At 40.9% G+C, this 144,179-nt stretch overlaps 3 protein-coding genes, 1 long non-coding RNA gene and 1 other non-coding gene across 8 annotated transcripts; 2 read left to right on the forward strand and 3 right to left on the reverse strand.

Moving 5' to 3' along the window:
* The first annotated feature begins 19,176 nt into the window (after positions 1 to 19,176).
* On the forward strand, positions 19,177 to 70,566 carry HYCC1 (hyccin PI4KA lipid kinase complex subunit 1). 3 transcript variants are annotated; one of them, XM_068405218.1, is made up of 13 exons: positions 19,325 to 19,408; positions 20,161 to 20,326; positions 41,159 to 41,238; positions 42,154 to 42,255; positions 46,818 to 46,997; positions 49,876 to 49,956; positions 50,376 to 50,491; positions 50,818 to 50,913; positions 55,561 to 55,677; positions 56,422 to 56,509; positions 57,042 to 57,201; positions 64,855 to 65,149; positions 66,002 to 66,077. In XM_068405218.1, exons 3-12 carry the CDS (start codon positions 41,188 to 41,190, stop codon positions 65,121 to 65,123), a joined length of 1,260 nt encoding a protein of 419 aa, XP_068261319.1. In that variant the 5' UTR covers positions 19,325 to 19,408; positions 20,161 to 20,326; positions 41,159 to 41,187; the 3' UTR covers positions 65,124 to 65,149; positions 66,002 to 66,077. The 3 variants fall into 3 exon arrangements, with proteins under 3 accessions (XP_068261318.1, XP_068261319.1, XP_068261317.1); XM_068405216.1 differs by lacking the exon at positions 64,855 to 65,149 and having other exon boundaries at positions 66,002 to 70,566; XM_068405217.1 differs by lacking the exons at positions 19,325 to 19,408; positions 20,161 to 20,326; positions 64,855 to 65,149 and adding an exon at positions 19,177 to 19,233 and having other exon boundaries at positions 66,002 to 70,566.
* Positions 70,567 to 88,849: 18,283 nt separating this feature from the next.
* Positions 88,850 to 98,202, reverse strand: LOC137665900 (uncharacterized). 2 transcript variants are annotated; one of them, XR_011048557.1, is made up of 5 exons: positions 97,948 to 98,202; positions 93,189 to 93,225; positions 91,344 to 91,494; positions 90,001 to 90,185; positions 88,850 to 89,002 (listed from the first exon to the last, which is right to left on the reverse strand). It is a non-coding gene; the product is annotated as an uncharacterized lncRNA (long non-coding RNA). The 2 variants fall into 2 exon arrangements; XR_011048558.1 differs by lacking the exon at positions 91,344 to 91,494 and having other exon boundaries at positions 97,948 to 98,201.
* On the reverse strand, positions 92,846 to 92,933 carry LOC137666063 (small nucleolar RNA SNORD93). Its single transcript, XR_011048586.1, has one exon. It is a non-coding gene; the product is annotated as a small nucleolar RNA SNORD93 (small nucleolar RNA).
* A 48-nt stretch (positions 98,203 to 98,250) lies between the features above and the next one.
* TOMM7 (translocase of outer mitochondrial membrane 7) lies at positions 98,251 to 103,092 on the forward strand. The gene is made up of 3 exons (XM_068405395.1): positions 98,251 to 98,522; positions 101,834 to 101,882; positions 102,872 to 103,092. The coding sequence occupies exons 1-3, from the start codon at positions 98,342 to 98,344 to the stop codon at positions 102,885 to 102,887; spliced, it is 246 nt and encodes an 81-aa protein (XP_068261496.1). The 5' UTR covers positions 98,251 to 98,341; the 3' UTR covers positions 102,888 to 103,092.
* Positions 103,093 to 113,199: 10,107 nt separating this feature from the next.
* On the reverse strand, positions 113,200 to 116,479 carry IL6 (interleukin 6). Its single transcript, XM_068405106.1, is given in 4 exon segments — positions 113,200 to 113,391; positions 115,649 to 115,795; positions 116,013 to 116,174; positions 116,177 to 116,479. Coding segments are annotated over 4 exon segments (804 nt in total).
* Between the last annotated feature and the right edge of the window lie 27,700 nt (positions 116,480 to 144,179).

Genomic DNA, 144,179 nt, shown 5'->3' on the forward strand with positions numbered 1-144,179 from the left:
ACAATCCACCTCACTACCCGATCATCCAGACCACAATTCCTCAGTTTAGCTGCGAGGATGCTGTGGGAGACCGTGTCAAACGCTTTACTGAAATCGAGATAGACCACATCCACAGCTTTACCATCATCTATCCACCGGGTTACATCCTCATAAAAGGCTATCAAGTTGGTTAAGCATGACTTCCCCTTGGTGAAGCCATGTTGACTGCCCCTAATGATCCCCCTCTCCTTGATGTGCCTAGAGACAGCATCAAGAACAAGTTGTTCCATCACCTTTCCGGGGATGGAGGTGAGGCTGACCGGTCTATAGTTACCCGGGTCCTCCTTCTTGCCCTTTTTGAAGACTGGAGTGACATTTGCTTTCCTCCAGTCCTCAGGCACCTCTCCCGTTGCCCACGACTTAGCAAAGATGATGGAGAGTGGCCTAGCAATGATTTCCGCCAGCTCCCTCAGCACCCGTGGGTGCATCCCATCAGGGCCCATGGATTTATGGACATCCAGATTGCTTAATTGGTCCCTTACCCAGCCCTCATCAACCAAGACAGATTCCTCCTCTATCCTGACTTCTTCTGGGGCCGCAGGGGTCCGGGGCTCCTCAGGACAGCCTCCAACAGTATAGACAGAGGCAAAGAAGGCATTCAGTAACTCCGCCTTCTTTTTATCCTCTGTCTCCAGGGCCCCCACCTCATTCATCAGTGGGCCTACATTGCCTCTAGTGTTGGCTTTACCTGCAATGCATTTGAAGAAGCCCTTTCTGTTGTCCTTGACCTCTCTTGCAAGGTTTAATTCCAAGGAGGCCTTAGCTTTCCTAGTTGCCTCCCTACATCCTCTGACAACAGACTTATATTCCTCCCAAGTAGCCAGCCCCTCCTTCCATGATCTGTACACCCTCTTCTTCCACTTGAGTTTGCCCAGCAGTTCCCTGTTTAACCATGCAGGTCTCCTGGTACCCTTCCTTGACTTCCTACTTGTTGGGATGCTCTGATCTTGAGCTCGGAAGAAGCAGTCCTTGAATGCTAACCAACTATCTTGGGCCCCCTTACTTTCTAGTACCCTGTCCCATGGGATTTCCCCTAGCAATTGCTTGAAAAGGCCAAAGTTGGCCCTCCTGAAGTCCAGGGTTGCAATTCTGCTAGCTATTCTGTTCCTGCCACATGAGATCCTGAACTCCACCATCTCATGGTCACTACAACCAAGGCTGCCCTCAACCTTCACCTCTTCAACCAGACCCTCCTTGTTAGTGAGGATAAGATCCAGCAGCGCTCCTCTCCTAGTTGGCTCATCCACCATTTGCATCAGAAAGTTGTCATCAATGCACTGGAGGAACCTCCTGGACTGAGGATGGCTGGCTGAGTAGGCCTCCCAGCAAATATCAGGGTAGTTGAAATCCCCCATGACAACCAGGCCCTGTAATTGCGAGACTGCTCTCAGCTGCCTGTAGAAGGCCTCATCACCCTCCTCATCCTGATCCCGTGGCCTGTAATAGACACCCACAACAGTATCACCCCTGCCAGCCTGCCCCTTAATTCGCACCCACAAACTCTCAACTCGCTCCTGATCCGCCCCTGGACAGAACTCAATACATCCTAGCTGCTCACTCACATAAAGAGCAACTCCACCACCTCTCCTTAGTGGCCTGTCTTTCCTGAACAAGACATAGCCATCCATGACCACATTCCAGTCATGCGAGGCGTCCCACCAAGTCTCTGTAATTGCCACTAAATCACTTGCTAAGTCAGGGAATTCAGGCAGTATGTGTTTAAGTGTCTGAACTTGTTTAAGCTCACAGTAGGTTAGCCCCTGAACTGGAAACAGGATTGAGGAGCAGTAGAGCTGTTTGTGCAAAAGTCCAAATCAATGGGTAAAGCTGCCGCCTTGTGTTATGGAGAGTGTCGGTCTCTCCACCACTAAGGTTTCAGCAGTTCAGAGATTTATTTTCAGCCAAACAATAAACATTATCTGACCTTCCAGTAAAAATCTGTATTTGAACTCTTTCAATGTGACTATTTTCAACATGAATTTATAGCTTAGTAATTTTAAATTTCTTTTTTTTTTTTTTTTTTAAATAGGAACATGTAGGACAACGTAGGAACAGTGAAGCCAGGGACTGAGTTTATCTGAATTACCTTTTTCTCTGTGAGCTTTACGCATAGCTAAACTGAGGTACAGAAAAGGAGCATAAAAATAACGGTTGAGCAAAGTTCATGCCATCTCACCTACCAATGAAGGCTCACAAATCTTGGATTTCATCAACAGAAAAAGTTGGTATCAGCAGTTCCGATTCATAGCTTTTTGCTGATTTCCCAGGGTGAACAAAGGATATTCCTGAGACCCTTTTACTTGAATAAGCCAATGAATTTCTTCTTGTTAAAAGACCAAAACAAGGAGAAGAAAGGATTGCTCTCATGTAGGGAAAACCCTTAGGGGGGCACAATTTTGAGTTTTTTGTAGCAGTGCACTAGGAAATAGCAGAACTGTCTTCATAGTGATGTTGGATTCTATCAACATTTAAAGGAACTTGCAGCCTCTACGCCCCACCAATACACGTGATGATAGTTCTATATATACATTTTAAATCGTTTTTTTTCCATTCCAAATGCTGCCTGGAATGGGATGCCTTCAAGGAAACAATGTGTGAGTCATCCTCAAGAGACATGCAGTTGAGGCTCCTCCTTTGGAACAAAGTCATGTATATCCAGCTAAAATAGTCAATTATGAACAGTATTATGTTACTCACATAATTGCCCAATGGCCTTAGAAGCAATCTGGCTTTTTTATGACAGTAAGAATTAATGTTAAGTTGTTGATGTGAAAAGTTAGAATAACATCACATGAAGATTAAAATGCCATTTCAGTGATAGTTTGTTCTGGATTATGTTAAGAAAAGAAGTATGAGCCTGTGATCATTTAAGACTCGTAAAACTTTTACTCCTCGTTAAACACTTGTTTGAATGTCTGCATGTAAAAGATACTTTCTGCCGGTTAATTCCCGTGGGAACCTCAAGGTGGATGGAGAACTCACTATGGATTTTGGTGGATAAGGTAGCAGCACTCACAAACTTGTGTGGATTGTTTTTTTCTGTGTACCTTTCTCTGTAATGAAAATACTTTTCTAGAATAGATTTTCACAAATTTCTAGTAATACATGGGCTTAATGCTGGCTGTGTTTCTCAACCCCTTGGCTCTAGTTTTTAGTTCTCCCACTCTGAGAGGTGTGGGAGAACTAATGCAAGGAAAGAAAGGTTTGAGAAGAGGTAAGTATATGTTAGAGCCTGCTCATTGCAGGTGTGGGATGGAGGGTCTCACAAATTATAAACAAATGGTACAGCTTATTTAGGAGGAGCAAAATCATTTTGTGTGACCTAATGCATGAAATTCAGGAAGCATGGAATCCATACGTCCAGCCAGTGGGCCCCCTGCTCGGCTGTAATACTTTCCTGTTATTGCTGCTGTTCCATCCTGCTACTAGAATGGGTCCTGTTGCTCTCTTCATTCCTGGGATAGCATGCATGTGCCATATGCACTAGCACAAGAGTAAGTGACAAGCCGAACTTCACCCACCCTCCAGAGAATTGACAGGACCTGGGGTAAATAATAAGGGCTGACTAACACAGGTTAGTTAGAAAAGTAAAGGGACTACACAGACAAGCTCCATCATTTTGGCATTTGCTTGAAGAAAACAAAATACCTAGCCCCTCTAACTCTTCTCTCCCCAGTCACTCACTGGGCTAAGTTTTTTGGGAGTTTTTTTATAGCACGGAGCTGGGAGACCTTGCGAGCCTGGGAGCAGCCTGGACTCTGAACGACTGCTGAAGGAGTAGCGATCCTTGGTGTTAGTAACGTGCGTGCTATTGGGAGTAACTAGCTTTGAGGAATCATCTTGGAACGACGCTGATGTTTTGTCATGTTCATTTGACTGCATATTTGTTTTGTGGGTAGGAAGAAGCTGGTTTTGAAAGAAACAATTAATGATGATTAAAGGAAGCTGTCCTGCAGTCGATTGTAACTGCTTTCTGGAGCAGATCATGATGGTTGCTGGATTGCTGTCTTTAACTGAGTCCTTCAGTGACAGTGGTATCTCCCTATTTCCTTACCTGTAATATTTTATGCCTTGCCTTTTTAGTGTTCTTCCTCTTGGATCCTCTTGGAGCTCTTAACTACACCTATTCAACAATCCTACCTCTGTAATTTTCCCATCCTTTATTTTGCCTGGACTTTATCACAGCTTTTGGTCACAATCTAGCAATTATTTCAGAAGTATGAGCCAAGATTATGCAGCTGGGCTGTATGGGATTGGATCCTTGGCACAGACAGCTGAACCTCTGGGGGGGCGACAGAGGAGGTGACCAAGAGAGGACTGAAGGATGCACTAGATAGGAGGTTACAAGATGCAGTAGATCTGTCTGGGTCCAAGCCCAGGCAGTGCTAAGTGAGTACATGTTGCAGGGATACTGGGAATAGCATGGCTGTTTTCAATAGCGTGTCGTATTATCCCTTTAGAAAATAATCTGAAATGCAAACAAATTAATAGAAGTGTTTATGAGTATGTAAGATCAGGCAGTGCCTGCTACACACTGACCTACGATATTTCACTTCTTCAGTCGTGGCAATGTGTCAATATCTCCCCAATAATACATGTGCAACTGGGATATAATAGGGGCTTTACTGGTTTCCACTGGGTAGTGAGTGGGGCTACAACACAATCACCATCCCACTTTTATCTGAAACAACCAACCCTTCTCTCTCCCCTCCCGCAAACAATAAGATTGTTAGATCCAAGGCCAAATTCATGTTGTTGTGAACAGCTGCAAATCCACTGACGTCAGCAGAGCTGTAACCACTTACTAAAACAGCAAGTCCAGCTCATGGTGGTTTTTTGGATGAATTTCAGTGGAACAATTGCATTCTATCTATCTAAAATCTTCCTGAGTTTTTCTTTAGATGGATATGTTTTTCCCCGTCCTGTGTAGTGCTGAAGTGTGCTGTCAAGCAGCTGCTAGTGATTCTTGCAGCTTGTAAGTGATTCTTGCAGCTCTCTACCTTATGAAGCAGATTAGAGTCTGTCTGGATGAACTAGCTACATCATGGAAATGTATGAGATGATTGTAAAAGGAGAAATAAAGCTTTGTATCTCAAGGGCCCAATAAACATATCCCACAATAAAGGAACTATGAAGTGTACTAAAGAGGTGCAGGCCCTACATGGCCAGCAAGAAGCATAACTATAAAGTTCAAAGGGCTGCTCAAAATAGTCTTAATCTTACAAGATGCAGCCCACTCTGGCTTGATCTTGCAAAGTGTCTAAAAACATTAGTCCTGTTGACACAGACCTTGAGTTACACAGACCTAAGTGAAGCAGAGAACCAGGACTGAAGAAGTTCAAGCTTAAGAACAGTCACTGCTGATTGCAAGGACTTATTCTTTTCTGTTCTCCCGAGAAGAAGGGAAACTCTAAATGGGAATGGAGAAAGTGCTGGAAGGGCATAATGATCTCCAGTGGCTCCAGCACCAGCTTCCAGACCAACGCTGCTGTGCCTGAAGTACGGTGGAGCAAGTTGTTTGACCTTTGGCACAAGAAATTACGTCTGATGATAGACTATGTCTACATTAGGTTAGATTGTGCTGATTCTATTCCCTAATGAGGGCAGCTGCATGGGAGTTGCACTCCTTCCCACAGAAGTTGCATCTGTCTCAGGAGTTTGCGTTCTCTGTGGTGAAGTGGTAGATAAGTAAACAGAATCTCTCAGGGGAAAAAAAAAATTGCTTCTTTTAATTTAGTCAAAACAACTTTCTGTGTGGACATTTGTCGAAGTAAGAAATTCTGATAGTGTAAGAATGTTCACAGTTCTAACCTTCATTTAAGTTATACAGTGAAGTGTTCACAGATTACTAAGGCGGACTTTCTAAGGCTGACATGAGCATAATACAAATCAGCAATCAGGGTCTATTGGTGATGTTCTTTGTGCAGAGTCACATCTAGGCTGATCTTTGATCCAAGCAGTGTGAGTGACAGTGGTTTGGGATGCTTACAACGGGTCACTGACAAAAATGAGGAGATGTAATAAAATTCTTAGCACTGAGATGCAACAATTTGATGAAAGATGCATGTGTGAATCACCAAGGGAAAACACTTTATGTACAGTATGAATTCTGAGTGTCCCATCTTCGTCTTACTTAGCCTGAGGGTGTGGGAAGAGCAAACAAAGAACATGTAATTGTTCCCACACAAGAACAGACAAGCCTACATTGAAAAGATAATGAGTGAAACTAGCAGGATTCAGGGACATTACATGCAGTCTCCAAGGAGAAACAAACTTCAGTCTGAGACCTTGAAGATCAAAAGGAGTCAAAACCGGTCAGCCTCACCTCCATCCCCGGAAAGGTGATGGAACAACTTGTCCTTGGTGCTGTCTCTAGGCACATCAAGGATAGGGGGATCATTAGGGGCACTCAGCATGGCTTCACCAAGAGGAAGTCATGCTTAACCAACCTGATAGCCTTTTATGAGGATGTAACCCGGTGGATAGATGATGGTAAAGCTGTGGATGTGGTCTATCTTGATTTCAGTAAAGCGTTTGACACGGTCTCCCACAGCATCCTCGCAGCTAAACTGAGGAAGTGTGGTCTGGATGATCGGGTAGGGAGGTGGATTGTGAACTGGCTGAAGGAAAGAAGCCAGAGAGTGGTGGTCAATGGGACAGAGTCCAGTTGGAGGCCTGTGTCTAGCGGAGTCCCTCAAGGGTCGGTACTGGGACCAGTTCTATTCAATATATTCATTAATGACTTGGATGACAGTGCACTCACTGTCAGCAAGTTCGCTGATGACACAAAACTGGGAGGAGTGGCTGACACACCGGAAGGCTGCGCAGCCATTCAGAGAGACCTGGACAGGCTGGAGAGTTGGGCGGGGAGAAACTTAATGAAATATAACAAGGGCAAGTGTAGAGTCCTGCATCTGGGCAAGAACAACGCCATGTACCAGTACAAGTTGGGGGCAGAGCTGTTGGAGACCAGCATAGGGGAAAGGGACCTGGGGGTCCTAGTGGACAACAGGATGACCATGAGCCAGCAATGTGCCCTTGTGGCCAAGAAGGCCAATGGCATCCTGGGCTGTATTAGAAGGGGTGTGGTTAGCAGGTTGAGAGAGGTTCTCCTCCCCCTCTACTCTGCCCTGGTGAGGCCGCATCTGGAGTATTGTGTCCAGTTCTGGGCCCCTCAGTTCAAGAAGGACAGGGAACTGCTAGAGAGAGTCCAGCGCAGAGCCACGAAGATGATTAAGGGGGTGGAACATCTCCCTTATGAGGAGAGGCTGAGGGAGCTGGGTCTCTTTAGCTTGGAGAAGAGGAGACTGAGGGGTGACCTCATTAATGTTTATAAATATGTAAAGGGCAAGTGTCATGAGGGTGGAGCCAGGCTCTTCTCAGTGACATCCCTTGACAGGACAAGGGGCAATGGGTGCAAGCTGGAACACAGGAGGTTCCGCATAAATATGAGGAAACACTTCTTTACGGTGAGGGTGACCGAATACTGGAACAGGCTGCCCAGAGAGGTTGTGGAGTCTCCTTCTCTGGAGACATTCAAAACCCGCCTGGACGCGTTCCTGTGTGGTATGGTCTAGGTAATCCTGCTCTGGCAGGGGGATTGGACTAGATGATCTTTCGAGGTCCCTTCCAATCCCTAACATTCTGTGATTCTGTGATTCTGTGAAAACACTTATAAACCCTTTGAGAAGGCACAGGAGAGGAAGATGACCTTTCAGAAGCTCCTGTGGAGACAAACTGACAGAGACAGAAGGAGAGTTTGTGAAGAGAATTTAAATACACCCAGCCTTCCTAGACAAGGAGGATGGCAAGGCTAACAGTTGTCCGTGTGGACAGTTTCACAGTTTTAGAGATATCTTTATCTTTGATATGCAAGTAAGATAATAGGATTTAAGCTGGCCATTCGTTACCTCTGTCGTTGATACTAGAGAACACACAAGTACAGTTATGTATGAAGGACTAGGGAAGTCATAATTAATAAACTGGAAAGTGCAGACAGGGCCCCAGCAGAAAGCAGAAGCATCATGATATTTCATCACACACACACAAAAAGATGATAGCTAGAGGCTTGGGATGTGGGAAGAAACCTTCCCAGGCTGAGGTCAGAGGTATTTTTCAAGTATAGCAATGCTAATAAGCAGCTTTCCCCCTTTTTAAAAAAATTGGAATATGTTCTTCCCTTCATGTCTTCTTCCTACTCCATATCTATGACTTTACCTTTTTCTGTCTCCTCCTTTTTGATACATATAATCCTCCTAAGGGTAGTATTTTATGTATGAGGGTGTTAAATAGTTGCATGTACTAGTAGCTCTTGCAACTACTACTCCAGCTATGTGGGGGATGTCCTTCAAAGAAAAGGCACTAGCGCTTCCTAAAAGTGTGATTTAACTTAATTGTTGGCTAAGTGGAGTTGTTTGAAGAAGCCTTTTTAAAATCCTTTTGAAGCATCTTTTTTTCTTTTTAATAGAGGTACATTATTTACTGAGGGCGTGATGGTTTTCTTTTGGCTGTGTGACTAGTACCTTCCACCACGTTTCTATGCTGCCAAGCATTGACAGCACGTTTCTAGTCTGCCAACCCTAATACCTTGGGCAGTAGATGGCTGCTTTTAGCAGCAGTCACCTGCTGCCAAATTCCTTTGCCAACACTCTTCTGATTTCTAGACAGCTTGAAATCCAGGACAGGCGTGCTCAGGAAGTTTGACAAAGGGCACATCAGGCTTCCTACCCCTTCATAGACTGAGCAACTGCTCAGCTCGTGTCACACACGGTGCTTCCCTTGTCGGCCTTCCCAGCCACAGGCATTGCTTCTTTCCGGTTTATCCTGCATTATCTCCCATTGCTGTTAGTAGCAAAAGCTGTTTTTACAGTTTGAATCCTTCAGTGTATCTTTGCCTGTTGCCAAATTTAAGATCCAGGGCCTTGCCCTCAAAGACCCCTCTGATACCCACACTAGTCTCATTTCTTCTCCTCTTGCTTTCCACCTCATTTCTCTTACCGCCGAAACCAACTGCAATGATTCCTTCATGTTAGTCTTCTGTCATCACCTCTCTCCATTATTCCAGTGAATTTCCTTCGTGTGGAAAAATTTCCTGACTTTGTATATCGTGATTTTTCTGAAGAATTCATTAATTTCAGACCACCTGCTCATCTGCAGGCACCTGTTATTGTTTCTCTTCCTGCACGAGAAGGAAAGGAGGACTCCAGGAGGCAAACAACCTTCTTTTGTCAAATTAAAGCCTTTTTTTGTTAGGTTTTTCTGGTGACTCTGGGTTTGTGCAGTGTTAGGCTGCAAGTTTATTTGACCAGAACTGGTTTTGTTTGTTTTAGTTTTGTGGCAAAATCTGGCCCGGTGTATGCACTTCTTTCACAGGAAATTCTTCTGTAAACTTACTCAGAAGCAACAGCCAGAATCCATATGCACCCTCTCCCTCCCAGATACAGACTGAGCCTGCTGACATTATGTGCTAGCACACAGTATTTGCCTCACATCATTATTCTCTGCTCCTCTCCATTAAAAAGGAACAGAACAGAGTGAACAAGAGGACAATAGATAGGCTTGGCACATGCCATCCCTCATGCAGGCAGTGGACCTCCTCAAGCTGGGAGGGGGCTGCCAAGGTGTGGCCATAGTCTAGCAGTGATGAATGGGCTTAAAGGAAAATGAGTGCACTTCCCTGCAAAATTTTATTTTGAGAAAGCATCTGGAATGGTTGGCGACTCCAGTTTAATTAGAACAAATTGCAGAAACTCATTTCCGACAAAAGCATTTAGATGTGATGCTTCAGAAAACATATTCATTCTCAAGTCTTCTTTTCAGTTATTGTGAAGATCTATTTGCATTTGCAAATATGAAGTGAAAATGTAGCAAGATACACACTATTTTTTCATGCAAATATATAGTATTTCCATTGTGGAGAAAATTAAAAACCTCACATGTAAAGCATTGCGTATATTTTCAGTTTATACTGTTTTGCATAACTGATTTCTAATATCTTGTTTGTTTTAACAAACCTATGTTTCAGTTTTGCATATCTGGATTGCCACAATAATACATATTCTTCTAAAGTTAATGCTTATTTGTGTCTTTCAAGAGATATTTAACAAGTTTATTTCCTTTTCATGTGATAATTTAAAATTATCTGGCTGGGCCATTTTTATTTACACATATTAGATGAGGTTTGAATCATTTCCTCTAATCTTTTTTTATCATGTGTCTCTTGAGGGAGGTGCAACTTAAAATATCTAGAATACTAACATTGGGGCCTACAGGGAAGCGGGAGAGGGGCATTTTACAAGGGCAAGTAGTGACAGGATGGAGGGAAATGGTTTTAAACTGAAAGAGGGGAGATTTAGATTAAGATATTAGGAAGAAATTCTTTACTGTGAGGGTAGTGAGACACTGGAACAAGTTGCCCAGAGAAGCTGTGGATGCCCCCTCCCTGGCAGTGTTAAAGGCCAGATTGGATGGGGCTTTGAGCAACCTGATCTAGTGGAAAGGTGTCCCTGCCCATGGCAGAGGGGTTGGAACTAGATGATCTTTAAGGTCCCTTCCAACCCAAACCATTCTATGATTCTATGATTCTATGACTGTGTTGCTTTCTGCACATTTCAATATCACAGAATCACAGAATCAATATGTAGTAGTTCTCAGTGTGTGAATTTGCACCAACCCTGCTGATGTTAGAAGTGTTAAAGCTTGGACAGAGAAATCTGTGTTCAACCCTATCCCCTCCAGTAGATGTCATCGTGACAATGGAGAATACTGCTGGGAATACTGGTGGTGAGGCCTCCTGTGCTAAGGCAGGAAAAAAGCTTTGCTGTAATAGACAAAACAAGGTAGTTCTCTCAGTGCATAGCATTTTATAGAGAGCTTTTCATTTCTATAATGCTTTGAAAAACATGGTGACTGTAAAACACAGTCACCAGTCAGGTCACACAGGGCTGTGGTCCATGGCAGCGATGTCTATATGCTCTGAAGGTAGCCATAAATATAGATCTATATGGGCAGATACACATGTGCCATACTGAGTTTGTCAACTGCCTTTTTTTTTTCCAAATATATAGTTTCATTTGTATGACACCCCTTGCTCAAAGCCATCACATCCTTTCTGTTGTACTCCTCCCCGCCCCCCACCCCAATCCTCTTTAGAAGTAATTTCTCCAAAGGAGAACCCAAATCCTCCTACTTCATTTTTACCAGGAATGAATCTCTCCACACCTGTCAGCACCTGAGCTGCTGGGCATCCAATTGGTTTTAAGGTTCATCATAGCTGCCTGAGTGAGTGATGGTTGAGTGGTGAGTAAATCCACAACTCTATATTATTACTGGGTATAATTTTATTCTCTCAAACAGAGAACATATCCCCAGAAAAGGCAAGACTCAAGTCAGTCACTGGCAGTTTTACATGCACAAGGGCTGCAAGGCTTTAACATACACATCTACAAAAGAATTTGAAAAACATGTTGAAAATATGTTTAGCTATTGTTAAATAGCTGATCTGAGTTTCTCAGGCAAGATCATGAAGTTCTGTCTTAGAAAAAAAAATATCAGACACCTTTTCCCACCTTGGAAGTCCCAACAGTTTTGATCAAATATGTGATACGTATCTAGTGTGTGTTGTCCCTTTTTAATTTCGGCCAATGCTACACCTGTGTTCTTCATTACACAATGATAATATGTAAGATGTCATCAGATAAAACAGAGCACAAGCTGAGCCAAGTGAAGCAAGAAAGCTGCTCAGCTGAAATGGGACTTTCTAAAAATCAACAGGATGCAGCTATGTCAAATAATAAGTCCATAATTTGAATGCTCTCTTTTGTCTAGATAATAGCCGTACGAATAATAAGCTTTTCTTCTTTAAAATGTCAGGCTTTGGGGAAGTAGACAGCAAGAAAGCAGCGCACTAATGGCCTGATTAACTTAAGAGTCTGCTTCTCCTCCTTAGTCCAGTCTTTGAGACTGAAGCAAGTCTCTATGATCAACATTATAAATTCTAGGGAAAATGGCCAAATGATTAGACCAAATTTGTGACCTCCCACACTAAGAGGAAAGCAAATCTTATTGGCAAGTGTGTTTTCATTGTTCACCTTCTTAAAAAAAAGTTGGCTGGAATTTTGTCCTTGACCAAGTGGAAAGGCTCTCTGCTGACAGGAAAACAAAATATTTGATCAAAAAAAGCAGCTGATGCTCTTGACAGAGCAAGAACAGACATCTGTCTGGCTCTTCTGAGTAAGCAAAACCATCCCAGATAAAATATCAGAAAAGCCCCATAAAATTTTATTAAAATAAATGGGGTAATGAGAGGGGTGCAAAGAATGCACTTGTTTATAAGTTATTATCTCGTTTGAGCACTGTCAAAGTAGTATGGAACTGGGGGGAAAAAGCATGTCTTTATCCTCAGGAAATTTAGGGTGTTTTATTATCAAAGTTAATAATGAAAACAAACTGTAAAAAAACCCACAGAAACATTTTAAGAACTGTGAAGATATAGCTATCAACTATAAAAGCAGGAGGCAAACTTAGCTACAGTCTATCAGAAAAGGTACGAAAGATAACTACCTACCTCATGTTTGCTTTTGATTTTGCTTCAAATATGTGAGTTTTCTGTTACACATATATTCCTATTTAAGAATAATTTTGTTCCCATTAACAGTGTTCCCATACTTATTCTAAAAGCATTTCATAACACTGTAGTTTAGCACTCTGAGTTTCGCTTAAGTCTTAAAATATTCAGTCTGTAACCCATTACTTTGAGAGGAGAGCACTAAGCACAGCTGATAAAAGCCCAGAAGACGAGAATAATGAAGAGATATCACTCAGTTCTCTGTATCTGTCTTAAAGAAGGGTCAAATACACCTAAACTGTTCTTAAAGAACTGACCTGAGCTGATGGTAATTCCACATTTCCTTCCAGTGATCTGCTCCAGTTGCAGTGCTGCCTGTACAGTTAGAACAGGACTTCCTAATGCCTACCTTCTGCCTCCCTTGCAGCTTAGCCCTGTAATTTGTCACCCTATCTGCTTTAAAATAAACATCATCCTCTCTCAGGGTGATGAAACTTAGAAATGTTGCTGTAGCTGTAACTTTCCCCAGGGGAATTGCTTGAAATATGGAGTCTTCAGACCAGTGATGGTTCCTGCACCCTAGAAGAGCTACAGCTGGGAGTACGATGGGGACATAGCAGTTGAGTTGGGTCAGATCAAAAAGGTGTTGCTGTACAGACACACTGATGCTGCTTTTCAAGGCTGCTTCCGCTGGTTCTGTACGGAGCCCACCACAGTACATGCGCTAAGGGCTTACTAACACAGGCAGGGTGTCACGGTGTCCAAGCAGGACATCAAGCTGCTTCTCTGGGCTAGCAGAAGACACCTGCACTTTGTAGACTTGGATCTAGCACCCTGTTTTTTGGTGCTGTTAAGATTACACCAGAAAGGAAGGCTTCTGTTACAAAAGCGTGTGTGTGTGCTTCTAGCTCGTGTGATTCAAAGGAAAAAGCTGACAAGCCTGACCCAAGAGTAAGCAGTAATGAAATGTCAGCTGGTAGCTCTGAGCCCAACCGCACCCTCTTCACCAGCTAACTGCATGCCAAGGGAGGAAGTGGTGAGCACAACTGGGCCAGCCTCCATCACACCAAGCATCAGCTAGGGTGCTGAGCATCTCAGCCCCGGCCCCGGCTGCTGCCCCAGGGGGACAGGGCTTCTCACGGGGACCCCCCGGGTCCCTTGGGAGGCAGGGTGGGACACGGGTTGGTTTGCTCGCTGAGAGACAACTCATGACTGTAAGCATCTCCTGAAAGGAATATGCAGCTCTTGGGCTGGTCAGGGTGTCTGACAGCCCTTGTAAACTGAGCTGTTCATTTTCCAAAGTCCAGCAGCAAGACACTAAATACACACAGTCAAAATACTGTCAGCATACCCAGGCACACGTGGGCTGGGAGACGAATTTTCTGTAGGAATAACAATTAGTGAGCATCAGAAGAACCATGAAAATGTAAAAATCCTTGGATTGCCTTGCATCATTTTTTCCTCACCTTTCTCCCTTTTACTTTCAGAGTGTTCTCACCAGCCTTCCCTGCTCCTTCTTGTTCATACAGCGAGGAGAAGCCCCCAGTCAGACATCACAAACAGTTGTGGTTAGGGAGAGGAAATCCAGCTTAGCCGTGATAATTAAAATAGCTGTGATACTTTGAGCTGCTAATACCAACGTAGGGATGTTGCATAAAAGGCCGGGTGGTTAGCAGCCTTTCTTTTGGTGCTTCACTGAGCAGGGAGGACTGTAGTGCTGCAGGACTCCCAGGAGGTGCTGTGCTGTGGTAGATCCTCATCACCTTCTTCCAGCTTCCCCCTCCCAAATGCAGCCTTTCCTGCTCCCAGTTCTGCCATGATGCTGTGTGTTGGGTTGTACTTCTTATGAGAGCAATCTCCACATAGTTCTCCTCTTCCCCTCCCTTAACTTGAGGGCTTGTTTCTAGGATTCTGGACTACATGGGCTTTGATGCAATGCTTATGTCTTTCTCCTGAAACAATTAATCTTGTGAACTGCTGTGCTTACAAACCTACATATGTGCTTTTAACCTCGGCTTTTAAAGTGTAAAGAAGGGATTTCCTAGCTCTCATGTAGTAAGGATAGTTTATGCATTATTTATGTTTATTATGATTTGTTTCCTACATTTTTTAAACTTTGCCTTACATTAGTGGTACAGTAAGAAAAAGGTTTTCTGTTATCAAATCCTGATAGTAGCTTCTCATTAAAATTTAATCAAAATCAGGAGCTATTGTATTTTATTTTCTAGTGTTATAAGCATCATCCCTTAGTGCAAAATACTGATGTGGAACATGTTTGGAGAACTGGCCTTCAACATTTAAATTTGAGTTATGTGAATTTAAACTTTTGGAAAACCATTGAAGAGTAGAATAAATTAACTATTTTGTTTTTAATTCTACTGTAGTGTTTTTGTAATAAATATTTCTCTGTAATATTAGCAAGTCAAGGCATAGTAGCATTATGCTAGCGTGTAAGTTTTGCCAAGAAATACTAAGAAAGGAAACCTAAGGACAACTCCAGGTTGCCAGGAGAACTCCAGGACAGTAATAAGCATAAAATAAAAGCTATCTTTATTTAGAATAAATAAAACTTATCACAAATTATGAAGTAAAGGATTTTTTTTGTAGTTCTATGCCAATGTATGACTTTTTAAAATCTGAAGTTCTATTAAAATGTTTATAGAGGCATTTTTTTTCTTGAACACTTTCCTTTAAAAGGGTTTTTGTGATAATATGGGAAATTGAGACTGTGAGATTTTCAGTGGTTCAAGGTCAAACAGATGTTAGTGATTTTCACCTTCCTGGAGGATCTGGTAAAGAGATTTTCTGCTAGAGCAATTTCTGGAATTGATAAATGTAACTTTTTGTAGGAAGAGATCAGTTTCATTTCTGTTTTCAAGAGAAAGCTATCAAAATATTTTATTATATTTATTATATTTAATATTAAGAGGAAAACAGTAAGTCAAACTAACATCTGACACTGTCAAAATATTTTGTCAGTTTGTTTCGGAGCTCCCAAATAAAAATTGCAGAATTTGTGTTTTTTGCAGAAAGTGTTGACTTCTCATTTCTATTTGAAAGGAAATTTCAGAATATCTGGTTTTTGCTCCTAGGCCAGCGTGCTTTCTTACTTTTTTTCCCCCAAGGGTTTTTACATGCTTTGGTTACTGAAACTGTTTTCATGTAGGATGTCAGACCAGGAGTCTCCGGAGTCCTCTGCATTTGATATAAAGCTCTTGGAACTCTGCTGATTTGAAGAATGACTTGACACTTGCTCATAGTCCCAATTAGTGGAGTTATGAAAGGCTCTGTGGGACAGCAGTGTGAGTCTGGGCATCTTCGAAAATGTTAGCTGAATTTCTAATCAAGACTACGGACCGCGCTTAATTCTGCAGTGAGAGTTACTCTGTCCTAACTGAAACAGAAGGGCTGCTCCACGATGGTGCTACCATCCATCTAGCAGCGTGTGCAGTTGTTAGGGTCACAACAACCCTGGCCTGGGCTGGCACTGGGACGGAAGACCAACAAAATGGTCACCTTCTGGAGTTCTGTCTTTCTCCCTAAACAGTGCCCTTCTCGCTGTCTTATAGACTATAGATTTGCTATGAGATCAGATGACTGGAAATAACTGCTATTTTTTTCCTAAGGACCAGATGTACTATCTTTTAAAAATGGACTGTGTGTTGAATTGAGCTCTAAGAACGTGGTCATATGACAGAGATTACAGTTGTTAAGTATTTATTTCTCAAGGATTTCTATTTTTAAAGAAGCTTACAACCCCATTATAGTTTGCAATCTAAATATAAGCACTTATAACAAAAAGGCGTAGACCAAAAATAGTGAAGCAGGCAGAAGCTGTAGGTTCCAAATTAATGTTCCTGAGCGATGAGAATATTTTGTGAAATCCAAAGGAAACTGCTTCCTGGAAATGCTGTTTCTGAAACAACACTGAGCAGCCTTGACTGCTGGTGAAGAGGAACAAAAGTTCTGATTCTCTGTAGCTCTCCTCTTCTTAGAGGGCAATTTGAAGTGGATTGCTAATGGCAAAAAACCTGCCATAAATGCAAGAGTAAAAGGCAGTAAATGATGTGCACATCCATGCCCAGAAATATGGACACAGTAAAAGAAAATGCATTACGTTTTGTGCATTTGGAATATTTAAGCGCCAAAGTGGTAAGAATGCCTGAAACACTAAAGTAATTTAGGAGTTATTAAAATCTGTGGAAGTGATATAAGGTGAACTATTTTCTTTTGATAATGTGACCTGACATGGCAGAACAGTCAATGTATGTTATATGCTGCATGTGAAGAATTTGCCTGTCTTTTGTTTGTGGATGATTCATTACTTTTGCTAATCATTAGAGTCATAACGCATCAATAACAGTAAAAATAATGGCTAATGACAGGATGATCTCAGTACGTCTTTGCAATTATCAGGGTCACTTAGTATGTCGTCTATGTCACAAGTCACATCAGTACCCGGTCCCCCTCCTGACACTGTATGTACACCGAGTCTGAGGATGCGGGCTAACGAACTCCTCCTGCACTGCTGTATCTTTGCTCCCATGGCCTGTTCTTTGGTCCATGCTGCACCCAGAACTGCAGGACTGAGCAGTAAACCAGCTCAGGGAAACTGAGATAAACTCAGATAAAGAGCTTAAAAAAACCCAAACCCATTAAGTATTCTGGCTGTAATTCAGATGTATATTCTTTCTAAGGTAGAAATTTATTATCTATCTCATAAAATTTAATTTGGTTGTTCCTAAGATTATTGCATTTAATTGTCTCTCTTCATCTTAGTAAAATAATAAAGCTCTCTTACACCTTTGTTGGAGCTAATATCATCTTTCTTTTCAGGAAAACAGACCTATTTTATCCAGTGTTATAGAAACTGATGCCAGAATGAATTTAGACCGTAACACAGTGGGAGTATTCTAAAGACAAATGGCTTAGTAAGGAAGACATTTATATTCTAAAAGCAGGTTTTATGTATTATAATTTTTATTATAAAATATTCTTGAAAATAATCCTTACATTTTATTGTCAATAAATTAAAATGATATACTAGATACCTATGGAAATGAATGGTACAATAGCACAAGTCCAGATACAGCTCAGACAAAAAGATACTGACGTACATACCCAGGATGGATGGGCAATCTTGAAGAAATGCACTGAACCTGCCATTTTCTCAGGCTGATGGCTCCAGGGAAGTCAATAAACTTTTGTGTGAACACATTATCTACCTGTAGAGAGTCATTTAGGAAATTAAGACTGGTAAGGCATAGAAGAGCATGGCTTTTAAATGAGTAATTGCATGGGACAGTGCTCTGTGTCAGCAAGCGTCAGTGGAGCTAACTCAGGCTCTGTCATTACATAGTATTTGACACTGACCAAATCACAACGTCTTTGCCTCGGTTTCACCACACAGCAATTAGATTACTGATTAATTTAATCTTTATTAATCTTGAAGATTACCATAAGCATGTGCTTCTGAGGATCAAAACTTAATCCTCAAAGCATACTTGCAAAGAAACTCTGGTCATGACAAAAAATGTAAACTGAACTTAATAAACAAAAAACAGCTAATTATGTAGTACTCAGTTTTATTTCAACATCATTCTGCAGAGCAATCCAAGGATTAAGTCAGTAGAAAAAAAAAACTGCAAAAAGAACAGTAGTAGTAATTGAAAAAGGCCTTAGACTGCTGTGGAATGAGACTTGCCGACAATTGCTCCACTTTGGGAAGGCTGATAAGAATCCGGTATCTAAATAATAATAATAAAGACACGCCTGACAAAAGTTAAGAGGCATTCAATTATGAGGCATTCTCATTAAGGTGCCTGGAAACATCCCTCGCGGAGCTGTCAGCCAGCATAATCGTCTTTTTGTTCGGGCCGCGGAAGTTAAAGACTTTCTTCTGCTGTACAGCCCCATCCCCACCGCCAGCTGCTTCCGTGTCCAAGCGGTGGCAGCCGGGGCTGGGGGAGGAGGGCGGTCTGTGCTTTCGGACAGCGGTGAAATACACGCACCCGACGCCGGCTCCCTCAAACCCACCCCCAGCGCGGCCGCTGCGTGTCTCGTCCTGTGTGACAGCTCCCACCAGCGCTCGCAGAACAGCTTCGAGAGCGGGCGCTTCCCGCAGCCCCGGAGCCAGCATCTCCCCTCGGGGCACGACCCTCCCCAGCGCCCCGGGCTCCGCCTCAGCTTCCCCCGCGGCGGAGCTGGGTGATTCTGATTCAGCCCCGGTGGGGAAACAATGACTTGTTTCACCGTCCCCCCCGGGGCTGCCGCCGCCTCTCGCGTTTCCGGGCCTGCGGCAGCGGGACGCGGCGATGCCCGCCCTCCCCCCCGGGGCGCCCTCACAGACCGGCGGCCCCTGATGACCCCCACCCGCCTAGCCCCGCCGCCGCCCGCCCTCGGAGCGGGGCAGCACCACCCATTGGGGGAGAGGAGGGCGCGAGCGCCTGCACGGGCCGCTCTGCCATTCTATTGGCTGGCGTGACCGCGCTTCGCCCTCCCATTGGCTGCGGCCGCCGCCACACAGCGGCGGGGTCGGGCGGTGCCAGCCCGCCGCTGACCCACCCTCGCCGCTGTCGCTCCTGGCGGGCGAATAAGTCCGCGAGCGGTCGTGACGGCCGAGCGGGGGGGTGAGTTTGACTCGCGGTCGCTCCCGCGGAGCCAACTTTTCCCGCGCAGGGCCGGAGCAGCCTTCCGCGTCGGCGGGACGGTTGCGGCTGTCGGGCAACTAACGGCCGGTTGAAGAGAGCCCCTCTGGCTCCGCGTCCCGCACGCCGACTCCGCGGCGGGCTCCCCCGCCCTGGGGTAACCGTCGGCGCGCGGCTGGAGCGGCCGTTACCCGCCGGGCTCGCGCGCGGGGAGGGAGGGGGCGGCGGTGGGTGAAGGGCGCGGGGAGGGAGGGGGCGACGGAGTTGGCGTGGCGGGGTCAGGGGAAGGGCCGGTGCCCGGGCGCGGCGGGGCCGGTGGAAGGGCAGGGCGGGGGCCATGACGGGCTCGGCGGGCCCCCTCCCGCCTTGCCGGGGAGAGCCGGTCTCTGCGCCCGGTGCGGAGCGGGGTGAGCGGAGCCGCGGGGTGGCGCCCCGGGGACCGGCTTTAGCCCTCTCCGCCCTGCTTCCCGCCGGTCCCCCCGGAGCGCCGCCGGCATCCCGGCCGCGTCTGGCTGCCTGCTGGGGTCCCGCCGCGCCCAGCCTCTCGCTTGCCTCCTGGGCGGCGATCGGGGAGGGCAGAGGGGGGGAAGCGGCGGCCTCGGCGGGGCGGCTCGGGGCTGGCGGGGCAGCGGTTGCTTGTGTCGCCTGGAGAAGGCAGCTGGGGGTGCGGGCAGCCGGCTGCGGGCGAGACAAAGGAGCTGCTCCCGCTCGTCTCCCGGAGCAGGGGGCAGACAGCGTGGTGCCTGGCAGCGGGCTTGCCGCTCCGTGTGCTGGGTGCGAGTGCCTGTTCGTGGGAAGAATCAGGAAATAGTTGAGTGACGTGCTGTGAAATACATTCGTGCTAACCCATCTCTCCTGTATGTTGTTTTTTTTTTTCCGTGCCGCGTTGACCTCGGTGTCCGCGGGTAGGGATGCGAGAGGTGGCAGCAACAGTTGTAATTGCTGAGAGTTTTCGGTCGAGGTTTGTAAGTAAGAAGCGCCGCAGACTGCAGGGAGTTGTGCCTGTGTAAGCTCCGTTATTTAACTTCACACACGTTGAATGGAAGGAACTTCCCGTGTGCTTTGTGTTTTAAAGGTAATGATAAAAGCAGAGGTAATGCCCGTGGACTTGTCTTGTTCCCTGTAATCCTGAAAGCCGTCACTTTTTTTTCCCGTCCAGTTGAATTCTAACTCTATCCCGAAAAAGCTCCTGAAGTCTTTAAGCTCACAAGGAAAAGATTTGTGTACTCGAGGATTATTAAGTCTTGTTGGCTTTGATCTTTCATAATTTTTAATATATGCTGCTAGTGTGTGAGAAGATGACTATAGAAGAACAAAATATGAAAGTTTCTATTAAGTGATTGCTGTTAGGTTTGTTAGCTGCAAATTCAGATTTGGTGATTTGTTGTTTTTTTTTAAAGGCAACCTGAACAAATGACACTGCAAAGAAACAAAAAGCACTTTTATGTAGCAAAGTGTAGAGTGACATTGGTGGTTGCTTTTCATTGCATCCAAAAGGCTTTTCTGCAGTTTTCCCCTCCAATAATGCAGCTAGATGCTACAGTGTCTTTCAGAAGCTTGTGCTTTCCACAGAATGCCTTCCTCTATGGCAGTGCCTTGCTTTTGTTGTCCTCTCCACCTTCCAGCAAGTTATTTTATGTTGTGAAAAGTAAGTAGTGTTGTAAAGCTTGGTCAAATTAACTTCCAATCTATTTTACTTTTATCAGTGAAATACTTTTGGTAAGAGTAATGTACTTTGAAGTTGAGTTTTAGAACCATCTGGCACTGGCCTTGGACATATTTTTTCCTCCAGAGTAAGAAGACAATAAGAAAAATACTACTTTTGAAATGCAGAACTTGGCTGCTTCTCTTCTGTGGTAATCTCTTTGTGAGACAAGGTGCTTTTAACAGGCCTTTTATCAGAGGGGTGACAATTTTGAGGAAGTTCAGTGTTGCTTAGGATGATTTATTAACTGTAGCAATTTGCTTACTTTCCATGTTGAGCTGCTTTAAAGGCACAAGTTAAATTTATTCAGAATGCTTCTTACAAAGAGAAAGCCTTTCACAGGCAGAATCGTGTTGAACTTCTGCCATAGTCTTCTGAATGGGAGGGTTTTCTTTCGCTTGAGAGAGTCCATGATAGACGTGTTCACAGGCATAGCTGGGTAGTTAAGTCACTTGGATTCTAATTTTGCAAGGACTTGTATCACAAACAAGCATGTGCGTGAGATATTGCAAGGCTAGGCACTACAAATGGCATGTGTCATCTGTATTTTACTTAGCACAATGGGGCTGGCTCTAAGCTGGGAGAAGAGCCCGTTTACTGATGCGTATGTTACGACTGTATCAAACCTAATAGTAAGTCGCTGAGTTAAAGTCTAATTCTTAGTATATGTTAGTGTAAAACCCCAATATCTTGAACCTTTTCTGTATGTTTGTGTCAGGAAATGCCTTTTCATTAAATCCTGCCTTAAGGTAAATATTAGGTTCACTTTTAACGTGTCACTGACTTTAACATATGCAATGTGAAAATCACCTTGTTCATTCTGGAGACTTATATTATTAGTTCTCAAATGTTGGCTAATGTCTGGCTATTTTAATTAGAAAATAAACATACATTTTATGGCCCTACATGACACCGTTTTGTTTCAGGTTGTGTGGAAGATGCATAGTTTGAGAAATCTGCATGATTTGTAAGAGAAGTCACAGTTCCCAGGCTTTCCTTTGCGACTAAGAGCCTGTGGAGTACTCTTTATATTTGAGGCTTTAAAATTAAACTTTCATGAATCTTAAATGTCTGTGTTGATGAGAATATTAAAATGCAGTAGCACTTGGACTCTTAACAAAGATCATCTGGGCACTCTGCAAACATACGAAGCCTGCATCAAGAACAGCTTAGACTTAAATCCGTTAGGTGGATCACCAGGTCAGGTTTCGTTCCCAAGGCTTCACTTAGGCAAATACACTCTGTGCGTAGCCTGGCATGCTTCCTCCCTCGCAAATGCAAGATTGGGTACAAAGCTTATACTTAAGACTGCCATAGGATTTGTGTAGGTAGTTTTGTTAGCATAAATGGAGATTACACATATGAATCACTGCACTTGTGTGTTACTTACAGTGTTACCAAGCAGTCAGTCTTCCAGGAGCAATATTCATGAAGTTTAAGCAGGAGATCCTATCATGCTCTATAGGAAATGAGAAGCCTGATGCTATGACCTCCACTGAAGACTACAAATTTGTATTTATCTTCTGAGGTGTAATAGCTTGATGACTGGAGTGACTCTGTGTAATCTCTAAGACTTCTTCCATGGTATTATGAAAATACAATGTGCTTAAAACCTGCATTTTGTATGCAGCATTTTTCGGTGTGTTGGTTTGTAGGATGTACTTGAAAATATTTGTTGTTCTACTGGAATCTGATAGTCTTCCTGCCCAACAAAATTACAGCTTTTGATTCGTTAATGCTGTTCTGTTTAGTTACACAAGTATTAAAAAAAAAGAAAACACGCCTTAATTACTAGGCATGGTATCTCTTCTTTAAATCTGTATTTTCTTTATTTTCCAGAAAAAATGGCCCTTTTGGCAGTTCGCTGTCCTCAGTTGCCAGAATTTAAATGGTGGCATATTAAATGCACATTTGGGAGTGGAGAATGTGTTGAAATTAAAGCATTTTTTTTTATTAGCATCAGTTAATTAGGAACTTAAATTGGATTAATTTATTTGAAATGCTTCTTGAGATAATCTTGGGAGGCAATAGCAAAGTGGTGTCAGGATAAGGACTGAAATCTTAGATTGGTGTTGTTGAAGACAAGGACTACTGAAGTATGAAAATGTTTTGAATGTGTAGCAACTGCATATTGCTGCAAGGCTGTGTTTAGCTTCTAGGCTGCTCAAGCTCTGCATGCAATTAAAATATTGTATTAGTTCCTGCATTGACCAGAATCTTCTCTGTACTCTGTAAGTGTACACGCATACTTTTAAGATGAAATACTTCTGCATGCTCTTGAAATATTTGAAGTTATTTGAAAACAGTGGTGAAATTTCAGTTTTCCATGAGGCTGAAGGGTGAAATGCTTCTGCATTTGTTCTTGTTGTAAATTATCAGATTTCTATCAGAATTTGTGCTGGAACTTTGTTAGCATGAAAACTCAAATACTCCTGGATTAGATGAAAAAAACCCCACAATTTAGGAAAGATCCAAGAACTGTAAGTTTTCAATTTATAGCATACCTAAAATAATGCAGGATATGAAGTGTTTTCTTGTACTTCTGGTGAAACTGTTGTGAAGCCTTTGCCCTAATTAGGGCCATGTTCAAGAGCAGCAGAATAAAAATAGAATGTCAGCTTAGTCTGGGAGGGCGACTGTTATTTACAGCGATTTCTTTAGACGCATCCCCACATGAACTTACATGCTTTGGTAACGACTGGAAAGGTAGTGAATGAAAGCAGGATAACTTACAGCCCAAGTGAGTACTGAAATTGTCTGAATGTGACCCTTTCTTGTCATTACAGTGCCAGAAATGGGAGGATGTTGGTGTATTTGTTTGTGTGATCAATTAAGGGCTTTGTTTATAAGGCTTCAGTGTAACTTCTAAATGGTGTACAAATTTAATACAAGTGGGTTTGATAAACAGTTGTTACTAGGAGTATTATTTATTAGAACTGGAATCAATAAAGCATGTGGAATTTGGACAGATACTTAGTAATCATCACTCTTCTGTATGGAGAGTGCCATAAAAAGTGAGGGTGTGCACGAAGACATTTCTTAGTTTGTTTTAAATGACCAGCATTGCTGAAGAATCATCTGACTGTTGAGAGGAAGACTGGAAATGTGTTATCTCTCCAAAACAGATGTATGTTTGTGTTCTTCCATCTCGAACCTCTGATGATATGAAATGCTGTGTAGTTATCAAAGCATAACAAAGAAATTTAGGTAAAAGCAATACTAGCTGAGTAGCAGAACATGCCTATTGCTGATGCAAAAGTCGCTGGGTATTTGTATTCAATCCTGATTGGCATAAGAGCTCTCATTCTAAACTTAGTGACAGAAACTGTATGTTTTGAGTGCTTTTGATAGCTATTAAGGCTCTCTTAGGTAAGAGGTAAGATATCCTTTACATTTTGTTACTTTTTTCTATTTGGAAGCTAACCTTTAATTAAAAAAAGCATAGTATGCTCTGAATCCACACCGGATGCTAATTAACTCACTTCAGTGCTTAAAGCCATGCTGTCTCCTAAGGTTTCCTGCTGTTTGCACTGGATAAATATTTATGCTTCATCAAGGCATTAACTTCAACCTGATGAATAGTGCATACAACTTTAATATTTTTGTTAATACTAAACACCATGGTTCAGTACTATTACTATATTTTATTACAATTCTTTTTTTAGAAAGGTGGGAAGAAGCCCGTTACACTTTAAACATGCAATAGAGAACTACTTTAATACTCAATAATTAAGCTGTCTAGCAGTCGGAGTACTGTACAGAAGCTAGTGCTGGATAATATAAGGTCTTCAGGAATGTCTGGTTAATGGACAAAGCTGTACTGTTGTGGTTTGCTTTCAAGTGCTTGAATCCCATTCTCATACATAAAGACAGTTTTGTATTTTTAATTCTTTTTAATCCTACAGTATTTCCTATGTTAAAGGAAATTACTGGAGTATGTGTAAAAGCATTAAGTTGACCTAATAAATCTTTAAAAACTGCATTTAACAGGTTTTTAATACCAGCCACCATCTCTGAAAATTAGGATACTGTGAATATTTTCAAACAGTCTATCATGTAAGATGTGTTGAGTGTACCATAGTAACATCTCTGTCTGAGGAAGCAGGCTATAGGATCTTCATGTAAAAAAAAAAGGAAAACTTTTTTCCCCAGTAACACTCCTCAGTGTTTGCTGGCTGAAGGAAATTGTGTTACTCTTCCAGAGTTGAAGTAGGTTGCAAAATCAGACTGCAACATCATATATTTTGTGTTAGACTGATGAAGGGGAATTTTTTTGAAAGCGTGGGGAGGAGTGATATTAGGGAATTCCTTAGCTCTTGGTACCTAGTGCTAAAGCAACAATTTTATGTTCCTTACAGTAACTTTACACTGGATTTTGCCAGTGAAATTCTGAGTATTCTCCTACAGTTAGTGGTTAGTAGCACATCTGGCTGAATGAATTACTGTCTACTCAGTTAAAATAATACCTTTCTTACTGACTTTCTTTAGGTTGTGCCAAAATATCTACCTGCTTCATGTCACATGCTGTGGACATGCTACTGCTTTTACTCAGTCACAACTTTTAGACTCAATAAGCTGTAGTCTTTCCACTCTCATCTCTCTTGCTCCTAATTATATTGACTCTGTATGTCAGGTCCAGAAAGACTAATAGTCTCCTCCATTTTTTTCCTGCTTTGAACTAAATTCCCAGTGCAGCAGCCAGAGGAGCAGGTGAGAGGCTTTTGACAGTAATTCTGCACATCCGCTTACACCTGCATTGTGTAGCTTTGCCAGTGCTGGTATAGTATTTACCAGTTCCTGCCTGTCTTGAGACAGTGTGTTTTACATTTAATTGTAAAGCTGAGGGGAAAAAAATCAAGTTTCTTTCCCCTCCTCCCTGTTTTCTCAGCAGCATTTTGTGTCAGTACAGTAAACAATGGGTATTTTCACCACAGTGGTGGTGTGATGAGACGCTATGCTTCAGACAATCAAATTTGTCATGTTACTTAGTGAAACACAAGAAAGGGAACATGTTTTGCAGAGTACTTAATGCTACTGCTTGAAGTATCAGAATTCTGTTGTTTCAGCTAGAATTGGTTGAAGTTTTGTTGAATTTTCAGTAATGTGTGCAGATAGAGCAGAACTACTCTTCCAGCACTTTTGCATCATGTTAGAGATTGAGTAGATTAGCAATCTCTGCTACTTTTAATTTTTTTGCTGCCTTGGTGACTTTTGTTTGGCATACGTATTTTCAATATTATTTTTGTCTTATGCCAAAATTTAAGAGTATCTGAAGCATATGCATTTGCACTCGTTACCAAGAGTTCTTACTGAATGTAATGGTAATTTGTGTAGTGATATTTTATCCCAAACTGTTGTTATTGTCAAGCTGTAGTTGTAGAGGTAAAACTGATAAGGATTTTCCACCTGAAACTTGACATAATTAGAGATCTCTAAACTGTGCAGTTCCTTTGCATACATAATGCATACACTCATTCATTCCTTAAGGAAGTAATGAAAATCTTTGATTCATTCCCATTGTAGTGGTATTTTAAAGCGTCTTCGATGTTTTGCCTTATTCTGGCAAAGAAGTGAATGATAGTTCACCTGTGTTCACAAAGTTGCAGCAATCCAGTGAAACAGTGACAAGGACTAACTCACTTAACCATTTACAACTGCTTTTTGGTGTGGTAAAATAAAAGTCCTGTATAAGTTCAGTAGCAGCAGTAGGATGTGGGTATACTTGATGTCAAGGGAAGAAGGAACACTAAAAGAAAGTCCCTGCTTGTACAGTAAACAGAGGAACTGACAAAAGTGTGAATAGGAAGTTAACTGAGTGATGAAACAGGAACCAAATGATTCCACATTTACACCTCAAGAGGTTCCTTAAATGTGTCTACTGATTTTAAATGATAGGTGTATGATCCTTTTGGGTTGTGCAGTTATTAACCCCCACCATGAATGTCACGCTGTTTGAAAAGCGGCCAGTCACTGAGATTATATTTGTTATTTCCTCTCATGTATATAGCTTGCTTTGCTCTTGGTTCATTGCGACTCCTCTTTCCTATGGGTATGACAGTCTTTTACAAACAGAACACGTTGCTTCCTAGGGTTGTTAAGCTATATTGATGTTGTTCAGCTCTGGTTCATTTGAGTCCACTGTGTCCCAAATACATGTGTATTCAATGACCAATTTCCATGTATTGTCATAATTGTATCTGCCATTCAAGTGACTTTCCAGCTGTCGCTTGTAAGCAGAATCAAGTTCCAAGTTCATAGACTTCAGATTATTATAGAAACAAATTTTGACTACTTTGTTGTTAGGCTACAGAAATATTTGTCAGGCTCTAAATAATGAAGTCTGTGCTCCAAACCAGGGCTCTGAATTTGTAACCGAATATTGAACTACCGCTCACTTATTCTGGAAATACCAGGTATGTAGGTCTTAAAGAAAGCACGTCGGAATCAGGCCTGTCTTGAGCAGAAGATATCTTGAGATTTAATGAGAATGCAAATAAAAGAAATAGGAAAAGAAAATGAATGTGTGCTCTGCTATTTTTAATCTTAAACTGTTTTCTGCTACCTAAGTGATATCAATATAAATTCATTAGAAACTATCTGTTGTTGTGGCTTTGGAACAATGGCAGATTACTTGGTGATAACAGTTACCCTGGAAATCTGTATGAGTTGCTCAAATAAGAGTCCCTCTGGAACCGATGTAACTTGTTTCATTAGATTTATATTTCTTTCTTGGAATAATTAATATTCTGAGCTTTAGATGCTTTCATGAAGTGGGAACTCTACTTGAAGAGCTTTTTCATCTAGTAGGAATTCAGCCTAAATTAATATGCCCTACAATGTAAGACAATTAACACTTTTTTTTTCTGCTTTGCCACTATTATGCTTTTGGGATTTGACTACTTTTTTAAATTACAACACGGAGCAAGACATACAGGGTGGTAAATTATCTGAGACTTCAAGTTGCATACGCTTTGTCCATACTACAGCATTGAAATTATGTGTGGCAATAGAGTATTTCATGTGTTGGATGTATCTTTTCTGGATGAGACAAGTGTGGGTCCTGCTGTTACTTTTAAAAATTTTAGTTAAAGAAGTCATGTTTTTCAGTTGCTTATAAAGTAGGAAATTACACAAAGTTCTTCTTAGGTGCTCTGAAATGTTTTTCAAATTAATGTGTCCAGTCTTGTGAATCTAACAGGCTTGTGCAGGAGGGCTGTTGGGGGGCAGGGAAGGGATGAGGAAGAATGAGAAAACTGCCATGGAGAGATAAAGCATATTTTTCCTGAAGCTGTTTAACACAGCATTATGTGCATGTATTGATGGATCATTTTAATTCTGTAACTTAACAGGGAGCAATTGTCAACCACTCAAAGCAAACTAAATCCTAAGATTATTTTCAGTATTGATGTACCCCTTCTTTGGAAAATGCACCTTTGTTTGCATGTTTTCTGTCAAAATGAGCTGCTAAAACATGTATCAACAGCCCACAATAAACCTCTTCTTGCTATAAAATCTGTAGTGTGTTCCTAATAGCAAGGTTCCTGCTTTTCTATCATGATCTTTGGAGAAATGGTAGAATGGTATACTGGAAATAATATTTTGCAAATATTAATTTATCAAGAATGCTAATGCTGCTGCATTGGTAGAGTTAGGGTGATGGAACGTAGCATAGCACTCAGTTAAAATAAATGCTCTGGAATAAAAGTAAAATCGAACCCTTCCATTGCAGTCATATTTGATCACGTGTGATGTTATTACACTATACTGTAGATCTACCCTGGGTAAGCATGCCATGATGGTTATTCTTGCAGTGTACTGAGTTCTTTAAAGCCTGTTTCTGAGACATCCAAATCATTGACCTATCCAAGGATTTATGCCAAAAGCATAGTTTCATGCTTGTTCCAAATGCAGTGTGTTGGACTTCCTCAGCTACAGGTGGAAATGCTTTGAAAGGGTAGTTCATATTTGTGGGTATATGAAAACATATGAATGCTTGCGGAGTAGGAGTCCAGGTTGTAGAGGGAAGTTTTAACTGGACATGTGTAACTGGCTGGTGAAGGAGGATACAATTTCATAGCAGACAGAGTCCTCTTTAAATGGTTTTCATGCTAGTAATACTATTTTTAAAAGAACTTACAACAACTAATTTTTTGCAAGTAAAAATAAGTCACTTTGGAAGCACTTGTAACTTCTGCAACCTAATTCTCAGTTTGTGAGTCCTCACATTTTGTGGAAGCAGAAGGAAGATTCAGTTGAAACGAAGTCGAAAGAACTGCCACAAAGTTTCTTCCTCGTGGGGCTTGTGTAGTATCTTCTAAAGTCAGTCTCTGGCTTGCAAGATAGGCATCTTTGCCTTTCAAATTAAATGAGATGCAGATGCCTAGAATGGGGTTGGAAATAGGCAGAATCTCCCGAAATTTCATTCTCAGCCAGTGGAGTTGGGAAGTTGTGGCCAAAAGTGTTGCATTCTTAATGTTGCTACTAAAAAGTGGAAGGTGAAGAGTATTAAAAATGGAAGGTGAAGAGCCTACTGAAACTCCTGTCACTACTTTGTGAGCTGAGTCTTTTTCCTTCTGATAAGTCACTGCTAAACTACTTGTCAGATGAATGCTTCTCCACTTGCTCTAGCTTGAAACTACATGCTGTAATGGTAGAAGGTGTTGGAATCTTGCCTTTAACAGTTGATGCTCCAAGATGAAGTACAGCCTCTGCTCAATTCTCCACATGCTTTTTAGGTCATACTCAAGCTATTGTGCAGCATCTGCTTATGCATGCTTTACACTGATAGTCTTTCCAACAGCTGAATTACCTGACACCTTTCTTTCTGATATGTGGCTGAAAGGTTCTGAATAAACTCTAACTTGAGATGACTTGCAGTTTTCACTTAGAAAGGAAAACTTGTTTTTAAAATTAGCTTGCAGCAAACAGACTTCACAGACAGCTAGATTAAATGAATAACTACTAGGAAAGGTATACTACAGTAGCACTGAAGTTTGAGGAGGCAAGGAACTAGGTGTCATGGCATTGCTACCAAAATAATGCTCTGTGCTCTTGAAAAGACCTTTGGTTGGTTCAAGACTTGTATGCAACACTGGAATGAGAGCTGCAATGTAATTACTTTCTGCATAGTTTGTTCTATTTCACTATTTTAAATTTGTCTTTGGGTTTCAGGGAAACATCCTGACTTTATAGGGATGTAGAGTATTTTGGGCTTAAGGAAACTAGGGCGCATGAGAACAGTAAGCTTACTTAGCTTGGGGTTCTGTAGAGAATGTTTCTAGTAAGTGGATAACTTCTGCAGCACTACTTTCCCTTACAGAAGTGGTAGGAGCACTGTGTCATGTACTGTGCTATTGTCTGCTCATAGATGCTCTTGACACAAGTTACAGGAGTGCTGTAGAAAACAGACAAAATTTCTAAAGCTTTCTAGTTCTTACCAGAGCATAAAGAAGGTACCTTTATTTTAATCTGATGGAATTTTGTGGCTAAAGCTCGAACTGGAAAACCTGTGTGGATTAAGTCACTTTTGTAGTATTAGCACAATGTTCCCTTTTACACATTTATTTTTGTTATTTCTATTATTTTCGGTTAAGTTTGTGGTTGTACTCACTTTAATGTTACTTTAATTTGAATTCTATTTCCTTGTGATGCATATAGTTATTATCTTGATTTTTCTTTGTGTATGTTAGTTAACTATATTAATCCAGAATAGTAAGAACATACTTGAAGACAAGATATTTCAACTACAGGAAGACTAGGTTGTTTATATCTGTTCTTTCTTAAAGATTTAATAAGATGTAAACAATAGTGTTTGCATGGACTAAAACAAAAGAAGAAGCAAGTATATTTTGGCTGCTAAGAAAAACTGTTTTGAAAGCAATAGCTCTTATTTTATTTTCCTATAATGAGTGTAACTATTGGTATATTACGGATGATAGAAAAGCTAACACTTGAGGATATACTGCAATTGAAATAGCTTGAAAGAGAGTAGGGCTTCTGCAAGCTGGAGAGTGGCATGTAACCAGAGTAAGTTGGCTTATGGGTGGTCAGTTTTGACTGACTCTGCAGTTATCAGCATGGCAGTTGTACTTACGGTGTGCTTTTGTGCAGAAGGGAGCAAGGAAGAAATCGTAAAGTAGGATTAAAAAGAAGTTCAAGCTGTGGAAGTTACTTCATTTTACTTCAGTTTGGCACTGTACTGCTAGGGATGCTTTTGTACTGCTTTGACAATATAAATCTAATTTGTTATGGCTTGTATAAATTCAAGTGAATACATCAATGTGTAATCTCACATCTCTATCTTGGTGAGTTGTTTAGCTGGCATGGGTCATTTGGTTGTCTTGAGTTATCTCCTTGCTGGTAAAGGGCAAATACAAGGTTAGTTGCGTACAAAAGTGGTTTGTAATTGTTATTTGCTAATCTGAAGTTGAACAAATATAGATCAGGATTAAAATCTTCAAAAGCCTATGCTTATAGGGATCCTACCTTCTGCTCAAGACTTTTTAGAAAGCTTTCATCATGAATGTTTTGGGTCATGTGTGTCCATATGACTATTTCCCAGCATTGTAAATGGTGTTATGACCTCAGCTGTAGGTGTAGTTTTGGTTTTTTTTCCCCTGTTGACAGAATTGAAAGGTTATAGAAGGCTGAGTAATAGTTTGATATGCCAAATATTAGTACATAGGTTTCTGGGCTGCAAAGCATCAGTATTCTATGGTGCTGGATCCTCTGCACAAGAAACAACTGCATTTAAGACATTTATAGTTTCTATACAGTCTAGTTTATGTATGCGTGCTTTCTTTAGAGTAACTAATTTATTTTCCTTATTTACTGTTGTCAAAACTGAATTGAGGTCTGTCGTCTGTGGCTGAATATTATTAGGCCAAAAATTTTGAAAATTGGTAATGGATATCATTCAGGAGGACTTTTCTGTTTGATGGGCAAATATCTATCACTTTGTTGTATCCCAAGTGTGAACTGTTCAAGAAGCGTATGTGCACAAGATCAGGAAATCTTATTTAAAACTATGTCATGGAAAAGTCCATTGATCCCTGACTCTTCAAGGCTGATGTTCCACATTGTGACCTAAAGTGTAAGCGGCAAATAAGGCGGTTGCTTCTAGCACTGACGGAGTGGGGGGGGGAGCAACAAAACTGAAAAATGCCCTTGGCAATAAGAAGTTCACATTGGCTGCAGTTTCAGTTCCGTAAGGTTCAGTAACTTTTACAAATCACTGGGAACAAGCATGTTCAAAACAGTTATCTTTGTGTAGGTTCACTACCGTATTGTAAATACGACCGCGCTAATGACCATACTGAATCAGACCAGATTTCCTGTCTAACTGTGGCTGTTAATAGAGGCCTAGAAAGGAACTGACGGGAAGCTGGAAGAGTGTTTGGGGGGACCAACTTCTGACTTCAACTTTCTGAAGTGGAAGAAGTGCTTATATATTTAGTGGCTGTGGATGGATTATTCCAGGAATGTGTCCAGGCTTTTTTTTTGCTGTGCATTTGTATAAAGTTCACGTACTTGGGCTTGGGACTCAACACATACTTCCTTTGCATTGTCTTTGGTAACTCCTGTTTGTTTTAAGGCTGTCACCTATAGTTTCACCTAATGCTTTTTGGTTCTCCCATTAGAAGATGCTGAACAGCCATCTCACAGAATCACAGAATCAACCAGGTTGGAGGAGACCTCAGGGATCATCGAGTCCAACCGTTGCCCTGACACCACCCTGTTGACTAGACCATGGCACTAAGTGCCATGTCCAGTCTTTTCTTAAACACATCCAGAGATGGTGACTGGGCAGCCCATTCCAATGTCTAATGACCCTTTCTGAAAAGAAATTCTTCCTAATGTCCAACCTGAACCTCCCCTGGCGAAGCTTGAGGCTGTGTCCTCTTGTCCTATCGCTAGTTGCCCGGGAGAAGAGGCCGACTCCCACTTCACTACAAACTCCCTTCAGGTAGTTGTAGATGGCAATAAGGTCACCTCTGAGCCTCCTCTTCTCCAGGCTAAACAACCCCAGCTCCCTCAGCTGTTCCTTGTAGGTCAGACCCTCCAGAGCCTTCACCAGCTTGGTCGCCCTCCTCTGGACTCGCTCCAACACCTCAGCATCTTTCTTGAAGTGCGGGGCCCAGAACTGGACACAGTACTCAAGATGCGGCCTCACCAGTGCCAAGTACAGAGGGACGATCACTTCCCTAGACTGGCTGGCTACACTATTCCTAATAGAGGCCAGGATGCCATTGGCCTTCTTGGCCACCTGGGCACACTGCTGGCTCATGTTTAGCCGGCTGTCGATCAGCACCCCCAGGTCTCTTTCCGCTGGGCCGCTTTCTAACTACTCTTCCCCCAGCCTGTAGAGCTGCATGGGGTTATTGTGGCCAAAGTGTAAGACCTGGCACTTGTTCTTGTTGAACCTCATGCCGTTGGTCTCGGCCTATCCAACCTGTCCAGATCCCTCTGTAGGGCCTTCCTACCCTCCAGCAGATCGACACTGCTACCCAGCTTGGTGTCATCTGCAAATTTACTGAGGGTGCACTCAATCCCTACGTCTAGATCATCTATGAAGATATTGAACAGCACCGGCCCCAGAACTGAGCCCTGGGGAACACCGCTAGTGACCAGCCGCCAGTTGGACTTTGCCCCATTCACCACCACTCTCTGGGCTCGGCCATCCAGCCAGTTTTTAACCCATCGAAGAGTCCACCCATCCAAGCCCCGGGCAGCCAGTTTGTCCAGGAGGATGCTGTGGGAGACAGTGTCGAATGCCTTACTGAAGTCTAGATAGACTGCATCCACAGCCCTGCCCTCATCTACTAAGCGGGTCACTTTGTCACAGAAGGAGACCAGGTTGGTCGAGCAGGACCTGCCTTTCATGAATCCATGTTGGCTGGCCCCGATGCCCCGATTGTCCTGCATGTGCTGTGTAATGGCACTCAGGATGATCTGTTCCATCACCTTGCCTGGCACTGAGGTCAGGCTGACAGGCCTCTAGTTCCCTGGATCGTCCTTCCGACCCTTCTTGTAGATGGGCGTTACATTCGCTAATTTCCAGTCAGCTGGAACTTCTCCAGTTAACCAGGACTGCTGGTAGATAATAGAGAGTGGTTTGGCAAGTTCATTTGCCAGTTCCTTCATTACTCTGGGGTGAATCCCATCTGGGCCCATAGCCTTGTGGGTGTCCAACTGGCACAGCAGGTCACTAACCGTCTCCTCCTGGGTTATGGGAGGTTCACACAGCCCCCTGTCCCTAACTTCAGGCTCTGGGGGCCGAGTCTCCTGAGGACAACTGGTCTTGACATTAAAGTCTGAGGCAAAGAAGGCATTGAGCACCTCTGCCTTTTCCTCATCCCCTGACACTACACTACCCTCCTCATTCAGCAAGTGGTGGAGGCTCTTCTTGACCCTCCTTTTGCTGTTGATGTATTTGTAAAAGCTTTTTTTGTTATCTTTGACTGTAGCAGCCAAATCAAGCTCTAATTGAGCTTTGGCCCTTCTAATCTTCTCCCTACACGACCTGGCCACGTCCCTATAGACCTCCCAAGTTACCCGACCCTTCTTCCAGAGCAAGTAGGCTCTCTTTTTTTCCTTAAGTTCTAGCCTAAGTTCTCTGTTTAACCAGGCCGGTCTTTTTCCCCGACGGCTTGTCTTCCTACAGACTGGGACAGCCGGTCACTTTAGGAATTTGTTTGAGCCTGAGTCAGTGATGCTTGGTGCACTGTAGTTATCTTGTTAACACTGCCTGGTTTTACACTGAACATAGCAATTATCAGAGAATATTTGATACTGAGTCTTTGAGCACTGCTTCATTGTGTATTTGAATAGAGCATGTGACTGTTTCAGGCTTAGCACAATGGGGTTTTTGTTTCTTTGTGCAAGTTTGAAAAATGTCAAGAAGTCAGACCTGGCCTTTGTGGTTTCTGAAACTTGCCAGAGTGCTGTTTGGAGTACTCAGTAGCATCGGTTTCTTTTCTCAAGAGACTTTGAATGATTTGCTGCCCGTTACTGCACCTACAAGTATCTGAACAGGATAGTTTGACCATATTCAAAATTGTACAGTAAATGAACAGATCACTGTATCACTAGAATGATTTGTGCGTTACCATCAGGAAAATACATTCTCTTCTTTGGCAATTTATTCAAGAATACACCTGCCTGTGTACTCTTCCCTGTTCTGAGGCTTACCAAGGACTGTGTCTTTGTCTCTGAAACAAGCTGGGAGAGAAAAGGGTTCAGTAATGTGAATTTTAAGTATAGACTGTAGTCCTTAAGTAAACTTGATGTATGATGTAGAGTGATTAAAAAGTTTTTAATGTTACTTGTCCTACTACAAAGGGTAAGAAAAGTTGAGTCTTAATTGGCCCTTCCCTACTTTTGTATACAAACTACTATAGAATACAAGATCAACATGGACTTGATCTCTTACGGGTCTGGTACATCCTAACAGAATTGCTCACAAGTTTACTTTGTTCCTCTTCTGGGATGAGTTGACAAATTTTGCTGATGGTTCATAAAAATCTTAACTTTCTGCCCCATGTTTCCCTTAGGCTAAAAAAATTTTTCTTAGCAAATAGTACAAACTTCCAAGCAGATACTTTTCAGATTAGGTAAGGACACAGTATATACTTTCCCTCCTCTTCCAGCAATTCCCAGAGGATGGGACTTGAGCAGTTTTTGGCTCCTGGTTTTGTTTTTTCCAGCTCTGTGACTTCCACTAGCAAATGCCTAATATTGTGGTTCCAGAAGGTCAGTTCTGCAGAACTCAAGAGTTCATTCTTCATGCAAGTCCAGCCTCCTTGTACTTAAACCAGATTTCATTTACACACATGCATTCTGTGGATGAATTCTGCAAAGGCTGGGTAGCTTTCAAGAATAGGAAAGCCACCTATTGTGAGAATTTCTTTTTAAAGAACAACATGTGCATGTGTTGTGCATGACTTCATTCAAGGCTATGATTTGATATTATTGTATTAAAAAGTCTTGAGTGACAGGTATGAAAAACTGAAGCCATTAAGTAGATGGTTCCATTAGTAAGTTTGCCAGAGAATACATCTTAATTTGTCTTGGCTTGCTCACCACCAGCTCAGTGCATAGCTACTTTTTCTCCCCCCTCTATTAAAAACAGTAAGTTCCTGTTGTATTTGCACCGTAATGGAAAAAGGAATGGTCTTTGTAGAGACTTTGTAGAAGTCTTTTCTAAACAAGACTCACTTTTGTCAGATAAACTTGCTTGATATCTTATTCCAGTTGTACTACTTATCTTGAAACAAAGCAAAAATTCATATCTCCTATGTAAAGAGAGTTTTGTTATAGTATTAGAATAGAGCAAGATCAATTCACAGCTCTCGGGCTGCTTGTTACTTGGGAACAGATCCAGAGAACAGTCTCACCTCAAGCTATATCAAAATGGATTGCAGACTTTGAGTGGAATGTAAGTTAGACTTATTCTCCTCTTGTTGATATTAGAGCTCAAGTTGCATATGTCCCAGGATTCCAATGTTAGAGATCCGGAAGGGCTGTATGGCTTTATGTATGCTTACTTGAAATAGATGTTCTACTAGGAAAGCTTGATTGTTAATTATTGTTTAGTATAAATCATATTTCTTGCTGCTAATCCAAGTTGAGAGTCTTGTGGAAAATACTCCAAAGTGCTTTTAACTCGCAAGGCATAAACACACAGATAAATTTGCCGTGTGTTAGCGGGGCTGCAGTAGCTATGTATGCTTTCATCAAGTGGCAAATGTATGAAGTAATGTGATAAGACCTGCGATGAAAGAGTGTCACCTAAAGTTGCTTTACTTTATGTATGATATAAGCTAGGAATATAAGTGGGTCTAATAAAAGTTCAACAGAGATATGACAACCTGACTGTTACTGAGATCCATCACATTTTGTGGTATCATTTGAATCTTTAGGACTTCTTCCTCTTTGCCTGCAACTGTCTTCCATCAGGACATCCAAATGACTCTGCCTCTTAATCTCTTGGAATGAGGAGCATTGGGACATTCGAAGCTGCTCAGCAGTTTTAGTCAAAGTATTGTTTGATTTGTGGGGACAAAAGCAATTTGTATTTAAAGAAATTCTCAAACTCCACTCATCTGGCTCTGCAGGGACTTAAGAGGAAGAAACCAAGGAAAAAAGTCTGTTCAAAGGGAATTACATGCTGATATACCTTAAAACAAGACTTTTTTTGGGGGAATTGCTGTGTAGTGCTTACTGTATTGTTTGAATTTTCATTACAGTTTTGGTATTTATAAAGTACATTCTCAATTACAACTTTTTTTCAAAGTAGCATGTATTTACTTTATCCACTTTATGTTGCTTTAATTCCATAGTGACTAGGGCATCTAATGCTTACAGTGGCCTGTATTTTGCAGTTGAATCCACTCAAATGGAGCTGTAATTAAGACATGCTTTTTTAATACATTTGGGATTTTTTTTTTTCTGTAAAAGGTTAACAGATGCTATAAATTAGGTCTTATTTTGGCCTACGTTGTGTTAAAAATTCCATTTCAGAGTTACTTTTTGTGAACTTTCTATGGGCTTCAGAAAAAATAGTATTGTTAACTGAAATCTGTTAATCCTTTGTTTAGAACAGTCTTGGATTTGTGGACTTGGTCCATACATTGTTGCAGTCCAACTTGTTCTAATATTTATGCTATTGTATAGCACAAGATGTGGCAATTCTCAGCAAAGCAGTAGGTTGTCTGCCTGTTTTAGTAGATTCCACATACTTGATGTGTGGAATTGAGGTTTTTTTCCCTTCTAGGGAGAGACCAGCCTAACAGATAATCTTAATCTTTGGCTTCAAGGAAAACAATTATAAAATTAGATTTCTTATTTGTGACACTTAAATGTGTATTGCTGTGGATGCATACATGCTTGAGGTTAAACAGTGTACTTGGAAGGGTATGTGCATTTTTTAATGCATGAAGGTAAAATAAGGACAGTCTATCTTCTGTGCATCTGAACTGCCTTAACTCTCAATGGAATGCCTGTGTTACTTTAAAAATCAAAGGCCTGATCAGCAAAAACTTTGTTCTGTTTCTTTTAGTTCAACTTTTTATAGATTTCATTTCAAAAGTTCATGCTTTTCCCAAAAAAAAGACTTGCATTCAAATCCACAGTCATAAAAGCTTGAAGTATTGTCCTTAGTTCAATGAATGACGCCAGCCAAGGATGCTCTTACTGTTTTTACTGGTCAAATGAATCCTGTGTCGTTCTCTGGGAGCCTTTAATCTGAAAATAATCACAGAATCATAGAATCAAATGCTTGATGGATCAGTAGAAATAGGTGAAAAAATGCATATCTCTGATAAATGTGGTGTCAGCTATGGACTGGAGTATCCAGGACTCCTCTGGACACTTAAATCATGGGTTTCTTGCTTTGGACATTCAATATTAGCACAGGCATTTGTGCTATTAATGGGGCTCAGCAGGGAATGGTTACTATTATCAACCCTACTGAAGCATGAGACATTGCAAAAGCCTTTGTCTGCCTTCACAGGAATGAAAGTAGGATTAGCGAATTGTGTGATTCTGTAGGAACTGATGAGGTCCTTGCTACAATAATTGTAGTAGGACCAGCCTTTGTGTTTGTTAGCACACAGTATTATCCTTAAAAGCCTCACTTCACAGCAGGGTTTGACACACAACCTATACCATTCAAAGGCCAGTAATCCGTATTGTCATCATTATACCTTTAGAGACCATCAGTGCTCGTCAGAAAGAGTTGGTATTTAGCTAGATGAGTTTACTTCATGACAATCCTTCCTATTTCTTTGTTGATACAGGATGACAGAATGGATGAGGTTTCAGTGGACTTCTGGACATTATGAAGTCCAGCCTCTTGCTCAAAGTAGTGAAAATTGGAACAGGTTGCTCAGGATCTTGTCCAATAGGTTTTGAATATCTCCAAGGATGAAGACTCCTCAGCCACTCTGGGTAACCTGTTGCAGTGTTCAATAATGCTTACATGAAATTACATTTAAACCCTTTTATAGTGTATTTCAATTTGTGCCTGTTGCCTCTTGTCCTGTCACAGGATAATACTGACTGGAGTGAGAAGAGCCTGGCTCTATCTTCTTTACTCCCTTCCCTCGGGTAATTATCTACATTCATAATATCACTGTGAGCCTTCTCTTCTCCAGACTGAACAGTCCCAGCTCTCTCAGCCTCTCCTCATGTTAGAGATGCTCCAGTTTGTCCATCAGCTTTGTGGCCCTTTGCCAAACTCTCTCCAGTATGTCCAAGTGTCTGTTGTGCTGGGCAGCCCTGTGCTCCAAATGTATCTCACCAGGGCGGAGCACAGGGAAGGATCACCTCCTTTGACCTGCTGGTGATCTGGGGGCTGTTGGCTGTCTTTGCTGCAAGGGTGTGTGTGGCTGGCTCATGTTCCCCTTGTTCATGAAGACCCTCCAGGCTTTTTCTGCAAAGGTGCTTTCCAGCTCTCTGGTCCCTGTGTGTGCTGGTGCCTGGGGTGGTTTGTCCCCAGGTGCAGGACTTGGTGTTGCCCTTTAAACTTCCTGAAATTCATGCATTGGCTCACGTCTCCTGTCTGTTGATGTCCCTGTGAACAGCAGCACCCCTCTGGGTGTACCAGCCTCTCCTCCTGATTTTGTGTTATCTGCAAACATGCTGAGGGTGAGCTCTGTCCCATTACCCATCTTCACTAATGAAGCTCTGTGCAGCTGATAATTCCTTAGCCCTTCCTTGTTGCCCTTCCATCCTTTGAAAGCACTGTTCTTGTATGCTTTGTGCAGACTTGCCTATCTTTCTGGGGTTGTAAGAGCAGATTGTCCTACCTGGTTCCCCATGGTTTCACCTGACCAGGTCATTTATTTAATGCTGGTACTAGTGAGGAGGGCAGAAATCTCTGGCTGCTTATGCTATTATTCTGTATTTAAAATGATTCAAGAAGTTGCTAGACAGCCTGTTCAATTTTATTCCTTTTGCTGTGCATGTCTGAATAGTCATTTCCTCACAACCATGTTCTATGCATGGAAAGATTTTGGTTGCTTTCTCTTTAAGTAAAGCCTTACTTAAGTAATTTCTTCCCCCTTGCTTTGGAGGGTTATAGTGAGCTCTCACTATTATCATGTCTGGTTCTTCTGCCTTTAGGCTTCTTAAAATTCTCTGGATATATTTCACTATAGTCTGGATTTCAGAACAAAATATTTGTATTTGTGTTATACAAGGCAATTCTTCCTTTCCTCTCTTCTCCCTACTTGTCATTCATCAACAAGCCCATACTTGGGTATCAGTACTTCCTAACTAATTTTAAGATAGCAGTTTTAAACTTGATGGGATATCTCACATAACTGAACATTTTGCCAAGTAAGTGTTAATTTTTTCCTCAGGCACGTGTTTAATTTTGTCATTGTTTGAAATCCATGGTCACAAGTTGGGTATGCTAATGTGTATTGTTGAATAGTTTACCTGTGCCTAGAGCATCCCCCACAGCAAGCTCTCTTAACTTTTAATAGTTCTGGATCTTAGTGATATATTGCTCTCTGTTTCAGAGTAAGTCATTCCAAAGGGCAGTTGTTTTTAAGTCTTTTCTCAAAAATTAACAGAAATCAGAAATGAGTTTCAAAAGCCACTCTGCATCTCCTGTGTTCAGGTCTTAGTACTGATGATCTTACTCTGTCTGAGGTTGTGCAGGATGTTGGACAGGGGAGTCCATCTTAGGCTGCATGCTCAGGCAGCAGGCTCATTGTCTTGCAGTTGCCACGATGGGGGAGGATTGAAAGGTTTTCCATTAGTCTTTATTTCAGTGACCTTTTCCAAGTTAAGAATAGCAGTTGACGAGGAAAAACCTAAACAGTCATTTCTCTACAGTGAGACTATACAGTTTTCTCTCAAGTTCTGTAAGCTGAAACATAAATTGAAATTGAGAAGGTAATATTTTCTGTTTTCAAAATGCCATTTCTGCAAATCTTTGACTTACTGAGCTTCCCACGCAATACATATTTGGAATTTATTAAACTGCTGTATGTGAAGACTCCCATGCTTAATGCTTCGAGCAGCTTGCATAAGTGAGGTAGAATAAAAGTTCAAAGTGATGTCAGCATGTGAAATGTTAACAAGTAAAAGCATGATAAGATTCTTTAAATATTCACAGGGACTTAATTCTCATCATCTGTTTAATGCAGTGACTACGTAGTTTTCACAAACTGTGTTTGCTTATTCTTTCAGGCAGAAGGTTTTGGAACGGATGTTGGAAGATGCTAGCTGTGGATACTGGGGTTGTGGAGGAGTGGTTATCAGAGTTCAAGGTAATATACTCTCAGATATTTAACCAGTAGTGTTTGAATCATAGCTGGAGCAGTATGTAAGAGTGCTTGATTGCTGTAGAAAATGAAGAAAACTAGTAATCTTGGATTTTGCTGAGGTAATATGATATATGCAAATGTCTGCTTGAAAGGATTTTTTTCCTTGTCCTCTTTGGGATTACATACTTCCTGATACAGAGCAGTGAAAATGTGTATCACAGATGAGTGGCCTTGTTGATTTGAGTACAGACTAGACTTGACCATAGATTTTGCTCCTGGTCTGCTTAGATACAATGGGAATGTGTTTTCCTATCTGTATAATGGAGCATTATCTCCTTTGAAGGACTGCAGATAAGAAGTACTGTAAGAGCTATGAATAGTAAGTTCAAATGTACAGCTTCCAAAGGGTTGTTAAAAAGATTAGATTTTTACCCTTCTAAGTACTGGTAGAAAATCTGTTTAGTGTTAGAGAAGAGCTGTTCACGTCAACTGGAATTTCTGCTCTTTCAGACTAATACTATATCCTGTAATAATGTTCATTAGCTGTGTACAGCCAATCTTGAGAAAACTGAAAGTATGAACCTGCAAACTGCTAAGTTCCACAGTACTGAAATTTCACCATGAAATTTCACTGGCATTGCACTTGTGAAACTCTTGGGTTTTATCTATTTCCCATCCACTGTCATTACAATCTGTATGAAACTGTCTGCAAAATGATAAAATTCAGTGTGTCTCCTGACAAATTTGTTGTCCTGAAAACATGGTGATTTCCATAGTAAGAATTTCTTTGTGAAACAAGTTTTAGTTTATAGTAAAATGATAAATAGTGACTTGTAATCGAAAATTGTTGTTGAAATAGCTGTTATATTTTAATGATAAAAATTGCTTTTTCTAATAGTTATAATATTTTTATTTCAGACACTGCCAGAAGCATCTATATCCAGCTATGCTACAAACTTGAAAGACAAGAGTGCTTTGATTTCATCTCTTTACAAAGTAATTCAGGAGCCACAGAGTGACGTAAGTATATTGAATCTCTCACATAAAACATCTGACGTAACACCAGCAGAATAAAATAAGACCTTGCGTGCTAGCTAATTGTGTTCTAACTACATGAACCACAGTACTATGTGAAGAGTCTGCGTCAAAATGTTTGTTCTTAGCAATGACATACTACCATGGAAACAATTCATAAGTTTTGTAACTTACTGATCATAGCTAAGCTTGTAGATCATACTCATGGGCTTCAGCACTTGGGTATAGAATTGAGAAATATGTTAAGGAATTGAAAAGATGTTTGAGACTGACAGAATTCTTTCTGTAATTCACTATCACTTGAATGTGAATCTATAGCTATCAGAAGCTTGTCTATTACAACCCAAGAGAACAGTGTTAGATAGATTTGCAATTCTTTTAAGTCATTGCTTAGGTTTTAGGTTTTTTGTCGTTGTTTTAAATACATACAATATAAATATATGCATTTATACAGTGGATGTACCCTTGCTGAAATGATGGCAAAATTAGGGGGAAAGGCGGCAGGTTTGCTCTGCATCTGTGCCAGGAATGGTTCTGTACCCCATGACTGCACTTGTTTTAAAGTGCCAGGTGAGTTGAGAACATACTGAGCTGGTTTTAGTTGTGTCTTGTTAACTGTATTGTCTCACTTTCTACCATCCAGCAAACCTTTGTGTATTTTTTTAAAATTGCACCAAGTCCTTAATTCCTCTTCTGAAAAGATCCAGCATGAGGAGCCTTTCCAAAGTTTGAGATGGTGCCAGTTGTAGTCAGAGGATAAAATGCTTTCAGTATACAAGTTTTTAGAGAGAATGCTGGTAGAGAAACTCACAGGTTGTCCAGCAAAGAAATGTAATTTTATTTTGCTGCTCAGAGACATTCTGAGTCATTCCAAGTACTGAGTCAAGCCTGTCTGGTCTTCAGAATGTGTATCAACATGTAAATTAATCTGATGTGTCTCCATGTTGATAGCCAAACTGATAACTTCCATATGTTCTTTGATTTCTTACTACTTCTGACTATCACTAGGTTTCTCAAGGACCTTAGTAGCAGGCTGGTCAAGGCCCTGCAAGTTCTGCTTGAGAGGGTTGTTGGGATTATTCTGGGGGCAAGGTATCAAAGATTTCCCTGTTAGACTTTAAATTGAAATGAAAAGCCAGTGCTGACACTGAGTGTTGTGCTGCCTTGGGAGAACAGTCTTAAAATCTTTATTTGGACTGTTCTCCGTGTAGCTGTCACTTTGTGGAAAGGGCTACTTGGAGCTTTCCACATTGTGAAAATACTTATAAACTAGCAGTTAAAAAGACAAGAAATTTCTTTCAACTGTTATTTGAGGTGTATTAGCTGTGTTGTGTAATGACAACTTGCTTTACAGTGTAGGATGTGTGCTGTCCCTTATCTCATGTATGTAATGCAAAGGGGAAGGATTAATGTGTGAACACTACAAATGCTGCTGAGATTAAAAACAGACAAACAACCCCATCTGTATACCTTTGAATATATGTACTTCTAATATAATAAGTATCTGTACCTTAAAATCATGATTAATCTCGTTTTGGGGGATGGATGTGTTCTTTTTTTTAAGCATTTGGAGAGTAACTATGTGTATTTGCATCTGTGACTGCGTTTTCCTGCTGGTTCATGTTTGCTTTTCATGTGGGGTTTTTTAGTTTGCTTTTCAAAAAATTTAATAATCAGTTTGAGATAAATGAACTACTTGTTTGCTATAGCAAAGAAATACCCAATTCATAGTAGCTTTGTTAGTAAAGACTTGGTTAGTTACTTTTGAGCTTCCTGGGCCACGAATAGGTGAAAAATGTAATTCAATATAAGGAGAGTCTTCAGCAGATGTGAAGATTTAAAGGACTTTTAATTGACTGAAGAGTCCAACAGTAAAAAAAAAAAAAAAAAAAAAAATTCTGAGGCTTATTTCTTCACAAATTCAAGATTTCTTGCTTTCTACCTAAAGCACTATTGCTGTCCTTTTAGATAGTAGCCATGTAGTCATTTGCATTAGGAAACAGAAAGTGTTTGGAGTGTCTAACGTATTTGGATGCAGCTTAAAAGGAAGAGGAATGAAATTGCTTGGATATTGTTCTGTTCGAGCATTAAAAATTGTTTCAGTCGAGATACCTTTTAGAACTGTATTAGCGTAAAATAATATCTTGAAACAGCAACAATCACTAGTGCGTTTTCATATTAGGTTATAGCATGTGGTGGCATTTTGAGGAAGCAGATCTGGTTTTGTACTGATTACGCATTTAAACGTGCTGATATAAAGCTGTCTCAACTGAGATAACAATGTGATCATGGATACCTGTCATAGCTATTTATGTGCCTTTTAAAGTTCAAGCACATCATTCTGAACTGATACTTCATTAAAGGAAGCATGCAAATTGTGTGAAATATGTAAGCTGAAGATGAAAAGCACTTTTGCTGGTGAAGTTTTCTAGAAGGATCTTTGATATTCTGCTCTTAAAACTGATGACTAGTTTAGCTTGGCATGATTTTTTTGCCTTTGCTGTAGATTTTTCACAAATGATTTTTCCAAAGAGAAGCTGTATCTGCCAGAAGCTAAAAGTTCGTCTTTTTTTGAATAGATCAGATTGTCCCAAATTACTTCTTAAAAAGAACTTAACCTGCTAAGATCCTTTGGGTTCAGAAGTAACTTTGGGAGGTAAGAAATGTTGACTCCACTTTCCATGTGGTCAGGGGGGAAACCTTAGGAAAGCAAGCAGATTTTTTTTCTGCCACGCTCTTCTGGTGATGGTGCCTCCTTTGCTGCAATAAAGGGAGGGAAATACAGAAGAATGGGTTTCTTACTTTTTTGAAAGCTTGCTCTGTTGAAAAACTGAAGGTGTGGCCTAGACAAATAGCAGGAGAACTGAATGCTGTCGTTAGAATAAAATGGAAAATGTGATCTGCATGTTACTAGCAGTAAAGTACATATCTATATTCAATTTTTTAAGGATTTTCAGAAAGGTGTTGTATAATACTTTGATTTCTGAACTGCAGTGCAGTGGCAATTCTAATCGGTATCTTTTCTCAGTGCAAACTCTAAAATGCTCTAAAATGCATGTCTGGTTTGGATTCCATCAGTTTCAGGTTGAAGCTTTTGAAGGTTTTGTGCAGGAATACGTTTCAGTGAAGGTCTATTACTAGCCCGAACATTCCTGGTTTTGAAATGAATTTAGAGTCTATTACTGTGAGTCATGTAGATGAACTGTTAAGAATGTTAAACCTTGGAGATAAGAAACAAGGTAGCAAAACTAGTCCTTTAGTTATGTTACATTTGAATCATGTCTTTCAGAGATTTGCAGTTGGAGAATGTCAAATTTTATGTATTGCTTTTTTATATACTAGCTGGAGCTGATAAAATGAATTCTAAATAGCTGGAATCTCAGATTTCATTTTGTGAAGTTCGCTAATATAAATGCATCAACTGCCTAGATTCTTTTTCAGGAAGTAGTTTCTTAGGTGATAGGGTCCTCCTATAGGTTATTACTTGCAAAGAAATTATTTAGAAGATTTAATTAAAAATCTCCTTTTTCCTTTCCCTACCCCACTTTTTTTTTCTTTTTTTTAGAATAAATCCTTTTACAGTTCCAAACTCCTATCGATGGTGTGCTGTGTTTGCTGCCAAAAAGTATTTCTGAGCTTTTGAGTTTTTGCTTGAGAGTTCAGTGTCCAGTTCGTCTGACTTCAAAAGTGCCTACTGGTTTTGACAGTATTTTCCACTTGGGTTAGGAAATCTCCTATCTAGGTGACAAAATAAAAATATAACTTTCATACATTGACACATGATGGTTAACACTGTTTCATCCTCTAGCAGAGGTAGGTGGTAGCACAAGAATGTTCATTAAATCCAGAAACACAGTGCAAGCTGATTGCTTAATTGTTTTTACATCTTTTTTTAGCTTGTTCTGACTCAATGTATTACTTCCAGTTCAATGCATTACTTCCATTTATATCAGCTTAACAAATTAGATAGTAAAATTACTCTTGAGACTTCCCATTTCTGCCTCAAACCTATAAATACATTGAAGTTTCTAGAAGATTTTAATGAGAGTGGAAAAGTGAACTAATTCTGCTGTATACTAAGTTATTCTAATACTTTGAATTTGAGTGTTATGTTGCTTTTCTCACTTTGTGGGTAAAAACTTTGAACAATTTATGTGTACACTGTTGAGCTCTAGAATAGCAAGACCTTTTGTTCAGGTACTTTTCCTGTATATTAGAGATATTGAGGGCATGGTATGAGGTGTGGTGATAACAAATATCCTCTATTTATGCCTTTGAGGCTGGAGGAAGAGAGGCAAAAATGAGAGAAAGGAGCCATTGGAATTCTTTTTTCACATGGGATGGAAGGCTCTACTTTTATTATCTGAAAGTATGTTATAAGGGATGAAAAGTGTATAAGGTAACTTGGGCAGTTATTTCATCAGTCACTCCCTAATAGCTAAAATGTAACATTTATCAGTTTACAGTTTTGTCCAAAGGATTGATCCATGCAAAATTGCAGTTTCTTGTAATGTTTTATTCATTCACAATTGTAATTTATATTTCAGCTTCTGGAGCCAGTTTGCCATCAGCTCTTTGAGTTCTATCGCAGTGGTGACGAACAACTGCTACGATTTACGCTGCAGTTTCTACCAGAATTGATGTGGTGCTATCTTGCTGTCTCAGCCAGCAGAGATTTGCAGAGCAGTGGATGCATAGAGGCTCTTCTCTTAGGAGTTTATAACCTGGTTTGTATTGGCATGTAATTATTCAGACCTAAAAAGATTAGTGTGCTTTTAGGTGATACTCTGGAGTATTTTACTGGGGAATAATTAACAGTTTTGTTTCAGAATTGCAATTAAGTGATTGAGTATCTCGGTTTTGACTCTTCACATTGGTGTCCTTGTCAGAAATCTGCAACATCATCTTCTATTCTTTTATTTTGGTGAATATTTGCTCTACTCTTTTTGTGGTTCCTGGAAAGTGTTAATGCACTAATTGCTGAAGGAGCCAAAGGAGTCCTCTTAACTTTTTTTGTTACTTAATTCTTGGTATGTTGATTAAACTTACATTCTGCTTGAGAGCCTTTAGAGGCACTACTTTTGAAGTGGTTGCCCATATTTTCTTGGGTATTTTGATTATTTTGACTAGAAAACACAAAAAAATCACTTTCAACAAATTCTTAGTACCCGACTGCTGAACAGATTGCTTTGCTTTGAGAAACTAAAGGTCTCCGTTCATTTTGTAATAACCTTGATATCTTTTTTATATTTTGTATGAAAAGATACTGTTTGTTAGTAAATTACTACTTTGAAGAACAGAATTATGAAGGAAACTTTAAAAGCACCATATTGTATTTATGTGTTTAGTCTTTTAATGGCTATTATAAAAAGCTCAGTGTTACTGAGTCCATTGGGATTCTCTTCAGTGTAGTTTGTATGTTCTGGATATTTTAGGAAGGCTTTTTGGGAAGTGAAACAGTGATGAACCTCAAGTCTCCTCTTCCCATTCTGAAAATCTGGAGAAGGCAGCTCCCATCCTTCTTCTAAAAATAATCGCAAGTGTCTTTACCAAGCAAGTGAAAACATGTTTTCACCCAGAATTCTACTTAAAAAGACCTGAGCCCATATAGTCAACTCTTCTTTAGGCAGAGTAGAGGCTTCATGTGCTTTCTGTGTGCTTAGTTGTATCTGAGAAGAAAAACTTCCTGGAAAGCATTTGGTATATCTTATACCTTAAGTCAATTCACTCCTTTATTTCCATGTTGAAGTCATCTAAGTTGGTGGATGTGGCTATAATCACTTGTCAACATCTACAGTTAAGCTTGAAACCAATCCAGTAACGTCTTCGCGTAGCTATGAACAGTTTCTTCCTCAATTAGTAACGTAGCTGTTCATCTTCAGCTGTTTGGGGTCAGAAGAATTTTACAGCAGGCTTCTGCAGGAAGCTGTAAATCAACCTGATTTTTGGAAACATTTATTCCCCCCACCCCCTTCTGCTTTAAGACGTAATGAATGCTTATGCTAGAGTAATGCCATGTTACTTATGCTGACTTCTTCCCTTCTGTGGATGTTGTATAAAATTTGTAACTTAATCAAGATGGTACTGTTCTTCAGTATACAAGGTTGAAAAGGTAGTAGGTGACCTGCTTAGATACTTAATTTTCTCTTTAATCAGCTACTTTTTTTGAAAATCAAGAGGAAAGATATAACCTAATACAAACAGTAATCCTTTTGTAAATATGTATGGTGATCTCTTGGAACTTGAGGGAATTAACATGCTCAAGAGTCCTGCACTTTTTTACTGAAGGAAATTGAAAAATTAAATATTGCTCAGAATAATTTTAAATTCACTACATTGTCAGGGCTATGGAGTTATTGTGGCTGAACCTTGAGATCATGAACTGGTTTGTTCTGCTGTCAGCTTGGAGATATACAGTGGTAGTGCATGCTGTTGATATTTTTGGCTTTCCTGGCTGTAGGTATCAGTTTTTTTCAATATGCTTCAGATCTTGAAATGGACTCCTGAAATTTAATTACAAATCTGATTACATGAAGAGTCAAAATATTGATAGTTTTAGATTTTAAAAGTTTGTATGTAGCCAGTTTGTCTTCCCTTCTCCTCCCATATATTGAGGAAACTGTTTTCCACATGGATGCAGAAGCAATATTGAAAATTAAAGTATGAGCAGTTTATGTGGAGAATGGAGGAGCTGTGTAACTCTTCAGACAGAACAGCTCTCTATGCCTTTTTGATACGTCTCAGTCTTCCTTTACCACTTCACAGTCTATTTTAAGACATGAGTTTTAATAATGACTATGTGAAGTTAGTCCTTCAGCCTTCCAAGTCATGGGTGTTAGGAGACACTGAAGCTCCTCTCTAATCTCTACCTTTGGATAGATGAAATCTGCTGCTGAAATTTAGGAAAAAAAAAAAAAAAGGTTCTTGTGTGTGTGGTGTTGGTTTTTGGTCAGGTCTGCTTTGGAACTTCTGCAGTTTATTTCAAGTACTTCAGTGCTCTTCTGTGATACGCAGGCATGTCTTTTTTTTTTTTTTGCCTTACCCATTAGTCTTCCACTAACTTACAGGAATGAGAAGTCTGCCAACATACTGCTGTGGTGGTATTATTAAACTTGGGCTTTTGCAAATACTATGATGTCTGCTAGTATCAAGCCATATGAGGCTGCAATCATTCCAGAGCTATAATATTTCCAAAACAAAGTACTTGTAGAGACATTAGTTGATGGGTAAATAGTTTTCAGAACAGAATTATTGAGTGTTAACTTTCACAATTAGTAAATAGTGTATAATTAAACAAACATAACGCTGTTTAAACATATTGAGATTTCCAGTTAGTGTTTTTTAAAGTGGACTATGTATACAAATGCATGTGCCCTTTGCTAAGTCATTTGAATAGTTTTCAGAAACAAAGCAAATGCACTGTGATAGAAAGCAAATACAGAGATGATTTCTAGCTTGTAGCTTGGATTGTTACAGTATCTCTATCTGTCCCTATAATAATTGATTGGCTTTCTTTCTCCATTCAGCCCCATTCAGCATTTAACATTTTTGAATGTCTGGTTTCTGTAGTACAGCATAACCCTTGGTATCTCCTGTCTTTTTCAGGAGATAGTTGACAAAGAGGGACATAGCAAAGTGCTGAGTTTCACAATTCCATCTTTGTCCAAACCTTCAGTCTATCATGAAGTAAGTGACATCTACAACATAAAGTTGTTACTGATTGAGAAAGGCAGTATGCTTTGGGGGCCTGTTTGTTAAGAATAAAAGTGAAAAGTAGTTTTAATGTGTTGCATGTGATGACATAGGAACGTATTTCTCAGTCTTCTGAGTGCCACTAACTGGTCTCTGAGGCCTCTTCAAGACTGAATAGTCATAACGCTGCAATATCCATGCATCAACTATGTCTTTTTTTTTCCTATTCTGAAGCCATATACCTTATCTGGTGTAAAATAACTTATCAAATCTAAGACAGCTAAGCAGTCAGATAACCTTAAGCCTGTTGAAAATTTATGTACAAGTATGGTGATGATGATTGTTGTCTATTTTCACATGCATTGTAGCAAGACTTCAGTTGGACATGTTTTGAATGACCCTTTTTCCTTTAGCCTTCCAGCATTGGCTCCATGGCTCTCACTGAAGGAGCTTTATCACAGCATGGTTTGTCCAGGGTTGTATACAGTGGACCTCATCCTCAGAGGGAGATGTTAACAGCACAGAACAGGTGAAATTGTATAATAGGATTTTGCTTGAGAAACACTAATCAGTCGTCTTATAATTTTTAATATAGTTGTAGACTGAAGGTGGATAGGTGTATGCTGTGTTTTGTGGTGGGTATTTTTTGTTTGTTTTTAAACACATGTAAATATAGATGCAGAAAGACTAGCAGTGCATATTACTAGATGAAGAGGAAAAGCTTAGAGATTGTCAATTTTATTGACAGGAAATACCAGATCTGTTCAAATAACTCTTGCAAATTTCTGTGTAAAGTTGTTTTCTTGTCAAGAATAAAATTGGTAACGTTATTCTAATGTTTCTTGTAAATCCCAGGTTTGAAGTACTGACTTTCCTTCTGCTCTGTTACAATGCTGCCTTAAGCTACATGCCTGCAGTTTCTCTTCAGTCTTTGTGTCAGATTTGTTCAAGGTAATTTCTGTAGGTTGTTTATACTTAAAATGGCATTTTCAACCTGAAATGCAATCAGTTTGAATTTTTTTAAAAAAAAGCTTCAGGTTCCCAAAAGCTGCTTGTAAACTTGACTTTTTTTCATAAGTGTTTACAGCTGCATTATTTGCTTTTAAAGTATCTCTTTTATAACTGGGTTGAGATCTCAAAATGGGGAAGCAATGACCTGGCTTATATGCGGTGCTGTTAAATGGAGAAGTCAAATCAAGGGTACTGTTTGTTTTTAATCAAAGTAGTTGTAGGTGTGTTAACTAAATAAAATCGGAAATGTCTTCTAAATTCGTGGTAAGTTTTATGTTGCAAACTTACTGAATATATTTGGATGCTGTGCAAGTTGAAACTTTCTTGAAATTATAGTAGATCTTGAAACTAGAAATAAATCCATTGTTACAGATACTTTGGGTATTTCCAAAATCTGCTGTTACTTCAAAAAAAAACCAAAACCAACCAAACAACCAAAAAAAAAAACCCCCAAACACCTCAGCTTTAATTACAGTGTCTATTTTTGATCCATTTCTTTTTTTCAAAGAGGAAGAATTGGTATTAAACATGTCTGTCTCTAGATTTTTGAAAGTGGACTTTGGGTTAAGGAAAAAATTAGAATGCTCTTGTTAACCTAGGAAATCCAAGAGAGACCTAGAAGTCAACCACAGCAACTTTTTACCAGACATAGTTCCCAGGTTCCTCACACAAACAAAATATGGTAATGGATGCCTGTAAGATTCTCTCCTCTTCAGAGGAGATGAGAAGGCATCGGGGTCTTTACAAGATCTTTGTTAGGTATACTGGTCTAAAATTTAAGGTAGAAAATATCTAGTAGCTAGCGATTGTGGTCAGGAGACTGATGTTGCTTATTCTGCTTCATTAGGTTTTGATTGTATTTGGGATAAATAATTTTTAACAAGCCTCCAAAAAAACCCATGCAAATTACCAGCAGATGCAAGCAAGTCTTTCTACTTCAAGGTGTTGAATGTTTGGATACCGAGTTATTTGATACTATACAATTTGACTTTTATCTCAGTTCATCATTCCCTACTGCTTTTGGCATCCATGTTTCTCTGCTTACTGAAAATCATGCCCTGACAGCATTTTAGGGATTCAAGGGAATATGTGTCAGAAGCCCAGAATATCTTTCAGTATCCTGTTTGGATGTGGTGCTGGCAAAATTCTCAGAAGAATCTATAGAATAACTGCTTTAATTGGGTTGAGCAGTATTGAATTTAGGTTTCTTTTGGAAGATCTGTATGAAAGCCATCTACAACAAATGTGCTTTCTTCTGGTAAGTCTAATTCAGTTTTTATGACTTTTCTAAAGAAGCAAAAGCTTCTAGTACTTCTTATTTACAAACATGAACTGTAAATGTGACAATTGCAGCACAAAATGTTTTGTGCTGATCTCAAGTGTTGTAAATCCAGATTTTTTGCATTTGGGCATCTTCAGTTTCTAAGCCTCTTTTCATAAGAATATTATCTTCCTCTGATGTGAAGCGAAGCAGTTCTGCTGATGTCATTCTAGCCTTTTTAGAGGAAGTAACAGATTAGAGCTTTTTAAAACTAATCAATAATGGCATTAATAGAGGGTCTGTATTAAGGTCTTTTCTATATAACTGTTAGTGTTAACTGATCACATTCCTGGTGTGAGTTCACTGTTTCCTCCCAAAATATTTACTGTATCCATATAGAGTAGCATCTAGTAAATGCATAAATATGTACATTGGCATAAAAATGACCTGGTTATATGGTTTTTTTTAATGGTTTAAACTGGACACTTCCTTGCTGCTGCCTCCACCCCTCAGGCTTTACACAACACTGAAATGCTTATTATTTTAGTGGATTATAAGTGTCATTTTTGAGCCACATCACTGGTAGAAATTATGGACTGTCTGGAACTAAAGTGTTGCCCAGGTTGCATAATAATAGCCTCTTCTGGGGGATAAAGAGGAGGAAAATGGGATGGGATTTTTGTGAGGGAGTTATTCAACCCAGTTAATTTCAATATCTGGCTTGGGTGGTTTAGGACTAGGTAAGAGTCAGAAGAACGGCTTGCTTTCTTTTAACTTTTACCATGTATGGCCGGAATGAAATATGAGAGGATGAACTCGTTTGGTTCCAAAATCTGAAGCATATTTAACAGAAGAGTCAATTTGATTCACTTAACTGGAAGTAAGATTTTTGTTTTAGCTAGCTGTGCATATACATTGCAGGTGAACTCTGTGTATTTTAAGATAGAAATTTATCTGCATCCTGGTTTCAAAAAATTTAGAGTTTTAAGCCATTTGAGTAGTGAGACACAAATCACAATGCAGTCTGAAGTAATGTATTCCTAACAATAATAAAAGCGGAGTTTAAAATCTGAATGAATAAGCAAGGAGTACTTAGTCTGTGCTTCTGGCCAACAACAATATCAAATTTAGGGGAAAACTTGCAGTTAGTTATAAATTAACATTTGGCTACTCTTGAAAATTGAAATTCAAAACTAAGCAAAATTAATTTTTTTTTTTTTAGAAATATGGTTTTGAACTGTTGAATTCAGTCACTTAAATCTTGGTTTAGGCCAATCTGAGAAGTTTGCATTTAGGGTTGTAAATTTCAGTGAGAATCATAACTAAATACTGATGCTCAAAGCAGCAGTTGACTAACTCTATAAGTGGCATCACAAGCCTAGGGTTTATGGAATTACCTTCAATACCAGATGAGTGCATAGAGGGTAGTTGTCCTATACCTATAGGTATCTTAACCTCATGAAGGTCAACAAAGCCAAGTGCAAGGTCCTGCACCTGTGTTGGAGCAATCCCTGACATCAGTACAGACTGAAGGATGAATGGATTGAGAGCAGCCCTGCAGAGAAGGTCTTGGGGATACAGTGCAATATGCACTTGCAGCCCAGAAAGCCAATCGTATCCTAGACTGCATAAAAAGAAGTGTGGCCAGCAGGTCGAGGGAGGTGATTCTGCCCCTCTACTCAGCTCTTGTGAGACCCCACCTGGAGTACTGTGTCCAGCTCTGGGGTGTCCAGTAAAAAAAAGACGTGGACCTCTGGGTCCAACAGAGGGCCACGAAGATGATCAGAGGGCTGGAGCACCTCTGCTATGAAGACAGGCTATGTTCAGCCTGGAAAAGAAAAGATTCCATGAAGATGTTATTGCAGCCCTTAAATATATATGAGAGAGGTTTATAAGAAAGATGAGAGGGGCTTTTTACCAAGACGTATAGTGACAGGACAGGGGGCCAGTGTTTTGAACTGAAAGAGGGTAGATTTAGATTGGACATAAGGAAGAAATTTTTTACAATGAAGGTGGTGAGACACTGGAACAGGTTGGCCAGAGAAGTTGTGGATGCCCCATCATTGGAAGTGTTCAAGGTCAGGTTGGATGGGGCTCTGAGCAACGTGGTCTAGTGGAAGATGTCCCTGCACATGTTAGAGGGGGTGGAAATAGATGATCTTTAAAGGTCCTTTCTGACCCAAACCATTCAATGATTTTTCCATTAATAACACCTCATAATATTTTTGTTTCCTTGCATGTTGTCACTAGCATGGCTTCCTATCTTTCCTGATGAAGTGTTTAAAATATTTTTGTTGTGGTTTTTATTTGGAGATACAGTGGTATCAGCATGAAGAGTCAAATTTAGATTATACTGAGTGCAAAGTGCATACTGGGAGAGTTGCTGAGCCATAGAGATCCTGGGGGCACTGTCTGCTTTCTTGATTTTTTTAAGTAGCCAAAGCAGAAGTTGAGTTGCAGGATAGAGAAGGAGAGGAAAAAAGTGCAGTAGGTTAGTGGCAAAGTTAGTATTGATAAAAAAAGGCTCCTCAAATCTCTCTATTACAGATGTGATTTGAAAGGTACTACAATAGAATCTTAACTCAATTTTTTTTTCTGGAAAAAAAATAGATTTAAGAGGAGTTTTACAAGCTCTCTGGTATTGAAGCTGAATAATTGAAGCTTTCTGAGACTAAACCTTCTAGTCTATGCTTTGGAGAAGGAAATTCTTTGATTAATGTCATTAAAGGTCATTCCAGAAGTCCAGTAATAGCCAATGAATTGAATATTTAACTATTCAATATATTTGATTTCCAAAATGTTTTGACTACAGAATCTGATGTGGAATTTAGTTCAGAACTGAATTCTAAAGCTGATTTTTACTGGATTTTAGAGTAGTTTTGTGAATGTGACACTTCTGGTGTCTTTGCTTGAAGACTTGTATGCAACTTCCATATTATATGCAATGACATGCTGCTGTCTGTAATATTAATAGTTGCTATGCTGCTTTATTTCCTTAAAGACCATTAACTTGTTTTTTGTCTGTTCTGCAGCAAACACGTGGATTCAGAATGACTTTTACTGGTAGTTTTCTTTCATGTTCCACTGTAGTATAAATGTAACATGAGTGTCTAGGATATCTCTGGTTTGAAGGATTTGAACTGTGCCAGTAGAGACATACCCTTCTTCCATGACAAGAAATAATCTGCTTCAGCACAGGGTTGTTGTTGGATACCTTCCTGTGGGTCTGTTGTAGTTAAAATGTATGCTAAACACCTAGCTTTGTAGAGTTCTGTACAAAGGTGGTTCTACATTATTTGCTAATGATAAATGCATGATTTCTTTAGAATTTGTGTCTGTGGATATCCTCGCCAACAAGTGAGAAAGTACGAGGGAGTCAACAGTAGGATTCCAGTTTCATCTGAATTCATGGTGCAAATGCTAACAGGGATTTATTATGCCTTGTAAGTCGTGTTTTTTTTTTTTAATATTTATACAAAATAAAGAAATGTCAGCTTAATTTCTACACTCATTTAGGCATGCTACCTTTGAAATGTATTGTTTTCTAGTGGACAGATGCTGTGTCTAGCAATAAGGTCCTCAGGAAGAGAACATAGTTCTCCAACTAGTTAGCTGAAGTTACCAGTGTCATATTGGGGAAAGAGGGTTAGAACAACACTTAATAGGTACAACTGCTGATGTGAAAAAATCTTTTAAATCTTTTTCCAGCTGTTGTCTGCTGTCCACATTTTTGCCTGCTTAGTTTTTACATCAGTCTAGTTAAGGAAGAAAGGTCTTCTCATTCTTTATCTGAAATGCTGATGTCATTTACCTTTTGATAGTCATGTTAATATGTGAAGCTCTCTTAACCAAAATAGAGACTAGTAACACAGGAATACTCAAAATGTGGAGTAATATTAAAACAATCCTGTTGGAATTTCAGAATATTTCATGACTAGCTGATCAATAACTAATGACATAATTTTTAAACTGCTCAGGGCGGGCAGTGAAAATAAAACTTTGTCTCCATGGATGCTACTTCAGAATAAGTTCTCTAAATAGCAGGCTTACTGCTAATGAACACAAGTAATTCAACTTCTCTGAATTGAGCTCTCAAGGAATACTAAATCTGTGCAGGTTATGTGACCAAGAAGGTTCATCAGTTGATATATAGATGCTTATTATTATGTATATATTTACCTTTGTAGTTATAATGGAGAATGGGATCTGGCTCGTAAAGCTATGGATGACATTTTGTATAGAGCACAGCTGGAACTGTATCCAGAACCTCTGCTGGTAGGTGTGGTATTTCAACATTTTTTTGAGTAGAATTTTTAGTCTAGGAAATCCGTCCTGTGAACATCTGTGATGTGACATCACACCAGGAACCTAAATCCCATGAGGTCTGTGTGGCTGTGCTCATGTGAATAGCTAGATCTGCAAGTGTACACACACGTGCGCAGGTATTTTCAGTGTACTTAGTTATTTTGTCATCTTGACTAGTGAACAAGCTATTTTCAACAGAATGCTTCTAAGTCTTGAAAGCTTAGATGATAGTGTGGAAGCACTCTGAAGTTCATGTTAAGTAATAGCCAAATCTTTAAACTGGAAACTTTGTTTTAAAGGGTGGCAGGTATTAAATGTAACTTAGTTCTGAGAGGTAATTGCAACCAGCATTCTTTATAACCTGTGCAAAAAGCTAGTGTGATTTTTGACATTAAACTGGAATTGTACACAGTATTCTTGGTGTCATTAGAATCCCCTGGCAGAATTCTTCTAAAATTTGTTTCTTCATGTTAAGAACATTACTGCATCTTTTCTGTTCTAGGTTGCTAATGCAATAAAAGCTTCACTGCCTCAGGGTGCCATCAAATCTAGTAAAGAAGGTACAAGATGCATTCAGGTTGAAATTACACCTACTTCATCCAGAATATCAAGAAATGCTGTGACTAGCATGTCTATCCGAGGTCATAGATGGAAAAGGCATGGTAAGAAACACATTTTGCAATGAATCCTCAGCTTTTTACATGAGTTCAAAATAACATTGAGAATTTTGCTATTGCACTTCTTCATTGCGAGTAAGCAAGCAGCAGTTTGGAGGTTTTTATTTTTTTAACTAGTGAATGAACTTAATGCAGTTCAGATGAAATATATTCTTTATTTCCTTAATCATGTTTAAAAAAGAAAAAACACACACAAAAAACCTTTTTGTTAAAGGGAGCTGTACAAAGTTGTTGATTCTTTAAAGAGGCCAATGTTCCTGTTTTCTTCTGAAAGGGGTGTATGGTATCTGAATCAAAGTGAATATTCAACAGCTCTACCACAGAACCTCATCTATCTTAAATTACTTAAATGAAATTCAGATTTAAGGGTAGAGGGATAAATTACTATGTTTTCGTGTCATGGTTTGACCCTGGCCAGCAGCTAAGTGCCGCACAGCTGCTTGCTCACTTGCCCCTGGTGGGATGGGGGAGAGAATTGAAGAGTAAAAGTGAGAACTTGTGGGTTGAGATAAAGACAGTTTAATAGGTAGAGCAAACACCGCACATGCAAGCAAAGCAAAACAAGGAATTCATTCACCACTTCCCATGGGCAGGCAGGTGTTTCGCCATCTCCAGGAAAGCAGGGCTCCATCACATGTAATGGTTACTTGAGAAGACAAATGCTGTAACTCTGAAGGTCCCCCTCTTCTTTCTTCTTCCCGCACCTTTATATGCTGAGCATGACATCATATGGTATGGGATATCCCTTTGGTCAGTTGGGGTCAGCTGTCCTGGCTGTGTCCCCTCCCAACTTCTTGTGCACCCCCAGCCCACTTGCTGGTGGGGTGGTGTGAGGAGCAAAGGCCTTGACGCTGTGTAAGCACCGCTCAGCGATAAGAAAAATATATCCCTGAATTATCAACACTGTTTCCAGCACAAATCCAAAACACAGCCCCATACTAGCTACTGTGAAGAAAATCAATTCTATCCCAGCCAAAACCAGCACATTTGGGCAAACTAATAAAAGGGCTTTCACAAAGTAGAGCACAGGTCTGGGCTGAGAAGTAGAAAAAATGGTGCCAAATGTACTGCAAAAGGAGAACATTATATTCCACTTCTACCATCTTCAGATGAGGAGAGAGCTGCTGGACCAGCGATCAAAATTTGCAGTGGCTGCCTCTGCTGTCCTTGTAATTCTGATGACAGGCTAAGCGAGTGAGTGTAGATAAGAATGCTCTTTCAATAGATTCAATAAAGATTTTGAAGTAGCATCATAAAAATTTCTGTATTATGTGTACTCTATGAGCTTTTGTAGTATCTGAACAGTTCGGTTGGAAAAATACTGCCAAGTTACTTGTAAAGGACTGAGAGGTAATTCAGATAAGTGCTGAGAAAATTATTTATAAATATGCTGGTAGAAGATGACTTTAAAATAACGATAGAGCTTTCTGAGCAGTAATGATACATATTGGTGGTAGTAGTACCAATAGTAAGCTGCCAGAGGGGGTGAGGGGCAAAGAAAGGTAAAATAACCAAATTTCTTTTCAGTTGATTAAAAACTGCTTAAAACTGTAAGACAAAGCTGAGGAGCAAAACATTAGTGTCTTTAACTTGAGTGAGGTCCAGTAGCAAGTCAGTACTGAAATCTCTTAAAGACCATTTTAGTCTTTATTATTTATTTTCCTGTCTTCAGGCTTACAGATGTTAAGCAGGGATTATTGACCAGATGCAAGAAAACTACGATAGCTCAGCTTTTAAATGGACAAATGACCTCTGAAGCTTGACAATTTTGTCAGGTGTTATTTTTGAGCGGTTCTGATGCTTGTTCAAATGAGGTGACAGAAGGGAACACACGTCAGGGATACCGAGTGCTAGTTCATTCAGAGGAATTGAACATGTATTAAAATCAACATTCCCTTTGTCTTTGTGATTACAGAAAAAAAATGAAATAAAATTTTTACGGAATCAGTATTGGAACCATCCTTATAAGAATGCAAATTTTTCAGCAAATACAGATATCTAGAAGTTTTTACAATTATTGCCGCCTTGTAGAGGGAGATGCTTGGTGAAGTTTAAAGAAAAATGTGTGAGACAAGTGTGCCCTGTGGCAGATAACAGTAAGGTGAAAGGGAAATGAGAATAATAGTAGGACTCATAGAAATGGGGGGAAATACTGTGTTTTATGGGAGTCTCATAAAGCAGGACAAGTTGAGAGAAACAGTCATAATCTACTTAGTATGACCCAAGTGAGGAGTTTAGGGATGGGTATTGAAAGATTAAGGACTTTTACAAAAAAGCACTTGTCAACATTTTGGGTTAATGGGAAAACTTTGGATTTGCCTCAATGGTACAGGATTTAATGAAAAGGAAGAAAATCACTTGGTGTAGGGCAGGGGCAGAGGGGAACTTGTATAGCAGGTTGTGAGAGCAGTTGTAAGTTTGAAGGCTATGTAAACATTAGGCTAGTTTAAAGACCAAAACTGAGTCTGTGGTACCTTTGATGAACTGACTGTCCAACTTTTTTGTTTTAAATGGTAAATGTTCCATGCATATACCTCTTCAGCTAATCTCCTCAAAATTTTTATTATAAAATACTAATTGTTGCTTGTGATTTGAAAAGCCTGTTTAAAGTCAGCATGGATGGTGTCCTGATTTCAAAATTCCTAATAACGTAATTCAGTGCCCCACAATTCCTGGTGAAAGAAAGATATGGAATAGATCTTCAGGGTCAGCATGCAGAAAGAATAATAAGGTTTGTGCTTACAGATGCTTGTTTGAATTAAAAAAAATACTGGAATTGGTAGAAATCAGATTACAAACCTTCTACCTCCTGCCCATTATCTCTCTGCTGCAGTGGAAGGGGAAAAAGATGTATTCGGAAGTTTATTTTTATGCTTCAGTATAATAAAAATGAGCTGTATAAATTGATTAGGAAGCAAGAGGAGATACCTGAGAGGTAGTTTGATCTTATACATTATGTGGACCAGAAGACCCGATGAAGCAAAGTATCCCTTGGGAGGAAGCAAGGGCAGCAATTTTCAATCACTAGCTATTTGTTGAAAATAAATAAAAGAATTACAGCCAATCACATTTCCAGCTGAGAAGCACAGGCTTTACTTTTTTTATCTTTTAAAAGATCAGTTTACTATAAATGTTTTCAGATGTTAGATCTTGCCAGTCTTTGCTAGAACTCTATATTGAAGTCAGTTTTGAAAAAAGGTTGACTTAACATTTAATCTTCTTGTGATACTCAAACCTGTCACTGGTTCATTAGAGCTGTTACTTAGGAAGACTTTTTTTAAAATCAAATTGGTATTGTGAATTTAGATTTCTAAGGTAGGTACTTCAGAGGTACTAAAGGTAAAGGTCAAGGTCATTTGCAAAATGGATCTATCTAATCACAAATAGGTAGTATGTATAGGCGGTTGATACTAGCCACTGCTTATCAACAAAGTATTTAGTGCTATTGAATTGGATTGCCTATAAATCATAAAGCTTAAAGAGGAGCATTAGCTCCTCGATCTAGCATTAGGTTTTTGTAGTGTTCATGTTTTGAAAACAAGCCTTGAGTGGCATTTCCATTCACAAATAGAGGAAAATCAGAAAAAATCATGCAGTGTGTAAGGGACATAAACACCTAAATGAATGGTTGTTTATGGAAGCTAGGAAAAAAAACAAAGCAAGCCCTAGCAAGGCTTTCCTTACTAATGTAAAATCTGTAAACTGCCCTATAAAAGGGTTGCTTAGGAAAAACTCCTGTGTGTAGAGGTAATGCATGTAAGAGAAATACTTTGACATAACAGACTAAGAAGAGCTAAGCAGATGTTGGCTAGATACATGACACAAGAACAAAGACATCAACTAGAGAAGGACAAGATGTTATTTTTTTTCCCCGTTGCAGAAATTGACTTTCATGTAGCACACAAGGTTTAGAAACATTAGTCTTTGAGTCCCTGTGGAGAGAATTTTCTTACTATTTTTTTTAAACAGTATTAATTCCTGAAATATTCATTACTTTTAGGAATCTGGAATGAATATTAATTTTGGGATATAAGCGTGGTGATTTTGTGAATAATTCAAAATGCTAACATTATTGTGCAGGAAATGCAGCTTGAGCTTGTGGTGGTTAAAATTGAATTACAATCCAAATGGGCAGTTTGCCTGTGCAATCTGAGGTAAATGATGTAGGCAACCGTAATAATAAGGTAGACTATGACTGAAATATCTTTTGAATTAATTCTTAGTAATCACGAAATGCATTTATCAAGCTTGGTTGTACTAGTCAAAGTATTTAGAAATGTGACTCCAAATGCGTTTTCCTTCAACTGCTGTGGTCATATTTATATTAACTTTCAAACTGACATAATTATTCAGTTTTGTCTCTACACTATTTAGCAGTGTCCTTTGTTTTCTCTTTTGCTACTTTGCTTTGCGCACTGGGTATTAATGTCTCTTTCTTAAAACATAGACCCCCAGAGTTGTCCAGCTTGAAGCAGTATTATCTTCAAAACCAGGCACTATGAAGCTGAAGGTTTGTTTTAGGTGTTCTTAAAAGTGTTAAAATAAGGAGGAGATGCTACTGTGAAGGACATGGATTATGTAGTCTTATATCTGCCATGAAACTGCAGATGCTATGGTAGAAAGTGTTAATAGGAGTTGAGATAGCCAGTATCCCATTTTTTCATTAATATCCTCCTGTAGCTCAATGTTAAACTCAGAGAAAGGTATGTTCCCTTTCATTAGAAGTAGTTAGTAGCACTTAACTAAAAGATTAGACATAATTGTGCTGAGTAAAGCTCTTAAATTTTTTGTTTGCTTGTGTTTTTTTTTTTCCCCAGTTCATGGTGGTAATGGTTACACAGCTGTGGGAATGCAGCAATGATGGGTAAAGTGCTGATATCACAGTAGAATATTACATTTAGAAATGCACACCACCAAACAACAATAACTAAGGATCACTATTATACAAAATCTGTAACAAAAAATTTCTTTTCTCTGTTCCTCTGATTTCTGCTGTGCCCTCTGAGTCTCCCTTCTTTGGAGCTGAATGCTGTTCATTAGTGCTTTTCTCCCTTGGTGGGGAAGGGACTGACAGTAAACTGTTCTGCCCTCTTCCTTCTGTGGTGTCCTGGCTCTAAATTTCTAGCAGAATCGGCTTGTGTGTATGGAGATCAGTGGATCCTGGGAAGACGTTCTGCTGAAATAAGGTGCCTGTAGCTGCACTGATGAGATAGCAGGAAGGGGTTTGAAGATTGCCATAGGAGTGGCACAGGTACCTCACCCTGGTGAACCTGGCCAACGAGGCCAATCTGAGCATTGATCTTCTCACTAACCTTTCTGTTCCTATGTTTTTAGAAAAAAGGCTATATTGATGGTGATATCATTATTATTATTTATTATTATTATTGCTATTGCAGTTCACGGTGCTCAGTTTTTACCTTTGTTATTGACGATAGAAGACTTTTGCAGAAGTGCTGTTAGAAGGAGTAGCACTTGGAAACAGTTCTAACTTGAGTTTCCTGCCAAATATCAGGAAGTTAGTGGCTAACAGCAGCAATTATTAATGCCATTTCCTTTGCTTAGTACAACTTGGTAAATAGATACTTTCATTAGTAGTTGACTAGTTAGAAAGAGTCATGATACTTAGCATTTGCAGATAAAATCAGGGATAGCTCTTACACCAGAGGACAATGATGTCCATCCTGTCAGAATAACCTTCTAGCTCTGAGACTTACTTCATTGTCGTGATAAGTGCAGACAGCAAAAATGCTAGCAAAAAGCCTAGCACTGTAGCCTGCTTGACCTAGAAGTACACTGTGCCTGCACAAGAGTCCTCAGTGCAGGGACAGGGGGAGGAGAGGATCCCCTCCAGCTAAAAAGCATGAGAGCTGCTGCTGTGAAAAATCATCTCATCATAAATTCCTCTGTTTTTGGGCTTTATACTGTCAGTTAAATGTCTGTGCTGCCAACTTCTGTCACATGCAGTAGCAAACTGGCAGTATAATCGGGGCAGTCCTTACGAATCGTCAGGTCTGAAAGAGCTGCATTATGAATAAAACACAGGGATTCAGTTGAGCTTTATTCTGAGCTGTGCTTTTAGTGCATTTTTAGTCTTGTCAAGCTTGTGGCCATAGTGTTTGCATATAGTATACATATATAGTACATAGAATATATAACAAAATAGCATATAGTATAGTTCTTGCTGCTCTTCACTTGTATTTCTGTGGTAAGCATCTTCATGGAGGATGTGCCGTGACTGACTGTAACTGATGACTTTTTTTCTTCTCCAGGTCTTCTAACTGCAGTTTTGTGGATGTAGAGCTAGTGCTGATAAAGCAATTCTGAATACTTTTTAAAAGACCTTCAGACACTGAGAATACTTCACTGTGGAGCTGACAGGTCGCTAGGATTGTAACTCGTTACTTGCGTATGCTTGGAATTTCCATAAAGTTTCAACTTCTATTCTTATTTTCGCTTTTTTTCCTCTCAAGAGTTCATCCTGCTCAAACCTGTCTTCATCTAATGTAGACAGGCATCTTTTGAGTTGGGATTTGTTTTACCAGGACCTTGTAGGAACTATAGCATTTTGCTCACTAAATATTATTAAATCTCTTGTGCTTACACACAGCCATCATTCTCACACTTTGAGTAGCAGTGGAGTTTTCTGTTTGCTTGGGGATTTTTGGCTGTGTCTGTAGGAATCTGGGACTGTCTTGAAGGAATTTTTTGGCCAGGCTGAGCACTTGTATATCCGCTGTTGATGACTTACCCAGATGAAAAAAAGTAATCTTAGAACCAAGCTGCACTGTTTTTTTTGCCTTAATTTCTTTTTTTTTTTTTTCCCCCCCAGTGCTGCAGAAAGTTGTGGTGCTTTCGCTCCCCCCAGCTTAATCTCTGTTTTCTCAACTGTACTTAGTAACTGACTTGTGTGACACCAATAAGTTTATTGCAAACTAATTTAGTTGTAAGCTCATATAAGAAGCTTAGAAGGGCTGAGGAGGTCAACATATATGTTATATTATTAGTAGGTGGCAAAAACGGTGGTAAAACTCCATAGGTTTTATCTGAATAAGTTGTCTTTAGTAACTGGAGAGTTTTCCTACTTGTAAATCTTTCTGGTTGAAAATAGTTTTTTGAAATGAAGAAAGAAAATGGAAGTCAAAGTCTGCTTGAATTGGCTTAGTTGTTTCACTATTGGTTTTCAGGCTGACCACTGTGCAGCATCATGACAATGTATGTGTAAAATTTCTAGTCTTACATGATAATACATGAAGTTGATATGCCATTTCATTGTAAGAATATGTTTCACTTCAGCATGGTGATACAGAGAATATAATCATAAAAGTGAATTATGGAGAGTTCTTTGATTTCTGATAATCTCTGAATGTTTGTTTCATGATCCTCAGAAATTTTTATTTTGAAGGATGAAGCATGGGGCTTTCCAGTATGTGGGTGAAGGCCAATAATTGGAAGATTGAAGCCTGCAATTTAAAAATAAAGCAAAATTCCGTACTTGCTAATGTTGCTAATTAACAAGAGGTTAATATGTGAACATGTGCTTTAATTCATAATGCTTTAGTCATCTATATCTATTGGGTTTTGTTTCATGTTTTGTTTCAGACATCTTTTGTTTTTTTTCTTATCCATCTTTAATTCTAGAACAACCAGAGAATGGTAATGATGCTACTGAATTGGGCAACTTTATCATACCTGAGATTAGTGTCACAAGTGTGGCTGGAGAGAGGACCGGGAATGGGGAAAAGAGCAGAGCACTAGCAGAGAATGATGTTCAGCATTTACAGGGAGTACAGGAAACAGCTACAGATCCTAGAACTGACAGCAAAGGCATACCAGAAATCAGGAGGCAAAAATCTGTAAGAAAAATGATGGAGGATGGAATAAACTCATCTGGCAGAGTGCAGTTTTAGCAGAGCACTTGTAGCTGCACTCTAAGGTACCATTGTTGATTGAAAGGGTCACTGCTGCATGTTTGGAGAATTAAAGTATGCAGTTAATATATTTGCATGTGTAATAACACAAATGCATGTATTGCACACAGCTTTGACTGTGCCACAGACAATGGCGACATACTTAAAAGTGGATTTATTTAATCGGGAGAAAATACACTGTGAGACTCAACGTACCTTTGAGTTTATTAAGCATGTTGATTGGGTTTACAAAATCCAGTGTCAATGGTATGAAGAATCCATAAAAATGGATGTGAAAAATATCTTGCTGTGTACCTCAGTTTTCCCAAATTTCACCTTTCGTGGTATACTGGATATCTCATGTTATGCTTGAGTTTCCAACTCATATCACCAGACCTATGATGCAAAAGGTGACCTTTCAGTCCTGAAGCATTCTTGGGTTGCTAAATGTGCAGGTGCCATATTGGGTGTCCTGGGGCATTGATCCCATACATACCCTTATAATTAACAAGCTTTGCAAAATCATGTGTTGGAGTACTTGCTCAAAATAAGATTGACACTTTTTTTGTTCTGTGTGGTATCTTCTATAAGTTTCTAATCTCCTGCATGAATTAACAAGACTGCATTTTTGTTTTTCAAAATCACTACAAAATGAGATTGTGGGTATGCTTTTTGATCTAGTTAATGCAGCATTATTTGCTGTAACTTTATATCCTAATGAACCTTAGTTCAAAATATAATGGAATAGGTAAGTGTTTTGTCTTCTATTCTCTGTTCTGTTGCTTTATGGCTTCATGCTTGTAAATATCGAAATCTAGCAATGCATAAAATCAATAAATGTCAATTGCTAATTCTTTATTTCTTTTTCTACCATGCAGGTGATGCTGATTTAGGAATTCAGGAAGAACTGATGGAAGTATCTGAAACTGATGAAGGGTTTTACTCTAGGGCTGCTTCTAGTACAAGTCAGTCTGCCCTATCTAACAGCAGCAACACGAGCAGTAAGAACCTTTTAGGGAAGAGCCAACGAAGGTCTGGAGGAACCAAAGCTGGAGGAAGAGAAAGAGAAGGAGAAACCTGCAGAGAACACTTGTCACGAAAACAAACTCAGAGAGCCATGAGTGAGAATCTAGAGCTTGTCTCTCTGAAGAGACTGACACTGACAACTAGCCAGTCCCTGCCTAAACCTGGCAGCCATAGTCTGGCCAGAACGACCACTACTGTGTTTAGTAAGTCCTTTGAACAGGTCAGTGGTGTCACAGTTCCAAATAATCGTGGTGGTGTATCTGGTACAGAGGCAAACAGGTTTTCAGCTTGCAGTCTTCAGGAGGAAAAACTGATATATGGAACAGAAAGAACAGATCTTCCCATTTTAAGTAAACAATCTAATCAGCAGCGACCTCCTAGTATTAGCATAACTTTGTCAACAGATTGATATCATTAGATGGGCAAGTATGAAAAATAAAATATTGAGGGTTTATACTGATATTGGTACGTTGGTACATTAAGCTCCGTAATATGCCATACATTACTTTCTTAAACTTTAAGCCCATAAATTCTTATTTGGCTCACATTTGACAGTAATAGTGAATAGACAACAGTTGTAATTATTTTGTGTTCTAATAGCTTGGAAAGTTCCTCTTTGACTTACTGTATTTATACTCCTGATTGCTTAGGGCTTCATGTGAAGTTTACAGCTTCACCAATTTAACAAGCATTGATTGGTTGTTTAGCCACTGACCAAGACGTGTGGCTTTTTACAAATGCACAGTATGGGAACAAATAGAGCCTCTTTCCCAGATTCTACTTTTCACTGCCACTTGGCATAGGCAAAACTGCAAGTACTTCTTTTATTTAAGAGGAGTCTCGCAGTATGGGCATGAAATTTTGGAACAGTGTAGTAAGAACATAAAAATTCTCTTACGTTAGCCATGAGACAGCTATGCCTACCTGTAAGGTTAAAACTAAAAGCATCAGTTCAGTGTTTGATGTTATGGTGGTTTTTGTAATGGTAGGTAGTACACATTATGATCTTCATACTTCTTTATGCCTATATGAGTCTGAATTATAGGTGTATTTTGGTTTTCCTATACGCCTTTGAAACTGGGCCAAATGTCATACAGCAGCAGTACTTGTGGATGGGAGTTCTTATCAGTTGCTATAAAAGTCACTCTTTAGACTTACAAGTTGTGTGACAGACTCTGTCTTTCTTTCAGATTCTTAAATATCAGGCACAAAGCTACTAATTGAAAAGTCGCTGTCACCAATATTTTTATTATTTATGGGGAAGAGATGTGCTTATGTAACAATGTTATGTAGGAAATAAGGTATGAGCCCTTTGCACTGAATCAAGCAAATCAGGAGTGTGAATGCAATTAACATGAACTTCTTACTTGAGAATACTACCAAAGGACGTGTACTTTCAGTAACTTGCAAGCACAAAGGGAAATTATAATGTAAATATAACTAGCATTGTAATTGCTAGTCTTTTGTATCTATTATTTTTCTAGTTTGAAATTCTAAAACAGCAACCTGTTCAAGGTTACCTAACCTTTAACCTTCAGTTAGTTTGACCTTGTTTGATACCAACTTTTATAACGTTAAACTTTTAATTAAAAAATGGACATTAAAACTGCTTATGCAGAAATTTGGAGAAGTAATAGCTGACAAAACCACTCCAGTAGCAGTGATTAGCTGATAAACACAATATATTATTACGAGTGGAGAAATAGGATGAAGATTTAAGGCACAGTCATTCCCAGCTGTCCAGATTTCTGCAGCTACTGATCCCTTATTGTCAAGAACCTGGTAACAGTACAAACACCAGAATTCTGGTAGACTTTCCTATTTGCCTGGAGATAAATTCAGATACCCCTTTTTGACTTAAACTGAAGCACAAGTAACTTTTAAGCAGCTAATGTTATTCAGGTTTATAGCAATTAATAAGGTGGTTAATTAATGAAAAGGGATGAGGAGACATAGTTGATAGAGACAAGTATGTTGTATAATTCTACTTCTAAGACTGCAGACTAGGTGTGTACATTTCTTAAAATTCACCAAAGTATGTGGAATAGCTACATCAGTCTATACATGTTTGTCTTCACCTGGGAGCCTGAGTTCAAATGAATGTGCCACTCTTTCGCACACGCTTCAGTTTGTTGTGTGACACTGTTCTGTTCTAGTAATGCAGTATTTCACTTTTTTACAGTGGAGTGTTCTCTTAATTGTACGTGAAAACTTACATTCCTAGTGTATAAACTACAAGGTTGTCTTGTTTAGTGTTTAGTACTTTGACCAGTGAAATAAACTGGTTCTTTGAAGTTGTATGTTTTTGTAACTACTTTGTACAGCAGAAAATTTTACATCTTTTTTCACAGGTTTTTCTGCAATATACGTTAGACAGCACATTTGTTTCAGATTGACTAATACATGTGGCTGCTGGAACATGCATAACCACAGCCAATAGAAGGGTTTTAGGCAGCTGATAGCAGACCTCGGCTAGCACTATACATACTGACTGTAGAGCTCTTCCTTTCCTTGAAATGTGTTGTAGATGTTACAAAGAAATAACCTGCAGAACTTACAGCTGCCTCCTGATCTGCTGTTGCAGTGTAGCATTTAAGAATACTTTGGGAACACTTTACAGTAATTTAAATGGAAACATAAAAGATAGATAAAATTGCAATTGACAAATATTTGTTGTGACAGTATGAATTGTGAGTTAGTGTTAAGGGACTAGAATTTTTGAGTAATTCTACTGGTTTTGTTTTGTTCAGTTCATTACTTCAGTTTTTCTCCACAGTAGACACTCTTTCAAGCTGTATGTTGGTATAAAAGATGTTTATTATACTGGGAAGATTTAGTCACTTCAGCTCTAAATAATTAGAATTTCAAAGGATCTAAAATGGCATAAAATGTAGATCTGTAACATAATGTTTACAATACTGTTGGCTTCAAGTTAAACAGTATTAAAGTAAAGTTAGTTTTTCCTTGTATTTTTATCCAGCTAATTATTTTAACTGGTCTGGCTTGAACCCAAGGCATAGGCTCATATTGGTACAATTGAAATTACATGAAGCTTCATACTTTTTTGAGAAGAGGATAAAAGGAAAGGTTCTTGGTACTAAAGGCTGCTGTTTCTATACATATGTGGCTTCATATAAATATGTATATATTGGTCTCTGGAGCAACTTACACAATGAGCATGTTTTTGTGAACTGACACCACACATTGATACTGTTCAAGTCTAAAGAATTTCTTTCCTGATTTGAGTAACAAAACTTTTAGCTGTGCTTCTTTCTTTTTCTTAAAAACGGAAAATTAAAAAAAAAAAGCAGCATGGGGGAGAAGGAGGGCAGAATTATTTGTTGTCCAAATATCCATGATGCAGGACTGGGGGGAGGGTGTGGAAGGGAGGAAGTAGGGCAGGAAGCAGATATATCAATTCTTTCAAAATATTTCTAAAATTGTCAAGCTCTTGTGTTTTGACCATTATCTGATTGCTTTAGACTGATGAATGAAAAAAGTATATTAAAGAAATAGAGGTCTTCTAACAGTGTAAGGAAAACCTATTAAGACATCTCATATTGTAGTCTGTCCGGGAGCGGCTAGTTCTGATGAATACACTCCAAACATCATACACAGCTGCAGCCTTCTGCAGGAAAAATGTTATGTAGGAGTGAATCATTGCAAATTATAATAAGAGACGTTGTTTTAATGCTGACATTTATAACTGACCATACTGTTTTAAATCAAAGGGCACTGTTTCCAATGTTGGCTTTGAACAGCAACATTTTCAAAACTATTGAAGCTGAGAAGAATTGTTATTGTAGTGAGAATCTATAACATTTGTGCAAAAAGCATATGGCCTCTAACCACTTCCTGTAGAGCTGCAATGACTTTTTTTGAAGCGAGTGAAATGTCCTTGAATTGCCTTGAATACCTGAGAGATTTGACAGGTACAGAAATATATAGCTATTTTAGCCACACCTCTCTCTAAGGAGATATCTTCTGATTTCTATGAGGATTCTAGAAGTTTCTAACTTAATTATTATGTCTGATACCTTTTGTCAGTGTTTGAGGCTTACAGTGCAGTATATAGGCGTGTAATATATTGCCTTTTCTGTTTGTATAATTCTACTTCTAAGACTAGGTATGTACTTTTCTTAATATTCACCAGTCGGTGGAATAGCTGCATCAGTCTACAGATGTCTGTCTTCACCTGAGAACCTGAGTTTAAATGAATGCGCCACACTTTCTCATATTCTTCAGCTTGTTGTATGACACTGTTCTCTGTTTTAGTAACACAGAATTTCACCTTTTTTACAGTGGAGTGTTCTCTTAATTGTACACGAAAACTTACATTCCTAATGTATAAACTACAAGTTTGTCTTGTTTAGTGTTTCATAATTTTGGGCAGTAAAATAAACTGGGTTTTTTTGAAGTTGTATGCTTTTGTAAATACTTGTACAGCAGAAAATTTTGCCTCTTCTTTACAGGATTTATAGAAAAACACATTAGATAGCAATATATTTGTTCAGGTTTTATTATACACATCTAGAAGTCACAGTAAGGTTGACCACATTACTTAAAATATGCTGAATACTTATTTTACAGAGCGTAGGCTCTGCAAATGCAGCCTTGTCAGGTAAGACACCATGCCTAAACCACTTGGCTGAGAAACACTGTCTGACAGGTGAAAGATGAGTTCAAGCAGATGAGGTGTAGACTGGTCGATGGCAGAAGTAGGTGACTGTCCTGTCAGTAAGGTAGCACTACTTGGGCAATTTAGTAGTTTTGATTGTGTTGATATAACAGTGGTTTGATACGCAGCCATTATCTGCAATATGTCTATTTAGATCTTCTATCCAGCCATCTTCACTGTGTCTCTGACCTGCTGGTGATCTGGGGGCTGTTGGCTGTCTTTGCTGCAAGGGTGTGTGTGGCTGGCTCATGTTCCCCTTGTTCATGAAGACCCTCCGGGCTTTTTCTGCAAAGCTGCTTTCCAGCTCTCTGGCCCCTGTGTGTGCTGGTGCCTGGGGTGGTTTGTCCCCAGGTGCAGGACTTGGTGTTGCCCTTTAAACTTCCTGAAATTCATGCATTGGCTCACATCTCCTGTCTGTTGATGTCCCGGTGAACAGCAGCACCCCTCTGGGTGTACCAGCCTCTCCTCCTGGTTTTATCTGCAAACATGCTGAGGGTGAGCTCTGTCCCATTACCCATCTTCACTAATGAAGATGTTAAAGGGTCGTGGCCCAGTTATTGACCCCGGTGTACATCAGCAAGGCCAGGTCTCCAGCTGGGCTTCATGCCACTGGTCACAGCCCTTTGAGCCTGGCAGTTGAGGCAGTTTTCTGCTCTCAGAGGCCTGGGATTCCTGAGGGCTGCTCTTGCCGGTGATGACAGAAGCAAAGGCAACAGTGAGTACCTCGGCCTTTTCCCTGTCCCCTGTCACCAGGTCCTCTTCCCCACTCAGATGTGGAGCCCTATTTTTCCCTAGTCTTCCTGTTGCTGATGATATTTTTGCTAAAGCTTTTCTTCTTGCCCTTCACCTCCTTTGCCAGATTCTACTTCATTTGGGCTTTGGCTTAACCCTGTGTGCATGCTTGGGTAGTGCATCTATAATCCTCCTAGGTCCCCTGCTCTTGCTTCCACCTCTTGTACACTTCTTTTTCATGTCTTATTTTAGTTAAGAGCTCCTTGTTCATGCATCCAGGCCTCCTGCTGCCTCTGCTTGATCTCTTCTGTGTTGGGATGGACCATTCTTGAGCTTGGAGGAGATGGTTCTTGAACATCAACCAGCTCTCCTGGGCCCTTCTCTCTAGAATGGTCTCCCATGGGCCCCTACCAAGCAGATTCCATGTGCAAGGCAAGTTCTGTTCTACTGTAGGCCCAGGGCTGTGATCCTACATTTTGTTCAAGGTTTGTTTCCTTTCCCCTAACAAATGTAGTCTCTGGTGCAATGCTGTAGAGAAACCTGGATGAATGGAAGAGCTGTAGTAGATGGCAGCAGTTGGGAGATCTCACTGTGCATATTTTCATTTTTTTCAAATGCCAGTCTTTAACCTGTTATTTTGAATGGGCAAAACTCAATTTCCCTTCATACAAATGGGTGAGAAAGGAAATCTCATATTCCTAACACTTCACTTGAACAAACTAAAAGTTTTCTTTTCCAAATGGTACTAATTAGGCTTGATGCTGTGATTGTCCTGTAAGTGTGTAAGATTTCCTGTTTCAGTTACAGTGGGTGAAAGGCAGTGCTTAGAACGGGCTATTATGTGGTTTCAGGTTGGAATTGTTATTGATTAGTGAAAGAAAACGTGAATTTGAATACCTCCTCTCTTCCCAAAATGAGGTAGGGAGTACAAAAGAAAGTAATGGTACCCCAAAATACAGCCCTTAATGGAGGGTTAGACTACCTGAGAGCCTGCTGGACAATTCACAGTGAGAGGGATGATTGAAGGTAATACAAGCAATTAGTAACCGGTTACAGAAATGAAATTTGTTTCTACAGACTTTACAGCTAGTCGCCTGCCTTGAGCTGGTAATAATTATTTTTCATGTTTTATGTTAATCTAGCTTTGTATTAAAGATGACTTCAGTATGGAAGTTTTCTCCCAACTCCCACAGCTGCTGGGTAATAAATATATCTGCCTGTTCAGGATAGTGGGAAAAATGTCACCGTGACTCCAGAAACCTTTGTGAAACAAGCCCTTACGTTGCATGGTGCTTGCTTCATTAACTTGATTTCTAAAATGAAGTTGTGTTTAATCATCTGTTACTCTAAATGTGCTGGGACAATACTGAAATTTAATGGTGCAGAAAGACTTGTGGAAGTTAGTCTGAGTCACACCGTACTTCTGACAAGCTACCAAGTTGTTGTTCTCGTCATGAATGCTGACTAATACTGGCATTCCTCTATGTAGAGTTTCTTGGTCTGGACTATGATGGATAGATTTCACAGAATCAATCAGATTGGAAGAGACCTCTGGGATCATAGAGTCCAACCATTGCCCTGACACCACCATGTCAACTAGACCATGGCACTAAGTGCCATGTCCAGTCTTTTCTTAAACACATTCAGAGATGGTGACTCCACCACCTCCCTGGAGGTGAGAAGAAATACCAGCTTCTACCTCCACAACACACAACAAAGCAAATGAAGGAGCATCAGGTATTGGCACAAGAAGTCCTCAGTGTGGATGAGATTTTTCTGATGTTTCTGCAATACAAATAGTGAACCAAAATAATGAATGAATGTTCAGTGCTGCTTCTGAAAAGATACTTTATGCATGAAACTTGAATATCATCTTTGATTACTATCAAAGTAGGAGCACAACAGTGACTCATTTAAAACACATACGAAAACATATATATGTTATATGTGTGTAGATACATTTATACATATATATGTAATTTCCTCTTCAGCTAGTCAAGGTATGGAGGTTGTAGAACTGTTGGGGAGACTACTGGAGCTGGCAAAGACTTGGACCAGCACTGATGTTGATGACCTATGATACCATCTAAAATAAACGTAGCTAGGCACTAAAAAGTTGTACTGTCACTGTTGTATTTTCCTTGTGGTATTATCTGCCAAGAGTAAATGGATTTGAATATAAATGATAAAGGATCTTGCACTTATTCCTTAAATATGTTTTAAAAAGAAAAATCACAATATTCATATTTTTTTCTTTTGATTTTTTTTTGTTGTTAAAATGCATTGTGGTTTCATTATTGTTAATAACTGGCAGTTCAGTCTTTGCTAATAATTTGGATTGAATAATTGAATTGGGGTAACATTATAGACGATAACATTTTGGAATCAAGTGCGAGCCAACTGTCATACCAAATGTCAGCTTTCAGCAGGCTGTCCTGCCCATAAAATGATGGTGTTTGAGAAATCTCTTATAATAAATCACAAAATTGAAAGACTTTTGAAAGGTAACAGCGCTGATAGTCCCCAGAAGATTGTTTACTTGTTAGTTCATTGGGATTTATATTCCTCATGTCAGCCATTAAAGAAAACCAATCCAACAGCTATTTATCTAAGCTACTAATTTCAGCTCTCCCTGTATTGACTGGAGAAAGATACAGGCATTGTCAAACTGATTCAGCACACCCTGAGGTAGCGAGATCCTCTCTGACACCCAAAAAGTGTTCATTCCATCTCACTCGCTTCTCATCCTGAACAACCAGCTTAGCATTGCTGCCTCGTTACTGCTTCCTACTGAACTGAATCCGTACATCCCCCTTCTTGCTGCGTGAAGTCAAAACAAGCCTTTAGCATAGTATCTGTCACTTCAGCATAGCTCCGAATGTCAGCAGCTGTCCTCTTTATATTAAAGGCCTTACAAGCAGGCAGACATCTAAGAAGAATATATCTGGTTTAGCCGTTCTGCTGGCCAGGATGTAAAGATCAGCTTGAAGTAATGGGGACAAATACTAGGAACTACGATTCAAACTGTATAGGTTCAGATTATTTGAGTAATCATGAAGTAGTTGCATTTCTAAGTGTCTAAAGCAGGGAAGAGGGAAAGAACCAGAACACAAATCTTTTTATAGCATTCCTGTTTCTTCCATTCTTGCTTCAGGAACCCACTTTAAAGTATGTAATAGCTTTAGCAGCTTTTGGATTTAAAGGTAGGATAGCAGCAAGGCTGTTAAAGTACCCTTATAACTGAAAGATACCTGTTCAGCTCTAGCTGAATCCTCTGACAGATCTGAAGCTTGGTTCTTAACTATTCAGCCTGGGAAGGAGCCTCACAGACTGTGTCTGATTCATAACTTTGAACTTCTTTGGTTATCCATGAAAACTTACTTTTCCCTGCTACCAGCGTAGGAAGCCATGCTATAAAAGCATTGCCCTTGAATCTAGCATGAACCTGAATGTGTTTCAGGTGTTCAGGTCTTCCCTAGCTCAATGAAGGGCTGAGGAGATGTTTTTATCACTTCTTCAGTATTCGCCTGAGACAGACTTCCCGACCATTTCCAGATGTGTTATAATGCTTCCAGCCTTGTACTGAGGCGTTCGTACAGCAGCCAGTTCTGTGTGCGGCCGTAGGAGCAAGGATGGAGACCAGCGCCATCTCAAGCTGGAGGGCTTTTCCCATACTCCACCCGTGCATGGGCAGACCTCTGCGGTGGGGAACAGCAGGAGGCTGGATGCACCTCCCAAACGGCCAGCTGGAGAGGCAATTCCAGAAGTCTTGCACGGGACACTGTGGTGAGCCCAAGCAGAGCTTCAGCTGCTGATCTCCTGAAACATCCAGCTTCTAAATGGTTTAGTCCACTGGTTTGGCATCATTACCCAGAATAAAATGTGCACATGGACAAATAAGTTAAAGAAGAAATTACTGGGCAATGGATTTCTCTAAGACCCCGCACTGTATGATCCATCTTTTCCTTACAGCCTGACATGCATGATACATACTGCAGCATGATACCCGTGCTTTGTTCTTGATGAGTGACAGTCGGTTTGTACCTTAGGAGCAGTATTGGATAAAAAGCCCTCTGTGATGCTTGCAAGCACAAAGAGTTTTGATGCATTCTGATAATGGTGAGATGAGTAAATTCTTAAATATGCCAACAAAGTTTGTTACTAGGTAGATCCACTTATAAGGCATTTGATGCCATAATTCACTTTCAGGTAGAAAAGCAGTGCCTTAGGTGGAAGAATCTTTATTCCTTCTTGAGATACTGAACAGCTTTAATAGGCCTTGACATTCAGTCCCACATTCATAATCCCTGTAATTAGTCCTTCCTACTCTAAGAAGAGCAAGCACTGTACAGCACAGGTACTGAGGGATAGTTTTGTTTCATGGTTGAAAGGAGGAATGCGTCATATAAAGCGCGCTTTGTACTGAGCGGTGGGAAAAGAGGTGAATGGGAGACTGAACCAGAAGCTTTAAAAGCAGTTCAGAATGTCTAGTACGCTTCCGTTGTGCCTGTCTCTGTAGGCAGTTTTGAATGAATGAAGAAGCCACAAAATGAAAGCAAGCATAAAGAAGCATAAAGCCGAGAGCTTACTGGAGGCAGGGGAGGAGCTTTTGGGGGAAACCTCTTCTCCCATGGCTCCCACTTGACTGCGAGGGCAGGCATCTTCCCACCAGGTAGGGCTTGTGCTATGGTGTTCTGCCCCTTTCCTCCCTCTGCCTAAAACTTGTGCCTCTCTTTCCTTCTTGGAGAGGAACCTGAGCGCAGGTACTACCACAGTAACAAATACAGGACATTAATGCTAGGCTAGAAGGGCATTTGTGGGCAGAACTGGTGGCTATGCTCTGATCTGTAGGTTTAAGCATTGATGATTTTCCTGTCATGCCTTGGTGTCAAGAAATGCGTGACTGGTACCTGAAGCCAAAGTGTCAGGACATTCTAGACTGTTTCTGTCAGAGGCTTAAAGAAAAGGAGGAGAGACAACGAGTCATGTGAAGAATTTTTTACTTTCTTAAAGGGGGTGGCCACTAGGCTGGCTATTGTGGTGCCCCTGAGGGAGTTTATGGAAGAGCCGGCACAAAGTCTGCAGCCCTTGGTCAGATCTAACCCTATAAGGTGTGAAGGAGGAGTCAATAAGGATGGAGGGTTGGAAGCTGTGAAGACATCTCAAGATTGGCAGATATCAATCAAAGAGGAGAATGAGGAGCCTGCGGTTCACCAGGTACATGGAAACAGCAGGTCTGGCATGATGAAGGAACAAAACTGTCCATGTGGCACGGAGTAGCTGATCTGTTCACCCGGAGCACAACAAGCAGCAGATCTGATTGTACAAGAGACCCTAATTAAAAAAATTGTTGATTGTCTTACTGGTTTGGCCAGTGTGATGTGACTTAGAAGGGTTTTTTTTCTTTTTTACTAATGCAAGGAGTTTGCATAACAAGGCTAACAGACCACTCAGGCAGCAGTATGTGAAAATGTTTACTATAGAAATAATACACTGGAATAGCTTTTGTAAGTGGAGTATGAGCATGGAGAGATCCACAGTACTGAGAAAAGGCACAGGTAAAGGTAAGGTTGGTGGAGTAGTGCAGCATACAAACAATGTGTCAGACTAAAAAAAAAAAACAGGAAATGACTGTATGGTCTTTGGGCTAAAATTTCTTAGAAAAAGGGTTGTAAAAACATTTTAGTGGGATAGTGTTACAGGTCTGCTGTAAGCCTTTGGGGAGACATTTGTAATCTTGGCAGAGGAATATTAACAGAAACTGTTATTAGGAGAGACTTAAACTTTCTTGCTGTAGATTGGAAGAAAAATGCTATCGATAATTGCAGGTCCTTATTGCTTCTGGAAGTTTTAACTGATACCCTCATTCAAAAAAATGTTCCTGAACCAAGAATGGCGTGTGCTGCTTTAGGCTTTGAGCATCTTTATGTTGCGTGCTGCTAGGCAGTGGATTCCTGAAACTGGGAAAAGAAGTCAGCCCTAGGTGGGAACTCCCCTGGCAAGAGTGCTCTTCTCGTGGGTAAACCATCTTGTTCAGCTGGGGCTCTGGGACTTCTACACAAGACTTCATTGTAGCACTGTGCAAGACTTACAGTGAAGTAAGAGAAAGTTACAGAAAATAACCTTTTTTTTTTTGGTTTCAGACAAATAAAAAATAGACCTTGAATGAAAGGACTTTTTATTTCAAAAGGATGAACTTGCTGAAATGGAGATGTCTGGACAGTGAAGCTTACTGGCCTGAGAGAAAGCAAAAAACCAAATGCTCAAAGAAACTAGTCGAAGGATAGAGTCTGTAGCATTGCCACCTTAAGAAGGGGAGGAATCTTTTATGGAAAACTGGCCTTGGACATATAATTCCCTTAAAGAGTGTACTTGAGCACCTGTAAGGAACTGAATGAAGGGAGAACAGAAGAAAGCATAGAGTCTAGTGGGATCAGAAAGTCTTTGTGGTGGACTTCATTGCTAGAAGAAGAAAAGGAATTCAACTTTTGCAAAGGAAATTAAAATACATGTACAGATTCCTTAACTATAAAAACAGAACAAGGGAAAAGGCACAAAGAGGGAGGAGCAGGAATGGGGGCTGAGACCAGCAAGTGTAAAAAAATGTTTTCAAGAACATTGACATTGCCACCCCATGGCCCATCAGTACAAGGACCTAGCGATGCACATCCAAAGGCTAAAGCAAAACGTACGGTAAGGTTATGTTCCTACAGTCAGTGTCGCAACTGCTTCTCTGAATTGACAGTGAAAGGATGGGCGTCCCAGGTAGTGCACAGCCTGAGCTGTTCATTGTTCCCACCGCGGACACCAGGGTTGCCCCCATGGGTTCATGTACGTGCCATGGTACTTGGTCTGAATGGAGTGGACTCCTTAGGCCAAGAAGAACGATCCAGTGACTCACAAGGTCAGCGGCTGATCTCCTTTAAGCTTTTATTTATCACAGCAGATTACATTTCCTTGAGGCTTCAAGCCAATGTAATAGAGGCCTCCATGGGGTTTGTTGTACTGTGCTATACAAAGTACTTGCATTAAACTTTTTTTTTTTTTGCAGCTTTCATTACCTGGACAGATGACATGAAGCATGGCAGTGTTACAATCCTGAAGTCACTCTGTGGGTCCTTCTGTCAGAAGGAAGATGTCCCATAGTGATCTGACTTGACCACATTTGCTCTAATCTCTCAGTATCTGCGCAGTGGGCAAGTTACTAGCTAGTGTAAACTCCCCTAGCCTTGCCAGTCACTTCTAACTTCTACACCATTCTGACAGGCAAATCAAAATGTCAAGTCAAATAAAGCACTGAGCACCTATGACAGCAGGCTGTCATATGGAAAAGAGAAGAAAGTCAAAAAGGAGGTTCAGGGTGCTTAGGCAGCCTTTTTCCTATGGCTAATATATAGTCCATAGGAAAAGAAACAGCATGACAGAAAATACTGACTCTCATTCAACAGCAAACACAGAGCACCTGTATCACTTTTCACATACTGCTGTACCTCTTCATAGATGTGCATGTGACTGTCATCAACTGCACTCATCCCAATTCATATTTCTTGGGAAAATTTTCTTTTTCTTAGAGTTTATATAGAAGGTGACTGAATTATCTGAAAAAACTACATGGAAGCATAGAATCATAGAATCGTTTTGGTTGGAAAGGACCTTTAAGATCATCAAGTCCAACCATTAACCTAGCACTGCCAAGTCCCCCACTAAACAGTATCCCTAAGCACCACATCTACTCATCTTTTAAATACCTCCAGGGACGGTGACTCCACCATTTCCCTGGGCAGCCTGTTCCACTGCTTGATAACACCTTCTGTGAAGAAATTTTTCCTAATATCCAGTCTATACCTCCCCTGGTGCAATTTGAGGCCATTTCCTCTCATCCTATCACTTGTTACCTGGGAGAAGAGACTAACACCCTCCTCGCTACAACCTCCTTTCAGGTACTTGTAGACAGCAATAAGGTCTCCCCTGAGCCTCCTTTTCTCCAAACTAAACAACCCCAGTTCCCTCAGCCACTCCTCATAAGACTTGTTCTCTGGACCCTTCATCAGCTTCGTTGCCCTTCTTTGGACTCTCTCCAGCACCTCGATGTCTTTCTTGCAGTGAGGGGCCCAAAACTGCACACAGTATTCACGGTGTGGCCTCACCAGTGCCGAGTACAGAGGGACGATCACTGCCCTAGTCCTGCTGGCCACACTATTTCTGATAGAAGCCAGGATGCTATTGGCCTTCTTGGCCACCTGGGCACACTGCTGGCTCATATTCAGCTGGCCATTGATCAACACCCCCAGGTCCTTTTCCACCAGGCAGCTTTCCAGCCACTCTTCCCCAAGGCTGTAGCACTGCATGGGGTTGTTGTGACCCAAGTGCAGGACCCGACACTTAGCCTTGTTGAACCTCATACAGTTGGGCTCAGCCCATCGATCCATGTAAGAATGTACGAATAAAAAAGAGAAATGCTGGTTAGCTACTTAATAAAACTGATAAATCCTAACTTTTTATAAGCTACTGCATTGTGTAGATGAAATGATAGTTTTGCTGTCACTGTTGATTTGTGCAAATTACAGCAATTATAATGCTTGTGGAGAAGGAAATTTGTAAAAAAGTATATTAAGTGTTCAGCACTCAGCTGCCTGTCAGCTGAAAGGAAGGCAAGTTAATTGAATCTAACAGTCTATCCTCTTTTTGTTGTAAATCAGTGGTTAATTATAATGTGCAGCTACATGGCCATATGTCACTTGCTCTGGCATAGCAGTAACATGTCACATCATTATTGATGACTGCACTGGTGGAGCTGAAAGCTGCTGTACTCCTGTGCTAAATGCCTTACAGAAGTCTGGTCTCAGTGTTGCATAGAACTAATCTTCATTCAAAGTGTAGGAATTAAAATTAGGCCAAATATCCTACCAGAATCTAGTATATTATATTTAGTATATTAGTTTGTGATTTTTTTTTTTACTATTGCTATTTACTGTAAATAGACTTAAATATAAAAGAAAACAGATGAAGTGGCAGAAATAGCCCCTAGGAGAAGGCACAGAATTACTGAGAAAAGAGCTGTTGCCAAGTGCGATTTTTCTGTAGACTTCTTGAAGCTAAGCAGAGATGTCCCAAACTGATATGTCTCCAGGTATCTGGAAATCGGCTACGTTGAATCTATAGCAGCTTTGGTTGCCCACTAGAAAATAGGGAGTTGTCTAAAGAACTGCTTTTCTCTAATATTTGTTTTCGATTTCATAATATACTTGTACCTGATTTAAAATAACGCTTAGAAACTAAGTGTGGTTTTCAAATTAGTGTCCCATAGAAATTGTTCCCCTACCTCACCTCTCCTGACGGATTTTCAGGCCAGAGGACTGGCTTGTGTAGATGCAGGTACCAAAAATGAGTGTGGGAATGAAGACAAAGCCTTAAACCCCAGAGGCCAGTTGTTTGGGGCGATAGAGCCTGGGGTCACAGCCTGCAGCCACTGGGAACTGGAGATAACGGCACAGTTACTGGGATATTTAGGAAGGAATAAGGAATATATTTTCAGACATTCCTCTAACTTTCCCTCGTGTAGGCACTTTTCATCCCTGAGGATAAATCAGAACGTAACAGTCTGTATTTGGCATGAAGGACAATGCAGCGTGGTAGAGAAGTAGGCTCAATGAAGCCAGCTAGGCTAATTGTGAAAGGGAGGCACTTTCCAACACAGATCAATCGCGTCTTCTGTTCTGCTTCATAGCTCAATAGTGGATGTCATGCAAAAGTGTGACCTTTTGTGGTGCCAGAAAAAAAGGTTATTAGTCCAGTTTATTAGACTGTGCATACTGCAATCAGCGTGTTTAATCATTTTTATTCCCTATTAACTCGAATTAAAACTAGTGAGTAACATGAGGTATTCTGCAGAAAAGGGAAGTAGAGTCTGTGTAACATTTGGTTGATTGAAGGTGAGAAAGGATCCAGCTACCTTCAACTAGAGGAGAAAGCACACCACTCAAACATTTATTTAGCCACCCATGTCTGGAAAACAGGGAGTTAGGTTCCTGGCTAAATGTTTGCACTAGCTTACACTAAGGACTCGAAAGCATGGATGGAAAATTAAAGGATAATTAATGCTTTGCCCATTTAGACCAGAGCCCTTGATGCCACATTCTCCTCACAATAGCTGCAGCCAGAAAGGTTTGCTCCAAAAGGACAGCACAGCCTTGATCTGATTTCAATAGATCAGAATCTCACTGAATACACTGCAGCATGTGCAATGGAAGGCAGGAGAAACACATTTCACTAACTTAGCCACATCAGCACAGCATGGTTCAGACACAGAATTGCTTTCTTCTCTCACTGTTTACACCACTAATGGGGGGCTCCAGGATCCTTTCACAGTATTTCCACTTACCCGAAATGAAGGTGGATGTTCTGTTTTCTGTCAGCAAACATCTTGACTTCTGAGTTCAGTACGAGTGGTGATGTGGATGCCCGTGGGAGCAGAACGTCATCCTTTGTCTCAGATGGTGTGTTTTTATTGCACCTGCCTTACCCTTCCTTCTTTGGGTACATAGTTTCACAAATAAGCATATTTTGCATGCAGATTATTACTTGAAAGTCAGTGGCTTTCAAATTTGTTTTTTTCAGGCCGGCATTGAGATAACTCGTGGAACCAGAGCTTTCAAAGCGCAAGCTCTGATCTTGCTGTAGAAAGATTGCTCTGCTTGGTCCTGTGTTTTTGGTGCTGTGGCTCTGGTTTTGGAGCATCTCTGGAGCTTGCCTTTCAGTCATGTGGTGGCTGCTCAAAAGGCGTATCAGTCCTGTACGCCCTCTACGGTGTAAGAGCCCTCTCTAATTTGGCTGCTGTTGGCCTTGGGTTGCTCCCCCTCGCCTTGGCCCTAATAGGAAGCCACGAGCAGAAAAACAGGGGCCCGATAGGTATTGTTCTGGGGCTCTCTGCTCCAAAAGGCCAAGATGAATGTCATTGCTGAGAGGCATTTTTATTTCCGACAGTACAGAAATCTATCCAAGAACTGGTATCTACTCAAACAGCAGACTGTTTGGGGCAGCATGCCTAGAAATGCTGGTATTTGAGCTGAAAATGTAAGTGTTCATACATCCCACTTGCTGCATTTGTGTAGTTATGGTATGGGTCTGCTTTGTCAGACAGAAACAAAAATACCATTCCACCTTTTCCATTTTACTCAGATGATATTTTGCAATGTACGTCTCTTTCACAAATTACAAGAGTGTAAGCCCTTCCCGATAGCTGTGTTCTTGGGTTAGTGGTGGCTGCCTCCATCTAGTTGTTTGTAGACTTACTTGGAAACTGCAGGGACAGAGAACAAAGAAATAAGGAGTCCTACCGCGTAAGGAACAACTACTATTTACAGTTCCTGTGAAGGAGGGAAATGGAATATCCTAGGTGAAGAGGTTAAAAATAAAAGCAAGACGCAACAGCACTAATACCAGTGAGAGCCTGCACAGACATCACAGTGTTACGGCTTGAGGTAAAAGGAATTTATTTCTTCTTGTCGCATGATGGACTGCATGCTTTCAGATAATAGTCTTCTAGCAGTGTTTATCAAACTTTTCACTTTCCCTCTGTGTCAACAGAAACTCGGTTGCCCTGAGGCGAGTGAGAGCAAACCACAGTTTCTGGCTGTAGTGCAAACCTGGCTCTGGAGGACACGAACTGATCCCACTAACTAAAGGTATTTTACAGTTACAGTGTCAAGACATTGATTCCATAATTGCAGTTTCTTCTCACTGGCCTGGCCAGGAAAAAGGGTGTTACTGCTAAGCAGCGCTGTGTTTTTTCTGATGTTTTGTATTTCACTTGCCAGACCTAATTGTGACCTTGCAATCTGAGAAACACTCATCATCTATGCAGGGCTGGGTGGGAGCACAAACTTCTCTTACACAGAAATGCCAGTTTTGAAATGCTCTGTTCCTAAATGGGACTTTTACAAGGAAAAAATATGTCGGAAACACTAGTATGTGTCTCTTCCATTGTCCCTCTATGTGTTCTATATAAAATATTTAAAAGGAAATAATCTCCTCTTCCATCTCCTGGCCATTCTTGCCAGCTCCCAAAGATGTCTGTGCATGTAGCTCAATTCTGGCCCTCATGGTCATAGGTCTGCCCATGACTTTTTTTGTATCACTGCTTCACATAAACTTCACAAGACAATTGTTAGAGATGCCTGTCTTTCAGTTAGCTTCCTTCAGATTTATCTCTTGCAATTAGTTAACCAAAACTATACTGAACATGTACCAATCGGCAGATGATAGAGTACCCCTTCCCTCTGTAGCTGGAGTAACACCCCAAGCCTTTTCCTCAGCATGTGCCTCATATTCTTGGAGATTTGACAGTTTGAACTTCATTTGCAAGTGAAGCCTGGGCTGGCCTCTTTGCATTGTACTTTTATGCAGGCAGGTGCATGGGGCTTTTCAGGATGGTGATAGGGCTTGTCCAACGAGCTTGTTTATTTTCTAATGAAAACACTTCTGTGATGGCTTCAAAACAGAGCTGTTACACAGCTGGATGAGAGCGTCTTTACATTTTGGCAGTGGCTCACACACCTCTTCCTTTCAGCTCCTGGTTATTGCCTTGCTGCCTACTATGGATGCTGCAGTCTTGCACAGAACTGAGACTGCACCCATGTTGCATGGCTGCATTACTGTCAGTACCTGGCACTTAGCTGCTCTCACAGATTAATTAAACTTCAACAGTGTAATTTTGGGGCTCTGTAATTTAGTAATGCCTGAATTAAGGCTCTTTATCCTTAAAGACAATCTAGAAAGTGGATTGTTCTTTGTGCTGGGGTGCTATGACCTGTCTTGCCTGGCAGGTCAAGAGTTGTTGTGGTTGGCTGTGGGGGATCAGACATAGCATGGGGGGTCCTGAGGTCTGCCAGTGGAACAGCTTTTGTAGCCACCACAGGCGAGGCTGGACCTCTTGCGGTCCCTTGTAGTTAGGTCATCTCCTGCCTCTAGCAGCTCTTGGTAGCCAGCATGACTAGAGTATCCCTCAGGTTACCTACTCTGGTGACAAATGGTCCAGCTGTGTCGGGGCAAATGAGGTTTAAACCTATTTTTGCATAAAATGGCCCTGAAGAAATAAGTTTATTTCAGTGCACTTAAAGCAAAACAAATGGTAGCTTAGAAAATTCACAGCCACGACTGGTTTATTATACAGAAAACTCCCCAAGTACTAAACTTACTATAAAAGCATATAACAAGCAGAGAGGCAGAAAGAAAAAAAAAATGGCAGAGCACAGTGTGAACAAGGTTAAGAAGCACTTGTGCAAATGGATTTCTGGCTTGGAGCCAACTGGGGAGAAAAAGAAATCACTACACACAGATTCCCAGAAGGTGCAACAGAAGTTGCAGCAGGCTGCTGGAGGCTGAAGTATGCCACAAATGAGAGCAGCGATCAGTAGTTTCAGATAATTTAAGCAGAGTCTGCTCACAGGTAGCAGACTCCACAAAGGTCTAAACATGGAAGCAATCGTTGGTGTTCTGCTACTTGTGACAGTAAGTATAAACATACTTAATGTACTAAAAGGGAGAAGGGCACTTCAGCACACATTTAAGGGTCCTGGCAACCTGACAGCAGCAGGCTTTAATTTCCATAGATGTAGAAGTACCTTTTCACTGTCATTAAAACTCCCATCTCTGGAAGTACAGTGCCAGAATAACTGATTTTGGTCAAATACGATTGCACAAGCTTTATAAATAGCATATTCCGATTTCTTTGATTTTTTTTTTTAAATCCAAAACTAAGTATACTTTGCCAATAAAATACTATTTTATTTTTTGTTACAGGCACACAACAATGCCATGTTCTTTATTCAGACAATATATATCTATGCATTTGTTTCCATGTAAAGAAATACAGCAACAGGCATTTGGTCAATCTGCCCACAGCAACAGCTCTTGCTCTAAGACAGTTATTTTACATTATCTGCACCTCCCTCTGTAATTGAACTGAGCCTGCTCAGCAGAACAAACACAACTGTACGTAACAATTATATGTAGTAATATCTTAACTGCTCTTAAATCATTAATTTTTTTGAACATTTCACATATATATTACAAATAAAAGGGAAAGTTGGGTACAAACAAAAGAGCATACACGCTGTCTAGGATTAGTGTAAAAGATCATGGTGGTGGTAGAGCTGTAAACCTGTGAAGCTTACAGCGGGAAAAACTCGCCATGTCCCCAGAAGCTCAGGCTTATTTCCCCTTAATAATGGTTAATGGTTTTAACTGAAAGATGTAATCAGTAACATAGCGAACAATAACAAGGTAACACTCTCCTTTAACTCCATGAATTGAACAGATCTAATAGGTGCAGTGGAACTCTCCTCTCTTTTTCCCCATATTCAGGCCATTTTGAGCATTAATTTTTCATATACACCTTATTTTACATAATTGCTTTACCAACACTTTTTCTATCCATACATTATTTTTATGTTTGTAACTTACAAGTTGTCTGTCAAAAAAACTTCAAGAGTGTAGAATGGATTTATCTGTGTTTTTAATATAAAGGGAATTTTATCATGGAAAGTTTTGGGTTTTACCATGGAGCAAAAGGTAAAAAAAGCCACCTATAAGCTGGAAAGACGGGCTTAGATTGATCTAGGGGGCAGATGGATGTTCTTCCCATGAACCCATACCTTTGCTCTCTTGCTGGGGAATGCGCTAGTTCTTCCAGTATATTGTACTTCTGCACTGAGAATGACGAATATTCTAGCACTGCCACAAGACACTGAGAGGGGATTAAACAAGAGAGCTAAAGCCTCCTCACACCGAAATACAGCAAATCTAAAAAATTCTGGAAGGCATTGGTGCTACACTGGAATTAAAGTTTAATTTTAGACTCAAAATACGGTGTATGTCCTTCCCAAAATCATAGCATTTGCCTCTGGAGTATGAAATATTTTTTTTAATTTATAGGTAGCAATGTATAATTAGGGATAAAATAAAGAAGTTTTACACTAGGCACCACGTTTCTCAAAGCAGCAGTTTTAGTTAATTGAATTGTTATCTTTCTTGCTGCTTCTTGAGCTGAGGGATACAGTGGTTTACTATAAAATTAGTCTGTAAATAAATGCTTTCAATTAGCGGTTATTTTGAGGAGAGCTTACCCTCTGCAGAAGAGAAAATGAATCTTTTCCCTTTTGAGATAATTGCATTTTCAGGCCTCTGTGAGTTTTGGAAAGTGATGACTATTTGGAGACATCCGCTCTTTGTGAGGTGCAAAATATGTTATAAAGTACAAGGAGAAATCATCAAGAATCTTAAAGGAATTCAAAGTGGACTCTTTTGTAATCTATTCTTAGAAACCTTCACACAGTACTTAGAAAATCTTGAATATAGAGTTGAAAAGTCAGTAACAGGCTATCGTAAAGGTTGTCTGAAAGCCCTCTCTGCACACCTCTGTCTCTGGACTTATGTCTTTGAAGGTTAACCTGAAATTTGTTGCTTGAATTTACAGTAATAAGTTTTGGAATAATTCCCACATTGTTTTAATTTACTTTAAATCACTGCCAGATATTTCTGACTCTTATTTTACCATGATTTGTCTGGAAATACAACAAAAATGAATAACACAGTAATAGGCTATACAGTGTTTGAGTCCAAACCGTAAGTGCCCACTCATTCACATTCTAATTTATAATTTTCAATGCGGTCCTTTTCATTTGAGTCATATAAACCAATGACTAATGCCCACCATCAACAACTGTCCACTGCAAATTAGCAGTAAGAAAAAAAGGAAAAAAATGCATTCTGGAATGTGCTCATTCGTTCTACAAATGGGAGTTTTCAATATGCAGCACCGAATGTTCTGTGGTATATCTTATACAAGCCTTAGGAAGGGCAAGCTTTGTAACAGCATGCCTCTAGTCTTCTCTAGGAACAGAACAGTTTACACTAAGGCTTATAGATAAAAAAAAAATCAGCATATTTTTATAACTTTAAAAGCTGTTACAATGCGTAATGACCTCCTAAGCACATAAAGAAAATGGAACAGATAGTCACACTGATCTCACGAATGTTACTGACCACAGGTACAGTGAATAGGGTGGGCTTGGTGAGTTAATAGGAAGCCTACTGTAGCACTAATAATTTGAAACCCTGGTAATTAAAGATTAAGGGAAGGGAGGAACAGTCTATTAGCATCTTAATCCTTCACCTGTATGCAAATTGACTTTTTAACCATACATTTGCTAGTACTGAGATTAGAATGGTTTTAACGGTCTACATAGAAAGGATCTTCATTCCTTGGAAAGAGTACAACCTAACTCAAAGAATAACAAATATACATAAAAATGCAGTTTTAATGTATAATAATATACTTTACAGATACATAATAAGTGTATACATACATATACATATACATACATAGAAAGCGGCCTGGCGGACAGAGACCTGGGGGTGCTGATCGACAGCCGGCTAAACATGAGCCAGCAGTGTGCCCAGGTGGCCAAGAAGGCCAATGGCATCCTGGCCTCTATTAGGAATAGTGTAGCCAGCCGGTCTAGGGAAGTGATCGTCCCTCCGTATTCGGCACTGGTGAGGCCGCATCTTGAGTACTGTGTCCAGTTCTGGGCCCCGCACTTCAAGAAAGATGTTGAGGTGTTGGAGCGAGTCCAGAGGAGGGCGACCAAGCTGGTGAAGGCTCTGGAGGGTCTGACCTACGAGGAACGGCTGAGGGAGCTGGGGTTGTTTAGCCTGGAGAAGAGGAGGCTCAGAGGTGACCTTATTGCAGTCTACAACTACCTGAAGGGAGGTTGTAGTGAAGTGGGAGTCAGTCCCTTCTCCCAGGCAACTAGCGATAGGAAAAGAGGACATAGCCTCAAGCTTCGCCAGGGGAGGTTCAGGTTGGACATTAGGAAGCATTTCTTCTCAGAAAGGGTTATTAGACATTGGAATGGGCTGCCCAGGGAGGTGGTGGAGTCACCATCTCTGGATGTGTTTAAGAAAAGACTGGACATGGCACTTAGTGCCATGGTCTAGTCAACACGGTGGTGTCAGGGCAATGGTTGGACTCGATGATCCCAGAGGTCTCTTCCAACCTGATTGATTCTGTGATTCTGTGATATATATACATAATATACATATACATAAATACAATAAAATACCATTCTTAAAGCAGATCTTTAGCCATCTGATCTGATCACCACCCATCTTCTTGAGGAGAATATTCTTCTCAAGATCTACAACCTGCCTGTCAGGTTACCTGCCTGTGTCATTAGTGTAAGCTCCTCAGCCTCAGCAATTTGTGCCGCTAGCAATCATTTCCAGAACATTTGCAAGAGTTAGGCATGTCATAGTTTATTTGTGCAAAAGATATGCTTGAGCACTGGACTAGATCTCAGAAATGTGGATTTTGTTCTTGCTTCTGTAGGTCACCTAGATGGGTAACTTGCAAGGCTACCACTCTATTCCTCAGTTTCTTCATCTGTAAAATAGGGATAATGATAGTCACTAGCTTTTAAAAACCATTTAAAGATATACATGGTTAATTATTAAACAGTGTGGATTCTCCCCTGTGAGTAACACACAGCTGCTAATACACTGACTTATCCTCTTTCATATTAGCATCTTTATTTAAACATTCGCTATTCTTACTGTGACATAGCAAAACACTCATTTTGTCAAACAGCAATTGTGAAGAAGCTTTTATCCATTACAAGTGTAATTAGAATAGCAGAGAAGTGATGAGATTGTCATCAGCTTTGAGCTGAAGGGACTATCTGGTATTTCAAGTTCATGTAACTGAAAGCAAAAATACTTTCCAATTCAAGTCTGCCCTCCACTGGCTTTAAGGAAACACTGCTAATAAATTTTGGCTCAATAGTTTATTTCTGTAATGAAGTGGAGGAACTAAATTAATAGAAGTGATACAATTTATTAATTGAGACCTTTAGTCAGCATTTCTTTTTAATTTTTTTAATAGTAGTTAAATAATTTGTAAATTTCTTTTTAAGTCCCATCTGGGCTCCCTGGCAGATTCTTGCTCTTCAGGTTTTCAAAAGCCCACCAGCATTTCATTCTTATCAGAGTTGCTGGAACTAATATACAACATGGGAAGCAACATTCTGCCCATGGTTTTAAAGACATTTAATAGAAAAACTACAGAAAAATATTTTGCTATGATACAATTAATGATTCTAATATATAGTGCTATACGTACTAGTGAAGTACTAATGTCCTAAAAGAGACCAGTATCAGTGTAGTCTAGTCTAGTACTCTATCACTAGAATCAGTCTTTCCCCCTAAAATCTGAAAGGAAAGAAGAACAACTTTTATTACCGTGTTTATTTTAGAGAGAACTTTCCATCACAAATCCTACATGCAATTAACTCATCTCTTAACTCAGGAGGACTCATTTTCCTTTCTATATTTAAAGTAGGAAGGTAATTGGGGGGGAAAAAAAGCTATCTTAGTTATACTTACTCATATAGATTCATCTAGCATGACTTCAACCCCAAGGTGGCATTTGTGTCTGGAATACAAAATCTGTACCATTACACACTGGAGAGGATGTGATAAAGCTGAAAAGCCTCTGGTTCATTTATCTTGTCATCTTCATGCTTCATTACACTTAACAGCACCTAATCTCTTGTGACTCCTACCCAAACCTAAAATAAAGGCGTAAAATGTGGTTTCTTCAGATGTGTACTTAATATACACTTGAAAAAAAGGGAAAGAATAAAAGTGTTACAGAAATGTCATTTTACTTGGACCTTTCAAATGCTTGAAAATCAGGGTCAGATTCATACCTCGCGCCAAGTATGCCTAACAGACTTTATGAAACAGAACAGAAGGAACTTTCAGAAGTTCCTTGAATGTCCTCTGCATCTGCTAAAATTCTTGCTGAAATTGCTATTACTCAAAATAAAACCTTTAGGAGTCCATATAACATTTTAGAGGAAGCAGTGAAAGGCACACAACTAATCTGTCCTTACTGTTTTGTGGGGGTTTTTTATTTTGTTTTTTTTTTTTTTCCTCAGGTTTTTTTTTGGTCGGTTGTTTTTTGTTTTCTGTTTTTTTCTTTAGGTAGGAAGCAATGCAAAACCCTACTGAAATCCAGTATGTACTGTTACAAATCACCCTCTTAAACTGGACTCCAAAAAACCAATATCTAAAATGACTGCCATTCTGCACTTCTAGGAGATTACTGTTTGAAATTTTTAATAATCCTAACTGAAAAGCAGCAGCATTGCCACATTGAAACACTGATAGATATTGTCCTGAAAGGTCATTGGTGTTCTATGCATGATAGATATTGTCCTGAAAGGTCATTGGTGTTCTATGCATTAGTGGAAAGAGTCTAAGATGAATTTACAGACACGTGAATTAGGCTGTCAATATACAGAGAAGATATACTTGCGTGTCTACTTGTCAATATTTTAAAATTAATAAAATCTAAAAACATTTGTCTGAGCTAAATATGGCATATGATTATGCTAAAATAGACAAAGTCTGGACAGAAATTATGTATGAAAGGCAAAAGGGACAGCATTTTAAGAGATTAAGTTTTATTTTAACAGAATAGTAAAAACCTCATTGACCATGAGTTGCACTTCATTTAATCCTGATAGCACTACACAAGACTTGCAAAGGAAGGAAAGAGCTTTCCTTGATCACCTTCTGGTATCTACAAAAGGCCTTAATTACTCCTCATTATAATACTAAATTACTGGTTCTAATCTTCCATGTGCTGAAGATCTCAGAGAATTTTCAGTGAAACCTGAACTACTGAAATGCGAAAAATAGAGAGACATAGATGCTGATACTTTTGTCAAAGTTGGTTCAACTTCAAGTTCTGAAAGGCAGTCCTTTCTGGAGTGTCACCTTTAGCAGGAAGCTCATGCAACGCATTCTGATGGAGCTTGGCAAGAGGAGGTGTGAACTGCTCCTCACCTTCTCGGTCATCGTTAGGCCACGCTGAATTAGGAATATGATAAAAGGTTTGTCCTGAAGTTTCTGAAGTGAATTCACCCAAAGTCAACAATCAAGATAAATTAATACCTACATTCAGTTTATCTAACTAATATTTGTTCAACATTTAGATATACTGGGAAAGATTCCGTTTATCCATACACATGACATATTTACTTTGTTGACTGGGTAATCGTATTCAAGATCTGAAAAATATACATATTTTTGTCTTTCCTATTATGAACTCTGTAATTTGCATTACAAGTTGTTAAAAACTATTATAATGACAACACTAAAACCTAGACTATCTTTGAAGTAAGAATTAAAGCTATGCTTTAATTTCTACTTAAACTGAAGCTATGCTAAATTAAAATTTAAATTATACTTTAAAAACAATCCTTAATTTTAACAAACATCCTTCCTGTTTAGGAGGCACAAAAGGAAAAGGATACTTAGGGATATACACATTAACTGAAACTATATTTTTTTTTAACAGTGACTTAAGCTAAAAACCAGAACTCACACTCTAGCAGAAAACCCACACAGATCTGTTCCACATCCACCTGGCATATTTCAGCTCAGAGGTCCTTCTTTCTCCTTTACTCCTTAGTTTTCTCTTTGCTTAAAACCAGGAGATAATTAGTAGCTTGTTGATGTTGTATACATTTATCTTGTAAAATCTGAGAGAGTGCATCCAAAAGCACTACCGTAAATCAGTGAAGTGAATGCTGTGCATCATCAGTTACGATTTTCAAATATTTCATCGTCTGAAAAAGTTGTTTCACCAGCATGTTTGTTTTTTGTAGACGGATGCTAAGAAAGACTATTACAACAAACGCTCGCTGAAGTGAGGAAGCTTACATTATTACAACGTTTAATTACAATTCTTATTTTTCAAATGCTCTAATTCTATGTTCTGTATCAAAGAGAAATATTTCATTTTCATGTGCAATGCTGTCAGCTGATTGCAAAGACTTCTATTCTCAGTTTCATGGTTGCCTCACCTTAATAAAATGTACTAAGGTCAGAACTGGTATAAAAACAAGTATACTGAGAGCTAAGACTTTTGGAAATCAGAATATATTCACTGTTTTCCTCATCTTGTTCAGTCATAGTAAAAATTTGCCTAAAACAAGCATATTTTAAGTCCTTTAAAATTTTTATAGATGTGTGCTGTCATAACAACATATTCTTCAGCAATAAAAATCTAGTTGAGATCTGCTGACCAATAAAAGGTTTACACTCAAATATCTTTAGAGGAAAATCCTCCTAGAGCTACTGAAGCTTTCACTGCTCAGATGCTAAGAAAAAAAGCTTAATTTAAAAACAGTGAATAAGCAAATATGGATATTAGTTTTGGCCTCAGAAAATCCTTTAATCCATCAGATTTTTGCATATCACTGAAAGTATGCAAGGAATCAGATTATTGTTTTCATCCTCGGCCAAGTACTGCAATCATGAAACCATGCATTTAAGAACTGTTGTGTTTTTAGAGGAACTACCTATGGTAAAAGGTAGCAGTATCTTTAAATGTAACACTTCATTTTCATTATTAAATGAAGATGGGGAAAATGGGAAAGTCAAGTTTCAAACAAGCGTAAGGTTTTGCAGCAGGTAATATTCAACTTTCAAGCACAACACCAGTTCTTCTCAAAGGTCTCTAAAAGCATTTGATGAGGTTCTGTTGAATGCTGTCTCACCTCAGACTGCTGTTTCTCCTTTCACTAGCCTCAGAAGCTGTAATGAAAAATAATGAAATTATTACTGTGTTGGCACTCAACTCCATATTACCACTCAGTTTTGTTTTATTTTTAAATAAATAAATTGTATAGTTACTGTATTGAATATAGAGAATTACTACACTTTGCTTTTTGTTCCTACCACTATGATCACTTTACTAATTTTCTAGACAGGCATCTGACAATACCACTTTTCTTGGAAATATCCTATATCAGACCATGACCAGAGTACAGCCAAGGAGTATCACACAGAAATTGTGTGATGAAATGAAAGAGATTCTAATTTGGACAGAATTTTTTTATATGCATTGCTGCTCTGTATTCTAAGTATGTTTTGAAAATATGCTAAAGGCAAAACCTCAAACATATTCACCCCCAAGTAATCTAGGCCTTAACAACATTCAAGAAAGAGACATTTTAGAATTCCGACATTTCCCACATGACATAATTGGACAGCCTTAGTCTTTTTTATTTTGACTGTAGTGCTTTCCATTTCTATTTGTATCTGTGAACTGACAGGGAACATTTCCCAGACCAGTAGTACTGCAGAGTAGCCAGGACTTATTAGGCTAAATGAATGGGAATACTAACATGGAACGGAAGAAAAGGACCATCATTACTAGGGCACAATAAAAATAGAAAGTTTAATTGTAATAATAAAGTGAAATAGACTGTCTAGTCATAAAATATTACTGCTTTTACTGACATCGTAAAGATTCAGCCTGTAATGGAAATCTGTTAAATACCTCTTGCTTATGTTCTTGTATTATTTATACTGATTTACAGTGTAATCCTCAAATACGAAATATCTACAATAGTGTCTTTGAAACGTGTTCCTCCTAAAGAGAGTCAAACTCAAACTTTGTTCCCAAGCAGATGAAATTAATGCAGTTTCTTGATAGTAAATTGAAGGGGAAATCTCAAAAGTGAGAGTGGTAAGTGCGTCATAGAGGTCGGCAGGGACTTCCTATGTAGAGTTTACAGTGATTTCTCACAAACTTTAATGTGTCATTTCACTTTGTCTCCTTCTTCAGCCTTCTGAGTTGCATGCACTGTTGCATGGCTTTGCTTTGTGGTGTGCTGAGATAAAGCTTTAGAGGTCTGGAATTCTTTATCCTGAAATGTACCCTTTGCACCAAAAACCAAAGACAAGCTACAGCCATCAGATAGAGGGATGTTATTTCCCTGAACCAGAGACTGACGCTTAGGTGATTCAGTCATGTCTATAAGAAACTCAGTTCTCTCCTTTACCTATAAAACCTGAAACATCTGGCCAGTTTACAATAAGTATTAGTGGTATTTATTTCCTATGAACATACAGCACTTGTGGAATTACTGCTAATCAAGTTAATAAAACAGTAGGGATTCACATTCTTCTTGTCCCAGTTAAAACCTCTGCAATTTTATTTCTAATTTCATTGTTGTTGCTGATCACATGAGCTACAAGCAAAGAAATTCAAAGAGGTTTTTTGTAACAAAAAACTTTCAACAGATATGGTACTACTTATTTTCTTTTGTCACTCCAGCAATCGGGGCTCTTGTTTTTCTTATTTAATGGATATACCATTCCAAATGTTTTTGACTTAGTTATAAGCCATTATAAAAAAAAAAAATCAAGCAAACCCAATATCCTTCATGGAAGTATTACCAAAAGAAATTATAAACATGAACTAGTACCCACAGCACACCCAAAACATCCTGCTTCTGCCTTCTCCAGGCAAAGCGGCCTCCACCAGTTTCTTACAGTACCCATTTCTTTGGGTATTACTTCTTACCCCTTCAAAAGAGCTCATTGTTTCAAGCCCAGTCATTGGCATCTTTGGTTTTAGGGGCCAATTTTCAATATTTCCATTATTTGCATAGTGCTGTCCCACCAGCTTGAACTTGCAGGGAAGATCACTGATGCTCACTTCTACCCTTTGGCTGAGTCGATGGTTCACCAAAGGACTGTTGAGCTCTCAGACCCTCTAACATACTAGGTGCAACAGGAGCCAAATAAAGGCACACAACACTTCTGGAGTCAGTACAAACCTTTACTGTGGGCATGCTCTGTTTTTTTTATGTTGTTTGGAGTTTTGCTTCTTTGTGTTTGTTTTTGTTTTGTTGGGTTTTTTTTGTTTTTTTGTTTTTTTTTCTGCAAATATGATATTTTGGACAGTATGAGACTATGGATGCGTGTTATGATGGAAGAAGTGCTGCTCTCCAGCCACTTTTCTTAGTTTACAGATATACTTTCTCAGCTTCAGTCTGTAATACTATATAAATTTAGACCATTAGCGATACAGAATCAACTCTGGTTTATTTGCATACAAAACACATGCACTTGTGCTCTTCTAGGCCACAGCACTGATTCTGTTTGCAAGAGAACTGTGGCATAGAAATACTAACTTTCTTGCTATTCACATCCTGGCTTCTATGGTTACATAAAGGAAATAACCTACAAGCTTTTAGTCAAATATTAGCATTAGCAGACACGAGAAATGACAGCTATCATCAAGGAAAGTTTCTGTGCTCTGAAAATTACTCCTTGACTTGATGTGCAAAGAAGAGAAGCAGCTGGTACACGTGATGCACTTTTATGAATACCCTTTCTCAAGAACATCCATCATAAGAGTGTACTGTACCCCAGCTGACATTGTTAAGCCAACTTATACTCAAAGGAGACAGAGCTGTTTAACAACTTTGATCAGTAGTTCAGTACATTTGACCTGAATCCCACTTACTTACACTAAAATGACAAGAAGTTTAAGGAAAATACCTTTTCAATTTAATTCCAGTACAGTGGGTCACATTTTACTGTAATATTTTGTAAGAGATTATTAACAAGCTCTGTGCTGTAATGAACAGTTGGTTTTGTATGTTTAGAAAGAACAAGCTGTAACAATAACTACATTGTGGAAACAGATCTGATTTGGTCTCATCTACATAGGAAAATCAATTTAATACAAACTGCTGAAAAACAAGTCCCAGCAGCAACCACTTCTCTTCCTTTGCAAGGTTAAGAAAAGAAGGTTCATTGGTTTGAATTTTCTCTTCTGAGTATGACAAGCCATTACACAGAATCACAGAATCACAGAATGTTAGGGATTGGAAGGGACCTCAAAAGATCATCTAGTCCAGTCCCCCTGCCGGGGCAGGATTGCCTAGACCATATCACACAGGAACGCGTCCAGGCGGGTTTTGAATGTCTCCAGAGAAGGAGACTCCACAACCTCTCTGGGCAGCCTGTTCCAGTGTTCAGTCACCCTCACCGTAAAGAAGTTTTTCCTCAAATTTAAGTGGAACCTCCTGTGTTCCAGCTTGCACCCATTGCCCCTTGTCCTGTCAAGGGATGTCACTGAGAAGAGCCTGGCTCCATCCTCATGACACTTGCCCTTTACATATTTATAAACATTAATGAGGTCACCCCTCAGTCTCCTCTTCTCCAAGCTAAAGAGACCCAGCTCCCTCAGCCTCTCCTCATAAGGGAGATGTTCCACTCCCTTAATCATCTTCGTGGCTCTGCGCTGGACTCTCTCTAGCAGTTCCCTGTCCTTCTTGAACCGAGGGGCCCAGAACTGGACACAATACTCCAGATGCGGCCTCACCAGGGCAGAGTAGAGGGGGAGGAGAACCTCTCTCGACCTGCTAACCACACCCCTTCTAATACACCCCAGGATGCCATTGGCCTTCTTGGCCACAAGGGCACACTGCTGGCTCATGGTCATCCTGTTGTCCACTAGGACCCCCAGGTCCCTTTCCCCTACGCTGGTCTCCAACAGGTCTGCCCCCAACTTGTACTGGTACATGGGGTTGTTCTTGCCCAGATGCAGGACTCTACACTTGCCCTTGTTATATTTCATTAAGTTTCTCCCCGCCCAACTCTCCAGCCTGTCTAGGTCCCTCTGAATGGCTGCGCAGCCTTCCGGTGTGTCAGCCACTCCTCCCAGTTTTGTGTCATCAGCGAACTTGCTGACAGTGCACTCTAATCCCTCATCCAAGTCATTAATGAATATATTGAATAGAACTGGTCCCAGTACCGACCCTTGCGGGACTCCGCTAGACACAGACCTCCAGCTGGACTCTGTCCCATTGACCACCACTCTCTGGCTTCTTTCCTTCAGCCAGTTCACAATCCACCTCCCTACCCGATCATCCAGACCACACTTCCTCAGTTTAGCTGCGAGGATGCTGTGGGAGACCGTGTCAAACGCTTTACTGAAATCGAGATAGACCACATCCACAGCAGCTGCATTAGTAATACTAGGAACCTGAAGACCTGGATCCGGCATTACTGCAATAGGCAGCAGACTACCTGAGAAAGAATGAAAACATGGTACAGGTATGACAGAATTGGCTGAGTCAATGGCACAGACATCATGCAGCAAGATGTCTCATGAGTAGTGGTGTCAAACAGACAATAGCTTGGCGGTTAGGACACTGCAAGGGGTTCTTGCAGAGACCACTCATTTACCAGTTAAAAAAGAAAGTGCCTGAGTACTTATCGGGTCTCCGAGCTTGTAAGGACAACAAGCGCTAAGTGCCGTGTTGGCGTTTTTTACGTATTAGGTCTTAAACCAGAATGCCTCTGCCTGTACCTCTAGTCACGCTTTCACTCCCAGAACTCTGCATGCATTTCCACACACCGAACACCGCACAGCCTGGTACCAAAGACGGAAAGGCATTTCCAGTTTCACTCAGAAACATTCTTCTTATCACTCCACTTCTACCTTTCACTTACCAAAAGGCACTTCCCAGCCTCCAGAGGCGGCGTGCAAGGTGTGCGCGTACCTCGAGAGCTCCGGGAAAGAGACACAGACACACCCGCAGGACCTACAGGCAGATGAAGGGGGCCCATAGCTTTTGCAACGCCCTCACCCTCGCACAAACGCCCCCGTCCTGGGGGGCTGCCCTCGGCCCGCCGCTCTCGGCTCGCGGGGCCGGCGCTGGCGCAAACCCTTCCGGGCTGCGGGCCGGGGCGGCAGCGGGCCGCCGCGCTGCGCATGCCCGCGGGGCGGTGACGAGCGGAAGGAGCCCCGCGGCCGCCATTTCCTCGCGCTTCCCAGGGAAAGATCGCCCGCCGCCGCCGCCACCGCCGAGGGGGTGTCTCCTCCCCGCAACCAGGCGGTGGCGCGATGGGGTCCCGCCCACCGCCGCTGGCGCAGCGTTACAAGGGCGGCTGGGCTCCTCCTCCTCTCTCCGCTGCCGCCGGAATGCCGAAGCTTAGCAAGGAGGCCAAGCAGCGGCTACAGCAGCTCTTCAAGGGCGGCCAGTTCGCTATCCGCTGGGGCTTCATCCCGGTCGTGCTCTACCTGGGTCAGTGGCGGACGGGGCACGGGCCGTGTGGGGCGGGGGCGGCGCTCGGCGGCCGTTGGGGAGGCGGAGGAGGAGAAGGGCTGGGCCGCGGACCGGGCCGTTACGGCCCCCCCGGCAGCGCGCGTGCAGCGGGGGGGCGGGCAGGAGGAAGGGCACGTGCGTGGGGGGGCTCCCTGATGCCGCTATCCGGGCTCTGCGGCCCTCACCGCGCATGCGCGGCCGGGGCAGACGGTGGCCTGGAGCGCTCTGGGCCCGGTGTGGCGGCCGGTGGGACCCGCGGGGTACAGGTGGGGGCTTACCCTTGCCAGAGCTGCGAGATGGTGTGTGTTTGGTTTTTTGGGTTTTGTTTGTTTTTGTTTTTCCTTTAAAAAGGTTTTTTTTTTGCCCCTTCCCCTTCTTGGAGGCGGTTCCCGCCCTCGGGCGCGCGTTGAGCCTGCGTGCCCAGTGAGGGGAGGCCGCGGGCGCCGGGCCCCGAAGGGGAGTGGGCTGAGCATGCACGGAGCAGCTTAACAGCGAACGAATCTGCGGTTTAATCATGCATCAGTGACTGACTGCTTTAGTAGGCTAGCCTGTGTGTTGCAGTAGGGAGTCTGTGTGTGAGGAGAAAACTGCGGCCCGGAGCTCTGCTACGTGGTGCCGAGGGGGTTGCCAGCCTCTGGGGGAGGTTGAATTTCCAGCTAGGGGCAGGTTATAGTCTCTCGCAAAATGGCGTGGCTCCTGTTTCCAAACAGCTGCGGAGCATTCAGGGGATGCCTTGATGTCGTGCCTGGCACCCAGGATGTATTTAGCTTGCTCCTGTCATGGGGCTGGCTGGGCATCGCTACCACATGGCACTTGTCCCGCTGAGTTTGGGCTGTATGCCATCAGCTGCCCTTGTTAAAGAGCCTGACCTACTTAAGATACGCACGTGTGCAATAGGCCCCACACTTGTTCGCTTCTCTTGTGACAAGGGGTCCCAGGAAAGCTGACCCACATGGTTCTTCAGGCTTGCTTTCTGCCCCAACTCAGCTGAGCCTTTTGGGAAAAGCATCTATAACAGGCAGGCATCTCTGCCTTGAATGCAAACATGAAGGAGGGTTGGGAGCTGGATATCTTTACAGTCAAAGCTGATAGTTTGTTTTAATTAATTAAGGGAAATGCAGTGTCCAATTTGAAGGGCTTTGGTTGGTCACATAATAGATAACAGTCGGGAAAAAGTTGGTCTCTTCAACAGTTACGTACGTGCTTTAACAGCTACATGTAAAAGAGGTCACTTCAAACACTATGGAAAAAATTAATTGTCAGTATTAGGTTTAAAGTTTAATTGCGTTTCCATTTGTAATGTATCAGCTATTTTAAATTGATAGTTTTTGGGTGGGAATTTCAGCAGTGTTTTGTGACCTAACTTTGCTCTTGCTGAAGTTTTGTTTTTATTTTAGTTTTTTTGACAGTATCTGTGCATATTGGAAAGATGCTCTTTGTTCTGAGGGGCACCAGAGGAAATTAAATAAGTTACTTCAAGTCATATAAAGCCATCTTATGTGCTTACAGTTACACTAATATCAGGGTGCCTAGTATGTTTCTGTTATGTGGTGGTGAGAAACTAAGTTGTAGTAGTTTAACTTCATACCTCCAGAAAATAAGTGTGCTGTTCCACATCTACATTGCATTCTTATCAATTTGTCTGCTGTAGTGAAAGGACATTAAGTGTAAGCAGATGGGAGGGGGGTGTGCAAGTGCCACCTTTGCTTGCCATAGACATTTGGAGGTGGCATACACTTTAAAAGTTTGTAGAAGTGGAAGAACCTCTTTTGTACTGGGGTTACATTTGAATCTGGGATGGAAGGTATGATGCAGTGGAAGGACAAGAGGCTACACAGTCTTTGGTGTCACTGATTCAAGGTAAATTTTTGTATTGACTCCTGTGTATGTGAAATACATGCTACAGGCAAGGAAACTTTCAGAAGTTTTGAACTTTAAACGTTCCCCGAGAGGCTTTCTAGGTCAGGGTGGGATGCTCAGGGAATGTACGAGGGAGCCTGGTGTGTGAATGTGCACTTATAGGTCATTGGTCAGGTTTTTTTCATTGTATTTTTTTAAACTTGCTTTGAAGTGGCTGCACCTGTTTTAAGTAGGTAAATTAGACCAGTGCAGCTTTGTTAAACCTGGCTTGCTTATTTAAAAGTACTAGGCAGGGGAAAAAGCCAGAAACATTCACACACACAGAGTGCGACTCCTAATACAACTTCATGAATTTTAAAGCAATTTTGCTGGACAGTATGGCAACCAAAGAAAGTGGGTCAGGATGTTTAATAGTCTCAGATCACACAGGGTTATCTTCAAAGAGCTAACCCAGTGCCTGTGAAGCTAATGGAATTTTTTCCATTAACCTTCATGGCCTCTGTTTCAGGCAAGCTGACATTAATTATTTATTTTCTGTAAACAAGGGAAATAATGTTTTTCATGTAACATCTATTTCTAGATAGCAAGTGTGGGAGAGAGTGTTGCACAGAGCATAAATTGTATGATTCTGCTTCAAGACTTAATTTACAGTCCAGTGGGCAAAGGTATTTCATACAGTGAACCTTGAATTCCTTCTCTAGCATACATTTGCTTTAGTGGATTGGTATTTGAGTCATTAGCTGGGGATGAACTCTTTGTAACTAACTTTCTTTTCATTTTCTTGGATGTTAGTAGATGGGCAAAATCTTGTTTCTTTGCAACCTTTAGTCCTAGGTAGCTTTTCAAAAAGTGCCAGTAAAAATAGAAGATTTTAGGTGTAATTGATTTAACATTTACAATTCTCTAATCCTAAATTGAGTGAACTGTTTCTGCAATGTCACTTCTAAGTTCTGTGTCAGATGTCATTGCAGCACATTGCCTGCTAGGACTCAAGGTGGTCACTTATAGCAGTTATAGATGTCACTGTTGATTCTGGCTTACTAGGCTGCTTTCTGAACGATGTTTAAAATGTGTGTTTGCATGTGTATAGGCATGTGTGTCTTGATCTTTGGGGTAGATAACTTCCTCCATCTCGCATGGCTAGTTGTCCCTGAATTTTAAGGCAGATAAAGATGCAGGTAACAATTCTAAAAAAAAAAAAAAAAAATATCTGTACACTTGTATTTATTTTCTCTGCTTTCTAATGCTGGTAATAGTGCGCCATTTTTGTTTAGGTTAGTACACAAGTTCATGAATCATGGTTCTCTGCTCAGTAGGTTTTCTTTTTTATTGCCATTTGATGGGCTGGAATAATTTGATAGTGATTTAACTATGTAGGAGTCTGCACATACATTACATACATATATTTAAATATGTATGTTTCACTTTAGGTTTTAAGAGAGGTGCGGATCCTGGAATGCCCGAGCCAACTATCTGGAGGTATGTATCAGTTCCAAGTGTACATGCAAAACCAGTGCAGATAGTTACCATTTTGGGTGTTATCTCTGGTTTGCACTGGACAGCGACAGTTGTGAAAGTTGCTTTCATCCATTGTTTTTAATTGTTAATGAATATGGTAGTAACATTGCTTAAAAGCTGCATGAAATAAAGGGCTATATCCTTCAATATTAGTCATTGTCATGAAGCAAAGTGCAGTTGCCTCTTTCTTGTGGGACTGTTTTAGTGCTGCAATGTCATGGCGTTAGTAATACGTGAATTCTTGTGGTATTTGAATTTTATTGGAGGGCTTCTGTGGGTCAAGCTGATTAAATAAAAGTTTTGAAGAAATGTGACTCTCTTATTTTTCTTGAAATAACTTTGGTTACTGCGCAGAACCAGCTATACCTAAGACAAATAATTGTATTGTTTGCAGAGTCATATATTAACTCTTGTAGCTTCACATAGTTACAATGTATTGAAATTTCATTTTTCAGATCCAACCATTCAAGGAAGCTACTTTTAACAGTAGAAAATATTAAAAAAAAAAACCAGTATCAAGATCATGTTACAGTTTCAGTAAAATCTTCTGTTGTCTTAAGAACTAACTTGTTGGAGTTGTTTGTTTGCTGACAATGTTTCTATGTTTAGCTTCACTAGCAGTTTCAGACTATTTTTTTTTTTCTTAGTCCATTGAATGTGTCTCTGAACAGCATAAAGTACATGTTTCTTACCAGAGTGTATGTACATAGATACTGCAAGCATATGTTTAGGTCTAACCTGAAGCTTACAGACACTCATTTTGTTGGGCACGTTTGCACTGAGTAGGCTTAAATTTTATCCTAAAGGTGGCTTTATTTCAGTATTTTGGCGGGTAGCATTTATTCTGTACATTTACAGGGCTGCTCCTCCAGACTTGTGTTTTACAAATATCCGTTTAAAAACAAGTACCTGCTGCAAATCTGACTTTTTCCTCCCCCCTCCCCTTTCAGTCTACTTTGGGGATGAAGGATGCGGCGGTCCTGTTCTAGAACCAGCTGATGGACAGAGAAAGTCTGAAGAGACGTACATTCCAGAGGATGAGGCGGACATTTACACTAGCTTGCGCAATCAGCTTACTAATGACATAGGTTGTACATACAACAAAATGGAGTTTATATGGACCTAACTTATTTGCATTACAGTGTCATTAAATAAATACAATTTGAATGAATATGCATTGGTTTTAAGTCTTTACATAAGTATAATGTAGTAATTTCTTTATTACAGAAAGGATAACCTGTTGTGTGGGCTTTTTTTCCCAAAATATGGTGACATTTGACCCCCATATTTATCCCTGTTATGGTATCTTTTGGGTAAAGATTCCTCTTTATCTTCACAGTAACCAGAAAACTGAGCTAATGTTTTAAATACTTCAATATTCTTCAAAGATTTCTTGCCTGAATGTTGGTAACAGTCTGTAGCTGGTCACTGTGCTGACCTGGGGTTTTCTTGGTGGGGTTGTTTTTTTTTCCTTCCTCTCAGATTTGTTCATCTCTGGATACCTTAAGGATTGAGAGATGTATGTGCTTTTTCTCCTAGCATAGTCAGATAGTAAAAAGTATACTTTTCTATCAAATTTACCTTTAAACACTATGTACATTTTCCATAATTTGGGATGGGGTCAGAGGACATAAGTGCTCTGTGTCTGTATGTGTATATAGTGCTCTTATTGTAAGAGTAAGTTATTAATGTACAACTGAAGGAAGGCAACAATCACACTAAACAAGGTACATGCTTTATTTTTACTCCGAAGTCTTGCTCTTTGGAATACTGTTGGTTTGGCTTTAGTTGGTTTTCTCACTTTTAACACTGAAATTCAGGCACTGAAATGGCAACTGCTTGGTTTCTGTTAAATAGGAGCATTGGGTAGATCATTCTCTCCCCTCTAGAGCTGTAGAGGCTCGTTTGTGTCTATGCAGTGATTTAAAAAAAATGTTTATTGGCTCCAAACTATCAGTGCAACAAAAGTATTCTAGATTTCAGATTGGCTTTTTTTTTTAACCCCATAGATTTGCAGACAGTTTTTATGTTACTTAAATATTTAAGGAATAGGAGATTGCTCAGTTTCTCCTCTGCTATGAAAATTCATGGTAAAATTTTACTGTGTTTAAGGGCAGGCATGATTGGAAAGAAAATGAGAAATGAGCCAAGAGGAAAAAATTAAATTGAAAGACAGGAATTTGGAAGCGGGGGGGGGAGTGGGAAACATTTATGAGAGGTAATGCAAACCAGCATGTTCTTTAAAATTCCATTAATCATGGTAATTAAATCAAATGTCATGAAATAGTGGGATGACTAATGATAATAGACTGCTGACAGGGGAACAGAGTAAGGACTGAATGCAGAACGCTTTTCTTGTGACCCTGTATCCTGTTGATACTGCAGCTTTTCTAGTGCCTTTTTTCTCATGGTAACTTGAGATTAATGTAACTGCTCATATGTCTTAAATTATGAAAGGAGTTCAAATTCCGATCCTTTTCCTTGACTGATCCTAATTACAATAGTAATGAAGTAATCTGTTGGTACTTGATAGTGGCTTTAATCATCATCAGGAACATTTTTATTATGTTGAATCTAGTGGAATAACCGGAGATTTTTGGTACTAAGACATATGGTATTCGGTGTAAAGTAACTCGGATTTCTTGAAATCAGATTTTGCATTTCACAAGGGTATGCAGTACCCAAAATGCAGCAGTGGGTGGATGGACACAAACACCTGCAGAAGTATATTTCATGTGCACTATTTTATGTCAGACATTTGGGGATGTGGTTTGTGGGTCTTAACCACCACATGGTTGCTCTGGCTGCTTTCCAAGAATAATATTTGGCAAGAGGTAGAGAGATATGGAAGTGTTCTTGTCTCCTTCGTGGATATATCGAGCACAGGCCAGATTCCATGATCTTACCATGCTGAAAATTTCCCTTAAAAGTAGTTGTAGTTCAGGGTTTTTTTCGGAGACTTGGAAATACTGGATAAATATTACTTTTCTTACTTTTAAAATTTTACTTTAAGCACACTGGATAGCAAATTTTTGGTAATGCACTGCTGTTGTGGAAATAAGTGAAATTATTGTTCTCTTAAAAAAAAAAAAAAGTATGGTTCAGGAAAGTCATTAGCGTAGAACCTTTGGATTTTCAAATTGAGGGGGGAAAAATGTGTTTCATAGTACATTCAAATCAAGTTAAATTGAATGCCACTATGTAGTATAACACTTCTCATTTGTTCAACCAGACAGTGTTTCATTCAGTATAGTGCTCTCTGTAACTAAAAGTGAGTGAAACTCCTTAAATAAACACTCCTTTTTTTTTCCCCTGAAAAAAAAAAAAACCCACCAAAACCAAAAACCAACAGAATAAGCATTAATCATAAGTCTTGGTAATTAATTGTAAGGCAGCAAAAAGCAGAACCAGAGAAAATTTTTTTTCAAGTTTAAAAATGAAGGATTCTTTCATAGCAATGCCTGGAAATTACTTTGCAGTTACTGTTGTTTTCACAAAATTCAGATGTGCTCGTAAGAGCAGATCAGTGTTCTGTGAAATTATACATTAAACAGATTCCTATGAAGAATCTTAATTCCCTAAAATAACTTCAGCAAATATGCTAGTTTTGTCAAGACTTTTTTTTTTTGGTGGTGCTAGGGAGAAGAAGGCAGGTCTCTGGAGTAAAGTGGAGGAACTCTCATGTTTGTCAAGGCTGTGGGCTAGGGACTTAAAGTTAGGTGTTACTTGCTCCAGGTGTTTTAATCTCTAATTCTTGCTTTTCCAACCTTCTCCTGGTGAAACCTGAGAAAGTTTTATTTTACTGTCAGATGGGAGACACTTAAAAAAGAACAAACATGAGCTCCCCTACTTGACTGTATTGATCTCTGACAAATTAATCGGTGGCTTTCGCTGCCAAGTACGGATTCTTTCCTGTAGCAGAGTTTGTGATGCGGTCCTTTGAGACCACGTATGAACTCTTAGTATTGGAATAAAGTCGGTGAGTGTAGTTTACTGAAAATTGAGCTGTGACTTCCACAGCTGAGCTCAAGGCTACAGTCTGAGATGTGTGAAATAAAGTCATTGATGCCTTCCTATGTGCTGTGAAGATTGTACTAATTTTGAAGTATCCAGCTGATCTCACCTGGAGATAGAAACTGTTCGGCTGTGTGCCTTGTGCCTGTAAAGTGGAGGTGGAATGTGCTTGTGGTTGCCTTAGTGTCAGGGGAATACCCCAGGTGGGAGGCTGTCGCTGGAGCCTCTTATACCTGGTGACAAACAGTAGCGCAAGGGGCCAAGGGGAATGTTTCCACCTGGACCAGTCTTAGGAGGATCAAAGGTTGCCATGCTCACTATGCTGCTTGCCAAAAATGAAGGCATCTTGAGGATTTCAATGCAAGAACAATGCCCCATTCTCCATCTTGAGTGACCTGCAGTCCCATGCCCATGGTCCTTTCACATCAGGAAGACAACATTTCCCTTTGTCAGAAGGTGCTGGTCTGCCTTCTGGCCTCCTCCTGCGAGTGTGGCAGCAATGGCTTTTGTGTGGTCTCCAAGGAGGGTGTCTGTCCTTAACCCAGGACTGAAGAAATAGGCTATTGCTCCTCCTCCAGCCAGAATGTGTGTGAAAAGCTAGCAGAGTGTCAGGAGGTTATGATGGGCAAGGAACAGTATGGTATCCTGTCTTCTGAATATCTTGTTCACTGACCACAAGAGCTGCTGGTGGCCTTACCATTCAGGAACAATTTCTGTGTTTTCTATATTTTCTTAAAACTGCCTTTCCCATCATTGTGTTCAGCTGGAGTCAGAAGATCGGTTACGACCTGGTACCATTGGGTGATCGTGGTGGGCAGCAACTCTTCAGCCCTCAGTTGTGACAGCCCCTTTAGGAAAGCATCTCCTGAAAGCTGGGCTCTGAGGAGCTGCTCTCGGGTGTGGGCATAGCAAATGGTGCAAAGGGGGCCAAAGACCTTGGGCTAAGGGACAGGGAGGAAGGAAGGTAGGGAGAAATTTGGGTCCTGAAAAGAGAATAAAGACAAGGAGGTCGGTCAGAAGAAGAATAAAGAGTAGGAAAAATGGACAAGGTTTTTAAAGGTGAAGATGAAGTAAGAAAAAGGCGTACACATCAGAGAAGGAGCCACAGAGCCCTGTGTGATGCTGACGGAGTCTTGTGAATTTGGTGGTTTTCTTGGTCTTGGTGTGGACTGGAGATCCCCTGGTAATAGAGTGAAAAATTGGTCTGTTTAGTGTCATCACTGAACAAAGAAGGAAAAAAGATACCTGGCTTTCAGTGTAAATTTGTTCTTAATAAGTTAATCTACAAAGGAACCTACTTGTTTGCTCCAAAAACTCTTCAAGGCTTGACTAGTTGTGAGGTAAAAATGAAGCTGATAAGAAATTTGGAATGAGTGTTTAATTCTGCTACAAATTCCTGGTGTAGACACAGCTGGTATAAAGTCACTGTACTGTATCTCATCACAGTTATAAAACAGGGTACGTGCTTTTTTTTTTTCCTTGATTTAATTCATCAGCAAAACTCACATTAACTTAAACCTGTAGCTTTCAAACATGTGAACTCTGCAGACCAAAGCAACGTTCATAATTTTGTCACAACAGGCCCCTGTGTTGGCAGTGTAAAAAACCTGTCCTTGGCTTCTTCGTACAGCCATCTTCCAAAATGGACGTAGGTGAAAAAGTGCCTCTTTAAGATGTATTTTTGTTGCATTGTGTTGTAAGTGAAATAGGGATCTAACACATTGGGTTTTATCAGGAAAAAGTGCTAAAACAAACTATATACCCTGGATATTTTTAGAAATATTTCTTTACAGACTTGGAATTTAAGCTATGGTGATACTGATAATATATTTGGAAATAAAAGCTCATTACATCTGTCCTCACCACAGGAGTAGAGACCACATCCTGGTTAAACATCATATGACTAATTTGATTTTTACAAGTGACTCCTTAATTGCAATTTCTAAATACTTTTCCATGATGATGTGCAATGCAATAGCTGTTTCTTGGTTAAGCTTGTGGGTTACATGCATTGTTTCTTGGTTATGCTTATGTTAACTCAGGATTAGGGGATGGGTAAAACAGAGGGGGTGCTTATCTGCTAAGTGGAAAAGGGTATTTACTCTCTGATTATTTCTTCTGATTAAGAAATCAATTCCAAGTTTCTATCAAAAATAAGTTTGAGCAACTGCAAAGCAGGGAGCAGTTATTAGCCTGGGAAGTGAGATAAGCCCGATTTCCAGTTATGTTCCAATTCTGTTTCTCGGGGTCCACTTTGTTCTCGTAGAGACCTCCCGAATGGTGTGATTTGTGACAGTGCAACCTGAAAGCGGTCCCTTTCCAGCCAGACTGCAAGGTTGCCTGTACATCTGCCTTCATTCCAAATGGTCTCTCTTCTAACAAATTCGGTTTTCTTTTACAGTCCCGTCCCAAGTCACTGAGCTGTATGATTAGGAGCGGTATAAGTCTTGCAATTGAGGGACATCTTTGAACTTCATTGTATTTGTTAATGCATGCTAATGTGGCACAGTCAATATAGGGTCCCTTTTCCCTTTACATCTCTTCCCAGATTGTTAGAAGTGGAAAAGGAGACAAAGAGTATTGCTGTGCAGTAGTGATGGTGCAGTAGCTAATTTTTCTCTTTTGAGCTGAGGACGGGACTTTGAGCTTTCCCTATGTCACTTTACTTTTGTGTGTAACAGCTCTAAGTGATTCTCTCAGGTAATAAAACTGTTAATACAATTTGCTTGTACATCATGTTGTCCCTATTTATATGGTACAGAATGTAGAACTGTATTATCTATTACTACGGAATTTCAAAGGGAGAAAGAAACAACTAATCATTAATACATTTGCTGTTATTGAAACCAGCCAGAATTTTGCCCTCAGTACAGTTGAAACGGAATAAAAATCTTGAAAATACTGTATTAGGTAAGCACTGTCTAGTAAAATAAGTGTGGCAGGGCACATAAAATATCAGTTTTCTGAATCTGAAGATTAATGTTTAATTTTTTTGAAATAGATTTTCTCACAAAAGATTGAATCTTCTTAGATTCTGGTCACTGAACAGAAATTCAGTTTGCAAAATTTCTGTAGTGTGTTTTCTGATGACCGCCAAAGTCAGTCTTGAAAGTACACCGAGACTTGGTTAAATATGTTTAGATTACAGAAATTAGTTGATTTTGTTAGGAGTTCAGGGAGGAAATGGTATTTCAGTGTTGGAGCCTGCAGAGGTTGCATTTCTAGGGGCACGGGTTTTGGTTTTCCTCTTACCAAGAAGAAGGAAGAAATTCACTGAGAGAGATCAGAAATTGTTATCTGATCATTTGACTCGAGAAGCAAGGGTTTACAGAAAGCTTCCCACGCAATATCACAAGGTTTGTAGTAATATATATGTATTTTGCAGCACTTCTTGACCATTAGGATCTGAGTTTGATGTATACTATTGCATACTTACCTTTCCACCATTTTATCCTTTGAATTGACTGCGGAAAAGCTTATTAGTCACAAATAACAGTGGCAAACTTAGGGGGAAGTTTCCCATTGAGCTAAGCTAACCTAATGGCTCATTACTGCTGAAAAATGGTCCTACTCCCCTTGCTTCACTGATGGCAAAACTCTTCCATCTCTTGTAGCATCAGCTCTGTCTTGCTAACCTCACTTGCCATCAGCCGTTGATAAAGTCTGTGAAGGTACTAAGGTGCAGACAGCCTTTTTCAAGTAGCTGTTGTTCTTTCCGCCAAAATTTGGTGTTTACATCAGTACGTAGGCTTACTGGGCAGGGGATGGTGCTGCAACCTGGGAAGTGGATCAGGCTGAAATGTTCCTTTTTTTTTTTCTTTAAAGTTTCTTACACATCTGGAAAAAAAGTGTGTTTAAAAAAGTAGAGAAATGATACTTCAGAAACTGTCATTACAAAAAAAGTAAGTAATTTTGCATTACAGATTACTTTAGTATTAGGTTGCATTCTGTCTTTTTAATTTTTTTCCTCTTGTCTAGCATTTTAGTGTCATGTCCGCAGCACCGAGGAATATTTTGTTTCTCATCTTTAACACTGTCTTATTACCATGGGCTTTTCTTGCATACTGTAGAGTGTATGCATGCTTTTTAACATAGCTTTACTCTCTTCCTGCATTGGGAAAGAAAATTCAAGATGAAGGGAGTTAGTAATCTGTTGACCATTCCAAAATCACTGAGGTTAATGAGTGGGGATGCAAGGGAGCCTGGGGAAGGGCTCATTGGGATCTGCGGGGAGAGACTCATCCCGTACAGCAGCAGCCAAAATGCTTCTTTGCTGGGTAGTTTCCTAGTTTTTATAGTCAATTATTAGCAGGTCTTTTTTGGTTTTGGGCTTTTTTTTTGCCTTGCTCAGTGAGTTAGCTGTCAGTTAGGAGGAGCTCTCTTCAATAAAACTGTTGAGGTATTTAATTGTTGCTAAAAGTAGCACAGTTGTTTTTGAGGATTGATCTATAGGAGTTAGGAACTCTCATTTTTACTACTGTTCTGTTTTCTTAAGTGTTTGCGCTGCTCTGCCAACTAAAATAAATGTCCATGTGTGTTTTATTGATTGTTGTAAAATACTTTCTACACAGCAAAAGGACAATAAGTTGGTTAGTTTGAGAGGCCCCATAACATGCTCAACAGTGTTTAATTCTCCTCTGGCTTCCATATGAATTCCCCACTGCAAGTCTTCATGTGCCACAAGCACCAATGAGTTTAGATGTCAGCAAGTGGTGCTTATCCTGGGGGCAGTGCCTGAAGGTGGCACAGTGATAGCAAAACGATGGCCAGCAAGGCAGCTGCTGTGTTGAAGTACCCTGAGAATTGCAGGTGGCTGTGGAGAAGCCACAGGTAAAATGATGTCAGCTTGGCAGCAGCATCAGCAATACCCTTCACTCCACAAAGGACTTGAAAGATGACCTCATCACCCAGCAAGTGGTTATCTTTTCTCATCTTCTACATCCTAAAATATAGTAGCATTTACATCTTTACTAGAATTGTGACCGACCTGAGGTGGCCACCTGCTGAAGGGTGCCAATGGGAAGTGTGGATGCTTGTCTATCGATTGCATGAGATTGCAGTACCCCTGTCTTAGATACTTCTTGGCATTCAAGGAGGAAATCAGTGTGAGTTTGTTTAGCTGCAGTGTACATAGTAACTAATAGTGATCTCAGGCAGCCACCCACTACTGGGAGAGGTAAGACCAGGAGATGCCTTTCTTTTTGGTCTTCTTTTCCCTTTCCCCCCCCCTTTCCCCCCCCCTTTCCCCCCCCCTTTCCCCCCCCCTTTCCCCCCCCCTTTCCCCCCCCCTTTCCCCCCCCCTTTCCCCCCCCCTTTCCCCCCCCCTTTCCCCCCCCCTTTCCCCCCCCCTTTCCCCCCCCCTTTCCCCCCCCCTTTCCCCCCCCCTTTCCCCCCCCCTTTCCCCCCCCCTTTCCCCCCCCCTTTCCCCCCCCCTTTCCCCCCCCCTTTCCCCCCCCCCTTTCCCCCCCCCTTTCCCCCCCCCTTTCCCCCCCCCTTTCCCCCCCCCTTTCCCCCCCCCTTGTCTGTTCTTACATAGTAATAATAAAAGTCCTTAAAAGGTCCAACATGGGATCCACATTTGGCTCTCACAGCTATTATGGACATCATAAGGGCCACAGTGGTCTCTAACCAAATGGTGAAGGGAAGCTGTGAAAAAGCCAAACCAGGCTTTCCTATGTCTCCTAAAGCACATGCCAGGACAGCTAATGCAGGATCTTCTGTGTTGTGAGAAAAACCCATTCACCACAGACATCTTGAAAGTGACCACCTTGATGTCTCCTCATTCCTTCTTGAGATGTTGCACAACCTGAGACATTGGTTTTGCCATATTGGGCAAAGCTGTGGTTTGTTTAGAGCCTCTGAGATGTGGGCTCTGGGTGGACTGGTCACTGTTTTGGCATCCCCAGCAGGGAATGCATGTGTGGACAATCAGATCACTCAGAGGAAGAGGAGAATTTACTGACATCCTTATCCACATTCCAGGGCTTGCCTTTCATCTCTTCATCTGCACCACTGTGCTGCAAGAAAGAGGGTAATTAATGTTCCACCACTTGTAGGGACAAAGCTTGAGGGGCTCCTGCAGTTTACATCCCTTGTGTGTGCTGTGAATTCCTCTGAGCTTGGGTATATGAGGTACCTGCACAGCCACAGTGAAGCAGATGATACAGCTAAGGAAGGTTTCAGGGGTTTGGTAGTCGGGCTAAGGACCTGGTGTTTTTGTCCTCTGCACTATTCAAGAATGTGCATTAATGTGGTTTGGCCTGTCCATGCTAGCGGAATATAAATGACAGAAGACAAATATGTTAGATTGTCAACAGTCACTGACATCTCAGCAGCAATATGTTGATTTATATCACCTAAGGAAAGAACCTAAGGTGTTTTTTTTCCCCCCCTGCATCTTAGGGGAGAGATGTTAAATCAAACTTGGAAAATTCCCTTGGGTGACAGCAGTAAGTCTAATCAGATGATAGTATTCATGTCAAAGCTGTTAATGTGGTATCTTACCTTTTTATTTGTTTAAAAGAGATTGCTTGACTTGTAAGCAGATGCTTACATTTACATTTTTATGGAGTGTTCCTTCTGAAATATAGGGGACTGTTCATTTCTTTATCAAGAGCAATGATGCTTTATCATGTTCATTCTTAAGTGTCATGTTCAATGCATCTGGTTCCTTTATATCCCATTTTAAGAATTATATGTTGATCAAGCTGTGTGTATATGTATGTGCTATGTAGATAACTGGCCTAATTATACAGATAAAATTTAAATTCTTGAAAGTGGTTATTTTGATAATTGCAGGTATTAAAAATTGGATACATTAGAGTTCCTTAGTCTTATTTAAAATTCAAACAGGTTACACAGTTGCTTTTTTTTAAAAATCAGTTTTTATTTGTTGTAAGAATATAAATAAGTCATAAATACCATCTCTCAAACACTTCAAAAGCATAAGTTATACAACAGTTTTTCTGGCTTCTGAAAATATTTTTTTGTTGAATACATATTAAGTAAGTTGATATTATGAATAGTACCATTAGAAATGAAATAAAATGTCCTTTGTTTAAATTATTTCTAAATATTGAAAATATAAATAGAAAACATTAGAAACAAATAAATATTTTAAATACAATAAATAGGTTCCTCAAAGGAAATGAGAATGTATGTAAATGCAAACCATTGTTACTATTTCTGGTTCTTAAAACAGAACAACACTGTCATCTGCCACGTGACAGATTTGTAACAAAGGATTGTGCCTGAATTAAAACATTCAGACACTGAAACTCCTGGTGTTTTTCAAATAGCGAACGGCCCTCACGGTTTTCTCCATAAATGAAGTAAAGTCTCGGAGGATGAGTTGGATGGTGATTTTCTCTATCCAGGTCTTACCAGACTTCAGCTTTGCGCGGAGGGATGCCTGGGTAGCTGAGTCTGGGATGATCACTTCATCGGGATTGATCACCTGTGAAAAAGATGATATTGGGGTGCCCCGGTTAAAACACCGTAACTGAGCTTGTTGGAGAGCATCAGTTTGTATGGATAATATGTTCCCGACCAGCTGCCTATCCACCCTTGCTGTACTGCGGGTGCCAGACCTCCCTGGGACCTGTGCTTCCCTACAGCCCTGCTTCTGCCATGAGGTTTGAGGTACGTTGCTGCCTGCTACAACCGCTGCAGAAGACTTGGAGGGTCTCGTCTGATCTATAATGTTTGTTCTGGTTTGAATGCAATGTCTGGTGTCGCGGTCCAACACGCTGCGCTGAACAGATTGATGCACCTCTCCTGCTATCTGTTGGCCATGTGGTTAGTTGGGAAGATCTTGATTGTGATTTGTCCTAACCTGTACTGGCTGCTACATCCTGAGTCATAAGTTAATTAGATGACATTGGAGTACTCTCACATTTTGTAGTAGATTAACAGTTTCCAAAGATGTCAAGCTTGTTTAGCTGCTTAATTCTTACTTTCCAGGCATTTAGGCACGTGGGAGACTGTGTCACCAACTTTTACTGATGTGTGGGAACCTAACTGCAAGATGAGTAGGAGTTACGTACCTAATGCTGACAGACAGCGTTGGGCACGTGGTACCCAAATGCTTTTTAAGAACTTGTCCTGTGAAGTGGGTGGGTGACTTCTGAAAATGGGAGTTACTTGCCCAAATCATGGAGTGGTTTTAGATTATTTGGGGTCTAGAAGTCTAACAATAAAGTGTCTGCTTCATCCTGGCTTTAGGATCTCTCCTACCCTTTAACAAGCGACAAAAGCATGTGCACCTCCTTCTGGAACATCTTTTTGTGAAATTCAGTGAGATATAAACATTCTTTCTGTCCAGACTACTTGGAAGTGGATTCTGATCACACACCCAGTTACTGCTATATCCACCTCTTTGTTGCATTCTGTAAAGGTTTGTATGTGGATATCCAGACAAATACTGTCCTTGCTCTCCTTGCCTTAAATAGCAGATAGACTTCTCTTGTAAAGAAAAATTTCTAGCTTGGAGATCAAGACTCCTTTTTCTCAAAACCTCTGTAGTTTCCACAAGTACAGGTTTTGCTTTTGATCATAGTGTTTAATTCTACCTGTTCCAGTTACCTTGATCCTACTAATTTTCTAAAAAGGCTCATCTCAGTTATGAAATGAACTTTCTGCAAACTAATATATCAAGTTGGAAGACAGTAGTCAGTTGCTGTCTTATGACAGGACTATTATTCTTCGCTAGCACAGCGTGAAAAAAGCAGTTCAGCTCCCTTTCATTTAAAGAATGATGGACATAAATATGTTAGGAAAGGTATGGCGAACACACAGTGGGCTTTTCAGATGCCAAAAAACACCTTGAAGGAAATAATGCCCTGAGATTTCTGTAATCCTTACTCACCTGGGTGGTTCTTACTCAGGCAAATAGTTTCCCTGATGACGAAGGAAGTATTCATGTTAAGGGTTATTAACGTGAGTAAGAACTGCAGGAATGAAGTGAATTTGTGAAGTGTGATCTTTCAAAGCTCTCCAAAACATAGAAAACGACTGTCAGAAGTGAAGAGCATTTAGTTTACCGAATCAAAAGAGAACTGGGTATTTTTAAAGATTTTTTTTTTTTTTTGGTCATGGTGATTACAAGCAAAATGTGTGCTTTTCAGTAGGCAGCACCTTTTAGTCAAGTTGTTAACTTATATTCTGAATTTAACTGTCTTCCTTTATTTTTAAGCTACTGCTATCTCAATGTACCATCAGCTTGGCTTGAAAGTTTGTTTTGGAGAGTTTTAAAGATTAATAATATTGTAAAATGTTTTTGCTTTTATTTGTGTGGGTTTTTAAAAAAGGTTACTTATTTCTACTTTGCAGGGGATTGCAACACTAGAAGGCTTGGACTGAACTGCAGTTCCACATTAGGAATAAGCTCCCTGAGAAATCTTATTTCTATCAGCTAGGCAGTGTTAGTAGATTTGTTCTTAAAATAATATGATGCATTTAATTGTTGGTTTGGAAATCAGAAATAACAATAGCAAGTAGGATGAAGAGTTCTTTCTTTAAGAAAGAAAACAAAATCTTGTAAAATCTGTAAGTTAGTCATAAGGGTAAGTATCAGAGCATAAGGAACCGTCACCTGTTTCAGCTGAGAGAAATGAAGGTGGAAAATGTTCAACTTCACATAGCATCTTATTTCTCTGACTACACATCAGCGCTAAGCCAGAACAATTATCAGAGTGAATTTAAAACCAACTCACCATCTGTTTTATGGTACGTGCCAGGTGCTCTGTACTATAGCACAGCGATTCAACGTTTTGCTTGTCACTAGTAAAAGTTTCTTGTACGTATTCAAGGTACGTCTGAAATGTATAAAGCCCGCTGGCGATTTTCCTCAAGCATTTATCCTGAAATGAGAGAAAGGTGGGAAGGTCACTTACAGCTCAGAAATGCCTTGATTGCAATATTGCGCATAGAGCACAGGTAAGCGGGTGATGCTTATACAGAGAGCGGAGGCCAGCAGGAGCCAGCACAAACGTTTAGGTAACTTGCGCAGATTTTTGGAGCTGGCATGAATTGCCCCAGGTATACAGAATTAGACCAGAAAGGAGAGCGGTTCCTTGCCTCATCGAAGCCGGCGAGCAGGCACCCATCTTCCTCTGTCACCTTGGGGAGGTTGAGGTTGTTCTGGACGAGCATTTCCATGCTGTTCTCGCAGACGGTGAACTTCTCGCACATCTGGGGAGAGACACCAAGAGGTTTCGTCGCACCTTGGCCGGAGGCAGCTACCTCCGGGCCGGGTGTGTGTGAGTGGGCGAGCCCCGGGGCTGTCCCGTACCCACCTCCTCCTGCAGCTGGGCCGCCCGGGTGTGCAGCAGCCGGGCCAGCTGCACGCAGTCGGGCAGCGCCGCCCGCCTCACCGCCGCCTCCTCCAGCTCGGCCTCCCCCGAGGAGTCGGCGGCGGGCAGCGGGGTGGCGGCGGCCCGCGGCAGCAGCAGGAGGAGCAGCAGGGCGGCGCGGAGGGCGGGCGGCCGGCGGCGGCGGCGGCCGGCGCCGTCACGGGCACAGTCGCAGCCCTGGGGAAACTTCATGGTGTGGCTCCTCGGCTGCGGCCCCGGCCCCTTCTCGTCGGCGAGGCTGGCGGGATGAGTGAGCTCCGGGCATCCCTGAACGTGTATTTATCGTGGGGGCTTCGAGATTATTCATGGCCCGGGAAAATCCGGCATGAGAACACGGGGGTGTGTGCGCGGCGGATCGCGCAGGGCTTGTCACAGCGCTCGCCCCGTCCGAGCCCGGAGGGATTGTGAAACGGGGCCGGGGGGGCCAGCCGAGAGCGGCCGCGGGAGCATGAAGTCATCGTGCTCCTGCACCGTAACTCCTTGAGGGCCGGGCTACCCCCTTCCCCACCGCCGCCGCCGGCGGCCGCTCACCTGGTCCGTCGGGGCTGGGGCCGGGGCCGGGATCGGGGCCAGAGCTGGAGCCGCCCGGTCCCGCTGCCGGCAGCCTCTGAGCCTGCCAGCTCCTGCTGCACAGAAAGTCTTGGAAATCATGCATACGTACCTACCTATGTACATACGTACTTTATATATGTCTTTTGAAGTATTTTAATGTGCTTTAATGTTTTATACATCTTGCATTATGTGTATATATATACATTCTAGTCTATATATTTTACTACACTACACTTTACTACACTATATTTTAGCTACTTTTATTATTTATATATGTGAAACTAAATACGGGTGTTCAGGTGTTGGATATGTACAAGTTGTAAGTTGCCTCTCTCTCCCTGTGAACTCCGTACGGGGAGGATGAAATACATCACGTTCGTAGGCTTTAAACGTGCTGGGAATGGACCAAAGGCAGCTCCTACAGCTCCAACCGGAGGGTGCCTGCAGGAAATGCCACGAAGTTTCCTGTTATCTGCCCCCTTATCTCTTTCTGCCTGCCTGGAAGGTGCGGAGGGAATTTTAACCTTTCACAGGTGTGTGCCAGTTTGGCTAAAGCATGGAGAGCGTGGACCGAGTCAAACTGTGCAAGGTGTGCTGATGCTGAACTTTCAGAATGTCTTGAACTGATTTTGGTGAAACTGCCTTTTTTTTTTTTTTAATGAAATCAGTACCTTTTTATCATGTAAGGAAGACCGGAGAAAGAGCTGATTCTGCCTCAGGAGGTGGTAACAGGAGGACGTAGAGTGGGAAGAACAGAACATGGGGCATAAGAGAGATGATGCAGTGACTGAATTTGGGTGTCCTCATTTGGACTCTCCCTTTTAAAAAAATCAGATGCTGCTAATTCATTTTCTAAGAACAGCCTGGATAGAGAGCCACAGGAAAGCAGCAGGATACTACAGTTTTTTAATCTAATGTCCCATTCTGCCAGTAGCAGAAAGGCAGCTGCAGTAATTTTGCCCGGTGGAGAGATATTAGCGCTGAAACGCAAGTGTGGGAGTGCAATTTTCAACAGCAGCAATCCATCTCTGCCCAGTTCCCTGAGGGCGGCAGAGGAGAGCCATAGCAATAATCTTCTGTTAGCTCTCCTTTACCAGGTCTGTGGCGTTAGGTGTAAGGATAAAGTGTACCACTAATAGTATGTTTGACTAGTATCAAAAGATCTGATTGCAAGATGCCAAAGGATTAAAACAACCAGACCAAATTAGCTCAATGATGCAGAGAAGCCCGGTATTTGCCTTCTGATAACCATCATGGGCAGATACAGCAGGGATAGGAACTCCTGCCTCCCTCTCTTTCTGTTGGTGACAGCACATGGACGTACATGTCTCGGAGAGGGATTTCCTTCCACTGCCAGGCAGCTCATAGGCTGTTCACTGCAGACAGCCAAACTCCTTCTTTACCTCACCCAAGTTAAAATACTGACTGTTCCTAAAACCGCCAAAGCAGGCATTCTGTAAGTTAGTCTTGTTTGTAGCTCTGTGATTTTTAATTTTGTAACCTTATTTTGAGTTGTGCTTTTCTCCTTGTGTCATGAAAATGTCTGTTCCTTAGCAGTTTCCAGAGAACCTTTTTGTGCTGATCACAGTAATATGGGGTCAGTCTTGCTGATGTGTGTAGTTACATCTTCAGAGTGAAATAAAAGCAAATTTTAACTGTTGTTCCTCATCTGAAAGTCTCTAAGCCTTCAGTTATTATTGTCTCCTGCATTTGGGGGTTTTGTTTACTCTTTTATGTGATTGTCCATGTGACTTTTCAGAAGTACAAAGTATACTTACATGCTCCAGTGGAAGTTGCTCATTAATGCCTTAGAAACTCAGTTTGATAATCTAGGACAAAGCGTAGCATTCAAGGGAAGGAGGAACTTCAATTTACACAATAGCATTAAAATACTTCTGCTATTACTCTGTACAGTTTCTTATGGAAAACCACTTTTTAAATTGGTACTGCACATAAAAAATACTTTGCGCTGATCTATCTCTAATAACAGTTAAAGTTTGGGGAGGGCTTAAAGGAGGTTAATTAATCTGCACTCTACTGCAGTGAGTTACACTGATTCATCAGTAGCCACATTGTTCAAAATGTAGTAAGCTCTGAACAAACAGCACTTGCTCATGAGTTAGCTACAGGTCAGGAGATTTGCCTGTTGGTACTTTAAAATGTATAAGTAGTATTACTGAGACTCTTAAGGTATAATTTCTAGAGAGAGAGGAATTTCTTTCCTGCATAGCATCTTTGTAATACTGCAGATTATTGTTGTTGTATCCTTTTATTGCTATTGTTCTTCATTTCACTGTACAGGTTCTTTTTTTCTTGTCACTTATGCTGTAAACCAGGTGTCTGCATCCTGACATATAAAACCTTCCGAAGGTGGGATTTCAGAAATTCTCAGTGTTTATGCAACTTTTCTGTCTGAGCAATGAATGTTACTGCTGTACATTTCTGTGGGAGCAGAGGGGCCAGTTCTGAATGTTGTAAAAGATCTCTCCTCTCAGACTGTCTACACATGAAAATTACTCCTGGTTACAGTCAAGGGCGAGTTTATAGACAGGGAGCCAATCCAGGATCATCCCATGTGTCAAACTCTGGTTTCTAGGATCAGTATGGGAACTCACAGTCCTGCTCCAGAACAGGTTCTGTTTCTTCTAGTATTGCCCTGCCTGGGAGCATGCCCACACCACTTTTGCTCCTGATAACCTGGGAGATTTGCAGACAGGAGGCTGTTTTCAGGACAGGTGGGTGACACCAGCAGGGAAATGTTACTGCCACTGAAGAATTCAACAAACTGCAGAGCTGTCATGGTCAAAGCTTGTCACCCCTCTTCTGTCAGCCAGCCGGCACATGTCTGCAAGGAGGTCTGCATGGGCTGAGGTAAAACCTGGTGCAGCAGGAGACCTTACTTGCTGAATGCTGTGAAGCAACTAAATGGCTATATAAATGGCATTCCTAGATGGAAAAATAAGGTCTTTTAATAAAGTAGAATTACTAGGGCTGCAGTATGTTCCACTCTGATTTATTTGTGTGTTTTGTTTGGCTGGTTTTTCTTTCTAATAATCTCCACTATTCTACAGTACTAATACAAACCCCTAACATTTATTCGGCTATTATGACTTCAGGTTGTACTGTTGATGATAAGAGAAGGAATACGACTAAAAATGTGGTGTTCTTCTGTAAAAGCGTTAGTTTGTGTGTGGAAGAAAATGCCAATTGCTGGTAGAGCATTCAAGTGGGATCATGACAACGACTAAACAAGTAACTTCCAAATGTCTTCAATGAGGTGGAAAGCTGATATCCAGTTGCCCTGACATATTTTTGGTTGAAGCCCTCAAAGCTTGGAATGAGGGGTCTTGAGTTCCTACAGGTCGTGTAAAAAGTGGAGATGAGTTCTTCATAGTCCGTCAAGATGTGAACACTTCACTCAATCTAGAGCTCATTTCTTGTAAGGATCTTAATATAGACCATTCACTGACATTACAGGGTCTGTAAATGCTTATGTGCCTCTCCTCTACATTTTCTGGAGTTTTTGTGGTACAAAGCATTAGTAGTATCATCTTCAACAGTCTCCATCAAAAACCCCACGCTTCAAAACTGGAATTTTTTTTTGCCATTGTCCTGTGTTCATGGGGGTAAAATGTATAGAATAAAGTTTCTGTTACATTTTGTTTCTGTTTGTGGCCAGCTGTGGTATGGTGATCAAGGCCATCAGCAGTTAAATCCAGGGCAGCTGGCCCACAGGTGTATTCTGTATCATTGACATCAAGCTCACTATAAATGGGAAAGCTGCTGGGGAGGGGGGCCTCTTTTTGTGCTGCTATCTTCTCCCATCTCTCTTTCTTCTACTTCTCAATGATTGCTGTCCCTGGAGTGACTTGTCACCGCTCTGTGGGCTAAGTATAATTTTGTCTGTTTTATATTAGCATTGTTTTTTTTTTTTCTTATTTTAATAAATCTGTTTAAATTTAACCCACAAGTCTCCCTCCTTTTCCCAATTCCCTTTCTTGGTTGGGGAAGGGACGTTGGGTGATAGAACAACTGCTTATTTTTTAGCCCCGGGTGTGGGCTAAATGAAGACACCTGTACATTTTCAAATAAATGTTCACCCCTGGCTCCACTAAGAGCTTGCGTGTGTGAGTGTTAAACCAAGCTGCTCTGTGCTGTATTTGAAGTGAACAGCTTGAACAGGATATTAATATCCTGTGTTCACATTTCTCATAAGCAAACATTGCTTTGAGAAGCTGCGTGCCACCAAAGAGCGCTGGTGCACTTGACTAACGGCCCTTTGCTTTTGTGGCTTTGCAAGTTCTTTGGTTGTCTGTTGGTTGTTTGCCAGGGAACTGCAGAGTTGTCTGGGGATTTTTAGGTGAAAAGCTCTGGGGAATGCTCGTTTTTCTTCCCTAAAGGCAGACTTGCATCATTTTTAAACAAGACTAGGATGTGTAGTAATAGACTTGATTTTTTTTTTTTCTTGACTGTATCATATGTAAATACCATGAATTTCCATGCCTTAAACTACATCAGAGGTTTAGACGAAAAATTCTTGGTTAGCTTTAAATTAGTTCATGATTTTTCAGCTTTGTCTGCTTAATCTTGAGAAGAGAAATCATACCATGGTCTTCTCTAGTCAACTTCCAGGCTGGCAGGTATGCAGTCCTAGGTGAAAGAGGTCCTGGAAATAACTGTTGTTGGGGAATATCCGAATTCCACAGGACACTTTTAATAGACACATCTCCTTCAAATCGAAACGATTGCAGGCATTTTAACTCAGGAATGAGAATATTGTAACACTCACCAGTGAACCTAGATATGCACTAGGAGCACTTTGCTGCTGTGGCTGCACTGATAAATGGTATCAGGAAGCGATTCCACAAAGTTTTCTTGTGGAAGGAAGGTAGCTCTTGCTTTGTCTCCGTCATGGTGCAGCGTGCGTGGTGTGCTGGGTGATGCCTCTTTGTAGGGCTGCACAAGGCACCAGAGCAGAGAACTGGCCAAGTTAGAAGTACCTCAGTGGCCTTCTGTCTTTCACAAGCACGACACTGGCATGCTATCTGTTATCTGGCTTGTTTGTGATCATCGCCCACGATGGCAACACACTGTTTTGACAAGGATACAATTTTATGAGTATTGTGTTTTAAATTATTGTCGAGCTGTGCTTCTATAGAAAATCTCTGTCCTCTTTTAAAAATAAATTGACTGTAAACTCCACTTGCGTTTAAGGAGCTTCTTGGTTCTCTTTGGGCTCTCTTCTAAGCATAAAAGATGAAAATTCGAAGAAGTTGTATGACAGAGGAGAAGATGAAGCTGAAAAGAGAACACAGTGAGGAGCCTGAGTGTATGGGAGGTACTGAATGGTGTAAGTATTTATTGTTTGCTGTTTTTAACATAGTACATTAGACATAGATTGTGTTTTACAAAGCATTCAAAAGGCAAATTTCCTCTTGGAGGAGCTTGCTCAATGCCAAAGGAAATGAAAGGGGTGTCAATATTTATCCGTAAAGTAATCACACTCGTGAATGCATACCAAGTCTAGTTCAGTAACCATAAGATCTACTTCACTCTTACATAAAAGTTCAGTGTGTTGCTCAATGGGACACCTATAGATCTAAAAGTGTTTACCCTCATTCATGCCTAATTTTTCTGGTGCCCATAATCTCTTTATCAGTTTTACATTTAGCTGTGCATCCTTGTTCTTCTTTTCCTGGTGTTTGCCTTCCTGTGATGTTGTATATTACCCACACATAACCCAAGTCACTTAATGATATTTTTTATTTTTTCCTGGATAGCAGCAGTTTCTTTCTGCACTGAGAATAGAAGTTGGGTGGTATCAGTGGTTATTTTTGCCACTCTATGCGAAATGTCGCAAGAGATAGTACTTCTCATGCTTCAGAGAACTTTATTTCTACATCAGAGCTTAGAATAGGGAAATACAGCTGAATGCGGGTAGATGTAATTTATATCCCATCTGAGTATAACGAGACAGGTAGGCTGTCCAGCTGGAGGGCTGTCTTTTACATATGCTATAATGTGGTAGTACTGCTTAACAGGGCCACTGATAAAAGTATTGTAGCTCCATCACCAGAATCAGATGCAAAGCTTCAGTACGTTCCTTTCGGGAGACAACATGTTGTTGGCACTTTATATGTGTTGGAAATTTTTCTTAGGAGATGGGTAACTAGAAAACCAAAATGCACCGTGCACCTGCAATAACTGTTGTGCATTTTCGTGAAGGTTTTCTAGCTCAAGTAGTGACATGATGCAGCTGGCTGTGGAGTTTGCCACTTTGGTCATACATTTGGTCTTATAATCTTGTTGAGAAACCTGGATATCACTACTCAGAAAGTGCCTTTACACATGGGCTTTTTTGGGTCTTTCTTCCTTTCTGGGTGAGTTCTAGCAAACTCCTTCATTGTTCTAAACTGAATTTGAGAAAGGGAACCGACTTAGTGTAGCGGGAGCCCTTTTTAATTACATACCAGCACACTGTAATAGGATTAATAGGTTGTGCTGGATCTGTAATCTTCACTCATCCCATACTGCTGTTATTGAAGCAAAAGTATCCTGGGGCCATGCTGGCTATAAGGACTTGGATCCCATCACCAGATGATTCAAGTGGTCTAGGTCCAACTAGATTTTTCCTTCAGATGGGCAATTAGATGGTCTGGTGCTTTTTTGTTTAGATTGCTCAATGAGGATGTGGGAGGTGTTGAATCATAACCCTTCCCTATCTAAAAGGATTATGAACCCAGATTTGCTGCTTTACAGGAAAGTCCCCCAACTCCTAAAAATAATCTTGGCCAAGATGTTTTCCGATCCCTCTTCTTAAAGTGAACCATTTTTTTGTCAGAAAAAGGAGGTCAGGAGTCAGCGTGCCACCTTGGTGGGCTGACCTGGATTCCAGGGAATGTTTGCTCAAATATGTAGTACAAGAAATTTGGCCCTTGGGCAGAAATAGAAAGTGATTCCCAGGGAGTGCTCTGACCTCAGAGCTGTTGGGTAAGCCTGGGCAGGGGTGAGGGCCTCACTTCCTCTGTGAGCTGCCTTTTGGGAGGAAGAGCTGATCTGTATGGTGAAACCTAGGAGGGCTGGGTGTTGGATCGTCCCCAGCAAAGGGTCCTGACTGCCCGGGAGAGACGCCTGCTTCCCGAGGGGGAAAAGCTCCTCTCCCTGGAGTTTCTTATGGGCTAGTGCAAGAGCTCCTCATGCAACAAACCAGCTCTCACTTACCCCTTCCTCAGCGGGGACTCTGCCCATGCCTGGCCGGGGAACACCGTGGTTCTGCCTGCCCCAATTAGGCACTGTTTGCTGTAAAGTCCCCTGGTATTGCTCGTCCCAAACGCAGAAAGTACTCTGTTTCCCCCGCTGATGTTAAAAACACATGCGAAACCAAAAGTTAAAAATAAAAACCAGAAGCAGTCTAGTTGAACCACTCTGATCCGAAAAACCCCCCAGCTCTTCCCTACGCCTGAAGCTACATACAACATTGGCAATTCTGGTGTGGAGAGGGAACACGCTGGGTATCTCCCTTTGTACTTTAGCTCTGCAGCATCCAGTGTCACTCCCTGTGGCTCTTACTGTGATCTTCATTGTTATTTGTAAATGCTTGAATCTTGGGATTTCTGTGGTCTACTTTTTTCTGATACTGCTTGTCTGGACTTGTCAGGATGAAGTGCTTAGACTTTCAAAACATGTCTATATGAATGCAGCAAAGTGTATTTTTTTTTTCACTGCGAATACAGTGGCCGTTGGCAAACATGAACAGGGAGCAAAGAATTTGGTCAGAATTACAGGTGCTTTTAAGAAATGATAAATTAAACTTTAGTGTTTCATTTCACAGTATTTTCATTATGTGTTTGTAATAGTCTATGCAGAATTTCTGGTGTGAAGTTGCATATTTTACACATTTTGTAAAATTACTACTTTCTAAAATTTTACTTTCTACTAAATTTTTTTAAAAAGGAATATTTTAAAGTCATATAGAAGACATTCCTTGGAGACTGCTATGCAGTTATCAGCTATGTGCTATGTCTCCCATTTAGCCTGGGTGCCACATGCCTATTCAGTGAAATCCACTGCTTTCTGCCTGATGTTTAGCATGTCGTTCCACAACTTTTACGAGCTGATATCAATGTGGGAAAGATGCTAGCAAAAAGTGTGTCACTGCCAGTCCGTAGCCTGACTTCTGCTGCGTATCACTTTTTCTCACCACCTCCCATGGTTGTCAGCGCTGGCGTTTGAGCAGCTGTGTCAGACTGGGGAGAGGATCTAGTTGAAAACTAAGCTGCCAAAGGAATTTAATAAAAAACAGTTTTCATTGGGATCCATTCTGTGATCTGGGTCGCTGCGTGTCTGCCCGAACGTTTGTGTCAGTATGATGGAGCCAGCTGCGACGCCTGACTCCTAGGAGTGTGCCAATAACAAATAATAAAAATCACTGTGGCTTTGTGTTGAACATGAAAAATGTTTTACCTCATCTCAAAATAACATTCGCATCTCCAAAGCAGCACCTACTCTCGAAACCAGATTAAAAAAAGAGAAAGTTTTAAGACAATGACATGTTCATCACTTTTTCTTACCAAAGCTAGCAGCTAAATTAAATTTGAATTCATGAGGACTTTTGGCTCCCCACCTGCTTTCAGCTCCAGATTATGTTTTGGACATATTTGCTATTCCCTGAATGGTCTTTCTGGCCAGCCCTACCTGCTTGCCTACGAAAAACCTTTGCATGAGTTTTATGCTATTGTAACTCCAGTGTTTTTGACAGGACTTCTCTTGCCTGATGAAAGAGCAAATAGAGTCAAGCTGAAGAGTTTTGCAGCCACAGACCACTGTCAGCACATGCTTTGCTATCGGAATAGGTAAGTCCACAGCTGACAATTTTTTCCACTAAGCAATGTGATGGAGTTGCAAGACCCTTTAGACTGCAAATCTCATGAGCTCCTAACCTCTGGAAAGCAGAGCTTTTGAAAGGAGCGTCGGCACGTGGACAGATGGTGTAGCCAGAACTCCCAGTGCTCTTGGGTCTACCGAGAACCTCTGCAGAATCCAAAGCCTGCAAACAGTCAGCAAAACAACGCTGACATTTTCTGGCTTCTGACGATGCTAAGAAATGCGTGGGAGGCTCCTTTAACATCTAGAGAATTCCATTACTTTTTGTTTCAAGTTTCATAGCTTCCCTATTGTGTCCGTTTTGAGCATGTTTTTGTGTATTGTTTCAGAGAACTGGTCACAGGGGTAATGAAAATAACTGCTTCTCAAAAGGGAAAGATCAGCATCACACAGAGGGAAAGCTGTTTTAAAACTTTCTAAATGGTATGGCAAAATTACTGTAAGAGGGTGAACTCAATGGCAACATTCTATTGAATTCATAATGACCCCGGCACTGTCTTGTATGTAAAAGGAAAGACAGACGAATGGATAAAATGGGAAATGGTTTCTATCATCCCTCCTACTTTTTGTACAATTTGTTCACTCTCTTCTGAGCCTCAGCTCCTTCTCATCATGCTTTGAGAAAACTTTTCTAAAAGTAGTACCATTAGAACAAAGGCTATCACAGTAAGAAATGTATCTAATTTTTTGAGCTACACAAGGAAGAGAACAAGTCAGTTCACATCAGAACAGGAGGAACTACTGGTCCCAAACATTAGATGACATCTGCTTGAAATCCTTTGCTTCCCATTAACGCGGGACACTCCATTGCCAGGGCACTAAGTCACTCTGCCTGTTCTGCTGCTTCTTCCTTTGAGTTAGCCCCTTAAGCACTACTGATCTTGACACAGCCTGGAGTAACAAGAAGAGTGTAATGTTTAAATGTCACAAAGTACACGATGGGACCATGATGCTTCATAATTCCAAAATGGAGTCCCAGGTTTTCTGGAGTGACAAGCTTTTTGTTTTGGAACAAATTTTCTGTGGCCACTTGCCAGAAGTGATACCTTTTTTCAAAGATTTTGAAATAGGTATTTTTTTTTAACTTGAAAAAAATGTTGAAACACTTTTAATTGGTTCAATAAGGGCCTTTTCCTGAATAGCATCGCCTGACATCTGTAGAAATCTGTAATCCCACAGTGAAGTGTCTCTTGATACTCCTGAATTTCGTTATTAAATCCCTACTGATATGTATACTTTTTGTATCCTCAAAACCACCCCTGCACTTAGGTTCTCTTTCACCAAAATGTCTTTTCCCCAAAATCAGCTTTTGTCTAGGATGTTCCTTTGTGCATAAGCGGTAGGCTTCCTTTCAGCGTTAACACAACATCATGCTATAAAGTATAGACAATTTCAGGTAGTACTGACTTTCACCTGGACTGAAAAAGCCATGGGATGCCATTTCCTCGCTTAGCATTAGACAGTATTTTTTTTTCCTGGTAAAGCACTGGCAAGGTCCTTTGGAGCAGCTTGTGCAGGTATTTATTCTACTTCTGCTCTTTCCTATTTTATTCTTCTCTTTTGCCTCTTGCTTTAGGACTTCTAACCTGCCATTCTCAAGCAAGAGTTTCAGGAAGAAAAAGGTCACATGAAAAGCATCCTTATGTTACACTACCGCAAGCCAAGGCTACTCTGCAGCCTTGAAAAAGAAACATCAGTGACAGTTTTCCATCACTTTCATTTTCGTCCCTTCAGTAGTCTGGAATGGTTTTCGTAAATCAGAAGTTATTTACATGAAATAGAAAATATTCCTTTTTAGCTGGGAATGCTCTAAAAAAATCAGGAGTGGTTCCTGGCATCTCTGAATTGCAGGACAGCTGTGATAGCTGCTCAGCTTTCTTGTCTTGACCAGAAAGTGAATTAGAAATGAGAGTCTAGAATGGGTTTTTTTTGTGCTAAAATTGGGCACATTTGAAGACATGGCTATTTACAATCTTACTGTATATTAGGTGATATGTAACTGATCATTACAGGGGACAGTTGGCTCATGATGTCCCTTGCTCTGGAGCTTGGTAGCAATGCTGCATGGATGACATTACACCTCAAACATGACTGCCACATCGGGGCCTGCCTATGTAATGCCGTGGGGCCTGGTGGGCGCCCAGCACTGCCACAGAGCAGGTAATTAAGAAGCCGCAGTGACAGGCTTTCTGAACCACAGCTCCCGTCATCTTGAATGTCGTCCTCAGTGACATGGCTGTCCTCTTCCTGATGCAGAAAAGGAGTGTAATTTCTTCAGCTATACTATCCGTACCTATATGATAGACAGCGTTTATACTGTATTATAGTCAGCTGTGCTATAAGTCAGCCATACTGACAGGAGTGAGGAGGAGCCAGAGCTGGTTAGCCATCCGGGGTCATTCCCACCCCTTGGGTTCCAGCTCCCTTGAGCTGATTCACAGCAAAGCTGCTGAAAACTCAACATGGTGTTTTATAGACCCACAGCGAGGAGGAATCGGCTCGTCTCCCTGCTGTGGGACAGACAGCAATTACAATCACACTTCTCTTTGTGGAGAAGAAACTCTGGTAAAGGGATGGTCTCTAATGTAAGTTTTAGCCTTGGCACTGAAAGGAGCCATGCGATGGCCTCAGGCACTTCACGTGGCCGGGAATTTTTCTTGAATGTTCACCAAAGGGTCACGTTGTGAATGCGAACTTGAGATATTTAAGTGTCTCTGTTTGCATTTCCATTTCTTCAGCTCCTTTCTCAGTGTTGTCTTTGATGTGGGAGATCTGCCAATAGGTGCTTAGCCCCATATCTCTGAGTGACCCTGTTGACACCGGTGGTGACGCTAGGCTCACACAGCAGAGAAACAGATGAGGATGTCCGCAGGACCAGGGCACTGCTACAACAAAGCTTTTTTTAAGGTACACTGTCTGAAGCCTTCAGCTTCAGGACAGGTTTCTCAGCACACACGGAGACAGCAGATGTTACCTTTCTCTCAGGCAGAATTTTATGCAACATGGAAGGAATATGTTAAATGTTTCCTGAAAATAAATGAAAGATTTACAGGCTTAGCAAGAGAGCACCAGGAGGAAAAGACATGATATCCTGGCATAAAACATCATGCTTAGGCATAGTAAATAGTCAGCTTTACGTAAATAATATAGTCTTATCCTATTACAAATAACCATTCACGTTCGCATGGTCTGAGTCATTTCTCTCTGCTGACTTCTAACTTTCCAGTCTTCTGCATGTTATTCATTACAGTTAGTTTACAGTACTGTTAAATCTAATTTTTGACAGTTCATACCATGTAGGTACCATTTTTTCTAACTAAACAGCAGTGCCCACAAAATTTAGCTTTTAATCTTCGTGCTCTTACCATTGAGCTGCAACAGAAGGTTGGAGTTGTTGTTGGCAGTTTTTTCTTGTGTGATGTTTTGGGTTTTTTTTTTAATGATGGTTTTGTAAGGGACTGAGCAGATGAAAGAGTTAGGTCTGGTTTAAATGACTAGGATGAAATTTCAGAATTTCCACTCAACATGCAGTAGGACGTTTATAGTACGTTTTAAGCAGAGGATCAGGGATTTTATTCACAACAGTATTTGAACTTAGGAAATGAAACTGCTTAAATGTGGAGTGTCACATTAAAAATTGTTCAAAAATCTATTTCTACATGTAGATTTCTTAAAGGTTACAGGAGAAAAGGTTTTCTTGTATAGGCACGTCTTGTACCAAGGGATTTTTGCCACTTCAAGAAATGTTCAAGAAGAGTTCAAGAAGATTGGGAGGAGGCCAACAAAATCCATCTTGTTGATATTCCCCATATTGCAAAACTATTTAAACTTCGGGTACTATAACAACAGTGCTAGTAACTGTTTTGCTCAGAATGATGATTGAAAAGGATAACACAACTGGGATAAAGAGACATGTCTCAACAAAGAAAGAGATTAGAAGAAAATTGAAATCTCACCCATTGGTGGCTAAGTCCTCGTCCATGATTGCACCTCTTCTTCTTCTTACTGTTTTTCCAGCTAATAACTCCAGAAATGAAACTGCAGAGCTCTGGCAATGTTTTGGATCCCCATGACCTAACAGAGATGCTCAGACAATAGAGATATAGTTGAAGAAATTACTGCCTCCACAGCTATGAACATACTGCCAGCTATTGCTCAGTTGGTCTCTATTTGCACACTTTAGGGATGATCATAGTTAATTTTGGATCTCAAATGTGTCATCATTTTTCTGCGCTTTCTACTGTTCAAGATACAGTGAGTCTGACATTTTTCCAGGAAACTCCTGGATTATCATGGGGCAAAGTGTGCCTGTGAGTTTTGAAGGGACTGGTACATGGAAGTATAGCCCTGGTAGCGAGTATTCTTAGTTTCAGATCTCTCAAATGAGAACAATAACACATGTATGAAGAAAAGCAAACCTGGGCCCTTTAGATAAGAAGATGGGAAGAGGAGGTGACCCAGGCAGTCTTATGTGGTTGGCTGCAACAGTATGCAAAGCTCTCAAGAAAATTTTGGATGAAAGGACAAATAGAGGTTGGGAGGTGAACAAGATAAAATGAAACGTGACTTTACAATGTTGGATTATGTCAGTCCAATAGACTATTTGAGAAGCTGTTTCCTACACAAAGAAAACATATGTTTCTTCCCTGTGAGTTTCAGTTAAGCTTTTTCATGGAGTCTTGTGGGATGCAGTGATGAGGGAGCTGTGAGAAAACAGGGATTAGGTGTGCACAGAGCTGGCTAAAAGGGAGAGAGCACTGCTGGGTGTTAATGAGTATATCATGAGGAAGGAATTCGTGAGCTGGGTGCTGCAATGGCAGTGAATGTGCTGGATGGAAACAGCTGTGGAAGGGAAGGACCCTGGTGTATATGGTGGATGTGCTGCTAATGTGGTCTTAGGGTGGTCTGGTGAGGTATATCCAGCAGAAAAGAGGGAAGCTTACTGTCCTGATTCAAAGATGTTTGTAAGATTTCACTTAAATGTTGCTCAAGCTTCTGATTGACTATGTTAAACAAAGACAGACTGAGACTGAAGGGTGCCCAGAGTGGTCAGAGGGACGGAGAGCTTTGTGCTGGGAAGTGGACGCTTTGTTTCATCTAGCAAAACAAATCCTTAGAGGGAACCAAGACTGCTTCCTATCAACAGTGTAAATACCAGAGGGGACACTAATAAACACATGGCTCTAACCTAGCTGTGAATAGAAATGTGTGTTTCAAATGAGAAGGTGCTTCCTAACCATGGAACAAGTTTCCTAACCAGAAAAAAGTTTTGCAGTGAGATTAGTCAAGCACGGGCACAGATGCCCAGAGAGGCTGTTGAATCTAGATCCTTGGAGGTGTGCAAAGCTTGACTGGACGAGACACTGAGCAATTTGATCCAGCTTTGAACTGAATGTTTAAGTAAGGGGGTGGCCTAGATGACCTCCAGAGGCACCTTCCACATGAATGACCCCAGGCTGCATTAGAATGAAGAAGCTCCCAGACACCTTTGATAGCACATTTGTGAGAAGCAAAAGGAAAGAAAGGAAAGCATCTCAAAACTCAAAATACTGTTAAGGCAGACCTTTCCAACAGGATTATTTTGTGTATGTTGGTGGTAGGCAGGAAAGAGACCCAAGGATTGGGCTGTTCCTTCCATGCTGTCAGTCTTACAGGGAAGACATGCAGGGACAAGACAGGACACATCTTGCTATCTCTTTTAGTATTTGGGTCTCACAGCTTAGCAGCAGCAATGATACCTTCTCAGCATTTTTTGATAGAGAGGAACCTGGCAAATTAGTTATTGGTTGTCTTTATCACTTATTTCGTCAATATAGTTTTCACAAGATTCAGGGTATTTTGCAGGAGAGCTGAGAATGGCCAAGTAATGAACAAAAAGTGCTGAGGGTTGGGAAAAATCTTATTTTTCAATGAAAAAGTGTACAGCTGAGGCAGAATGAGGATATAGAAAAGGAGTGGGGGGGGCGGGGGAAAGGAAAGAATCAAAATAGAATTAAAGGAAAGAAGAATAAAGAGGAGGTCAGGAGAAGTACAGATTTGCTGAAAAGATTAGCAAATTTGAATTTCTTTGGCAGGTCCAATGGCACAGCCTCTCCTAAATCATTTAGAAAGTGAAATGAAGTGGGGAAGCAAAATTGACCTGGCTTTTATTTTTTGAATTATGGAATTACAGAGCTTGCAAAAGATGGGGCATTAGCCTGGGCAGAGTCAGCAACAACAATTTGACTCAGCCCTCTCTCCCTAACTCCTCGTCTGCCCCAGGGAGCCTACATTTGAGCTGGTAGGACCATCTCTGCGGGGAGGTGGCAGTTGATACATCAGGCCCATCCATCACAGACACTAGCAGGAAAGATCCTTTTCTTGTTTGTAACTCATTTTTTTGCCATTGTCATTCCACTGAAATAAATGCAGGCAATTTGACTCCTAGTCCAGTAGACCTACTATTAACACAGAAACACATGTGCAAGGACCAGGCTGATACTTTACTGAGCTCAGTAGAAATATTATAATTGGATGCCCAGGAAAACATAGTTTTTAAAGCAGTAATTTTTTTTTTTTACATTGAAGTGGCAGGCAAAAAATAAACACATAAGGGAAAAACTGAGTCTTTTAAAAGATATTTTCATGTGAAAGGATATCTTATTCACTGCTTTTGTTTGTATCTGAAAGGAAAAATTTCATATGCTTTTGGTAATCTGTAGATTGAGATACAACTGTTGTTTCTGATGCTAAAGAAGTACACAGTGAGTTGTGTGATTTCCAGTGACTAAGGCTCAGCTTGCCCTAAGCTATGTATCCAAAATATAAGTATAAACCTTCATGGAGTCATGATGCAGTTGTCCTGGTATGGCCAATGGGATGCACCCTAAAAACCTGCAAGTCTTGGCATCTATATACCTGCGAGGTGCAAGACAGCTATACGTGCAAGACGTGTAATTCTGCGCCCTCTCCCTGCAGCTTTTCTCTGATTTTGCACATGGATGCGCTGCTTCAGCCTTGCACTGAGAGCCAGGGCGCAGCTTTGTGTCTCCTGGTACCCTGCAGTCTGCTGCCTCTCAGGTGACTGTCTCCATTGTATGGGTGGCTCGGCGTGACCCGTGTCACCTGCAGCACACACACCAGTATTGCTGCTCTCAGCCTGTGTTGTGAACTCTGCACGCATGATGTGTGTGTGTGTGTGGCCATGTACAGAGGGGCTGCTTGCTGAGGTGGTAGATGACCTGCTCTCCCAGCATGGCCGTGGGCTGGGACACAGGTCTGAGCATTGAAACAAAAACCTTCCCAGGGAAAAAAATCTGTTAATTGTTTGGAAATGCCCTGTGTTCATAGCCCAGAGGCAGACAACAGCCAGGGGCTGGCATCCCTCCAGCGGCTCAAAGACCCAGGGCGGTTACGCGTATGCTGAAGGAAGACATGTCATTCTGGGGAAGACAGCAGGCACTTTCGATTGCATTGCCTGACAGCCGAGGACACAGCAATAGAGAAGTATGCTAGCTTGGCACTTGGACACTGCAGGAGGGGCCAAGTGAAAACCAAAAAGTGTACATGCTCATATAGAAAAAGAATTCTCAAATGCTTTCTTCCACTTCTTTTGCACACTTGTTTCCTACTTCCACTGTGGTCAGCACAGAGTAGCTGTCTCATAAACAATAACCTCAATCAGCTGCAGATGTTCGCCTCTGACAATGTCTTTACGTTGCACACATTTCCTGTCAGGACACATTGTCTTTCTCACCACAGTTGTAGTTAGTGGGATTGATACTCCAAGTGGCTAAAAATTTGCTTTGCATCCTCTTCTGAACCCTCTGCTCTTTGAGGATCACCTCTTGAATTACATCCTTGCTACTGCCCCTTCCAATACCTCCTTTCAGCTTTTGGAGTGCTCAGTCACAAGTGGTCTCTGGATCTGTCTCCTGCACTGTGGTCTCTGCGTCTGTCTCCAGCTTTGGATCCCAAAGACTTTCCCATATTTGATCCAGCTTTCCCAGTTGGACTCACTGTCCTTCTCCACCCCCATGCCCTCTGGCTGTAGCTTGTCTGTCTTCATGGAGGATGCAACATATCTTAAAGACAGTGCTGCTGCAGCACACCCAAAAACCAGTGAAAGGAAAGCTGTACAGTCTTCATTAGCATTGTTGGAGAAACACCAGCAGTCTGTGGTAGGTTGGTCCTTTCTTCTCCCTTGACCGGCTCTTGGGGGAAGGACTGTTGGTGGCATTGGACACAGGACAGTCTCCCTGCACAAGAAAGCAGGGGATGGTGTGGAGCTTGAAATGTTGGGAGCACCTGGGTGCACAGGGTCTTTTCAGGAGAGTCTGGTCTGAGATGGCACATAGTGAACAAGGTCTTTACCAAAATCCCCTTGTAAAAGGGGGCCAGTCAAGGATGCGTTGCCAGGCGTGGCAGTTTCAATTGGTGTTGCAGCTTCTGGGTCAGATTTTGCTGCACTGATTTCTGGATAACAGACATTACAACAGAAGCACCAGTCACTCCAGTGTAATTACCTGGGTTGTAAGCATAGGCTCCAGTAAGCACGGACTCCATATGCTCAAGGTCAGGGAAGCTTGTGCTTCAGTTGCCTCTGTTCCAGACAACAACTAAATTCACACAGAAGTCAAAGTGTGTGCCTAAGATCCATTGGAATTGAATCCATGCTTTAAATGTTTTCTTGATCCTGCTTAGTCCAGTCACTGTTTCATTTATTACCTCATGAAATCATTCTTTCCAGCCTAAGCTAGAATTCCAGCCTTGTAATGTAGGGACCAGATTTTACACCTGAATGACAAAAAGAATCAAAATAGCTATTATAAACCCAAGTTATACAAGTTGACTTTGCACCTCCGCTACACACAGTGAAGAAACAACAAAAAAAATGAAAGAAAAATTATTAGGAGAGATGTTTGCCCTCCAGCTGGACTATGTTCTTGTAAAAGCAATAATCTGCATCAAAGTGATCTAAACAGAGCAATCAGCAAAGGAAATTAAAACTGTCATTCTTTGACATAGAATATCTCTTGATAAGAATGCAGAACAGCTGTAAGCTAAATGAGCCACCTAATACTTAATTTTTCATGTTGTCCTTTTTTACAGACCTCACAATAGTGTTACTAGCCTATGGCTCATGTCTGGCAATTAAATGGTTAGTGCTGGTAAATTATTTCTGCCATTTAAAAATGTATTTTTCATACTCTTTTGAAAAACAAACAGGATAAACTCTAACTGGTAAACTGCTTTTGGAATGTGAATTGCTTTCTAAGTCTTCTGAGAAAATAAAACACAATTTCCAGGCCCCAGTCCTAGAAAAGCAAAACCAGAAAAAAACTCACTTGCATTTTACTGCGTGTTTTTAGAGAACAAGTTTTGCTTATTATTCTTTCACTTCATTGAGACATATAAGTTAATGCATACTTTAAAAACTAAATGAAAAAAAAGACAAATAATTCAATCAAACGCAGTTCTCATTTTGGCCTGGCTGCTTATGTGGTTTTAGAAAAGAAGAACTTGGCAAGTGAAGAAGCTAAAGTTTTCCCATTCTAAAATGCTTTATCTTTCTTCTATTTTCGCTATCATTTCAGGCAAGTTTGCAAGAACTATTTCCCGGACTTTCTTCGAGTTGTTAAAACATGTCCCTCCACCCCTCACTCAGCAAAAAAGATTCGCTTCACGCCCTGCATTGAATGGCTCTTACCTTGACAAACATTTTCATTGCCTTCTCCTTTAGATTCAACAATGTAAATAACATATAGGAGCCATGGTGCAAGTCAGCTAAGGAAATCCTCTCTTTACTACAGCTCCAAAATGGAAAGAAAAATACCATCCCCATCCCTTAGGACAAAATGCAGTGAGAGTGCAGGCTGCTGAACCGAGGAGGATTCTGCCCAGAATCCCAGAGATGGGAAGAGCGAGAGGGTCCTCCTCTCTTTTCTCCCCGCTCCACTCGAGCTTCCTCAGACAAACTCGCCACCTTTCTGCTTTATTTCCCAGCCTCTTAAAGAAGCGAATTCAATTACCTAATCCCATTTGTCCACTTCTGTTCTGTACTGCAGGTGGGTTGACAGCATGAGTCCTGTCAGGAGGATACAATAGCAGCATTGCCACTCTCACACGCCATGCATTAAAAAGCATTCCAGAGAATAAAAGGCTAAATATATAATAAATATTTGTTTTTTCCTACATTTGCTTTACTGGGTTTGAGCCTCTGGGGCGTATTTAGCTGTTTTTCAAACTCCTGTCTGTCAACACAAGGATTGACAATTGCTTTATTATTATTTTTGTCATTATTATTGCCATTATTATTATTATTAATATTAAATGTAAAATCCCAGTCCACCTTAAGGACTCTGAGGCTATTATGGCTCTAATAATGGTACCACCTGTCCTGGAACTCTTAATAAAGTACTGGGAGCTCATGAGGCTTTGAAGTGAATGAGACTGTAAAGAAATGCTTGCCCTCAGCATGATGTTTGTAGTCATCCTCCCTGAAGATAAATTGCTTAAGGAGGAAAATACAAGGCAACTAGATTTTCTACTTTATTTCCTTATAAAATACGCAGGGAACATTACTGGCACAGCAAAGTTAAATACCCTGTCAAGCAAGCATAAGGACTTCAGGCCACCCTTTAGTTGAGCAAACATCTTTGCTGGCATCGGTCTAAGGTAGCTGGGTTTTGCTCCATAAAATCTCAAATGTTTCTTTTCTCTTTCTGCATTCATGGTACTTGTACATGGTAAGGATTAATGAAAGTTATATAACTTTCAAGAATTGAAAATTCTTTAAGAAAAATATAATTCTGCTTCTCGGCTGCATTCAGGATCTTCTGTTGTGTGAGGGAGTCTGGGATTCTCCATTCGGTAATGTTACTAGTGTGTTTGGGAATTAGTAAATGAGTGGGGAGAGATTTTAAAAAGTATAAATAACAGTGACGGGGCTGTCTCCTGTAGGTGTTGGAACTGGTCTTGGTTGAATTTCTGAAACCAGGGTGCTGCCTTTGCTCTTTTCCAGGCTGCTGCCCAGGCTGATGCAGTGGTCCTGGCAGTAAGAGCCCTGGTCTTCTTAGGGCACTCTCCTTGACACAACCTCATAAACCTCTCAGATGAGGAAATGAGAGACTTGCCCAAGAGTGTAGGTGACCTGCCTTCAGGAGGAGACTAGGAGCTGACTGGGAGCCTACACTCACCAGGGTTTGTTCTTTTTACACCTGAGCATTATGGCTTGCTGCTTTGCTGTTGTGCCCTTCTGCCTGTGTCCTTCCCCCACTGGACCACGAACTCATTCTCCAGGTGCTGCTACCATGCTTAAGAAAGACTTAAAAGGATTGACCTTCACATCAAATTGTGAAATAAAAGACTAGAGCTGTTTGGACATCTGGTATAACTTCACCTCCTTGTCATCCTGTTACAGCCCAGCAGCCTCAGAAATGGTTTGTCAGTCTTTTCTTCCAGCCTGGCACGTTTTTCAGAGTTTATGAATAGACACTTGCATCAGTGAGCCTGTCATGATACACTACATACACCGGCCTTGGGTGACAGAGAAGAACTACACAGGGACGTGAATTTCAAACTACCTAGCAAACAAAAGTGTGTGTAGAGAAGTTCAGAGGTTTTTTTGTGTCTCCTTGGTATTTTCTTGCAGTGTGTTTTGAGGTTTTGGGGAGCAGTGTTGTACCTTTGGGCCAAAGCAAAGGGATGGCAATCCAAGTGAGTCAGTAGACTGGTGAATAGTCTCGTAGGTTTTTTCTTAGACTGAATTTTGATGTGCGTTCAACCTAACAGCCCTCAACAAACAGAAACGCATGGTGAGATATGGATTTCATCTGGAAGAGTTTCCAGATCTGGTTCATGCCTGTGCAGCTGACGGAGAGGGGGCAAAAGAGAGGGGGAAGAAGATGAACAGGGATGGGAATAAGCAATGTGGGGTTGGAGGGATTATTGATATCTTTTTGTTTTTACATAGACCCCTCCTTAACACATGGTAAGCTATAGCCTCTGTTTTAGTTAGCGCTGAAGGGAGGGCTGCTTTTCAGAGAGGACTCCTAAGAGGAGAAGATACATGCAGCTTTGAGCTCGCCTGCACAACTGTCCCCAGGAGAGACACCAGTGAAGTCATGGTGGTCCTTGGATGACCTCTGGCAGCCTGAGCTGGAAACTGTGCTGCTCAGGCAGGACAGAAACCAGGGCCTGAGCCAGGAGCCTGACCTAGCTACATCTGCGAGTACAGAGTCATGCCTAATGATTGCAAAGCTGAATTTAACTCACTCCTATAATTTCAGCTATAAGGACTGGTGACGCTTCCTGCAGCTGGTTTCTTGGCTCATCCTCTGGGAGTGGTCCAACACCAACAGTGTCGCCAGGGTTTGTCAGCAGAAATTTAGGGAGAAAAACCCACCAGCATTGCTCATTTTAATCTTTCAGAAGATGTCAAGAGTGCTGAGCAACAAGGCTTAAATGAGAACAGCAACAAGGAAAGAGTGATTGTTCACCATGACTGATGAAAATAACATTGCAGATCCCAGCTTGAGTTTCATGGACTTGTAGTAAATCCATGAATCCCTCCAGTAAATAAAAAAATCTCACAGTTTTGCATATTGCAGTATTTCAAATTCATGAGAGCATCACTTTTTTCTTCACCAAATCCTGCCTTTTCATGCTGTCTGCCACATGAATGATCCAGAAACAGCTTGTAATTACCCAAGTTTCTGTAGTCTCTAGGTCATGTAATCACACCTGCCTTCACTCACTGTGTATCACCTTTCACTTGTCTGCTATGTAATTTTATTTAGGTTTAATTTAGACTATTTATTTTACTTAGGTTCCCTTTCCTATTTACCTGCTGCCTATTGTCTGTATCTTGGGTTATAAAATCTGGAGGGGGGGAAGTCAGCTTCACAGTGAGTTACAGAGTGCCACTGACCATGAGATTTACTTCTGGCTGGGGTCTCCAGACTGTCATATAACATCAAACAGTGAAAAGAAAAACACTATGTAGGTCCATCACAAGGGTTTAGGGAAAATTAACATTTCCTAAAAGGTGAGCAGGACAGCCTAGAAGTCCTTTAACTCTTGTTCTGAGTTAGTACTCAGGGTACCATTCATTGCTCTGTAGCACCACTTGAGTAAATGAGAGAGGAGAGAGCAATTGGATAGCATCCTACCCTTGCAATGTCTTTCTTGGGGATGAGACTTACTCCTATCTGATTTTGTCTCCCTGAGATGAAAGGTCAAGTTAGGTGACGGGCTTGGAAACCCACTTCATTGCTCCAGCGTCCTTGCGGTGGTTCTCAGAAAAGCTAACACATGATTTATTAGAAGATATATCCTCTTTTCTGAGGGATCTTCCCATAAAGACACCACAGAGTATAGGGCTGCTGTGATACGAGGTTTTCTTCCTCACATTTTTTTTCCTGTGGAAAAGCTGGTGATCCGGGTCTCTGTTACTATGAATTTAGAGTACTGTACATGCTGGAGGGCTCATCGGTGGTTCACCACCCTGTTTTGCTAGGACCGTGCCACAGGAGCTGCCATAGAAATATCAATGCCAAAAAGCACTTCACAAAAAGGGGAGTATTGTGGTCTGCACTTCTACTTGTGCTGTGCAGTCTAAATCCATCCTGGCTACACAAGACAATGTGAGGCATCTCTTTACAAGTGATTGCCTTATTCCCAGGTGCTCAGATTGTTAAATGAAGGCTGGAGGGAAGGGTGAAGGCAGCAGCCCAAATCCCAGGTTTCCCTGACTCACTGCTGTGTTCCGGACATGTCCTCCAGCCACTTCCAAGCAAGTAACGTTTTCTGCTGAGTCACAGTATTACAAGGCATTTTCCCCTTGTGATTAATCCCTTCTTTAACCCAGAGAAGAAACAGCAAACCTGCTTCTGATTTCTGCTCTCTCCCACCCTGGGGACAGTGCCTGGGTCATGGAAAATGTGGATTCTCCTCTGTTTTATATCACCTCCCCCTTTTTCCTGGCTCCCGCTCGCACCCAGCCTTATCTCTGGGGTATGGGAACTGCCACGGCTGCCTTAGGGAACCTACAGTTATCCCACTTACTATCCGTCTTATTAACCAACCTCTGCCAGAGGATGGCTGTAAGTGCTTTTTATGGGGATTTTCTTCAGTGTGACTTGCTGTGGTAGCAAAGTGCTTGTAGTACTCCTGCTGCTTTGCTGCCCTTGCTGTATGTTGCAACAGCTTGCACAGCCAGTTTCCACACACTGTCACATGTTAAATCACTCTTGACATCAGCGGATAAGCTTTCCAGAGCCTGCAGCCCAGCCCTGACCGAGCCGGCACAGGAATCCGCATCCTGAGCCACGTTTTCTCACTCGAGTGTTATGAAATGTTTTGGATTCGTAACATCTCTGGGCTGACCTCACTTCATCTGCAGAGGAAGGCCACTGAGGAGCACACTGACCTCCAGAGGCACGGAGCTAGAGGCAACTATTGCCAGCAATAGCAAACAGTATGTGCTGAAGCAGGTCGGATTCAAAAGCAAACCATGAGGCTCAAATCCCACTTTTAATAAACCAGGTGCCAATGCAGGGCAGTGATTTGTTTTTCTATTTATCACGTGTTTCAGAGAGAAAAATGTTGGGTTTTTATTTTTTTTGGCTGAGATTCTGTGGAAAGCCCATCCAGTGAAGCCTGTGAGCTCATCCGTAATAAGCTAACATAGCTAATGCCGCAGGACATCAGCGTGCGTCAGGCACCCGAAGCCACCACAGCTTGGCCAAACATTGCAGTCCGGAGGCCTGTGTTTGTGGAAGGTGTTGTCACTTCTGACACCAGAGGGGGAAGGCAAAGTTACTTTCAGTTAGAGACTTGTGGCCAGGGCTTGATTAAGAGTTTAAAAAATGCAGAGCAGTGCAAGTAGAAAATCATAGTTATTGAAAAATAAGCCTTCGTATACACGTTGGAGAGTCGTCATAATTTAGCCGTACTTGAATCACAATCCCTGATTTCCTTTGTACAAATCTGGTGTCACAACAGCCTTTTGTCATATTTATCTCATCCCCCTGCTCTCCCCAGCTGGCCGGTCCCGACACAAGGAACAGCTGTCACAACACTGCTGCAAACAGAAGGTTAGGATGAATGGATGTCTGGATGTGAGCTGAATCTACTGTATCTGAGATCTGGAGTAAAGTTAGCTGGTCAGGAAGGTGAGGGGGATGTGAATGAAATTTGGCAATTGTTGTTGTGAAATTCCTAAATATCCTACACATGGACAGAAGAAGAAAAAGTTTTCATTTTTTGAATGTGGGTGGGTTTTTTTTCAGATTAGACAGCCCTTGCCAAACATTGGACGTCAGAGGCAATAACTTCAAAGCAATGAACTAATGCAAGATGTCATTGGAAGAGAGGTGTTGAATGAACAGAAGTTCCCAGGCAGCCTGGCGTTGCTGCAAGATGCGCTGCCACTGCAGAGGCTCGTGGAGAACTGCTTGAAGCACTGCTGCTGCTTTCACATCCTGTTGTGTTTCAGGAAACCTCGCTCAGTCTCTCTGAAAGTGAATGAAGTGGTTTCGTTCTCCTTACTTTGCAGATGTCCACATTTTGTTTCATTTCAAAGGAAAAAGGGAAGGTGAAGGGCCATCCCTTGACCAGAAACCAGCCGTACCTGGTGAGAGTGAAACAGAGAAACCCCAAGCCTTGCAGCTGGCTGGAATGCTAGAGGCATTTACTGTGTTTCCAGGAAAGCCAGTGAAAAGAAAAAAGGGACTGTTATCCCCTTACCTCCCTTCCCAATTTCCTAAGCTCTATGATCTGATTTTTCACAGGCTGAAGACGACTCACTGCATAACTGACCCAAAGGTGTTCACTGCCCCTTGAGAGCCATGGCTAGTCAGCATAACAGCAAGCCAGCTAAGGGAAAATGCAAGAGAACATGGCAGTGACTTCTCCCAAAGCGAGGGCAAGAGCTGTTGTTCAAAGCTTTCCAGGATTGTGCTGGGTCCTCTCCTGCTTCCTTTTTCTGTGAAGGAGACTGTGATGAACTGTGGTGCCTCCTGTGTGTGAAGAAACAGCGATGCCCGGCTGACTCTGTGGCTGCTAGCTGTAGCGATATGACAATAATTAATCAAACCAGCAGTCCCTAGCAGAATAACTACAGTCATTCTCTTCATTGTACAGGCAGGGAATTCAAGGTGCAGGGAAGCTGTCTTGTCCAAAGACACCTAATGAATTAGCGTGAAAGCTCGCATGAAAATCCTTGAGGCCAAATGCTAATTTCAAATGCCCACATTACCAGTTATATATGTCTTAAAATGTATTTAACAGATATTTTACATGCACACGTCTTTACTGATAATTCAAGCCATGTGACAATTTAAATTTATATGTCTAATGTTAGGATTAAAGGTAAGAGAACCTCACTCCTGGAGGTTAATCACAAAATGCAATGAACCTGAACATAAGGGTAATTAGCTGCCTGTTTTCTAGAGATGGTGTTTCAATGACCAGGGTTTCCTAAAGAAATAACCATACTCTCGATGCTTCATCTGCTGAATGCCAATATGCAGATTGTGCCCTGGTAGCATAGGCTAAGAAAGATCCCAGCCAGCTCTGATCAGAAAAGCAGCAGAGAACATTGCCATTACATAGCAGGTTTTTCTCAGCATCAGCCAGAGCAGGACTCATTACAATTGGACTCTTTACAAAAACACTCTTCTTAATATTCACAGCACTCTATTATAACTGACCGACAGGTGTTTGGAGCTTAAACACATATTCATGAGGATTGTGATAGGCATTTTGTCATAGCACTAGATGTTATGCTCCATTCTTCCAGCTTCAGGGTTTGCTATGAGCCACGCTTGCTCCTTACAGCTTTTAAAAGGTACTGAGCTTTGTGAATTTTCTCTGTTAACGTAGACTATATCTCAAACAAGTGGAGTCTTAATAAGTTTCCAGATCTTTTGGGCTATAACAGACATGGAGATGGCACTCTCTGAAAGAAGTTATACGAGTTACAGTTGGAACGTATTTAGCCTCTATCGCAGCTCACAAGCACTGCCACGTTCCTCTCTACACTTGTGTATTCAGAAGTCTGTCAGTGCAAGTCTAATCTGTCTTTATTTTTTTTCCTAATTATTGTTTTGCAGCAATATAACAGGGTCATAGGCAGCAGCTAAAACTGGACAAGACCCTACAAGTGTTTGGGGTTTGTTTAGGACGTGGAACATGGCTGTTTCTTATGAGTGTGGCCAATTGCTTCATCCCAATATCAATTCTTCCAGCCTCCCTCTTATCTCCTTACCACGCTATGTAACCACAGCTTTTCAGACTGGTTTTGGGGCGTTGGGCCTTTCAGCAAGGAAAGTTGTTCTATTTCTTCATCTTTTCCCTGAACCTGTCATCTTTCCTAATTTCTTTGTACATCCAGGAGTACTGGCTGGCCTTGTGTCACGCTGCTGGTCTTTGTTGCTGAAACATTAACATTTCTGTCCTTAGGGGTAATTCTCGCTGAGAAAATCTGGCTTCTTCTTCTTGGCCAACAACAAGGGTTAACTGAAAAATAAATTCAGTAAAGCATATTCTGGAGAAAGAGGGCTGGGAAGGTGCTGGTTCCCCAGCACTGGGCAGAGGTGTGAAACTCCCCCAGTTCTCACTTTGGCTTGGTGACACTCACCAGGGTTTTAGCAGCTCTGCATACACCAGCAGCAGAAATTTCCAAGTGAAACTTGCCTGGCTCGCTGCCATCTCTTTGGCTGTTGATGCTTTTCCTGTATTTCCTTGGAACCACTGAGATCACAGCCTCTAAACACTGCAGCTTCCCAGCAGTATGCTGGAGGAAAGGACCTGGTCACTGAGTCTTTTATAATGTTTGGCTTAATATCAGTTTAAATGAAGAACAAATTACGTACGCCACCATCTCCTCTGAAATAGGATGACCTTTTCCTGCAATGGTCTGAAAACTGTGTGCTCTTGTCACATCTACCTGTTTGACCATTGTTTGTGTTTTTCAGTAGTGATGGGGAACTGTGTCTTAGTGTCCTTAAGAGTATCCTGGACACACAACTTGGGTACAGCTCTCGCTTTTCACCTGTTCTGACTATGAAATAAAATTGTGCAGAATTCAATGCACAGGAAATGGTAACCTTCCTGCAGGGATTTAGGTTTTGTATTAGATTAATTATGTCAAAGAACACAACTATGGCATCCTGGACTTCAGTTTTGAAAATCTCATGGTGTCTCTTCCGGTGAATCCTATGCCTCAGAAATCATGTTTTTAATAGCTCCCTAAATTATTTTGGAGTCACCTTCTTAGAAAAGACTGTCTCACTCCACTCTTCTGGAAATGGTGCCTTCAAATGTGCTTCTGGAGATGGCGATCTAGCAGAGGAATTACATTCCTGGGTCACTGGACTCCTGCCCAACAAGCAAGACTTTCCACTTCTGAATGTATTATGATGTTTCTCTAGATTAAGTTATACTCAGGTATTTCTACTCAATGTAGCGGACA

This window comes from Nyctibius grandis, chromosome 7 (genome assembly GCF_013368605.1).
Source record: "Nyctibius grandis isolate bNycGra1 chromosome 7, bNycGra1.pri, whole genome shotgun sequence".
NCBI lineage: Eukaryota > Metazoa > Chordata > Aves > Nyctibiiformes > Nyctibiidae > Nyctibius > Nyctibius grandis.

Excerpts from the sequence above, each read along its gene's own strand:
- HYCC1 (XM_068405217.1), top strand. The coding sequence starts at position 41,188 with ATGCTAGCTGTGGATACTGGGGTTGTGGAGGAGTGGTTATCAGAGTTC. Across the intron at positions 55,678-56,421 it reads ACAGGGATTTATTATGCCTT|TTATAATGGAGAATGGGATC; the intron begins GTAAGTCGTGTT and ends TTACCTTTGTAG. Across the intron at positions 56,510-57,041 it reads TGTATCCAGAACCTCTGCTG|GTTGCTAATGCAATAAAAGC; the intron begins GTAGGTGTGGTA and ends TTTCTGTTCTAG.
- TOMM7 (XM_068405395.1), top strand. The coding sequence starts at position 98,342 with ATGGGGTCCCGCCCACCGCCGCTGGCGCAGCGTTACAAGGGCGGCTGG. Across the intron at positions 98,523-101,833 it reads CCCGGTCGTGCTCTACCTGG|GTTTTAAGAGAGGTGCGGAT; the intron begins GTCAGTGGCGGA and ends GTTTCACTTTAG.